Here is a 144,179-nt window from a genome sequence, read left to right on the forward strand (position 1 = left end):
ATGATGTTGAACTTCTAAACTTATCTAGTTTGAATTGAATTAACTGAAGTACTGTGATGACACTGCAGCACTATGTGAAAGCATGGGTTAACTGTCAAAGTATCAATGTACAGTTAATACTAACATTCATGGACAATCGTGCACATTCCTATAACAGTATAATCCATATTTGAGTTATTCTATATAGCTATTAGGCTACTAGTACATAAATCAACCTTTACACTGCAGCTCGAGTTTTGACCAGAACAAAGAGATCAGAGAACATTACTCCAGTTCTAAAGTCTTTACACTGGCTCCCAGTCAGCTATAGAAGAGATTTTAAAGTTCTGCTATTGGTCTACAAATCACTGAATGGTTTAGGTCCAGAATACATGAATGACATGTTAGTAGAATATAAACCCAGTAGAGCTCTGAGATCTACTGACTCAGGTCAGATAGTTGAGCCCAGAGTTCAAACTAAACATGGTGAAGCAGCTTTTAGCTGTTATGCTGCACACAACTGGAACAAACTACCAGCAGAACTGAAATCAGCCCCAACTGTGAACATTTTTAAATCCAGGTTAAAAACATTTCTCTTCTCCTGTGCTTATGATTGGGGGGGGTTAATTGTATGTTTTAATGTTTCCATGCGTTTACTATTATTGGGTTTTATTTTTATCTCTCAAATTGCATGTTTTATGTTTTTTAATTTCCAATTCTTACTGTTAAATGTCTGTTTTATGTAAAGCACATTGAGTTGCCATTGTGTATGAAATGCGCTGTATAAATGAAACTGCTTTGCCTTGCCTTGTCTTTAATTGTATTTGTTTCTTTTACATACATCATTGTTTTTGTATTTTGATTTGAGTCAAGAAGCTGCTGCAATACTTTAATTTCCCACAGGGATGAATAATTTACTCTATCGATCTATTAGTCACCACCTTTTCATTTGCCTGTAGCCTAATTATATTAAGGCGAACAATATCAGTGGCAATTAGCCAACTGCTTTTTAAACACATCTGCATGTTTATAAACAGAACGCCCAAATGAGCTTGCTTTATTGCAAACGCAGACTTAAAACTTTAAATTATGTTCAGTACACTCATCATGCCACCTCCGAGTAGTCGATGCACACAGCCCTTGCCATTGACTTAGTACTGTTGTCGGTTTTTGGTCAACAGAGGGCGCTGTAACACTCAGGCTGATCACAAAGCAGCTCTCTTCAAAGTGCTCGTTGACTGTGTGTAATCAGGACAGCCTTTCTCTAAGAAACCTTAGCGCCTCAAGTTGATGTTTTACAGGATCCACAGAGTAATTTCAAAACCACTATTTCAGTCGCTGAGGCAACTTTTTTTGTTACGCAACTCCCGAAAACTGACCTCCAGAATGGCTTTTCAGTATACCCAGGCTTACCGTGACGAGGCAGTTGTAAGTAAATATGGCTAGCTGACTAGCCTAGCGTGCTAATAAGCCGGGATGCTACATCATCATGCCTTTTCATTCATTGAGATGAGCGTCTGCTTTGTTAGCGCGCTAGCTAGCTTAGCAACCTCACTGACTTTGTTGACATATGCGTTGGCAGCCTCCCAATTTGCCGTAACTTACTTCAGCTCTTAAATTAAGCCGTCTGCTACCACTGTATTTGCGATTTAGCGAGGTTAACGTTGCTAATTAACCTAACTTGGTGACAACTGCTAGTCTTTCTGGATGCAGGGTGCCACACCTAACTAGCTAGCTCAATCTGTGACATTAACTTATTGTTTTTTTATTTAAATCTGTGCCAGGTGGATAACTATCATGGCAATACTGTACCAGATCCATACAGCTGGCTGGAAGACCCCGACAGTGAAAAGACACAGGTAATTTTTCATCAGCTGTCAAATCACACTCATTTTTATTTGTCTTAACTGCCATATTTAGACATAATGTCTGTTTATATTTACAAGTGTCTTAGTGATAACAGTTGCAGTGAAACGTTCATCTCCTGTGATTGTTTTTGTTGCAGAATTCACTTTTGTCTTGCTGTTTACAATATGTCAGCTCTAACTGTCTCTCTGTGTGTTGCTACTACTTAATAACGGCACATTACAATACACTGATGTGCAGCACTCGCCCCAGTCTTACGTTTTTGATATCACTCGGGTCATGTCCCCAGAGGCTGGTTTACTGAGTGATCTGGATAACTTTGCTTAGTGAAATCTGAAACCATGTGTAGGCTGGAACGTGATGTGAAACACTAGTTACGGTTCTACTAAACATTCAGGTAACTGAATGAAGGCCCTTTTTCACTATGTGATTGTGGGGTGTCTGACAGTTATGACACAGTTATGAGAGAAACGTGGTCAAATCTTGAGTCGTGAAGGGTGCTGTTAGATTACAGTGAGAGACATGTCCAGTCATGACCAATTTGGTGATCAAAGGTAATCTGGGGCAAAATTTTGACTGTAAGAAATTAAAGACCAAATTTGCACAATTGTTGCCACGTCTACAAACAGATCAGTCAGTGTAAGACGTGTTGACATAGAATACACTGGCTGGCATTTTATAAGTGCAGTTTTTGAATAAAGTTAAGGCAGAAAACACACGTGTTCTCCTTTAAAACAAAATGATGGTAGCAAAACAAAATATGCATTTGTGTGACACTTTTTTGAAAACAATAGTGAGCTACTGACATGCCTCTGCTCTCATACTTTTTTTCTATTTATATCGCAGTGCTCTGATTCACCATGTATTCAGTGCACACACATATATAGACGTCTTGCACAGTTCATGATTAGTGTCACATTGTCTAAAGGCGTCTTAGATCAGTCAATGTGGGTCCTTGCACAGGCTGCAGATATGGTGACTCTTTTGAAGTGGTAAACCTCTGTGTGCTGCTATTGTGTCTTCTTCCATCAGGCGTTTGTCACCGCTCAGAACCAGCTGACGTTGCCGTTTTTAGAGCGATGTGAGGTACGAGACCTGTTCAAGGAGCGCATGACTGAGCTCTATGACTACCCCAAGTATAGCTGTCCCTTCAAGAGGGGGAGCAGGTGAGCCAAGCTACAACGTAATCTTGTTTAGCCCTTCATTAACATTCTTTGGTCATGGAAGCACTCCAGGGTTAATTATGAAAAGCTGTAAAGAAGTGACAAAATCTGTCATCAAAGTAACAATGGTGCTGTTTACTTTGATTGGACCCTGTACGTCTAGTATCTAGCTGGATTAATATTCCAGTTTTGTTTTTAAGGAGCACAGATATGTCCATCTGTTTTTGCGCCTAAATGCTCTCTCCCCTTATTTGCAGGTACTTTCACTTTTACAACACTGGCCTCCAGAACCAGAGTGTGATGTACGTGCAGGAGAGCCTGGATGCTGAGCCCACTGTCTTCTTGGATCCAAACACATTTTCTGATGATGGGACAGTTGCCCTGCGAGGTAGCAACAAAGGCTGCTGTGAAAATGAACTAGTGCTGTATTTTTTTACTAGTTGTACTCAATTGTTTTCCTGATTCATAATGTTTACAGAGATGTCATTGTTAAATACACACTGCTTGATCTGTTAATACACTACAGAATTTTACTTTACTTACTTAGAAATAGCCTATTTATAGCATCCCACACAACAGCTAAATAAAGACTGTTAACTTTCCTAGGTGTCTTTCATTGATGTTTTATATTTGTGTTTCTTCTTCAAGGCTATGCATTCTCTGAGGATGGGGAATACCTGGCCTATGGCACCAGTGCCAGTGGGTCAGACTGGGTGGAGATCCGATTCCTGCGGGTGGAAGATGCTGAGCCTCTAGAGGACCGCCTGGAGCGAGTCAAGTTTAGCTGCATGTCCTGGACCCATGATGGGAAAGGCCTTTTCTACAACTCGTACCCTGAGCAGGAGGGCAAGAGCGACGGTGAGAAGAAGACAGGCTTCTAAATGTTGCTTTAGAAATGAGAAAAATAATACGAACAAAAGTACATAAAGAAACTCCTCTTAAAAAAAAAAAAGAATTTGCTGTTTGTCGTCCTTTTGGTTTCCTTACAGCTTTGATGTATAAACATTGTGACTATAATCCACTTCCACCCAATTCTCATCTCCTCATCTTTCTCATCTTGACAAATTCACCACAAAATGTCACCACTTGGGGGCAGTGATGAGACTATGATGTTTTATCTCCTAGGCACTGAGACCTCCACCAACCTGCATCAAAAGTTGTACTATCATGTTTTGGGGACTCCGCAGTCACAGGACGTGCTGTGTGCTGAGTTCCCTGACCACCCTAAATGGATGATGGGAGCTGAGGTATGTGCAAAAGATGATTTCATCCTCCTCAAGATACAGTAGAAGAAGAACTCATATGTTAACCGATATTCAGACGGGATTTAATGAGTAACTCTGCACTTCAGGTATCAGATGATGGACGCTACGTGCTGCTGTCCATCAGGGAAGGTTGTGATCCAGTCAACAGACTGTGGTATTGTGACCTTGAGACCACTCCTCAGGGTATTACAGGTATGTTTGGATGATTATTTAAGTCTCTTTACTGTCATATGCTCTGTGTGCCAGCTTCTTAACTTATTTGACATTACCTGGTATAGCCCTAGAAACTTCCCTTCCCTTTGTACTTATATTGAAAGATTTTGACATACTGATGGAATATAAAGTTGTTTTTTTATCCTTAAAACTGAGACAAATAACACTCTGATGTCAGTTATTATAATTATGTGCTTGTTCATCACCTTCCTTCTCCACATATCCAGGACTGTTGCCATGGGTGAAGCTAATCGACAACTTTGACGCGGAGTACGAGTACGTCACCAATGAGGACACGTTGTTCACATTCAAGACAAATCTAGATGCCCCACGTTACCGCCTCATCAATATTGACTTTGCCTCTCCGGCTCAGAGCAACTGGAAGGAGCTCATCCCTCAACACGACAAGGATGTTATTGGTGAGCCACCGCAGCACGCTTGGATGTATTATTAAAATATCATGATTAGTTTTAAACTCTTTATAAACAAATTTCAACTGTTGTCTTCTTTTTTTTGTGTCTCTCCTGCAGTGTTTGCCACCTGTACCTACTCCAGCTACCTGTTTGTGTGTTTCCTACATGACGTAAAGAATGTGTTGAAGATGTATCGTCTGAGCTCTGGGAAGGAGCTGAGGACCTTCCCGCTGGATGTAGGCTCTGTGGTCGGTTTCACAGGACGGAAGAGAGACTCTGAGATCTTTTACTATTTCACCTCCTTCCTCTCTCCAGGTACTGCATAGCTGATTATGCACTTTATATTACTGATTTGTATGTAATATGTTATAACAGAATATAGTCCTGGGACAATAGATAAGTAATTCCTCAACATACTGTCTTTATTATCAGTAATTTAAATATGGTAGAACAAATGAGATAATGATTTTCTTCCTTTTGCATCCAGCCATCATTTACCACTGTGACTTGACCAAGGAGCCACTGCAGCCCCACATCTTCAGAGAGGTCACCGTCAAAGGCTTCGACCCCTCTGACTACCAGACCACCCAGGTAAGAGTCATGGGTGGTGGTCATGAGTCTCTTTTTCAAGATTTTTTCTTTTTATTTGTTTAAGCTCTTTTAGTGATTCTATAAGGAACACTCTCTACTGCATGAAGGCACAACCTTGACCCATTTTTTGTAAAGCACTGACTCAGTGTAACTGGTATTAATAATTTCAAGTTCCCCTTCCCTTTGTGTCTGCTGCTATGTAGGCATTTTTAAAAATAGGTTAAAGGCATTTTATGTTTGCGTTGCAGGCAGTTGTCTCTGAGTCAGATTTATGTTATATTTCTAATATTGTGAAAGTGATACAGGCACTGAGGCTAGGGTTTTATGAGAGCTCCGCTGTTCATCCCTTCCATCTGACCCAGACTCCAGGACAAATGAATATTCCAAAATAGCTTTATTGTCTTTGAACAAAACCGAAAACACTTTCAAGCCTCATTATCATCGGGAGAAACATTAGTCATTGCTCCCATCTGTGTCAACAGTCACTGCCATGCTCTGGCTCTGTATCAAGCCTCATCTGTGTCTCTGATAATCTATCTTTCTCCATGTTTTTGCCAGATCTTCTACACCTCCAAGGATGGCACTCAGATCCCCATGTTTATTGTTCACAAGAAGGGCATCAAATTGGATGGCTCCCATCCAGGGTTCTTGTATGGCTACGGAGGCTTTAACATCTCCATCACACCGAGCTACAGTGTCTCCCGCCTCATCTTTGTAAGACACCTGGGGGGAGTCCTAGCTGTAGCCAACATCCGAGGAGGAGGAGAGTACGGGGAGACCTGGCACAAAGGTGAACCATGTGACACAAATCATCTGATCTTGATTTATCCTTGTTTTTTTTTGTGTGTGTGTGTGTTTTTTTTTTAAACAGTCAGAAGCTTAAGAGTTTATCACATGTATGAAGTCATGCTCGCCCATTTTGTTTGTTGTGTGAAAATAGTTCTAGCACAAACCCCCTCATTTGTATACTTTGTATTTTTCCCTTTAGCTGGCATGTTGGCGAACAAGCAGAACTGCTTCACAGACTTCCAGTGTGCAGCTGAATATCTCATCAAGGAGGGCTACACCTCTCCCTCCAAACTGACTATAAATGGAGGCTCTAATGGTGGCCTGCTTGTAGGTAAGTAAACTAGGTTACTAATCATTCTCAAATAAAGCTTTAAACAGTAAACAGCCTTTTCTTTGCAATCACTATACTGCTTTTTCCCCCTCTCTCAGCTGCCTGTGTGAACCAGCGGCCCGAGCTGTTCGGCTGTGCTGTAGCTCAGGTAGGAGTCATGGACATGCTCAAGTTCCACAAGTTCACCATCGGTCACGCCTGGACCACAGACTTCGGCTGCTCAGAAAACAAAGAGCAGTTTGACTGGCTCATCAAGTAAGTGCTGACTCATCAGAGTGTGTGTGTCATATACATTGTACAATAGATTGAATTCAAGTAAACAAGCATTTTACCTTTTTTAGTTGAGACCAAAAACAACTGGACCGAGACCTTGGTAAATTGACTGAACTTATATAGCGCTTTTCTAGTCCTTACGACCACTCAAAACGCTTTTCCACTACATGTGTCATTGACCTATTCACACACATTCATACACCATTGGTGCAGCAACGGGAGCAATTTAGGGTTAAGTATCTTGCCCAAGGACACATAAACATGTGGACAGGAAGAGCCAGGAATCGAACCACTAATCTTCCAATTGGTGGACAACCGCTCTACCTCCAACCGCAACTATACAGAGATGCCAATTCTGCCAGTGTATTTTGGAAAGTTTTCCCGGAAGGCAAACAGACAACTTTCTCTGCCCGCCAGATTCCTGTCCAGTGAACAGAGTGAAAGCTCAAAGCGGCTTTAATTGATATATTTTGGTTTGGTTCAAATTTGACCAATGTGAAACCAACCCGCACCCAAAGGCCAAATGCAACAAAGTAGCAACATGCACTGATTTGGACCAAAGCAAATAAACTATAGGTGTGAATCCCCCTCCCCCCTAACTTCCATGTTTTTCCAACCAGATACTCCCCGCTTCATAACATCCGCATCCCAGAAGGCAACGGGGTCCAGTACCCCGCGGTCCTACTGCTGACGGGTGACCACGACGATCGGGTGGTGCCCCTCCACTCCCTTAAATACATCGCCACTCTGCAGCACATTGTGGGCCGCAGTGCCAAGCAGACAAACCCTCTGTTCATCCTCGTGGACACAAAGTCGGGCCACGGCGCCGGCAAGCCCACCAGCAAGGTCATCCAGGAGGTGGCTGACACCTACGCCTTCATTGCTCGCTGTCTCAAAATCTCCTGGGTCAAATAAGCTGCCCCCATCAAAGTGTGTGTGTTTTGTTTGTCTTGTCCTCTTCCTTTACTCAGACCATCTTTGGATACAACAACTGTTAACATATTCTTCAAAACTTTACGCCAACACTTGGTACAAGATCTTTTATTGTTCACTAATGTTTACCCAGCCACCAGTATTTTTTTTACTGTGTTTATTTGTGTCCCTCCCCTTCTCGCCGAGAGCCTATAAGACTCTGTGGCTGCACTTGTACACTACACTACAACTACAGGCCAACATGCAGCGACCACAGCCACATCATACCGTCTCCTGTTATCCATGTTTGTAGTCCCATTTTAAACAAATCACTACATTATCAATGAGATGGGAGTGTAAAGGGAGAGGGCTACCTTCATGGTTACAGCAATCAGCCGTTACAGTCATGAGGTCAAAGTGGCAAATGTTGTGGTGGAGATCATTTCTAAGATTTGTGTATGGAAAGTTTCTGCGTCCTCTGGATTGCTGAAACAAGCATATTATTTATTTTTCGGTCGGTGTCCGTTAGATGTTGAGTGATTTCCAGCATGTACAGTTCTGATGAAACAGTATTGGGCAAATGACGATACTGCACATCACCAGTATTGCTGTGAGTGCGGAAACTTGCAAAAACACTTTGCATCGTGTGTGCGTGTGAAACAGTGTGTGTGTGTGCGTGTGAGTTTGAGAGTGAGTGTAAATGTCAGTCCCCACATTTCTTTCAGACTGATAATGATTTCTACCTCTTGACATGTGCTGATTGTTTACCTTTTAAAGGGAACAGAACACAATGCCACAACTACAATAAACAACTTTTGAAACAGTGATTTGTTCTGCTCGGTTGATCTATGAGACGGTTAACTTTGGAAGAGTTTCATTATAAAGTGAGAAGTCAACAACTGTAAAGAAAGTGCCAAATCACACAAGTTATCTTAGGGCACTTTTCATATAGAGCAGGTCTAGACTGTATCAATTGACACTATGATAATATCTGACTTAGTTTAATTAAAGGATAAGTTCACAATTTTAAAACAGTCAGTAGCCCAAATGAACACTGAAACATGTTTTTCTTGCTGTAATCGTTCCTCCTGTTTTCATACAGGATCTACACATTTTGTGCAAAAGTGTATTTAAAAGCTACTATGAAGCTTCAGCCATCCAAATGATCAAATCAGGTAGATTCAATATTACAGTCTTTTAAGTGTCAAAGTCCCTCTTTTTGTATATTATACCTCCACTCTGAAAGCACAGCTTAATAGTGGTCGTAGTAAGCAGAAGACTGGAAGAAGGTGTTATGGACTGATTAATCAAAATTTAAGATGTTCATCACGCAGGAGTTTTGTACGCCGTCGAGTAGGCGAAAGGATGGTTCCTCCGTGTGTGACATTAACTGTCAAATATAGAGGAGGAAGCATGATGGCTTGGGGCTGTTTTTCTGGATCCAGGGTCGGCTACCACAGCATTCTGCAGCGATGCCATGCAGTACCCTCTGGTATGCATGTAGTTGGTCAGGGGTTCATCCTACAGCAAGATAATGACCCAAAACATAAGTCCAAGCTATGCCAGAACTACCTCAGGAAAAAAGACCAAGATGGTAAGCTTGAAAACATTTTATCAATAAAAACTGGAAAAATGGGGGTGCTTTAAAACTTTTGATCGGTATGTACAAGAAATGGGTAACATTTTCAATATTTATTTCCAAAACACATCTGTATTGACTGTTCTGAACAGTCTTGTCAGGACAGTGAGAAGCAAGACTTCTTCTGTCCATGAATTTGTAAATGTTAATGACCTCTATGGTCATCTGGGATGTCTCTCTGAATGAACAATAGCAACACATCTGACAGCCTTCTGTCTCCACTTCTGCTCCTAAGCTGGGTCTTGATCAACTTCATTTTAGATAATCACTTGATTGATGAAGCTGTCACCGGTAATCTAGCATTTATTTTGGGGAATTTTGTCATCTTTAGGAAGATGACATTTTCTTCCAGGCACATAAGCATAGTGACAATACTGTTTCCTCTACACCACAAAGACATTATGTCTAGTTTGTACCAAATATTTAGTAAGTTGTACTGTTATGGCTCGCTCACTGCATCGTGGGGGCATTTTACAGGGCAAAATATCTCATGTTCTCCACTGGAAGGACGCTTTACCGAGTTTTTCTCCCATACAGTGCACCCTATAGGGCACTGTTATTCATTAGAAGGGCACCCATTTCTGATTTAAGGGACCCCCCCCCCCCCAGCAGTAACACATAGGACTGCATTACATCCTTATCATGTTTTCTTGCTTTTGGGCACTATCACAAATTCTTCCAACCATGAGAGCACTTCATTTCAGTCCCGTCACACATAGAAGTACTCGATAGAGCATTTAATCTCGATTTACTGATAACTAAGATAGCGAGTACACAACTTTGGTATATTTTCTCATTTGTATGGGCACCTTAGAGGGTATTTTTTATCATACTGTGGGGGCACCTTAGAGGGCCCCCCTGGTGCCTCCCTGAGTCCATCAGTGCTCAGTTCAGTTCGATAGCTCAAATTAGAGAAAACTCTACTCACTACACCTTTAAAATCAGTTCTGAAAATGTATTAATTATTATATTTAATTACTTAACCCAAAACATTTGGCCCAAGTTCAAACATTCTCAATCTGACAAGAGCTGGATGAAAAAGCACCTTGAGCAGCTGCTGTAGCTGTGACTATGCAGGTGTTCGGTCTGCCAGCAGGGGGCAGCCGCTGAGAAAACAACCAACAACAGGAGCAGAAAATGAGGGTGGTCTGACAGAGGGCCCCATGTGGATTACTCAACCTTCATGTAATGTTCAAAGAATTTTTCTGCGATCCCACTTTCATGTTTACAAGGACATTTTCTTTAGTACAGTCACTTTGAAATACGTTCAATCAAATCTTTTCTCTGCTTAAGTCGTTTTCAGAATGGAAATTAAAATTCACCAAAAAAAAACAGAAGCAAGAAGATAGACAGAACTTTAGACACATTTTCACTGAAGGTTTATTTATTCAAAAAAAAAACAACACAGTTTCCATTTTTTATAGCATACACTGAACATTAAAATGCAATAAAAAGCATTAACTGTACACAATTTATACATTCAGACACAGAAACATGAATCAAAAAAGTGAACTTACATTTTTGTATCTTTATCAGTAACATTTTCATTCTTGTTTCTTTCAAATTAAAATATTTCCTCAATACAAATGAAAAAATCCATTTGTCCCACAATGAAATGATTTCTTTGCAGTGGATTATTGACTGCATACAAAGGATCTGTTTATTCATAAAGTTAAAAGTGCTTAACTTGTTTTCACTTTAACTATAAAGTAAACTTTGACATTATATTAAATAAAGCACGATTTTCTCACATTCTTTCCAATAAAGATACACTAATACTTTCTATTTTTATTGGGCTTAATACACAACAAACATAGCCTAACAAAAATGTTTAGTCATATCTTTTACAATCTGATGTATTAAATAAAGTCTCTGTTCAGTTTAAGAAAAGTTAGATGCTAATTGTTTTTCTTTTTTGAAAAATTGAAATAAAGACAACAAAAATGTAATGTTTATTAAAATGTATTTTATCCAAATAACTAAATACATTTAAAGAATGAAAGTGAAAAAAATCCAGATATTTGAAATGCTCATTTTAAACAAATACTGAGATTAAAGTTTTTCAATTGTGTTGAAATGTGTTTTATAAAATTAAAATCAACTGACTGCAAATAAATACAATGCAAGAGATGAACTTGTGATTTTCAGTAGACTATTTCATGGAAAGAGAAATCTAAAAGTGTTTATGTTTTCCCAGCCTCATGAGAAAATGGGAAATGTTGTAACAACTGAAACAACTGAAACAACTACCATTAACTATGAAAAATATGCAAACTTGATCAAATTTGTCTTGTTTTTAATTCATTTTAAATATTGCCTTCTAACACAACACTGTTAATTATTTACTCAGCTACTTGTTTACTTTAAAACTAAATCTTTAGCTTTTCAGCTATGTATGCACATTTATCCTATTCCCCAACTTGAGTCATTAGATCAGTATGAAATCATTTTCAGGGTAAAGAATTGCAAAAATGAACAAATGGACTAAATAAGTACAGCCAAAAAATATATAACACACAAGATCATTTAAAAAAGCCCAAATACATGTCATGTTTCTGCAGGTTGAGAATTGAGAATGTTCCAGCAGAGAACATTTACTGGAACATTTGCACCACTAAGACTGGAAACGCAACATTCAGCACAGTGAGCATTAATAGGGTTATAAAACAAAATATAGCATACTCAATTAATAATAGCCTACACATAGCAAATATTATGACCTGCCACTATTTGATTACATGTAAGACGTAAAAACAGCCGAGGTTAAACTATCATCACCAAAAGCTCCTTTCACTTCAATTATCTTAACACAAGTCATTTATGTATATAGGCTAATGCATGTTTGCACGTGCGCGCGCACGAGAAGAGAGTAATGGGCCAGCAGGTGGCGCTTATGAGCAGTGAACGCTTGCAGCAGGCCTGCAGAGACTGATGTGTCGGATAGTAAAGACTCACCTTCTGCACAGAACAATACCAGACTGATTGATGATGTGTAATATTATTAATATTCTCCATTATTAAAGTCACGTGTCACTATATTCTTATCTACTTACATTTGTCTCGCCAAACTGCTCCTAGTTTCTTATTGGCTGGCACATTTGAAGACGTTCTGAAACACCCAATGAGCACACACCTGTGACCACACTGAAATATCAATACGCAAACCGGAAATCGCCACACAGTCTCCGCTGTGGGACTATACTACTCGGCGGAAGAATAATGAATCAAATGACTTTCCTTCTACATAAGTATTTTATAGCCATAATAGTTGTTGGTTTAATTAGTTATTTTGTTTCCTGTAGTTGAAATATGAACTAAAATGATCATACTGTTCATTCTTTCTTTCTTTCTTTATAAACATGTTCCATCTTTCTCTCTAACCAGCAGCATGGATAATCCCTCTCACAGTAGACCAGCTGCCTCTTGAGTCCTGCTCATTGAACGATTCACTCACATTTATTTTTAGTAGCACAACTGATTGACAAAGTTAAGACATGTCAGGTTTTTTTTAAGTAATTAAAAAACGCTGCAGTTGATTATTTTCACAGGCTTTATTGTTGATGTACTTTTTAGTTTAAAATAGGCTAAATAAATCATTAAGCTTGTAGTAAACGGGAGCTTATGAAAGAATTTTCTTTCATGTGTTTAAATCTTGCTCATCAGTTAAATCAACTTTCTTTTAAAATTGAAACATAGCCTACCTTTTCCAGAACTAAAAGAAAGGAAAATACATTTTAAATTATTCTTTGTAATGCGTGTTTTCCATCCTTGACTTAATTTAATCAGATTGTGAAAAAACGAGAAAGATGACTGATTAAATGATCTATCTATCTATCTATCTATCTATCTATCTATCTATCTATCTATCTATCTATCTATCTATCTATCTATCTATAGCATGCTCAGTGCCTTCTTGCATTTCTTGTAGACTGTGTGGAGGTGTAGACTGGCTTTGAAGGAACCATGAAGGTCTCATGGGAAACTTTTCTCCTCAGTGTGGGATGCAGCATCGTGCAGGTGATTGTTTGTATAAATATAAAGAACCAATGGATGGCGCTATTCATTTCAACCCCCCACCCCTCCCCGCAGTTCTTTAGTCTTATCAAGTCCTAAATGACTGATCTAGGGCCAGTCCTGCTCAGTGAGGACACAAGGCAGAGTGAGTGAGGAGCAGATGTCAGATCAGTATAGTCAGGGTTTGCTGTTGCTTGAGGAGAAGATCATTTATAGGATGAAGATCTTCTGTGTGACTCCTATATAGCTTATGTTTAATCTGACTAAATTGCTTTAGTGCATGTTTCCAAGGAAACAACACATTTTCATGGTTTTGAATAGCAGAATAGTGCGTGTAAACAAGCTGTGTGGGGGATGTGAAGTATGGATATTTATCAACGAGAGAGAGAGAGAGAGAGAGAGAGAGAGAGAGAGAGAGAGAGCTCAGGGAAGGCTGGGAGCATGATGGAGGAGGCCACGGATGCCACATGGTTTGAAGAGCCATGATAAAGCTCTAAGGCATGGAGAGGAGAGAGAATAAAACTCTCATTGAGGCATGATTATCTTTAATATTGGACAACGAGAAAATTGGGTTCTTTTACACCTCAAATAGCCTCAAATTTATCTTGCAGCTCTACCTTTTTATACACTCCTCAAAACATTCAAGACAAGACTGACCGACATCTGAGCTCAGAAGCTGCCTTTTTTTGTGAGATACTGGAGAGCTGAAATGAAAAATGTCCCACATTATAGGAACAATTTAGGAGAGAGGATTTTTTTTTCTCTAGATCTGTGCCAGCAATCTGTGAGTTCACTGTAACACATTAAAAAACAAATCTGCCTGACCCTCACTGCTGCTCAGCTAAGGTTACAGTGTCACTATAAAATATTCATCCACGGAAAATCTCTTTGATTCCAGCCGGTGTGTTGGCTTCATATCACCAGGTTAAAGTCAGCCTAAACATGTAACTCAAACTAGAGCGTCGGCAGGCTTCAGGAAGAGCTACTTTCCTCAACATTTGCTCTATCAAAAAAGCACACCGGGAAGAAAACGTTTGGTTTGGCCACAAATAAGAGGATGTCCGCTCCCTCTCCTACAGGTGAGTCCTTTTTTAAAAACCAAACTCTCCGGAGTTTCCTATCTTTTTCCCCCTCAAAAAAAAAGTTGAATGTGGGATTTGGTTGCGGTTGAAGCTCACCTCTGTAGAGCTGCACAACCTGCTTTCCATTGACCTGATATGACCGGCTTTTAACAGCATGACAGAGTGATGGATCGGTTCTTGTATTAAACCCATTCAGTAAAGTTATGGAGTTAAAGATGAGCGCACATGTCCAAAATGAAAGTCAATAAGGGGTCAGTAATAAAACGCTATGTGATTTTTAAAAGAGGCATAATAAGAGAGAAGAGAAAGACATTAAAAACGATTCCTAACAGAAAGAAAGTGGATTACTATGAATAGGCTAACTCATGATAAGAATATTATAGGAATATCAGCGTCATCTTTAGTTTAGGAAATCCATCCACCATTAAAAGCTTCTCAAAGCCTGTAGGAGTTATCAGGACACAGAGGTTGAATGAATGTGAGAGAAAGGAGAAGAAGTCATACTGACCTGCCAAAAGTCCAGCAGAAAACAAAATTCAAAGTTAAAATAAAAGCAGGAATTGGAGAGAGGAAAGCGGATATTTTGTCCCATTGTGCGCAGATTTGTTTGGCGCACCGGCTGCAAGAGGCGCTTCTTCTCCAACCTCCCCCCTCCTTCTGACGTCATCGATATTTCATTCACATATTCAGCTTGTTTACTCCTCTTGGAAAACACTTTGTCGAATTGGAAAATACGCAATGTTATGTGATTTGCTAAGAAAATAGAACTTTTCCTGTTTTTTTCCTCTTGCTTTTGCGCACATCAAACCGAATGGAAAATCCCTCTGCATGGGATCAAGAAGTGGTCAAAAAAAAATGTCTACAGGCTTTTGAAAATGTGTCGGATTGAAAGTCATTTGTGAAAACATTTATCACGCCTGCGCGAGTATTAAATGTGGTTTTAAATGATGGATCCAGTCCTATTTCTGTTAAATGAAGCGAAAAAAATGAAGAAAGTGTGCCTTAAGTTTTTTGGGTTACCTTTGTGGTGAAGTATGAAACCCATGGCACACGTGTGTTTTTCTGAGACTTGCACAATTTTTTTCGTTGGTTCAAAATATGTATTAACGAAATCTGTGGAAGTGACAAACAAGAAGTGAGATAAAATATATATTAAAAAAAGAACTATTGATTCCTCCACTTTTAGACAGGCAGGAGCAGGAAAACTCCCACAATTGTTGATTAAGACTGAACACAATTAAATTGGCTTGAATTTAAAACTGAAAATGAATTTAAAAAAGTAAGAAAACAATCATCTTTTGCTTGTAAAGCCTTTCAAATCCTCCCTCTCTCCAGTTCCTGAGAGGATGACTGAGAGTTGATGACCTGCTTTGCCAACAGTGTTTACACTTCCTTGTAAAAGGATATAAAAAAGTGAAGGATTGGTGGCAGGAATGCATGAAGTAAACGACAGAAAAACACCCCCTCTCACTTAAAAAAGAAAAGGAGAAAAGGGAGAGACGAACTCAATGAACCCTTTGAACTGCATTGACAGCAACACAGGGTAAAGGCAAATTTCCTCTGGGAGCCTACAGGGTGAAGAGTGGGGGTTGGGTAGGGTTAACTGGGGTGAGGGAGTCCAAAGTCTGCTTAGAAAAGTTGGTATTCAAACAGCTCAGGAATCTTCTTTTGCTCACGAGGTCAAATGCTCATAATTATGTATTTTGGTCCAGAAAACCTGTGCTTAAAGGTTTGCACCACTGCACTGATTTAACTAACTGCAGGCTCCAATAGTCACATTTCTACACAATCTATTGTAGCAGGTAAAATTAAGTTTCAATAGGGGTTTTAATATTTTTTTAAAAGTCATGTGTGAATTAATATATATATATATGGGCTATATATATGAGTATAATTAATAATGTATGACCTCCAAGTGGTTTTCATTACAAACTACCAACCATATGATTACAAACTCCTTCAGGAGAATTTTTTTTCTTTGTTCTAGTAACATTTCACACTATTAAGCATTTATTACCAGCACATAAACAGTTAATGAATAGTTTATAAAGCACTACAATTTAGTTGTAAGCAGATAGAAGTGTTAATTCATGCTTTCTTCAACCACTATAACTCCTCCTCTGGGCAGCCAAACTGGATGCTGGTCTATTTATACATAATGAAAATAGTAAAACTCTTTTCTAATAATGTAAAATGTGTCTGTAAAGGAAGAATCATAATTTTTTTAGACAAATAGAGGGCATTAATAAACATGTCAAATGTTCTTATATCTTCCTAAAACTACATTGTGGTGTGTTATAAACAATTTATTAAACAGCTTCTAAATACTTAATAAGGTGTCTTTAAACTGTTTTACTGTTGTTTTTAAGTGAAGTTAAAATGTCCAAATCTACATGTGACATCTGGAAGTTTGACTCTACTGACTGTGAAAACTGACTAAAAACACCAGCGGACAGCAGTGGAGATCTATCCAGGACTTAAGCATTCTACCTCAAAAAAAGTAATATTTTTGTATTTTATAAATATATTCAAATATTGTCAATAAGTCAAAGTAAACCAAATCTACATGATGGTCTAAATTCTACATGTGAAGTTTTATTTACAGGCCTAACAGAAGATGCCTGAAAATGTATCAACGCTCTGAGTGTGTGTTCATGACAAATGTATAGTAGTGATTCCAGTGTCCTTCATTTGTCTGCTTTTATTAATTATAAAGAAGTGGTCTAAATATTCTTATACAGGCAGTATTTTAGCATTATACATAACAAATACTGTATATCTAAATTAAATCCTAACAAACTTATCAAAGCCTTGAGATTAGCCTCGATAGCAAAGTTAGCAGGATGAAGTAATAAACACACTTTTAATGATAGCGTTACACTTCATATAGTTTTATTAATAGTCATAGTCATGAAATAACAGGTTCATAACTCTTTAGCAAAACTTCATATTTTTTTCTAGTATTTTCTACAAATAAAAAAATGGAAAAAAAGATTGATGTGAAGGTAAAACAATAACCATAACCTGTAGCATAAAAGTATTTAAAAAGTTGGTTAAAGTATGACTTGTAGTTGCAGTTGATTACAAGATAAACAACTATGTAAACAAAAGTTGTGTTTTTTTAGTGAGGAAATGTCCCCTGCCTTCACTCATATGACACCAGATGTTTCCCCTGCATTTCACATAGAACTGATTTTTTCCACTCTTAATATGGCGTTCATATTCAGTTTAGGTGTTTTAAAATCTCTTCTTATCTATGAGTAAGGTATTCCAGTTACTTCCCTTTCACTAACAGGCACATCCAAAGCCACCTCATATCTAAATTATTCCTCATCATTAGCTCACACACATGTCAGTGAGCTGTAGTACGATGATTATCACTGACTGGTCCTAATCAGAAAGGTCCTGTCAGGATATGAGTGATTGGATAACATCTGACACTGGTATCCAACCCTGTGACCCAAACAGTAATTCTATGGCCACTGCAGAGGCCTCCTCTACAAGCATCTTCAAAAACAGGCCTTTTTTTTTTGCGCGGGGGGCTGGGATGGATTGGGGGTAGGGGTAAAAAGCTTGTGAATTCCGGAGGGTGGGCTCTCAGCTCTGGTGGGTGGAGATGGGCTTGTTGTTGTTTCATTCCTCCAACGTGTTTTTCCTTTTTCCTCATACCCGGGAATAACCTCTTGTGAAACGTACCACTCAGTGTAGATACCAGATAAGATGGTGAAGTGTGTCAATGAACGCACTGTTTTTCAGGCTTTGTTGTTATGGACCTGCTCTGTGGACTGGAGTAACCACAGTTTATGGTCAGACCTGCAGAGTGCTTGTTCTGTGTTGATGGACTCAACATATAACCTTAATAAGTTTAAACTTTTTTATCCATTTTTCACTTTTGTAAACTAAACTTCACATGTGTCTTTTATTTGGATTGACATTTTTATATGATGTTGAATCCTTTAGGTTAAGTATCATGTTAGATGAAGGTAAAGAGCTCTCTTCAAACAGGCAAAATACAAACTATGAAGCTATACACAACTTCTTTAATTTACCAGTTTGTCTGATGGTGATCTTTTAGTGGAAGTCAAACTACACAAACATGTACATTATTGGTAAGTAGTTACAAGTGACTCACAGTGGAGGATTGATTATGTAGTGACAAGTGAGGATCATACGAGTGAACACATCAGTTTTCAGGTTTGTTTTTCTGGGTTTTCCAGTCACATTCCAAAGCTGTGAGTTCAGCTCTCCTCTGGTGCCCAACTATGATACTGGGAGGTAACTGGTCGTATGTTAGCAACATGAGCTCAAAAACAACATGTCCTCGCATGGAAAGCATAGCAAAAATAATCATTTACATTTGATTAGATATTGTTTATAAGTCATGTAGGCTCTTCAGGTGAAGGGAACGTAGGTTTACAGAACTGCCTGATGTTATTAGCTTTGTAACTAAGATGTAAGTTTATTTAGGATATTCTATTTTTTCATCATCAAAAAGAAATATTCTTTGATGGATTGAAGTGATTTATACAGTAAAACTGTGTTCATGTTTTATTGATATTGTGAGTTCTTTTTGCATCAGATGCAAGTGAACTTTTCCTGTTTTATGTATTTGGAAAAACAACACTCAAGATGTTCTGTGTCAATCACAAGCACACAAGTTTTAGATCAAAATACTCTGCTTTTAATAATGATTTATGTCTGATATGTTTTTTTACACACACACACACGCAAAAACAATTAACTTAGAAATTCTTAAAAGAACATTCCTTCTCCATCCTTACAATTCCAGATTCTATGAATATGCAAATATTTTCATTTCAAAAGTGTAACTGTTGGATGCCAGATGTCTCCTCCTTCACTCAAGAGTCCTCTCTAAGTGTTTGTGCACTGGAGGCTTCAAGTATCCACATCACACTTGCATAAATTGCACACTGGATCACAGTTGGCTCCAAACTAGTTGTGATGTCACAAAATCCTGCTCGTACATTCACATTAAACTCACATTTAAGGTGAACACAGAGAACCCCCCCCCCCCCCCCCCTTCAGCTGAGGAATGTGAAAACAGCCTTCCAGTGTCAAACTCTGCACATCCATCACTATGAAGTAACAAGGACACACACATATTTGAGTGGAAGGGGACTTTAATATGCATCCTCCTGCTGACACATCCCCATAAGCATGCACACATAATCATGAGAATATATTTAAATTCAGGCCTACATTCTTTTATTTACTTCATTTGTTTTACTTCTTTTTGTTTGCTTCATTGTTTTCTTTTTTCTTTCTGCTGCACCATCAAATTACTCCACAGGGATCATTCAAATTTAATTCAATCCAATTTAATCTAATCTCAGAGTATAATAGCCTCATGTGGCTACACAAACCCCCTTATGATACAGTATTCACCGCCTCAACCAAACCCAGAACAAGCAGTGAAGTTTACTGCATGTTATCGGCTCAGTGGAAGCACAAACTTTTTTTACAATCAGGCAGCTCGAGAGTGAAAGCGGTCGCGAGTCCGATTCCCTTCTATCCTAAAAGATCGCAGGGGCAGAAATTAGCAGCGAGAAAGCATGTAATTGACAAAGTCACGTGTTCTCACTACGGGAACGGGCACAGCCAGCTCGAGAGCGAATGAGAGCGAAGGAGAGAGAGAGAGAGAGAGAGGGGGAGAGGGAGAGGGAGAGGGAGAGAGAGACAGAGAGAGGGGAGCAGTACAGAGGTGGTGTGAGTGAGGAAAGGATTGAAGGGAAGAGAGAGAGACATGACAAAAATATCAAAAGGCAGAAAGCACGCTGTACCATGCGAGCTAAATTGGTGACCGATGGGATCGAGGATGTCGGATTAATGGTGACTACCGCAGCCCGTTTTCGCAGAGGAAGCTTCTCTATTGCAACTTGGGCGCAGAGGGTCCGCGGGGAAACATGGCCGAAGGTTATTCTGCAATTATTTTTCTATTTTCTGCTCTTAGTACCCCCACCCCCCCCACCACCACCACCACACACACACACACACCTCTCACCCCCCCCCCCCCCCTCCTCCTCTATCTTCTCGCTCTAGGAGAGGGAGGGGAGGTGGAGGTGGTGGTTGTAGTGGGAGGAGGTGGTAGTGGTGGTGGTGGTGGTGGGGGGGGGGGGGGGGGGGGGACAAGGTGCAACGTGATTATTGTTCCAAACCTTTTTAAAAAAACCGACCCGAACCGCCCCTCTGCTGTGTAACCAGGTCTAACCATGTTTCGCTGCATTGAGATGTATGCATTGTTAGAGCCTATATGCTATTCTGCCTCACTGGTAAAGCTCGAGGAACCATGTGTACACCTGCCTTTTTTTGGAGGGGGGTTGGAGTGGAAGGGGGGGGGGGGGGTCCTTATAGCCGACAAACTCCACATTGAGAGCGGGCTGTTGATGCACGAAAAAAAAAATCCTCCACAAGTTACACACCGACCGAGCATGCCTGTGCACGAATCATCTGTCATGGAGTAACAAACAACTTTTTTTTTTTTTTTTTTGGAGTGGGGGGGAATGTTGGCGTTGGTGCACACCGGATCACAGCACCATGCGCCCCTTGCTCGCTTATGTCGAAAATAGTAGTATAGGGAATTTCTACCGGCCCTGAACTTCACACAGCCTGTATTTGCAAGTGGAGGGGATTCCCCCCACGCTTCTTGAAGAAGTTTTTTTTTTTTTTTTTTTTTTCACGCAACTGATCCCGTTAAACTTATATAAACCAGTATGAGCTCAGTGGAGTAGCCATCCTGCGGTGTAATCTCCAAGCCTTAAAAAAAAAAAAAAAATGTTCTAAGTGCTTCTTGTGTGTGCCCTGTTGTTGCAGGAGGGCCGGGTAAAGGTGGCGGAGAAGACCCCGCCAAGTCCACCGAGCAGGAGGACCGGACTCGACCTCAGATCCTGTCGGGATCGGGCTTCTGCAAATGGTTCAACGTCCGGATGGGCTTTGGATTTATCTCAATGACCAGCAGCGAAGGGAGCCCCGTCGACCCACCTCTGGATGTTTTCGTCCACCAAGTAAGTTGAACGCAGGGGGGGGGCGGGAGGGGACGGGGTGGGGGGACGGACAAAAAAAAAAAAAAAAAAAACCCAAACAAAAACAAAACAAAAAAAAACATCTGCTTTTGTAGCCGACTGATGTGGTGAGCATTTGGGGGGAGAGAAAAAAAAACGTGCAAAAAGCGACGAATGATTGATTACTTTTTTTTTTTTCTCTCCTCCCCTTTTCAAAAAACAGAACAACAATTTCACTGTCTCTTCCAATCCCATCCTGATAACCGCAGGACCCCCTTTTTATTTCTTCTCAGGACACCAGTCGGTAGTTACATTGTATCATCCGGATGTTTTGCATTGCCCAACATGTTACTGTGTAATCACACGTTGCCCACGGGCTTGAAGAGAGAGAGAGAGAGAGAGAGAGAGAGGGAAGAAAAAAAAAACACGTTAAGTTTCCTCTTTGAGCCACATGCGTCCAGTTTTCCCCTCCCTTTGCTTCCCTCTTGCACTGTAAAGGGAAGGGAAGAAATGTCGTGTGCCTATGACACGGTTAGTTTCACACTTGGCCCTAATGGACAGCAGAGCAGGGTTGATATCTAGCCAGCTAACATGTCGGAAAGCAGGCTTTTTTCTTTTTTTCTTTTAAAAAACCCCACTCTACACACTCATGTTGTGTGAAAGCTGAATTTTGATGCATATTGAAACGTAACATCCACTTTATTGAGATACATCCTTGTTTCCTCTCCTCTCCTCCTTTTTGCTTTTCCTCTCGCATGTGACGTGGAGCCTGACCTGTTTTCAGTTGATTTAGTGTGTGCATGTAGTTCATTCTCAGAGGCCTCTTTTCCGACTTATTCTGCAGCAAACAAAGAGCAGTCAAAGTCCTCCCTTCCTCTTTCGATCCCTCACGTTAAATCGTTCTTTTTTTTTTTTTTACGGCCCTGTAAAGTGGCTTTAAAACACTCGGGAGGAACGACATGAGGATGAGGAGAGGTGTTTTTTTTTCTTTACTATTTCATTGGACACCCTCCTCTTGGCGGTGTCTATATTGTGGAGTCACGGGATGTTGTGCTGAACTGGTGGGAAGGAGGAGGGGGGTGGTGGTGTACATTAGGGGTCAGATGTCAGCAGTGCATTGATCAGTATCAGAAGAGCTGGGAGTGTTGAAAACATAGAAATGATGGTTTCATTAAAGCATGGATGTATTACTCTATCCTTCAGTGACTTAAATAGTGTGATTTAAAAAAAAAAGTTGTAAATGTGGAAACAGGAAGCGGTACCACTGAGTTTGGTTTGGTTTGCTTTATACTGATGAGATGGTGTTTCAGCCTGTGTGTTGTGTAGCAGTGTTTACAGTGTGCAGTGATGAGATGAAACCTTGAATGTTACTGCTTCAATTTAATGTTCTCAGGTTGTTGTTGTTTTTTTTTTGCTGCAATCATCTTATTTAATTTTTGAAACATATTTAAATTATGATTTATATTTGAAACATATTTGAAATGATTAGTTTGTTAATAGTAATCTTGATGGAGGTAAAGTGAATTATTTAATACACTGACAATAAAAATGTTTAGATTTAGGTGATTGTTTAATTTAGTCTTCTACGATAGGAAACTGAATATCTTTGGGTTGTGGACTGTTGGTCGTGACAAAACACAACATTTTTTGTTGCATCGTGGGCTTTATGAAATGATGATCAACATTTTTCATTTGACATTTTACACACCAAACAACTGATTGATAAATGGAGAAAATAATCTACACATTAATGGACAATGAAAATAATGCTTATTATAACGGTTGCAGCTCTAAACAAAAATGTTGACCTCTCCTCCATCTGTCTCTATAGTCATAGCATGACTGTATCATTATACATTATACATTATGTATTTTGTCTGTCTGCATTTCTATGTGTGAGGATGCACTTGTGCTGCTGTGAATATTTGAAAATGTGGAGAGGCTCAGGAAAGTGCATATCGCAGCAATGCATGATCAGTTCTTGATTGATACCCTCATATTGTGGCTCCTATCGACAGAATGCGCTGAATACTACATACTCCAGCCTCCTGATTTCCCTGCTGGCCAGATATGTTTAGAAGTGGATTAGTCCAGTAAGAGGAAAGGGCTAGTTTGGGAAACAAGCTGAGCTGAAGTCAAATAAACACTTTCTGTCTCAGCATTTTGTAACTACAGGACAAGACAGGCTGGTAGAGTATCTGTGGGAAGATTGATTAAATCCATGATGTGGTTTAAAGTCTGTATATTTAAATTATAACAAGACGTAGTGTTGAACATATCATTCCCGTTAATAACTGTCACTTCCTACTCTGGATAATGATTTCCTTAAATGAAATGGAGCTAGTCACATTAGTAGTTGTTTTAAAGTATACAAAAAATCCCCAACAAGCTTATAAATAGTTGACAAGCATAGAGTGAATCATATGTTTATACTCATGTGTTTCCAGCTATGTGTGTACAATAACGCAGTAGTCATTTAGCACAAAGAGCAGACAATGTGCATTCACAGTCACATTGTCATATTCAAAGCAAAACACCCCATTCATTTGCCTTCATTGTACACTACTTATTAAATCAGTCACTCATTCTCTCAAAGCAGTCCTTCCTCTGTCTCTGCTGGCAGCCTGAAGCCATGTGTAAGATATTGATGCGATGTACAGGAGTTTATGTGATGTTCAGCTTCAGGGGGTGTCGAATTATGAGTTAGATTAGTTGTCATAGCTGTGTCTGTGTGTGGGAACAGTCTTTGAAATGCAGATTTTGTAGTGCCGCAATTAAAGATTATTTCCATTATTGATTTATTATTTAAAATTTGATGCATAGATTATTCATCTGGTTTATGAAAATGTCAGAAAATGGTGAAAAATGTCGACCACTGTTGCGTGAAGCTGAAGGTGACTTCCTAACGACTAATTAAACCAGAAAATGTTCACGTTTGAGAAGCTGGAATCTGGACAGTTTCTTCCAAAAAAATTACTCAAAATGATTAAATCCATTTCCAAAATAATTGGTAATTAATTTTCAGTTGACTGACTAATCGATAAATCGACTAATTGCAGGTCTAATGGTTTATAATGAGTCTTAGGGTAAGAATATTTCTGTTAGGGTAGAAATATTCCAATCAGCGAAAAGCCAATAATTCCACCTGCATGAAGAGCAGAATGAAAGAAAGTGTTTGTCTTGACACAAAGGTCATGTCATATTTTCAGCATTTATGATACAAGGAAAAAAAACACACACAGTAAAAAAGGCTGCAAATGTATTTTTACACACTGACCCTAAACGCACATGAGAGAGAGGCAGAGGTAAGAATGATGGGGAGGGGAAGAGGGAGCATGAGGACAGGAGAAGCCCGTAGAGAGAGAGAGAGAGAGAGAGAGAAGGGAGGAGGGAGGAGGGGGAGGGGAAGGGAAGGGAGAGGAGGGGGGGAGTTTTCCTAGGAGAGGGAAAGAGGAGGGATGTGGGAAATATAAGTGTGGGGTGGGGGCGGCGGAGGGTCGCGGGAGGTGGGTAGGAGGAGGAGGAGGAGGAGGGGTCGGGGGAGGTGGTGGTGGTGGTGGTGGTGGTGGTGGTGGGGAGGGCGGTTTTGCCAGTGGTAGTCGAGGAGGAAAAACATGAGCAAGAGGTTGGAAAAAGACGAGTGAGTGGAGGAGCAGGAGGTAAGAGAGGGAGGGTGAGAGAGAGTGTGTGTGTGTGTGTGTGTGTGTGTGTGAGTCAGCGAGAGGGGTCCCCGCCCGACCACGAGTTCTCTTCCTGGGAGGCCTCTTCATCAGGGCTCCTATCTGATCACTTCCTTTTGGAAGGTGTGTGTTTGTGTGTGTGTGTGTGTGTGAGTGTGAGAGAGAGAGCCAGAGCGTAATTAAGCTTCTTCACCCTCCGTGCCTCTCAGTGATTCCACGCACAGGCAATTTCATTATGTCTGTTTGTCAACCCACTCCTCTACCTGTGTTTTTCTGTGTGTAAATGTGAGTGTGTGTGTGTGTGTGTGTAAATGTGAGTGTGTGTGTGTGTGTGTGTGTGTGTGTGTGTGTGAGTTCCTGCTGGGACACGGGGGGTGCTCTCTCCTCGGGCATTCTTTAAAAAGAGGAATTTCTTTAAAGACAAAAAGGCAGGAGGGTTGGGTGGGGTGAAGGGGTGTGTGGCGGTGAGGTGGGGGGCTGCTTGCCCTTTGTCAGTAATCAGTTTGAAATGTTGAACAGTTTGCTGCTGCTGCTATTCTCCTGAAACCTCCAGAGTGTGTGTTCAATTTATGGAGCCCCTGTGTGTTAGTGTGTGTATGTGTGTATGTGCGTGTGATTCATACTTTATGCTCAGGTTGTTGATGTCTACATGTGAACCATTGTAAGATGTTTTAGGTTTTGAGTGTATGTTAGTGTGTGTGTGTGTGTGTGCACGCACGCGCTAGAGAGCGTGTGTTTTGTGTAGCGAGGTTAAAGTGGGCCCCTAGTGAGATTAACCTCTGGTCCGTGTCACCGTTTGGCATGCAGGCCCCACCCATCTCTGCCTCCAGATAGCCAGTATCAGGCTTTGTCTCTCCTGCAGCCACACTACCCCCCTCCACCACCACCACCACCACCACCACATCCACCACCACACCCCCTCCACCCAACCCACCCTTCTCTTCTGCACATCAAAAAACGCAAAAGAAGAAGAAAGAGTAGTCATGTGACTTCCTTTTGAGGAGCTGGCCACATACAGCGGAGATGATTGGTAATTGGAAAGGTGGTGGAGTAGAAAGCAGAGCAGGGCTAAAAACACGTTGCAATTCACCTGGAAATACATGAAGGGTTCCTGCAGGAGCCAGCTCTGAGCCGCTGATGTTTCATTTCATTACAGAAACATGCAAAAAATAATACATGAATCAAAGCTAATGCAAACATGTTCAGTAGATATGTCTTTGGAAAAAAAAGGTTTAATTTCTCTCTCTAACAAAATTGCCTTTTTTTTGATCTTGCACCTCTAACAGACATGTATGGGAATAAATATAGCTGGGCAACAAATAGTTACTATATCATTATGCATGTGTTATTCTCTCAATTAATCATTTGGTCTATAAAAATAAAAGAAATAAATTAAGAAATGCCCATTTTTTTAAAACCCAAAATGACATTTTCAAATTGCTTTTTTAAAATCTGACCAACATTTTGCAACCTAAATAAATTCAGTTGACTCTGATAAAGAAAATCAAATCCAATCCTCACATATTTTGCAGCCGGAAGCAGAAAAAAAGTGTTTGTCATGTTTTGTTTTGAAAAATTAATTAGCTACTTACTAATTGTTTAAGCTCTAAAAGATTAATGAAAACACAAACACTTTAATAGAATATGGAGATAAACAGGAAATGGAAAAGCGCATGTGTAGAAAATGAGTTTGCTTTTGGAGATGCATCGGTTATGTTTTTAATAGAAATCATGTATAGTCTGATTCAGTTTCAAAGGGCAGAGAAAGAGGGAAAGAAACTGTAACTTTTCTCCCAAAGAAAATCAGAGAAGTCACTAAATGCAGGACTCAGCTAATGAGCTAAGAGAAGATCATGTATAAAGATAAGTGATGGAAATATGTAAACAGAAGCTATTAAAAAAAATTCTAATAGCAATGTCATTAGCAAGTGATTGAGCTAATATCCATAATTCCACTTGTGTCATGTTGGACATATTATTTGAGTATTATTTGTTAGGTTGCTGGTTGAGTTTAGTGCACAAACATACTGCTGTTGGTTCTGATCAAATGTAATCAAGTAGAACAAAATCATTTAGACATTAGACATTATTTTAATTTAAACCATGTGCATGTTTTATACATATTCAACTAAGACAATGGCAGGTCATATGTGAAAAGGTGTGTTTTCATAGCATAAAAAATGTGACAAATAAAAAAAATCATGTAACCTGTTTTTTATGTTCCAACCAGTTTTCATATATTAGCCATTAATAATTTGTCTGGATGTGGTTTAGACTAGAATTTGGAAACAACATAACCATTTTCAAAAAAAAGAAGTAGTGCTTTGTAACTGTGGTTCTGTTGTTAGCAGACTGACTGTGTGTTTTATCACCAGTCACCTCAGCGACAGTCATTTCCCCCTTCATGCTGATAAATGTAGCAAGATGATCTAGTGCTTCCTCCCTCAGATCAAATATTTGCCCCAGTCATAATCGCGGGTGTTGCATGTTGTTAATTTGAGGCAGGGGAAACATGAAGGCTTTTAAGTGTTTGATGGGGGTTGGGCAGGGTTCAAGGGTCAGGGCCACTAATGACAACGTGTTGAGGAGGACTGGGGTGTCAGCGTCATAAGGCCCGGGCTCTGTTGGTGGTTTTTAGCCAGCATGTTTTTGCCCGAGCGTGTGTGTGTGTGTGTGTGTGTGTGTGTGTGTGTGTGTGTGTGTGTGTGTTGTTTTTTGTTTTTTTTCTCCTCCCTTCCCTCCTTCATCCAGCTTTCTCGCTCTTTCTCTCTCTCCTCTTTCTTCTTTGGTTTATATGCATCCTGTTGGGTTATGTCCATCTGAGCTGATCTGGCCCAGCTTTGTCCACTTAGCATTTCCTGTGTGTAAAAAGCTACTTAATGGCACAACGCCACATGGTGACCGCCATCTCCTGTCACGCTCACCCCTACACACACACACACACACACACACACACACACACCCTTTCCTCTTCATATGAGCACAAAACAGCGTACGGCTCCGCGTGGGCCACCTCTGATTTAAAGCATCCCATAATTAGCCATTCCATAGCTGGTGGTCGCCACGGAAAGAGAGAGAGAGAGAGAGAGAGAGAGAGAGTGAGAGAGAGAGGATGGAATGAAGGTGGAGGGAGGATGGTGGGTCTCCTCTCCTCTCCTCTCCGCTTCCCCATCCCCTCACGTTACAGCTTCCTGTATTGATTGCTGGGCCTGGTGATGACGAGGGCCCGGCTGATGAAAAGGAGGGCTATTTCTATCCAGGATGTTGGAGTCCGTATTGATCGCTGGCTCCTTCCTACACACACACGCACACGCACGCACACAGTCACACACACGTGCAGAGCTATACGAAGATATTTATTACATATATAAGAGGCTCATATACATAATAGCCATTTTAAAGTGCGTCGGTATCCATTTTGTTGGATCCATTTCTTTAAATTTTTTAGGATGACATTAGCTGCTGGTGGCTCTCTGTTAAAGCGTAGAGTGCTGGTGTGGTCCTCCAGTCAGGCAGGGGGTGGTGCTGCGATGGTTATACCGCTGACCCCCGGATTTCTGCTGCTGACCTGTGGGGCTCCTGATCAAATGGGGGTTTTGTTCCTGGGCTCCCCCCAAGTCCAGCCACTGATCAGGAGTTGCTCCTCCATTGGAGCTGAACAGAATGCGCTGGAGGCATTTCCACGAAACCTCCCCCCTCCTCCAAACTCTCCCTCCCTCCCTCCTCCACCACCTCAACCCCCCACTCCCTCCCCACCACCACCACCACCCCACCCCACACCCTACCCTACCCTCCCTCCCGGGCTCCAGGCCACTCCTCCATTTTGTGCTCTCCCTCTCTCTCTCTTTTCTCTCTGACGTTCTCTCGTTCCCTCTCCCCCGTCCGTGCCCTTTCCTGACCTCTGTGCGTAAACTGAAACGGGTCAGGACACCCGCCAGGTCACTCGAGAGGAGGGGACTCGGGTTACAGGTTCTGATTTGTGAAGTTTTTTGTTTTTTTTCTCACACACACACACACACACACACACACACACACACACACACTGACACATGCATACACCAGCACAGAGGCACACACACACACACACACACACACACATACGTAAATCCACATGCTGGGTTTTATTACGTAATTGTGGAGAGACTGAGCTGTTGCTTCAGAAACACAAATTACACTCATCTGAGACAGAAGGGCACGAGTGTGTGATAGCAAAAAATTACGTACCACATCCTATATGGAGGAGGACTGTGTGTGCCTGTGTGTTTGTGTGTGTGTGTGTGTGTGTGTGTGTGTGTGTGAGTGAATGCGTATGTGTGTGTTTTCCTGCATTTCTGCAGAACAAAAGGGGTTGTGTGGTTTCCTCACTGGTGCATTGTGGGCATTGAGGGGGTTGGAGAGGGGGTAGGGTGCTGAGACAAACCACTCAACTTTGACCTGGAGAGACAAGCCGCCTGTAGACCAAAGACAGGAGAGGAAGAGGAAGGGCTCATGTGCCACACGGTCTCCAGACCAGACCATGATTATTCATCATTATTCAGAATGCTCTGTTTTGTGGTGGATTGGCTATTATTTATTTTCTGTCTACTGATTTTTGTGCTGCAGGAATGCCTTTCAGCCATGTTGATGATGAGAATCGTAAAAAAGCATTTGGTATTTAATTAGAATGTGCAGAGTTTAGGTGGCCTAAGGTTATTTTAAAGAAACAGAAAACCAGGTTTGGCGTATTCATGACGCTAGAGTGTTGAATCTCGTAATCTGTCATTATTGTAGGACAGCCGCAGGAGATTGATCCTAATCAGTTACATAAAGTCCCACGCTCCGTATATGACTCACCTCATCGTCCCCCTCCTTTACATCTGTTGTGCACAATCTTTGCTTTCACTCATTTACATTCCCTGATCTGTGTCCTTTCCTTAAAGCTAAATTCAATACTTGAATGCACATAATGCACAACTCTCCGACAGCGATCAAAAAGCAGCAAGTCGGCCTTGACTGTAGCTCTCACCAGCACATTTGATATAGAAAAGAATGCATTCATTTATGGAAAATTGCTGTCATGAAAATATCTGAAATGGTGTGATTTTACTTTACACATACAATATGTAGTGTGTGTAAAAAAGGAGGAAGAATAGTTTGAGAGAATGTCAGACATTAAAGCATGAGGAAGTTCTTTATGGAAGGTTTTTTGGTGAATAAACAATTTATTTCATTTTTAAAATTAAGCCTGTTTTCAACTAAATTATCTAAATTATTTGATCCTGTGATATGTCTAGAAAAACTATTCTGTTCTATTATTACAGGAAATAAATGTATTCTAATTATACACATTACTTTAAAATTAATTGAAATAAGTCAAGCAATGAGAATATACGTATTGTATTAAGATCTTTTAAATGTTTTATGGATATTTTTTATGGAGAGTTTTTATGTATTTAGTTTGTCCTTCATATAAAACCCTTTTAGGTATTAAGTTTAAGTAGAAAACACAGTTTAAAATGTCTAAATTGTCAAAAAGAATGTGTCTGAAATTATATTAAAACAAAATGCAAACTGGTTTAATTAACACAAACTTTAATTTTTATATTCACAAAAGGTTTTTAGTTTTAGAAAAGTCTTGGCCTATTCTACATTTAGATGTTCTAAATATGAATAAAATAAATATGTATATAAATACAATAACTTGATAACCTAGTGCGTGTTAAAGCAGCTAGTTCAGCTTTGTGAAATCCTTGATTTCATTTTAAAAGTAGCAGTAATGGAGGAAAGATACTTCTTTAATTTACACTTTCAATTTTTTTATTGGTTTTTGTTTTAAATTACACTTTAAAAATAGCAAAGTTTAAAACCTCAAACATAATCTGAGACTGCTTTATATATTTTTACTGAACCGTGAAACGAATCATAAACTACTTTCAATGCATTCAAACGTGTTGAGACTCTATTATTAGTTTGTAATTAATTAACATGTCTATCTCATGTTTCTCTCTTCTCTAAGTTTTATATATCCCCTCTTTTACTTCTCTTGTTTTGCTTTCTCCTACATATTAATTGACATCTATAAATAGATTGTGTAGAGAGCACCTCTTGCTTCCTGTAACTGCAGCAGTTGTTGACACGGGGCATTATAGAAAGAGGCTGTAAAGCACATTTTCTCTTCTGCCTCTATACTTTCACATTTGAATCCCTCTGATCATTTGTTCCTTTCTCCTCCTCTGTCTCCTACACATCTGTCTTTACAGCAGGCACTGCATTTACACAATAGCTGTATTTTATTTATAGGCCTGGATGTATAGTAGGTAGTAGGTTCGCTCTGCACATTGCACGCTCATGTGGGTGTGTGTTTACCTATGCCGAGATCTGCAGGGCTTGCTGCGATTCATGAAGGTCACAGAAAGAGCCTATCAGCCGTCCGCTCTGCGTGATCAACAAGACATAAATCATTGTCCAGTGGTTATGTAGTAACTACATCAATAATTCTGATCATGTAGATAAGATGGATGGTGGATGTGCTGAGAGAGAATGATTGCAAGGGTGTGACACGCTCATCCCCCCCCGCTCTTCATATACACACACAGAAGGAATAGGAAGTGGTGCCTCTGCAAAAAGTAGGGGAGTACAGCAAGGACGCTCTGTGTGAGATAAGTCTCTCTGTGTACAGACTGTCATGGCAGTTCACATATAGTCAGTTCGCCATGTTTAAAATGATGTCTTGATGTGTTACTGGACGTTGTGTTTGCCGCATGCAGCAGCACGGTAAACTTGCCACTGATGATAAGGGCTGATTTATTGGAGACGAAAAAGTGTTGATTGGAGGGCTGTTTGGTCACTCACAGACACAGTAATGCTCTTGGACAACTGTTCAATATTTTAAGTGTTTCATCTTCTCCGATGGATGTGGACTTACATGACATCAATGCTAAGCTTTCCTGCTGTGCAGACACAAAGTAGAAATAAGGGTTAAATGGAGACTTTCTGGGAAAGATAACCTCTATTGCAAGATAGACAGTCTTTTACCTTTCACTTGTGCGCTGAAGCCTGTCATTTATGCATAAGACACATAGTCGTTATCTATTTACTGTGCTGTGGAACAAGTAAAGCACAGCTCGATAGTTGTGTTTTTAAAGTGTTAAAAAAGATATTTGAATAGATTTCAATTGGATCCCAAATGATTCATCATAATTCAAGGTCATTTGGAGGCCTAAAATAATTTAAATGACTCAGATATGAATTGTTTTACTGCTGTGTTACATTGAATTGTGCTCTTACAAAAGTCAGACATACGAACCCCATCAGAATTATTATTGTATAGATTATGATTGTATCTTCTTATCAATCAAATTAAATTCATCATACATGAAAGAAAATTCAAGTAAGGCTGGTGCTAACTTAAATCTTTCTTTTCAACTGACGTACACACAGATCCATATGTGTTGCAGCCATTATGCTTCTTCCACTGTTAAATGGATTATTGCTTTTTTTTTCTCCCAACAGAGCAAACTGGTGATGGAGGGCTTCCGCAGCTTAAAGGAGGGTGAGCAGGTGGAGTTCACCTATAAGAAGTCCTCTAAGGGCCTGGAGTCCCTGCGGGTGACCGGACCTGGTGGGGGACCCTGTGCAGGCAGCGAGAGGAGACCAAAAGGGAAGGTCCCACTCCAGAAACGCAAACCAAAGGGAGACCGGTAAATATACAGAAATTGAGAAAGATGAGAATTTTAAAAGGAATTATTTGATATGTGCTGTGTTTGCAGAAATGTAATAATTCATGCATATCCCATCAGTCCAGGTTTCATTTAACACACAGAAAGCAGGGCTGTTCTGCAGACATATGTTATGTGGTCATCTCGCCGCAGTGGTGGGCTGAAATTATAGATTAAATCTATTCAATCTGCCGTACTACATGCCTGTTGCTATGGTTATTGTGAACCATACTAAGGAATTGAATAGGGCACTTTGCCTGCCATTGCCGCTATTTTAAATCAATTTGCCAGCTTTTACATTAGAGACGGCATTAGCACAGGGATGTATTGGGCTTATATGCATTTCAATGCGGCAGTAGCTCGATCAATTGTTTTGTCCTCAGTAAAATCCTGAAGGGTGCTTTGCTAAAATGTGTCAGAGGGAGCCATAGCTGAAAACGCTTGGTGGTTAAAGCAGAGGAGGTTGTGCACCCTGTTCTCCTGCCGACAAAGACGCCTTCATTTGATGTATAGCGAACCCTGCGAGGCTGAGCCGAGTGTATAGTCTGTATCTGTTGTAGGAAGGCGTCGCGTCAGAATAAGAATATCACCAAGTAGGTTTGCACATACAAGGAATTTGCCTTGACGTTGTGGTGCATAACAGCCAACAAATATACGCACTATACACATGACTACAAGGCTGCATTTGCATTAGAGTCCGGTTCCACGTCCTTTATGAACAAGCTGCACCACAGCTGCCTCGGTACAACAACCCTGCGCCATCCAGTTTTTTTTACTGTGTGAAAAGAAAAGCTTTTCTTAGAAAGGAGGAAACTGTATCTGTGTGAGGAGGCTCCCTGATAGTTTTACACAGCTGAATTATTCAGTTTATTTGGGATAATTGATCCAGTTTTAGGTCAAGTGTCTCTACCTTCTATTAAGGAGGTAGCAAGTTGGCAGTATTGGATTCAGAGATGGCAGGTAGATGTCTGTGATGTCACCTGTGTCTTTGTGAAGGCGCTTAGTGTGTGCGGCTACTGTGGCCAATGTGCTGCTCTGACCCCTGTTGGTCAGTCTGCAATGCAACCAACTACTGTTCAGTCCGTCCTGTATGTTCTCTGATCTCATTACTCTGAACTGCAAGAAGATAATTTGGCTGTTGAGGGAATTATAGCTGAAGACACTAATTATGAAAGCAGTACACTTTGGCTAACACGAACAAACAGATGAACCAGGGCTCCATCACTGGCTGTTGAGTACTTTTTGATGAAATTTTGATGTATTGGTTCTTTAATGAATTGTTCTGATGAACTGTTATTTCCACTGACATTACTCACCCTAACCTTTTACTGCATTGCTCACCTGTCACTATTTTGTCGCTAAAAAACACTGCTGTCTAAAAGAGAATGCAAATGATTCTAAAACGAGGCTAAGTGTGATTAACATGACAACTGTTGGCACTGCTGATGAGCACAAGTGCCAGAAGAGTCGTGTGATGATTCTTCACACATAAAACTGTTGTCACTAAGAAGAATTTAATTGCGTTAATGACTGAACTGTGATTGAAGTGTGTTTAAATCCATACAAAGAAGTTAGAATTTGTTTGTATATTGTTTGTGAATGAATTTCTAATGTAATAAACATGTCAAATATACCTGTAAGTTCATGGCAGATTTATAGTTTTGACAGATATTGTTTTATGGTTACGGCTCATTTGAAAAGCAGCATAAATTCATTAAAATGTTCGTCCAGTACATTTTTTTAGCTTTTATCAACTAGCTTTTATTAACTTAACTACAGTCATAGAAAAACATTGAAAATGTTGCTTGATTGATTAGAAACATGAGCCATACTTGGACTTTAATTCAAGCTCCAAGAATGTCTTTTTAATTGTATGAGAATGTGAATGTTAAATGTTCTCTGGAGATAATTCAGCTCATGTTCATAGGTGTTTAAGACTGAGACAGACTTTACCTTTCCCTCAGAAAAAGTATAATTTGTCGTCTTAGTAACAGCATTGACACTTTACAGATTAGCAGTTCATTCTTTGTTATTGCTTGTCTGTCAGATCTGTCTCGTTTTAAAATAACCTCAGTGGTGAACCGTTGCTTCATGGTTATTTAATACTGCTGCTGTCAGAACACATCTTGTCCGAAAAAGTTGTTAATGTGGTGTCCTTCAGTTACCTGCAGCCTGTGACACTGTGGATGCTCCAAACTGAGTTGTGTTAATCATTACCCAGCAGACCAACAATGAAATTAGACATCTCAAATTGAATCACATGGTTGAGTTTGGCATGCCACAGATTAACACTTGTGTGAGTGAGAGCAATGTCGTGTGTCATACCACCATCTAGTGGTGAATCCTAGTTATAGCAGCTCTGCAGTGGTTGGAATACACAATGTGCTGTTTCTTTCTTAATAGAGTCATGTCTTGTATTTAATGAATATAGCAGGTAAATTGTAAAGTTACAAACTGTCTTTAAACTTTAAAAGACTTTAGAAGAAAATTAGTAATGTGAATAGAGTCAATTTGATTATTGATATTTTTCTCATCGTTCTATCTATTTTCTGTTTTCTCAATGTCTCCTCCATCTAATGCAGCTGTTATAACTGTGGAGGTCTGGATCACCATGCCAAGGAGTGTGGCCTGCCCCCCCAGCCAAAGAAATGCCACTACTGCCAGAGCATCACGCACATGGTGGCTCAGTGTCCCCACAAGGCGCTGGCGCCTGCCACAGGCTCTCAGGACCAACATGCGTCTACCTCGGCCTCCAGCCCAGGGACCGGGCCCTATCTCTGTCCCCCAGAGGAGGAGGAGCGCTCCAGCTCGTCTCCTCTGGAGGGCTCCTCCTCCTCCCCTGAGGAGCCCCACACACACCGCGGCCCCCGGACCCAGAGGTGGAGGAAATCCTGAAACAGCCCGAAGAGGTGAACCTTTCACCGCTAAACCCCCTGACCCTCACGTCTCCCCTCAATCAAGGATACCTGAAACCCCCACCCTCATCTACCTCACACCTGTGAAAAAATATGGGAGGTCTTAATTTCTTTACTTTTATTTTATTTGTTTGATTTTTTTTGTCTAACCAGCGCAGCTATGGCAACGATCAATGGGGTACGGACGTGCGTGAATGTGTGTGACTGACTTGCAGTCCTCTGATGCAGCTATGGCAGCCACCACAGGAATGGTGACTGCAGGGAATGACTGTTTTTTTCTTGTTTCAAATCAGTGCAGCTCAAGAGTGAAACAACATGGTATGAATCTTGGCTTTTTTTTTTTCTTCCTTCAGTTTTTTTTCCCTCTGGACCTAAGTGTTGGCCATTTTGAATGCTTTTTAATTTTTCCTTACAGATGTTTCTCCTGTAGGCCTAATCATTCCAAAAATCATGATGCATCCTTTTAGCACACACGGTAGCTCGTTTTAAGAAGGATTAGACAAAGACTTTTAAAAGCTCAACACCCGATTATCCAGGCCCGTAGGATTGTCAGTTTGGAATCTAAAGATCTTTAGGGAAACTTTACGTATTCCAGAGGGAATCTGCAAAGCCAGACTGCAGGCTGCTAAATACATTCTCTATTATCTTTAAACACTCAAATCTACTACATACCTCTCTCACACATGAAATAGACCGGACCAATTGATTGTCGTTTCAGAGAGTGAGCATGTGTGTTTGTGCATGCACGTGCAAGACTGAAAGAGAGAGAGAGAGAAAGTGTGTGTTTGTGTGTGTGTTGCGCATGCTCAGAAAGAAACTGACAGGAGTGCCTTTCCTTTGGGGTGCAAGTCAACACTATTACCCTCTCAGTTTCCTATTATCATAGATAGACATGCCTTAGTTAACACATTGTATTATCCAGCTAGATCATAGTTTAGATTGAAGGTAATGAGTCGTACTTCTGTGGACTATTAGTGTTAGAGACTTCCACTTTTGGTTGTTGCATAATTAGCTGAAAATAACATTACAGTTTATAAAATCATAGTATAAGTCATTAATATATATGTAAAGTCACAAGATATAATTGAAATTCTATTAACTTTAAGTAATGCATATATAAGGAATTAGCTCTGACATAGGTGAATAGCCCTGTATATAGCATGGGATACTTGTGTGAAAAAATGTATAGCTCTCTCTCTATTTAACTGTTCATCCATGACAAATCAAACTGATTTTTTTTTTTTTTTTTGCTTTGTCATTTCACTCCACGCCTTCTTATTCACTCATTCAAACAGTCAGCCGTCACCTCTGACACAGCACAAAGAGTCACCTTTTTTTGTTTTTTTATTATAATAGGTGTAGTATCAGACCATTACAGTGTCATCACAGCTGCTCTACTTAATACCTCACCAATTCTTCCTCTTGGAAATGAATGTTGCAGAACATCCAGCTGTCTGCTCTCCCAGCTGTGTTACAGTAAGATCGGACCACCTGTTCCTCCTCCATCTGTGCCTACTATTCGTTAGTCAGCACCAGCCAGGTAATGCTCGCTCCTCTTCAAGATGAGACGCTGTCACTGCTGCTGCTTCAGACTCACTGAAGAAAGAGAGAAAAAAGAGAGAGAGGGAGAGAGATAGAGAGAAAGAGTGCTGCTTTTGGTATAACTTGAATCCCAAGCATGGCTTTAGTGGCACTTATTTGTGACCTAACAACTCTTCTCTGACCATATTGAATGTGAAAAGAGCTTATCTGAAGTCGACACCTCACAAAGTTCACGTTGGGTCGCTTTGGAGTTGTATCTTAATGTTCTGACAAATCAAATAACTTTGTATGTTATATCAAACTAGCTCGTGTGTTTTTAAAAGCTCTACGTAGACAACCAACTTTTTTTTGGTATGTTTCTATACCGAAGAGTTTGGCTTTATTTTTTTTGAAGGCATTTAAAGGTTTGCTGAAGTGCTTTGCTTTCGTAGTAAGAGGGACTTATTGCTGAAAGCGCAACACTGCGGTTGTTTTGTTTTTTTAATGTACAGCTTTTTGAATGTGTGCGTGCGTTAAAAATCAAATCTCAACAATGCAGCATGACAGTACAAAAAAAAAGAAAGAAAAAAAAAAGTGAATGACCAAACCACACAAGTGAGCACAGCCCATGCTCAAATCTCTATGGAAACAACATCTTTTTGTATGATGTATTTTTACATTTTTACACACAATTCCTCTCAGGATGATGAACTGTTCTCAGGGAATTAACCAAAAAAAAGTGTATTTTATTCTTTTGGGAATCATCCACTGACTGACTGAACAAACTCTGTTAAGCAATGGTGAAGAGACATACAGTATGTAACCGATTCATGTACTGATATTAGCAACTACCTCTTGAGTTATACATAGTTGTGCATTTCTTTTTTTTTTTGTTCTGTATATTTTTTTTTTGATGAGCTTGTATGATTAACTGTAGGTCTCTGTTGTACTGAGGTGTTGTGTGAGAAGTTCCCTAATGTTGCCACAGACTTCCTGGTCTTCCTTCCCAGATTTGATGAGTTACTTTTTTTTTTCTTTTACTGCAAAATTCTCTTTTTTTGTTTACAGCAAAAGCCTACCTCATATGCGCTGTTCCTCCACAAACTCCTTACCTCCTCCCAGCCCCCTCTACCTACTCCATGCAGTTGTTTGTTGATGAAATTGCCACTCGTCATCGCACTAGAGTCACGTGGCATTTTTCAACGAATCAGCCCTGAAATGGCTTGTCACTCCTGACTCCAAATATATCTTACAATCAAACCCCCTTTTGAAGGTTTTACGCAGGTTTTCAGAAGGAGCGTATTTGTCTCACACATCCAGGGTGACATTTTTTGTTTTGCCAGCTCTGTGTTTGTCATTATACACTCACCATGTAGCTGCACACAGCCAGTGAGTTTACCTCAGTTTGTTGGGCAAGCTAATATAAACATGTTAAATATGAAATATTTTACATTTCCGTGTGAACACATTTTGAAAAGTCATGGAATGTTGTTTTTAGTTTGTAAGTATTTTATCATAACCATTTTTGTAACCACTTGATATGATGGGCTCATGGTGGAAAAAAAATAGGATTGTACTTCGCACAAGGAGTGCCTATCTCTATGTTTTGTTTGTCTGACCCTATTACCAAATAGATATTTTCCTCTTTTTGGCCTTCATAGTAAATGGCCTTTGTCAGCCATTTTTACAGCCTCAGATAATCAAAAGTGGTGTGCTTTGGAGATGATGCCCCTTTTGTTGCAGACTACATTTGCAGTTTAGAGTGGCATTGTGATCAGTTATCATGAAATCAGTAGATTTTGTACTAATGGTGACATTGAATAGACGTCATTTAAATTTTTTTTATGAAGATGAATATTGTTATCAGTACCTTTTTAAAAAAAAAACTAACTCATGAGATTAAATATTGATTTTGCATATGATCACAGTATTACAGTTCACACTCAGCTGAGAGAATTACTACGTTGCAGTGGGCCTACATGTGGAACTGAATGCTTGTTTATGCCAGTTACGAACAAAAATACACGATCACAGTAAAATATAGTGATATTATTGTTAATTAGTAGCTTTATATTTTCTTCCAATCAATGTAACTACTGATTGATCTCTTGTTTATTGTCCTGTTCAGTATTCGACAGAGCCAAGAAATCCCTCGCGTACAGCACAAGTGACTGTAAAAAAGAGGGAGTAATAATCCAATGGTTATTGTAGGATTTACAAATTGGTAGGATGGTATAGTTAAATTAGTTTCTCACTTGTCATGAGTTCTGAATCATGCAAACATGAGACAGCAGAAGCAAAGAGTCTTATCCATGCAATCATGAAAAAATGTAAAATAAGGTTTTAAGATCAAGACCTGAACATTTATGATCCTGAATGTACCAGTTGTGTCTCAGCAGAAGGCTCAGGCCAAGAAAAGGGAACATGATATTCTCAGATGTGACATGCTGCCACAGAATACACAAAGAAATGAAGAAAGATCTGGTTAGAAATGTGTTACAACCCAAATGCAGCTGCACTGTGGCTTCTTCACTAGAAACCAATCTAAGAATGGCACTGGTGAATTTCTGCCCCACAGTGGCGGTATGGAGAAGTGACAAGTCTGACAAAGAGGGATTTACCTGCTGCTGTATGTGGCATTATGCATTGTTCAAAGGCATTGTAGAGAAGATTGTATCGTGTCACATGACCTCATGATTGTGATATTTATGGAGAAACCAGTATAAATCTGAATAACTTGTTTTAATCTTTTTATTTCATAAAGTAAGAACTGTGTTGACAGGATAATTCATGCTTTTACCTCACATTAAACTGCAGTTGCATGGTTTATCTCTGTAGAGACTTTTATACAACTATACTTAAAATTGGGCTGATTTTGTCACTATCCGTTGAAAACAATGAATCACCTTCGGTTAAGAAAAACAGCCTTGTTTTAAAGGAATAGTCAGACAATTCTGGGAAATAGCTTATTCATTTCTGGCAGCAAATTAGATGAGAGGACTGATTCTAGTCCCAACTGTAATAGGAGCATTAATCATTCAGTTTATCTGAAAGATTCAAAATCACTACATTTGGATTTCATCAAGTGTGTTAGCAGTGTCTATATTTTCAGAAGCTTACGAGGCGATAACTGCTAAAACACCTGGCTAGAAAACAAAAAACCCAAGAGTCACGTGAATATTACATTCATGCAATGAAGAAAAAAACCCCTGAATTATCCTTAATAAGAAAGGAGACAGACAGGATGTACTATGCCATGATCCCAGACTGGGAAACCTCAGCAGTCAGCCTCACTGCTCCCTCATGTGGTCATTGAGGAGATGACTACAAAAGGACTGAAGTTCACATACCTCAACTGCTGCCTTCATTGGCTGCTCTGTGCTTTGCCTTGACTGGATAAAACAATGTATTCATTTATGATGTTTGTTTTTTTAACTGAACTGTAACATGCTGGATTCATATTGTGTGATGTACATGAAATCATTCTGGAAATTGGACCTCTGAGGACCTAGAAATCCAACCAAGGCAGTAAAGTGCAGATACCTCTTTGTATTGACTAATAAACCTCACATTTCTCATGTTTATGTTTTTATTCTCTACATTGTGGCCAGAGGCAGTCTTCTGAGTTCTCTTTCTCTGGAGTCAAGAGCCAAGCACTGATTGCTTTTGAATGGGGAAAAAAATGTTCTTCTATGTGCATATCACTCATTATTTTAGCCCCAATATAAGTGTACTGCCTTTTTTATTTCTGTGAATCTTGGATTGGATTTTTAAATATGTCTTAAATGTTTTACTTGATTGGAAAATAAACATATTATATGGACATTAAAGTATGTATAATTTCCTACTAGACACTGAGGTTGTTTAATGCTTGCTTGGATCTTCACTTCTGTGTCCTTCAGATGGTAAATCACCCTCTCACAGACATTTGCACACACACTTGCTTTACTTTAAAGATGTTTTAAAGCGGCACATCAGTGATTTTACACATCAAGATCAGTTTACTAATTGTGGTAAGTGAAAATAGTTGTTAATGTCTTCTGTCATGGGCTTAAAGACTACAAATTTATGTGGAAAAACTGGGGGTTGTTGAGTATCACAGACATGAGCATTCAACAGGAAGGGAGGGTTTCATGAAAGATGCTGTCTAGTTGCATTATAGGAAGTGTCCAGCATTTTTTGAAGCAAATTAGGCACAATTAAACTCAGCGTTCAGGCTCAGATTTACACCTAAATCTATGGCATGAGTTTTTATTTTCTGGCAGAAACAATATTTCACTTCCAATGGTTTGATCCCCGACTCATCCTCTCTGCATGTAGACCCTTCATGGTAGCTTGTTGCCATATATGTGTGTGTGAGTGGGTGAATGAGTGGCAAAAAACATATTAAAGCACTTTGGATAAAAGCACTATATAAGCAGCCATTTACCATTACTCTACTGTACTGACTGACTGCTAACCTTGTAACCGTTTCAAAGCTGACTCTGGGATCCACTCAGTAGATTATAAAGTAATTGACTATGGTGTTAACTATGCATCCCAGCACATCTTCATGCAGGATATTGCCCTAACAAGAGTGGTCTGACTGCACAATGTTGTCCTGAGGCAACAAGTGAAATACCACTGTTTTACATACTGGTGCACAGGCATATTTTTTATTAGAATTTAAACATTTTAAAAAGTGATATTTATCTTTGCAGGCACTATGTCATGTATGACATTTCTTCTTGAAAGGACAGTTTGACCCCCACACAAAAGGTCAAAACACTTTAGTCCCTTATTTCAAATGGACACAGACATGTCTTGCGATATCTTTTTTTTTTGTTTGTTTAAATAAAAAAATTAAAAACGGGGTAGTGTGAGGTCAAAAATATGGTTTGTTGCCTGAGGGTCATACCATGTCATGCCATAGAGAGTTAAACAGACATTTTACTTTACTACTTTAAAACAATAATTTGTGCCTTATATTGTTTTCCCTCTCTCCTCATTAAAAATTCCAGGAACTATGCAAAATATTGTTCAAAACTGTTGAATATAAGGTGTCACCTACCTCTCAAGAAGTCTGTTCTCAGTTCAGGTTTCCGCATCACAACGGACCACGATTTGCTCAGAACTGGTTGTGATGTCACAATCATGCCCAACTTAAAGGTGTAGTGTGTATAATTTAGTGGCACCTAGTGAAATATACTTGGCAGGGATGAAATATAATATTTATAAGTATAGTTTAATTAGTGTGAAAATAAAAATAATGTTTTAATTACCTACAAAGGAAGTATGTCCTCTTCAGTGGAGCTCGCCATGTTCCAAAGTAGGTCAGCCCTGAACAGACAAACCAAACACTGGTTCTAGAGAGGGCCTTTTGTGGGTTTTTGTGGCCAGTGTTGGTTCTCATACATGCTTGGAAGGGCAGGGGATGGGGGTGTATTCTGTTGGTTTTAATATGTAACCTCACCACTAGGCGCCACTAAATCCTACACACTGCTTCTTTAAACTCAGATGTTAAGTGAGCACAGAGAAGCTTTCCTTCTCAGTAACTGAATGTAAAAACAGCCTTTTAGTGTCTGCACATTAAAGCTCAAACATCCAACTGTAGGAACAAAAAGAAAAATACATTTTTGAGAAGAGGGAGACTTTAACTACACCTATACTTCCTCTAACAAGTTATACAATCTTCAGGGTGACCTACAAAGAATACATTTGAATTGTTTGTGCTCTTGCTTGGTCTGTGAGGATTCCCATTAGCTACTGCCCCTATGGTTACTAATCCTTAAGTCTATACTTGGGGATTATGATATTACATGAAAGTCAAAGGCAATTTAGGGCCAATTAGAAACATATTAAAGATAAATACCAAGATAAATATCAATGTATACCTTTATTTGTTCTCTAAAATAATAATAAGAAATAAATCCAAATATGCCTACCTCATGATTACAAAAATCATCTAACTATCAACTAACTAATTTGTATATAAATGAATAATTGTTTAGGTCATTTATCAGTGTTTAACAGTGTTTGTTTCTTGTTTCTTTTCTCTATTTCATATTATTATCAAATAATATCTCATAAGAAATAGAGTTTGTCACTGTACTCTGAGATATTACATTTAGGGTTTTTCATTATTTGACATCTTATAAATAAAACAATCAGTGAATATACACAATAATTAATGGATAAACTGGTGATGAAAAATGTGTTAAATGCAACCCAACAAAAACCCCATCAAAATTCATTTTCTCACATCAACCTGCTGTGTTTTTTCCCCTCTAAGAGCTGTTTGAAACCACTTCAACTCATTAAATTCCTTCTACCTTGTATTTTTTGACCTTGAGGAACATCCTTTCTTTATGGTCCTCCAGTTGCTGATAATAGAAACAGTAAAACACATCACACACAGCTCCTACATGTCAACAAAACTCAAAATAAGTGAGGACAGACTGAGTGTGAAAGTGTTATTTGAATCGAGGGTCTGAGGAGAGAGGATGTTGTTTTGCTGTACAGACTGTAAAGCCCCCTGAGGCAAATTTGTGATATTGGGCTATACGGATAAAAATTGACTTGACTTGAAGTGATGGAAAATTAGTGTTGTTGGGGTCTCCTTTCTGTCCACTAGGGGGGAACCTGACACCACTGTATCATCGTTCCCCCTCAGGCCTGTGAAGGACACAGCCAAAGCAGATTAATCACCTCAACACATCTGACTCACCAAAGACGCTGGTGTTTCTTTACAGCCCTCTCTCTATTCTCCTGCTCCTCTTTAATGGCCCAGCGCCATGCTTTTTATAACCAGCTGTCTCTCTCCTAAGCACATGAAGGCTTGAGGGGGTCCATTAAATAAACGCTCTTTGTTTACACTTTCCCTTTGTTACCCGCCATCATTTTCATACAGCTTGCCTTTTTTCATATACCATCTCTGGAGATGGCTTCTTCAAGGTCAGTTATTTTTAAGGCATGAGATATTGGAGGTATCGCGGGGATAGATAAGGATAGAGAGAACTAGAGGATAATACAGCCGGGCCTTTGCTGCAAACAGTACAGTGTGTGATTTCAGGATGTCAGAAGCAGTATGGAGGCCAGAGAGAGTGCATTTCTTCCTTGTCTTTCTCTCTGTCGTTCCTATTCTTCATTCCTAAACTGCACGTTGACCTTTGTTGTACCGCCTCCAGGCTGTATGCTTTAACCTTTCCATTGAGATAGAAGGGGCCCCTGTGCTGGGAATACAAGATAAATCACAACTGTTGTCTGTTAATGCGACAGACAACAACACACACTGGCACACGAGCACTGTTGCAACCCTTGTCCTTTCTCGCAAAAATCACCTTGTCCCCAAAAACTCACGTGCTCACACGTATATGCCCATGCCTCTATACAGGACACATCATGTTCACAACATCAGCGCACTGGGCTATTATATCTACAAGTGCAGCCCTGAATTATTCATCCTTCATTAAAATGCAGTAGGCTATGAGTAATGATAGCCAGGAGTGTGTTTTTGGGTGTTCTTTTTTAGAGTAAAACACAGGGGTCATTAGGAGTCATTTCTGGTCAATTTTGTATGATCAACCATGCTCCAGAGAAAGACAAAAAAGCAAAGGGAAAAAAACCCATTTACTTTCTGTGCATTGGGAATTCATGTAGAAAGAGATCAAAGGGGACAGACAAAGAGATGAGAGAATCGACATCTTCTCGTCTCCATTTGGCTCCCTGCGAGAGGAGGAAAATTACTTTAAAGCTGCTGATTGATGAAAGAAAAGGCGTTATGCCTGATGTATTCCTCCAGAGGCGGCATCAACAGTATGAGTGACTCAAAGGAAGAAGGAGGGAGTGGGAGGGTGGGGGGGGGGGGGGGGGACATTTGTTTGAGTGAACCTAATGGGGGATTTTGGTGAGAGTGCTATTTGACAGCAGCGAACAAAACAGTGATTCCCCCATCAGGAGATGTGACTGGTTCGACACTCTACACTTTTAGTTCCTGTGTGTGAATACAGAAATGCTGCAGATGTAGTAATCGGAAATTGACCTCATTTGCAGTATCAACCTGGGGATTTAATCTAACTGAGCACTAAGATCTTTAAAATGTGCTCTTGTGTCATTTTAGGGCACCTTTGTATTTTTCTCAGGAACAGACTGTGGCAGAGGTCATGGAAATGAAATAGCCTCCAAACTGCCCAGTTTTTCTCACCCCTGAACAGATAAACAGCGCTTTCATTTTTTTTCTGACAGAGCTGTCAAAGAATCCAGCCCACCATCCTAGTTACACATGAAGCAAACAGAAATGAAAACATTGTCAGCAAAAGACTCATGGGGTAACAGAGACGCCAGGAGCACGGTGAATCACTTAAGCAAGCTGTGCTCTTCCATTCTGCAGCTGCCACCCACCACAACACATCTGCCACTGGGAAAAAAACACTCCAATAGAAAACCACATCCAAACGAATTGCCGCATGACACAAAAGATCACTTCTTCAAATTGAAATTCATTTGCAGTCGAAACAGGGCTCGTACCCCTGGGCGCACTGTGGAAACCCGTCGTACAGGTGGTGAGTGGTGGGCTGCACATGCAAACACACACTCACCTGTACAAGACACACTTAGTTCCAGTACGTCCATTAGATTTGTTTGTATGGGAACCAGTGGTTCCTTCAATAATCCCCCCTCCCACACATACACCCTAATTCATAACAAATCATCACTTTTCAAGCAACAACGCTACTGTGATTCCTCTTTTATTGCATTTCCCCAGGATTTAATATTATACATGCTAAACTCCATAAAAAGGAGTCAAAGCTCATTTCTAAACCTGAAATGTCACCAGAGGGGGAATCATTCACCACAGGATGAATATTGCACCAAAAAATAGCACTAGCTTTGTTGATATGAGCCACATGGTAACAAATTGTTAAATTATTCAAACAGACAATGTCAGGAATCTCTGACTAGAGGGAGTGGAAATAAAATGTTAAAATCCCCCCCCCCCCCCCCCCCCCTCACACACACACATTTTGTTTTAGAGCAATATGTACTCTATCTAATAACCAACAAAAAATAATCTTACATGTAGGTAAATGTGCAGAAAATGATTATTTATGGCAGCCGATGACAAATTCCTAATTTGTTTTTATTATTAGTTAGTTATAATTTCATATTTTTGTCCCGATTGACACAAATGATTAAAATTGTGTCAGTTTTCACATTATTTGCTTAAATATCTGAAAGTTTAATTAACTGCTTATGCTTGCAAATCTTACTTGACTAGTTAAAACCATGTATTTTTTAAAAAAATGGTAGTTTTGTATTTTTCAGATAAACTGAAGGAATAAAGGGTACATTCACATTTTTTCAAGTCACCTCCAAATGCACTTGCATTTTAAGTGATGGGGGACAAACTCCACACTCCTTGTTTTGAAGAAAAATGTATTTAAAAGTTTATCTTAAAATGATATGAGGTTTCAGTTGTTTGAGTCACTGAAGTGGATATATTCTACAGCCTTTTTCATTTTTAACTTTTGAATACATATTTGCACAGGAAGGGGACTGTGGATATTGTCCCCCATTGATTATACTGTTAGTGCATTATGAAGTGATCTCTTAATGGTCAGTATGAATAGGAGGAATGATTACTGCAAGAAAAGCATGCGTCAGTGTTCATTAGAGCACCTGACTGATGTTTTAGGACATACTTGAAAATTGTGAAGCCATTCTTTAAGTGTTCCTTTAAGGGTTGAGAAAATTATCCTATTGTTGAATGAACACTTAAAAAGCTATTACCTGAAAAATGCATTGTTACAATATTGAAAATAGGACTGCTTTTCTCTTTAAAAACATGATGGTGAAATATTGTTTTCACAGGACAAAAGATCTTCTTCAGCTGCAGTAATTTGCGTGTTTATACTGAACTGCATGTTGCACTTGTGTGATGTGTGAAATTCTATTATACTGTATGAAATGACTATTTCACAGTGGACTTACATGGTTCTTAATATGGGATTGTGAATTATTAAAGTGTAGGGAAATGAGCAGTGAAATACATTTCCTCCTTTCACAAAACCTTCCCTGGCAGGTGCTATTAGCCTATAATATCTGTATGACAAACCAAAGTCACATTCAGAAAGCAATTTTCTGTCCACAACGCAATCTCAGCCATTAATTGCCAAATGAACAAGATGTTATCCAAGGATACCTTTCCGATGACCACTTAGGAAAAGGAGGAAGAGGACTTAATATGATGGAAATAAGTGTGACAGACTAAACGGTCCCTGCTGAACGCACTGACGCGTGTTCTGACCTTCCCTGTCAATCTGGAGGGCAGACAGGGTGGCCATTTATGTTGTGGCGGCAGAGCTCAGGCTGCAGAAACAGTTTTCATCATTACTCCCACAAAACCTTGTCAGAGACCCAGAGCTGTCTGACGGCCCGCCGCCTGTGGGAGGGAAATAACAATAAACAATGAAAAATCTGAGAGTCAGGAGGTGTGGAACATTTCTTGGGCCTTCTTTTTTGAGACTCTGCAGTCTCCTATGTATCATTATGAATTCTACATACTTACGGTCATCTTGATTTCTGTAATCTCAGAGGGGATATTTCAGGAAGTCTGTGGCACAAAGCTACGGCAGGTGCACAGATGCACTAGCCAGAAAAATAGCTGCCCGAACATGCTTACAAACCTGATTTGATTAACTATTTATCTAATGTATTCATTTTGATGATACAAATCAAATCTTTTGGGCATTTAATCAATTAAAAGAGCCTGACATTTCTGAATAATACAAGACATAAAGCTCATCAGTATGCATGATGGCATCAGTTGATGCACTCCAAAATGAGTTCCCAGCACACACCCACCTGTGTCCTCTGTTCTTTTGATACCAGGAGAGTAAAAAAAAAGATGTACAGAAGATACAATTATGACATTTTTTAATGGCATTATTTGTAAAACCTTGCATCAATGTCAAATTCCATGAGCTCGTATTTGTTTTCAACAGGACAGTTAAGCCTTTGGAGTCGTTTCTAATGAATGTGTCCAGGTATTCAATCACTTCAGCTTGCACCACTAGATCTAACTGCGTGGAAAATGACAAGCAACACTGGTAGAACGCCAACGAGTTTCAGGATTATGCCTTCCTCCACTTCCTCCATCAATTTTCATAATGTCTGCATGTGATCATTTCAGTCTATCCCTTCATGTACAACTGAGGTGTCGTCACAAGCGTTGGCCCTTGGGTGTGGGTGTATATTTGTCTCAGACTAAAAGGGGTAGAGTGGGAGGTCAGAGGGTCAGTAATGAAGCAACCTACCAAGGATGCTTGTCATTTCACAACATGTAACAGAGTTAACAGACGAGTGGTGTCGCGGGGGCCTGATGTGATCGTGTCACTTTGTGAAGAGAATACACGTCTGGAGACAATTAGTTGATAAATCAGCTGCTCTGACTACAGGCTTTCATCGACAACAGGCTCCTGAGCTGCTCACATGAACAAACAAGGAAGAGGCAACACTTTGGCAGGAGAGACATTTTGCGATGGTAACATACAGTAAGCTCCTTAAAGTGGTTGATTATTACCATGTCACATTTACTTTACACATTTACATTCACAAGTGGCCCATAATTTAGGTCCACAGTACAAATGCAGTTAAGGAAACAATCTCACCAAAATGCCCATTTTGGAGCTTTTTTTGAAAAATCATATCACATGATGTTCATCAGTAGGTGGAGTTGTCCAGTTGGAAATGGAGATGTTCAAATTTCCATTTTTAGTTGGACCGCAACAATGTGGGCAGCCCTTCACATGCAAGTGACTGAGTGATGAAGTTACACCATTGGTCATCTGGCCGAGTGTAAGAGTTTTCCCACTGGCTGTTGGGGGGTTCGTCATCAGGGTTTGTCACACAGCACTTCTAATATTCACATTGGATGCTAAATGTTTCCTAGGATGGTGCCCTACTTTGCCTGTGATTGGCTAGTACTCATTGCCTTTGATAGTTGTGTTGGTTAGGTTTAGGCATATGGAGTGAGATTAGTTAAGTTTCAGGGTAAGTGAATCTGAGGTGGAGTAGGATGGGTCATGACTTTATTACACAGGGCAAGTATTACCTGGGGACCTCATATGATTTAGACATTATTCCCCCTCCCCTCCAGATTGACGTTTAATATCTTGAAATTCACATTATAAATACTATCATAGTGTAACAAATTGTGACTTTAACTCCGTTTGCTGATGAAGATCATGTGATGTGATTAAAAGCTCTATATCTTGTCACTTTGTCACCCATTATTATGTTTTAAAAGCAACAACTATCTGCCGGTGTTTCAAATAAAGTGACTTTACTCTTCTTCTAATGTGGTAAATTGCCTCATTATGTTTTTTTTATAGAGACATTCAGTTTAATAAATTGAGAGAATCTGATTTGTATTGGAAATGTGACGGCCTAACAGAAGCATTTACTGCACTGGGAGATTGTGTTCATTAGTTTAGAAAAACAAGACGTCTAAGATTTCATAACAGTCAAAAATCCAATATTTTTTTTTGCAGCCCACTAGCTTAACAAGCTCATCACTTAAAGAACATTATGTTTATCCTTACCACAAGCAACATGTGGATGTTTCACTACATCTTTCACGGTGACTCATCATCGCTACCGTTAGCTGCAGGAGCACCGTTCCAATTTCTGGAATGAGTCACCATCTTTCCTACTTTCAGCATTGCCTTCGAGGAGCAGGACCAGTTTAGAAATCTCAAATTTACTTTAGAGATTCATTGTTAAGCCAAAAAATCCACCACATTGTCTCCAGACTTATATATCCCTCTATATATACAACTGGCCTCACAAAACTAACAGACAAAAGACTGTATCTCTGAACGATGAGAGAGATGTACCCTACACAGCAGAGTTTGAAGCCCCGTAGCCGCCACTTTTTAGAGTTTGAGGGCTGAGTTGGTATCTGCTACATATTTTTGTCCACAGGAGGGGCTACCATGATACAAAGTACTACAAAACTTCTTGTTCTTGTACAAAAACAAACATTTTTGTAGAAATCCTGCATTTAAACAACAACTGATACAGAGTGAAAACTGCAGACCGCGTGTAAGGACGGACATGAATGAGAACTTTGACAGTATACATTGCTTTGTAGAGGCTTTGAACGTAACAGGCATGGTAGAAAGTTCTTTACAATGGCAGAACTTTGGCACGAGAAAGGCGTTACAGAAGAAAACGATGAATATTTGACAAGGTCAGCATAAATGTTTCCAAACTAAATAATCACTTTTACACATCAGTTCATAGTAAACCATTTGTCACTGAATATCGTTCCCTTTGTTGTTGTTGTGAGATTAGTGTTTGTTCAAATCATTTGCAAGAAACTGAAGCCACTGAAGGGAGGGACCGATGGGGTCACATACATGGAGGTAAGACAAAAGGGCATTGACATCAACAGAAAAAACTACATCTGGCGTTACTGTCACAATAGAGTTTCCCTTCTGCACAGGTGTCAGATGAGAGTGCGTGTGTGTGTGTGTGTGAATATATGTGTTAAATGTATGTGTGTGTTACGTCCACTTCTAATGTGGACCAGACTTTTCTGTTTTCTCCCAAACCTGCTTGGCTCCCCTCTCAATTTACATTTATCAATTTATAGAGTCCTTCCTTTCCAGCTCCCTTCAAAAAGTGAACGTCACAGTGAGGTGACAGTGCTCAGGCATCTATATTTCCACAGGAAACATCTGTCTACATAAGCGAGTGGGTTCAAAAGGAATCCTGTTTGGACTGCTAACCTCAGTCTGGGGTTAAGTCAGTATTAATTTGACCCCTTCTCCCCCTTCACGGTCTTTACTGAGGGGTGTTTTTCAGGGTGTGTTCAGCATTTATGCCATGGTTTCCTTTCCTGGGAGTCTCCTGTCATTGAACGTGTGCATGTTGATGACCTCCTCTGTCTTAACAATGACGGGCGGCTGAGGCTTCTGTTTGAGGCGGCGCTGGCACTTCAGAGACACCCGCAGCTCGTCCATCATGGCACTGCAGAATGATCGCTGCAGAGGGCAAACAAGAAAGAAAGAAAAGTTACAGCTGGCACTGTGCTGTCTGTCACACTGCTCTAACCTGCACAGCTCTAGAATGTATAGAATAGAGACTATATTGGCATTTTATCCAATACTGCATGTTGCCTCCAAACATGCAATTGCAATTTGACTACATATTGTAAGCATGCACTGTTAACACTGTCTATTATTAAAGCTGCTATGTGTGTGTTTTTATGTGTGTAGTGTGTTTCAAATTATTCTTATGGCATAGTTTTTTTGTAGGACAATTTTCAGTGAAAATTGGTGCCATCTGTGTGCTTTCAGTTTAATCATTTGCATCTTATTTCTTCTTTTTTTTAAACCACTGGGGAAACAGGGTATTAGAAATGTTCAGAATTCTACACACAGGGACTTGTATTCTTAAAAAATGTGTTAACTTTCAGATGATATTAATGCTTGACTGGACAAATGCTTTTGTTTTTAAATATAGTTTGTTTAAGAAATTGTTTTTTTGTCTTCTTCTTCATGCTTTTGTGAGTATTGGATTTGTGTTTGTTGCGTACAATATGTATCAATTATCTTGCTTCCATTTCAATCAGAAAATAAATTAATATTTTCATTTTTGGTGAAAAAAAGGTGAAAAAAACATAATCAGTGTTAATATTATTATTATGTTATTATCAAAGGATCAAACATGTGAACCATTTATACTCAGCAATCGACCATCACTAGAACGTAACTAGTAACTAGTTTTAGTCATCATAACCGTAACAGCATTACTACTGCTGACTCTAAACCAAAGTAGTAAAGGGTTATTCTGCAGACTTGGTACTGGACTTCTAAAAAGTTGCTCACACAAAGATTTGAATGCTGTTTCAGAGGCTTTTACTCTCTGCCAAGAACTAAATCAGGAAACAATCAACACTAGCACACAAGCAGAAATGTAAAGATACTGAATAAAGGACAAAACATCCACTTCAGCAGATTAAATCCACAAATATCTTCTTTTTAAACATCAATCACCCACTTATAGAATGGCACACGTTATGTAACTTCTGCACTATGAGGTGCCTTTTGTCCCTGCATTATGCATGTGGTGTGAAATCCTATAAAATGTCAATATGTTTGTGCACCAACGCAGCCAAGACAAATTCCCCATAAATTCACTTTCTGATTATGCTAAATCGAATTCAAATTCTTGGAGGGTGTAGGAGGAGAGAAGATATAAAAGAGGAGGGAGAGCGGTAAAGTATAAAGCTATTATTTTTCTGTTTGTGTGTGTGTAGGTGTGTGTGAGATGGATATCATGTTTTTTGTTTTTTTTGCTTTTTTCTCTCTCTCCATTTTCACATATATTTGTTTAGTGTATGAATGGCATATTTTGTACACTGGAGGAAAAAGAGAACTGTGATTATGAGAGAAGAGAGGGCCAGGAAGGATGAGAGAAAAAGAAAAGGTGACAAACGAGAAAGCAGAAAGGGTATGGATTAGAGTGATGGGGAAAGGGAGGAAAACGAAGGGGGGTAAAAAAGCTAGAGATGTTAGAGTGGAAGGAGGTTGGCAGGTAGAGAAAATAGAGAAGGAGAGGCTTGTTGTCAGCATGTAAATTACTAGCACCTTGGCAGCCTAGAGATTGTGACATTTGCAAATTATCTGAATATTGTGACCCAGTCTTGTGGCTCTTGATTAATGATAGCTAAGATGTGGCCTGTAAAAAAAAGAAGCCAGAAACTAATTACTTTTGCAATAAAGTAACACTCTGCTGTGCTGTGCTAATTCTGTATATGTAAATAATTAAAACATGCTATCAAAAGGACTTTCATAATTACCTGGAAACATCATTGCACAAGTTAAAGTACTTAAATACACACTCCACACTGCGTGATGAATCATGTGCACTCAGTGTTAAAATAGAGCACAGATAGCACAGGCTGAAATACATTCAGTCTCTTGCTAGAAAGAAATATAACCAGAGGGGGGGGAAGAATAAAAAAGCTGTAAATGGGCCATACTGTATGCATGCTTTCATTTTTCAGATTTTTCATTAAAGGGTGGATTACCATTTGTTTTACCATATGCATGCTTATATGTACATTGAAAGAGTTGTTGTTATCTGTTTGTTCCATCTGTGCATACATGCCATGAAGAGATCCCTTCCTGGTGTGATTTCATAATAGGAGATTGGGGTCCACAACTCTCCTTCCATGCAAAAATGACTCATACATTTCAGCAGAAACTATTATTCAGCAGACAGACAGAGTTAGAGAAGTTAAATATGTATCTACCAAAGTTATAGTCATTTTAGTACAAATTGGGATCTTTTTGTTATCCCTCCACTGCTGCTCAGCAAAGACACAGGACAGGGATTTAAAACCAAAAAGACTAACTTTATAAAATACCCATTTAATTTGACAAACACGGACCAACTTCAGCTCAACTTTAGAATGCATTTTATGGACATTTTATCCACATCTCTTATAAATGGAATAAAGAATGATTAAAGAAACCATTTGTCTCAAGACAGACTAGACAAATGTGAACTCATCCTGCACCTCTAAAAAGGGTTAAGGGTTAGTGCAAACTAAAAACATACTGTACAGTATATTTGTTGCACTTAAAATGTATTTTCATTTGGTTTCATTTCTTATGTTTATAATTTGTTAAACCTTTCTTAAAAATATGACAAACTGAGGCCTGTAAAGGTGATGTAATGAGTGATGACTCTAAATGAAACCCAGCTTATGTAAAATGATGGCATTTTGAATAAAAACACTCTAGTTTATTAAATACGTCAAATAGTCCTGTACCTTCTCCAGCTGGGCGTTCTGCTTGGACTTGTAAAGGACCTCCCCTACAGCCACAAACACTGACAGCACTAGTCCTGCAGCCAACACGATGAAGATTCCGCCAATGTTCTGCACCCCCAGAGCGCTGGCCTCTTTGCTTTCTTCCTCAGGACAGCCGTTCCCTCTCCACCACTTCTCCTTCATCATGTGCAGCTTTCCTTCCTCCTGCAGCTGCAGGATGGCTATCGTGATCTTGTCTCTGTAAGGAGAGCCTGCAGGGACCAAAACACAACATGAGTCTAGTGAACACAGATAATAGCCACATCTAAAAAAAATGTATGTTTAGCATAGTAATTGTAGAGTGGATGTATAGTACAGTATAAAACCAGTAGTGGGTGGATGAAACACACTATGGCTCGCATGTGATCATATAACCTGTCATGTCATTGTTGGCTGCTTAGAGGGAGTTTTTTGTAAGTCCTTCTTCAAATCCCACTAATCCCTATATTCACGGAGTGATTCCAAAAATTTCACTCCTCTCTGCAGTGTGTGAATTATAATGCACAGGGAGTTGGCAACAAAGACTTGGCTTTGTAAAAGCAGAGCTGCTGTTAATTCTGACGAATTAGCTGCTGTTTGCGCACACTTTCATATGCCATAAATGGCGTATATAAAGAGAGAAAACACAGAAGCCTAGTGGGGTGTACATTACATGGGTGCATGTGTATGAAGGATTATATGTGTATATCTGAGATAGGGTTGCTTTATCACTGTGTTTTTATGCATGTTAATACCATGATGAGTAAAACAGCCCAAATCCACAGACAGTGGGAGGACGCCAGAATTAGCGGCGAGGCATTAAGACACAGCGGGTGTTGGTGTGATCAAAGAGGAGTAATCGTTGCAGAGAACCCGAGTGGGGTCGTGTTCCTCTCCCATCCAGAGCGTTTTTGACACAACACACGGCCGAGCGAGGCACAGCGCACACACTATACCCCAACCGGGCCAAGAAAGATTAATACTCACTGTGAGCGTTCATGTTTCATTTATAAACTGCTTTAAAAGCTTGTTAGTGTATTTATGTGATTACAGAACTCATACGTAATGAAGCCTGGTTGTGCTTTTCCATTTCCAATTCAGGCATTTGGTTAATGTGCTCATTCAGAATGACTTAAAAGAGTTGAAAAAGTAGTAAAACATCTGTAATGTCAACATAATATCAATCATTTTATGAACATGGGAACATTTTGTACAACTCTGGGGGAAATTAACTGAATCTGGCTGCAGGTAGCAGCAGGTAGCATCACTGTCTGTGTTGTTCTCATACAGTTTTGCCTGTCAGCCCCTTTAGTGAATTCCCTTTCTGTCTCATCTATCATTTATCTGCTGCCATCTATCATCCTTTCATCTCAAAGTCCTGATGTATTTAGACTGGTAAAGGGGACATTAATGCGTAAGTGGAAAATTACACAGAGTGCCACTCATTTGAACAGCATGTCTTCATATGTTTACTTCATTGTTCATTAGTAGATGAGTACTGCTGTAAAGTGTGCCTACCTGTAAATAAGCTTGCTTGCCTGCGTTTGTGAGAGTGTGGCACGCACACTTTCAGACGACGATCTTAAATACATGTGTGAATCTCTGCATTCTGTGCATGTACAGTAGACATGTACTCTGAATATGGAGTCCTGTAGGTGACTGTGAGTGTGCATGTGAGAAGCATATGCTTGCTTCATTTGAAGATGAGAGATCTATCAAGTATCTGAGTCCCCTGATTCTGGCTCCCCTCATATTTCAAATGATTAATGATAGCTTAACAAAGCAGGCCTTGGATAAATGCTAATAGGATGGGTCCTTAGAGAGGAGGATATGGAGAGTGGGGCCCGGGCGAATGGAAAAGCGCTGTGCTTGACACACTGTGCATACACAACTACCTGACAGATGTTCAAAACCAGAAGACATCCATCACTCGCACATTGTCTGGCCTCAAGTATTAATGTGATCACAGTTCAAGTCGATAGCTGCATTTGCATTTTGGGAACAGGATGCATGAAAACAGACAAGTAATAAAAGGTTAAAACACATCCTACAGCTTGCTCTGGTTTATTGCTGTAATGGCCCTACAGGGAATGAGCTGCTAAACAGCATTTAGAAGGGCTAAAAGTTACAGGTGAAAGGCTAACATGAAGGCTGAGGTTGTCATAATGTTTGGGACAAGGACATGTGAAAGTCTGACAGAAAAGAACATAAAGAACATATTCTTATTGTTCTGAGAGGACTGCTGGCATGAAAACAGAGCTCACTTTGAACTAATGAAGTTATTATCCATCTTAAAACCATTTCTATTACAGAAGAAACATTTTAGAGGCTGTAATCAGCTTTATTTCTGAAATATTGAGCAATGAACATCAGCATTAGAGATTGAAATGAGTTAGTGGGCAGTAATAACTTTGAGAGCGGACATCTTTTTATCCATTTAAATATTAAGCCACTTATCGCTAAATTAAAGGATATGAGATATGTTTTGGACTTATATATTGAGAGTGAAAAAGAACTCACCCACGTTTTAGGTCTATGTGTACATCTCAAGGGCATCAGTTTAAGTACTCCTGTACTTACTGGGCCACAGTGGGACTATATTTCACAGCATCACCTCAGCTTTGTTACAGCCACAGCAATCATAGCATCCCTGCAGATCCATAACTGCCCCATACTCATCAGCAGTAGCCGGGTCCAGATGTGGATGGCCAGAATTAATCCTCCGTATTTTGATGGCCTTCATTTAACTGATGATAGATGTGGCCATTACAGCTAGTCGCAGTGCTCTCCCTGGCCTCGTCACGACGACTCTAACCTCAGCGACACTGGGATTGAAACCATCACCAGCTTTGGCCAGAGTCCCGCAGAGTACCGGGGTGGCTAGCTGACAAATGTATTAATCCTGACACAGACTGTTTTATATGAAACAAAACTGCTACTTGGAAGTGGAAAATGTACAATATAATTTGCTGAAATGCCAAATTGAAGGAAAACACAGCTCTCCTGACTCGTCATTGGATAATGCTGCTTTGAAATGTCACAATACTCATTTTCTTTTAGGAGCTAGGTCACATAAACAGTTGAAACTATTCTCGCTGCTCATTTTATACAAGCAGCAGCTACTACAACTTCAACTACTGTACCAAAACTGAAGTACCTGAAAGTGCAATGCCACTGATGGCCAATAGGTGCTGGCTCCAATGGACTCCCATTCAAAAACGTATCTAGAAGTACCAGGTCTTTTTTTTTCAACGTGTGATTATGGTCTAAATGACTAAATTGGGACCCTGTGATAATTGTACTGGTTCTCATTTTGGAAAGCTGGATTGTGTTTTTTCAGAGCATGAAAAGCACTCCATATTTGGAAAGTCAATGCTAGTCAGTGAAAGTTAATGCTCAGTTACAGTTAAGACCCTGTCACGTAAGTCAAAGGGAAGAGCAGCAAATTAACTTTCAGGTTGCTTTCCGTGACTTTTTACACAGTCTTCCTTTCAGAGTCTTGTCTTGTGTGACACCAAAGTATACTAAAACACACCATTAAAAGTATATGTGGACGTTTAATCCACGTTTGGTTCTCTTCTGTGTAAATAAACTTGAGAAAATCATTAGAACTAAAAAAGTAAAAACACTCTTGCTAAGGCAGAATTCTAACGGCACCTTTTTCTTTAGCCCCAGGCACATTTTAACCTTATCCATAAATTCAACCTCTTCAGCCATTTGCTTTTTATTAAGCTGAACCTTTTACACCTTACACTGTTGAACAGTTATACCTGTGACCCAATCAATAAAGGTCAAGCTCACTATTCTCACAGCATATCCATCATCCACACTATATACCTTTTATCTGTCACAGGAGCTGGAGCATCTCTCTATGACAGAAAGCTATTCAAATGTTTCATAACACAGCAGGTGCCACAGAGGTGTACAGAGTTTGAGGTCTTTTACCCATAGGTGTTCCCACTCCGTAGGCTTTGGAGTCTATGAGGCCTCCGATCTGTGTGAGGTTGCAGTTGCGCTGGGTGACGAACTCGATAGTGGTGGATTCCATGAGGAAGGCATAGTCCGAGGTCAAAACGCGCTGGATGCCCTCCTCCACGTTCTTGACCATCACAGATTGCCTCCTGCTGTTCATGAACTCCCACATCTTATCATAGGTGGAGATCTTTGTCTTCTGCAAGAAACCACAGTGCAAAAGTGGAATGAGATTGGTTGCAGTACAACTCTAGATTCTGCTGTAGTTAGGATACATTTCAATGTGCAACTCAAGAGCTGCACTCAAGTAAAGTACAATTACGTAACACTTTGTACTTGAGTATTTCCATTTCATGTTTCTCTATACCTTTACTCTGCTACATTTGTTTGACAGCTTTGGTTACTTTACAGAATAAGATTTTACACACATAACAGATAATTAGCTAATAGGATCCACTGTTGTAGATTAAACTACACAACACTATATAAAACAGTATAAAACCACATTGATCAACCAACTCTGTAAAATGCTTATATATTAATGCATCAGCAATAATAATCTAATAATATAGTATAATATATATAGTAAAAGTGTAACTCTCACAGAGGCTATTTTCTGCATTATGAGCTCATTTAGGCTTCTTCTTGATACATTCATTTTGTAAATACCACCCACATACTTAAATGACATATTCAATGCATTTTACTAAAAGATCTGAATATGTCCTACAACACAGAACATTTCATTACTCAGGATATTTGGTTGATTAAACAGTTACCTAATGAAGATACAACACTTCTTTGTTAAGTAAAAATAAATGTGTATTAATATTTCTATGAAAACGAAAGAAAGTTAATCAGTGAAAGAGGACAACCACTCTATAAGCCCCATGCCAGCCCCAGCTACCTTGAAAAAGGTCATGGTGGCCCCGTCCTCTACCACACCGTACAGGATTTTAGTTTGCTTGGCCAGGTCATCGGCTGAGTCTATGGGTGACTCCATCCTCTCCACAGTGAGGAAGGCAGCCAGGTTGGCCGTATAAGAGGAAATGATGATGAGGGTGAAGAACCACCAGATGCCTCCAACTATTCGAGTCGACAGCGCCTTGGGCATGAGCTCTGAGCCTGAGGTGAGGGAGGTGGTTAGTGGTTTATTTTTTACGATGTAAAAAAACAAGAAAAAAACAAGATTAATTTCGTTAAAAAAATCCAAACATGTTTTCGAGAGCTCTCTCAAAGATTTCAGCTGAGGCAGATTTGCCACTCGCTTCAAGATGAAAACCACTCGAGAGAGCTCTCAAAACAAGATGATTGTTGGATTTCAAACAAACTACATTTTCTCGTCCCAGACACAAGTGAGTGCTTTAAATAATGCAGGACACACAGAAAAGCGCCATTGTGAACAAAGTGTTTGCATAAATCAATCATATAACATTGAACACATTCAATATTGATTATTAACTGTGTGGAGAAGTGACAGGCTGTTTGGGCCAGAGAGTCATGTACCCAAGGTAACCTCACATCCTGACTCCACACCCCACTGATCTCTGGGTGCTGATGAGCCAATGGCAAGAAGAGAGGACACTGGGTATTAGTGCTATCATTACTATCATATACAGCTTATTTATGAATAATATATTATTGAATACATTCATGCTATTTGAGCTACTGTTGATAGAAACATACTGTATTATTGATTCAGGGATTTAAAAGGTGGGTTATTTCACTGTTATTTGTTTTACTCAAGTGTTACTTACTCAAGGGCTGTTTAAGGGCTCTTTTATACTGTATTTATCATATACACATATAGGTTTATCTATGTCCCTACACTGATTACAGTTTTAAAAATTACATGCACATTTACTCTAAGTTCTGTATTTCTAGCAGTGGAACCCCAGAGGTCTCTCTTTGTTGCTGCTGGCTTGGATAAAACAACCCAACCCTCAGAGACAGTGGGATATAGAGAGCTCCAGCTCCACAGAGCAACAGCAGCCACAGGCTGAGGCAACTACCTTGCTGCATGAGAGCCCCAACTCCAAACCAGAAACTATTGAGCAGCGTAAAATTGTTTTCCACTACATCCGAGTCTGGGTTGCATGGGTGCGGGTTGTACCACTCATAAGGGCTAAACCTATAAAGGAAAGAACAGAGAGAGAGAGCTATGTCAGCACAAAGCACAGAACACTGTGTTCCCTGGTGCAGATTACATGGCAGATATAACATACATTTTAATTTAAGGATTATGAGCAGAGACAAAGAGAATGTAAATGTGTAGGAATCCAGTGTTGTGGCCTCAGGGTCAGAGCTTCTGCAGGGACCAAAGCGAATCATTCAGGCTTTCGCAGAGATCAGCTTATTGGCATATTCAAATGCCATCAGTTTATTGTGAGAACAGATCAATAGGCTGGAATAACACTGTCACTGGTGATAATGTCCCAGTACGCGATGATCTTTGGAGCTCATTTGGATTCACTGACTCAGGAACCTTTATGTGTTTTCCCACAGCAACTCCAATCACTGTTCCCCTGCAGATCCTCCTCACACCCTCAACAAGGGTGTAGCACTTTCCTTTTTATTTCTTCTGGGCTCTGCCCCCCCCCCTAGCTGATTTTCCTCTTTCCTTGCATTCCTTTCACACCTTCATTAATTTCACTATCCCTAACAATTGCCATCACAACAACCTACACATAATTTTTACCCAATTGCCTTGCTCCCCTTTACCCCCTTGCCTCCAGCTACCTGCCTCGGGCTGATTGTCAGTGTTTTCAGGTCAGCTGTGGACATTTCTCATTTATTATCCTGAGCAAAAGTGGCATGGTATTAGCACAGGTTGATTGGGTTAGCGTTAAGCATCAGGAGCTGATTGAGTTTGTGCTGAAGTGGTTGATAGAAGGAACATTGCTTATGCAGAGTTGAGGGGCCCATCAGGTAAAGCTGTTTAGGAGCTTTCTTCCCCCAACATGCTGCATGCTAATAAGCCTGTGAGCCGAGTCTTAAGGGTCGAGACTACGCAGCAATGTGATGCCATTTGTCAGCTGCGTCTTTTACAGACGCACAGGGATATATATACTGTGTTTACAAGACACTGAGCAGCATTTCACATTACCAACCCAAATGTTATATGACGGTTGTTTTATGGTAGCACTATTTGCTACAGAGAATGCATGATTGCTGTAGTTGTACATAAAGATATATCATTTGATATCTCTTTGTTGCTGCAGCAGCCTAATTAAGGGTCTTATTTTACAAGCACCGTGAATGTGGCAACATTTTTGTCATATTGCTCTTCCTTTACACTTATTTTCTATGCTGTCCCCTTGAGATTCATCTACGTGGACGTGGCTGTGATGACACACTATAATTCTTCCTGTCAACCCCATCAGGACGCCTGATTGCTAGAATGTCAATGAGCTCTGTCTCCTTGGAACCAGAGGCAACTGAAACTGCACAATGGCCTTGCGATGCTGCGCCGAACACAGCGTGTGTGTCTGTGTGTGTGTGCTGGAATGTGTGTATGTTTTTATGCCTGTGTGTGTCAACCCCCTGGCGCATGAATGTTTGCGCATGTGCCTTTACGGCTGTGTGGGTGTGCATTTGTCTGTGGTGGCAATTGTGTGTTTGCATTGGCTCAATCAAATCCATCTCAAAGTCAAATATTTTCTGTGATGATTTATTTATATTGTTGTTCACAGATGTTACATATAATGTTGAGCTGCAGCCTCAGGCTTATTGTGGGTGAACATCTGATTGTGAGCAGCTATACAGTATGTACTGTGCATAAGGCAGTGGGTGTAAATCTATACAACAAACTCTTGATTGGATGGTATTTGTCCCTCTCAGTGTCTACATGTGTATTCTGTATGCGGGACCAATGGCTCCTCTGTGTGACCTTTGCCTGCTGCCGGCCCGTATTCCTGCGGGCCATGTTCTGCACACCGATCACCAAGAGGAAGGGGATGTGGAACATGCGGACGTAAAGTCACCTCCTCACTCCAAGCATGAGGGACATGTCGAATTGCATACAGAATTATAAAAGGATTCTTCCTCCCCCGTCTCTCCCCCTCTCTCCTGTTCCTGTTCCTCTCCCCCGTCGCCAGTCCTCGTCCACAATAACATGACCCACTCCCTCCTTTAACTGTCTGTTGGATTCAATTACTCCGGCTTAGCTTTATAGATCTTTTGCCTTTCGTTTCTCAGGGCAAAGTGAAGATGTTGCATTGGGGGTGTTAAAATGTGTGATGTCCGGGAGGTGGACTGCAAAACAGCAATAGCCTGTAATTACATGTAGACATGTTATGATGCAATTTAAATTCTAAATTCTTCTTCGCAGGTGGACACTTTCTACATTGAAAAAAGGTTAGATATGAGAGAATAACATTTGTTTTGTCACTTAAGAGAGAAATCAATTCAACCACAAACAGAGCTGGAAGGAATCAGTGAGTGAAATGTATTTCTCTGGAGCTTTAAATGAGATAGCTTATTTCATCAGAAAAAAATGAAAAAAAGTGTCTGTGTGTGGGAAGTGGTTCAAAGACATTGTGAATCCCTGGTGAGATTGAGGTGTTTAGTGTTTTATTGCGCAAAACCGGGACTTCAGAAGCTCACTCTGCACTCTATTTGGAGAGGATTAAAGAAAATAATATACTCTGCATTTAGGGGCTTGACCAATCTATCAGTGGCCGTGCAATCAATACTACAATTATGAGAGAACCAGCTCAGCGAAGTGCAGAAAGCATAGTACGTCAGATTTAAAGTTTGCTGAATATTTTTGGTCACATAGTGTGAGGACAAGCACTATTTATTGCCATAGGGTGCAAAAAAGGGACACTGCATGCAATGCAGACAAGAGCAGTATAATTTAATAAAATAATTTCATTGCTGCCAGATGAATATCAATAGAATTGCATGCTAATTACTTACCCTGACCAACCATGAAACAAAGGGTTATGGGTACAATTTGCATATTCTGAACTAACTTAGGTGACAGTTGCTGCTTTCCTCTCATGTGATCATTTTGCCGGTAACATTTGATGAAATGTGCATTAAACCCAAACTTCTCAGGATCAAAGAAGAAGAAGAAGAGCCCTGGGGTTAACACACATCTTTCCACATCGGTCATGCATCAGGGTTTTTTTTTTGTGAAGGGGGGGGAGAGGAGGGGGCTGTGGGGGGTTCATCTAGATATTGTAAGAATTGTACTTGCACAATGTCAGCGTTGCACTTGTACATTTCGTACAGCTGATTAAGTGATATCTAACGGGTAGCTGATTTTACAGTTGCTGCAGCTCAAATATGCATGGGACTTGGTGAGCAATCAGCTTATTTTAAAGACCATACCAGTGTTATTCCTTTCTTTAGATCAGAGTAAATATTTTCATTTTTCTCAAACACAATACATATTTATTGATGTTTTTGACATTGCATGATAATTAGGTGGTAAGAGCTAGCAGGATGCTGTAAAATTCTACCACTGCATGCATCTCCCTAAAAACTACACTTTAACTTGTACTTTTGTCGGGACCAACCACTGACCTGCCCTGTCAACACCCAACACCATCATCTGTGAGTGAGTGAGCAAGCGCCAGAGTGAGTTACACACAATTAGATAATTAGTCGACCAGCTGCGTGTTGGAGTTTCCCCATTGGCCGCTACGCTTTAAAAATTAGTGGCGGGAGATGCAGGAAGTGGAAGACAGCAGCACAACGCCAAGTGACTGTGTTTCCTGTTCCGAACTCTGACACTCTGGACTTTAGTGTTACATTTACAAAAGTTGGCTAAACTCCTGTTTAAAAAGACATACCAGCATCTCTATTGACAGTGACTTGGCTGAAAGCACTATCAACAGCTGGGAGGAGACACACTCTGCGGTATGTCTGGATTTTATAACTCAATTCATATCAGAATGCAAGCTTTTTTTATTTCTCTGACATTTTCACATCACAAACAATGAATAACAGCTTTAAAGCAGGAGTCTTGCAGGTAAAACGTATGATTCATGGAGCTGTTATATTGGTTTAGTGTGGGGTGGCTGTTCTGCAGGTGCGCTGGATTTGACTGTAACTGCAGTAACCAGGTGGAGATAAGCCTCCTGAATTTGCACCCAAAATGCTGTCAAAACCTTTATTTACAATTTCCACTGCAGCGACCGGGAAAGAGGCAGAAAAATAGGCGCATAGAGGCATGAGGGAGAGTGCACAGTTAAAGCACCCCAAATAAACATCACTCTGACAAAATGCAGAGTGAAAAAAACAGAAACAGCCACAGATAGAAACAGATGAAAGAGCAGAGCTGGTTAACAGATCATTACAATAGTTATAATTAGAATAAAAGAATAAGCTCTCTTTCAAATCAAACCAATATTGACATATGAGTGGAGTATTGTTTAAGTATTGTTTTTGCAGCTGCAATTATACCACCCTTTTTTGACTCAAACGTAGTTTAACCATGTCATGTGCTATGTAACTTTAGTACACTTTAATAACAAGTATTACTGGGACGACTACATAAAATTGCAGATGAACATTGTAGATGAACACTAGTGTAAAGAATAAGAAAATATGCAAAAACACTGGTATGGTCCTCTGAGGTAATGTATTTAGATTTGATATTCTTTTGTTGTAGAGCATATCTACATCACTGAGGTCATTTAAGAATAAGGAGGCATGCGCTGCCTCTTGCTGGAGTGCTTTTTTCACCAGTCACAGTTTGATGGTTTTCAGCAAATAAATTACCCTCTTCAGGCCCAGAGGGAGCAACTGCTGCATGTTAGTGGAAGCAGGCTAACAGGTAGGGAAGGAAGGAGTGAGGGAAGCGATAGAGGGAGGGTTGACATGTTACCTGGCTATGACAAACAGCACACAACTGACACCCAAGCAAGCCAGCAGAATATACATCCAGATATCGGGCGAGAGGGGGTTGAGGAAGGAGAAGACCCCTGGGTTGGTGCCGTTGGGCTTGCGGTACAGGATACTTATACCCAGCGTCATGAAGGGCTTGGAGAAGTCAATGACCTTCTCTCTGACGTAGGTGATGGCCAGAGGAGCTACTGCCAGGTCTGCTTTCTGCAATTAGATAAAAGGGACAAAGTGGAGTGGGGGTTAGGTGTTTGAGTCCATCAATAAAAAAAGCTGAGGTACCGCACTACAACAAATCAAATTAACATCTGATTTCTGTCGACAGCTGGCCAGGTCTGTATGTGCAGGAGGAAGAGCTGTGATGGAGAAGAGAAAATAATCAGGGTCATTAGTTCAGCTAGATTAGCAGGTTGGCTGCTGAGTTTTTATGGAAATTGCAGGTTATATGTCTGATCCTTCTTATGTGGTGTCAAAGGTGAGTCGCCAAGGCAACAATCTTCGGATTAGATTAAGCTGTAACGAATTAACCCTGTGTCCTTGCTGAATGTAAGATTAGCCTTCTTTGGTGCTGAGAGCTTGTGGTGAAACATTTTTGCATAGCTTCTCCAAGAAATAAGTTATTCATCAAAGTGAAGGGCAGTATCACAGTCTCTTTCCCCTCTTTTTCTGATGAAAAGTTTGGGATTCTGAAGGTGGCACTCTTTGCTTTGTTAGGTGGCTATTCATGCTAACTTATAAACTACCACTGTATAAATGGTATAAACACACAGTCAATGATTCCTGGTGTATATAAGGCTTCTTACATAAATCCTTTATCTCAAAAGTGTGAAATATAACAATGCATTAAGAATATTTCAATCTGTTTCCAATTTTAATCATCTTTCACGAATGTTCTAAAAATGGAAGTTAGCCCCTAGGAATAAGTCAGGTTGCTGCCCTGGAATCAAGGAAATTTAATTAGATACTGGAAAATAGAAGATTTGCTTTGAAAGAAGCTGACACATTTTTTTTTACTGTAAATCTTCTAAAACCTAGACAGATATTTAGATACATATTGCAAATTATAGCCTTCATGTCACAACCATAATTAAGCCACTGCACACAGAACAAAAACAGTAATCATTAGGTTAAAAAAAAAAAAGATAATGCTGTGAAAAAATGCAGGAATTGTTTTTACTTTGCTTTAAGATGAATGTGCATATTTTTTACATAACTTTTTTGACTATTGACTTACATGGTCCATGAGCTCCCGCACCATGCCGTTCCACTGGCCCGTACCCTCATCAAGTGCGCCGTACCTCCCATCTTCCACTAATCGCACCTCATAGCGGAAGCCCAGGATGCCGGAGAGCTCCCTCAGCAGGTCGATACAGAAGCCCTCAAAACGGTCGTTCCCATACAGAGGCTTGTCTGACTTCTTAAACATCACATATGGCTCCTCCTGTACAGGGAGAAAATGTTATGTATTCTGAAGATATTTAGCTCTTTTTATGTGTCTGTATTTACTGCTCATGTATATCATTAATCTCTGTGACTGTGTGTGTGTGCTGCTTGTGGTTTGATTTGCTCATGTCTACCAGTATCGTTGATACACGAAGGGATTTGTTAGCCAGAGAGTCGGTGATGTTGGACGTCTTGCTTTTATGAGACTCTGTCATGTTCAGACCGCTGGGAGGATCCCATGTTCCAATCTGTTGAAGCAATTCAGTGTCAAGTTTGTATCACATTTGTAATCTACTGACAAACCAAGACCACATTTTCTGTTTTATTTGAGACTCCAGGGACAGTGTATCAGGTTTGAATCAGTGACGCACCTTTTCCAGTCCCTCCTCCTTCAGACTGATGACATCCAGGTCAAAATCTGTTCTTAGTCCATTGCTCTTATTGAAAAGAACCCGTCCCGTCAAACCATCCCAGTGAGCCTACAGACACAAATATAATAATAATATTAATAATAATAATAACAATAATATTAATAATAAATAAATCCTAAGCTCTCTGCACAGTCATTCCATTAACCTCAAGGTTTCGTCTTTCTCAACAATATCCGTTCAACCTCTAACCGCCAAACTTTTTCTTTTGCAATTATGAATTCCATCTGGCTCTCCCCTCACTGTCTATTGCAACAACATAACACGAAACAATAAAGCAGCCAGAATAGAAGCAGGTTTGACAGGTAAGAGTTCATTATGCATGTGGTTCATTGTGCTTGAAGTTTCACTTCAAAGCCATTGGAGGAACAGACGGGCATGGAGAGCGATAGCAGACACAGGAGGGGGAGGAAACGCCAGCTACTACAATGGCTCATTCTGAAAATTACCTGCAATGATACGATCCACAGAATGAAAGAGCTTTGTAGAACAAAGCAAATGGCTGACCCTGACTAGAGTTAAGGAGACACGCAGAGGCTTTGATATAAACACGGACAGAGATATGCATGGAGGGGATGTACGAGAAAGGGAATGAAACATCACAAAAAGCATGTAGTTACTGCGGATAATGCACTTATTATTTAGATTATAAATTCATGAAGATTATTGAGATTGTTAAAATGAAGCCATAAAGTTGTTTGAGATGTTTATATGGGTTTTATAATGGTCATCGTTTTCTAAAAGAGAAAGACAATGATGAAAGATAGTTGCTCTACAAGCTGTACTCATAGCGTTCAATGAAGTTCACAGAAAGCATTACAGTGATTTACAAGCCAAATCCTTACAAACACAGGTGATTGTACTGATCAGTGTAACACAACAAAGTTACAATGTTCAGCAGATTCCAGGATCTGAAGTCAGGACATGATGCACAGTAATAGCTGCGGTGGCCCTGTACCTCTTTGATGAGGCTGATGAAACGCCCACCGAAGCGCCACGGCTTGTGGCGATTACACTGCAGAGAGCTGACCGTGATTTGCTGCGACTGCTGCACGGCCACTGCCACCACATGCACGGCATCATACATCAGCGCTGCGTCCGTCTGCAAAAAGGGAGGTTATATGATTAGACCTTTTTATTAACACCTGCCAATACATCTGTCCACATGACCTTTCATTCACCCATTTGCTCACTCACCTGAGTAGGAACATAAGAAATTGTGTGTGAGTCTCAGGTGACTTGACTTACTCTTTAGTCAGGACAAGAGAACATAAATTAGGAGTAATGCCAGCAAGAAATGCCCTGCACAAATGGCACAGTGTCTCAGCCTGTTAGTAAAAATACCCAAACACTGTCTGAGGCAATGAGAAAGCTCCGCCAGGGAGAGTCTCTCAGTGGAAGGCAGGCCTGTCACTGTGAAGACTAATGATTCCTGATGGGTGTGCCTGTTCCCCAGAGACACAAGGAACGCAAAACAGGCACCAGTGCAGACGGGACAACTCTGACTGGCAGACTTTGTTAACATGCTAAGCACATAACACATAGCTAGGACTCATGGTGAATTGCATTGAAAAGTGCACGATAGCCATTCATATAACCCCAGTAATAAATCCTCAAAGGGAGTAAATTCTTGAAATGAAATTTCTCACACTGGCATGCTTAGATTTATCTTTACCACTCTGCTCGCCACACATGAATTCCTTTCATGCTGACTGTCCACACAGTTTGAGACACTCTATGTTTACCCAGGTCAACACATTACAGCTCAGCTCAGATCCTCTTTCCATGGTCCCACTGAAGCTGAAATAAACTGTGATGATCTTATTTGACAAGTCCTGGATGACCAACCTGCGAGGGGGCGAATGAAAAACGACTTTGAGACCACAAAGTATCCGCAGCTATAGGGTCTTTGCAGATGTGCTGGCTGTCAGAGAGAATGAGCTGGGCTTCGGTAGAGCTAGGCGCACAGTGGGAGTCCTATAAGCCGCAGTTCATTTCAGTTCCCTATGTTGTCCCTATATGCAAAATGGAGCACCCATGCCATCCATGTGGGAGCAAAAGAGTACATGAAGGGTCTGGGGAGGAGCTAAAATTATCCTTCATGTACAATTTATTCAACCTTTATTTATGATGGCAGGTCAATTAAAGGAATACATCACATCTTACTTCCAACAGAAATTAAAGAAGAAATTCAAGCTGCAGAGGAGGGAAGGGAGTTTATGTGAGGTTGTGGCGGTGGGCAGATTGTCACTTTTTTAGCTTGTACTTGGGTTTTTCTGTGCTTTTTGGAGTTGGTGACTGCTGGTGTCAAAGGCAGCTGCAGATCAGAGGATGGGAGACCCATCTCTGCACTCTTTCATCCCTACAGCTTCCCTGGGAAATAGAACAGCTCGTGGCATATCTGCTCTCCCAGTGCAGGCAGTGTGTGAATCCATGTATGCTTGTCTGTGTGTGTGTCTGTGTGTGTGTGTGTGTGTGTGTGTGTGTATGTGTGTGTGTGTGTGGTATTCATGGCAAATGCTGATTAGGAGAGAGTCTGTCATTTTGGTAATCCATTTCTTGAGTCGAGGGGAAGACTTTTGCACACAGTCAATATCCAAACACTATTTTCTCCACTAAAGGGAAAGTTCATCATTTGCAATCATTGGATTATTGTGTAACTAACTAAATACAGAGACATGCAGTTGGATTGAAAGCTTGTTTGCATTTTTTGCTCTGGGTGCAGCTCACTCTGATTTGAGAAAAGTTGCAATAATCACATTCAGTTTCAGTCTACTGCGTTCCATTTCAATAGAAACTGATTCATTCTGAATTCATTTATTCGAAAAAATTCATTCTTGGATTGATTTTAGTGTGACTGTGCCATGGTTGAACCCCCCCCCCCCCTCCAAATCACTAACTTCACGTCAGTTTTGCTTATGACATTGTAACTTTCCTCCCACAGTCTCGACATTCTCCTCCCAAAATTGATCAATATCACATCATTTTTTCCCCCCATCTGCAGTTCCTTATTCATTTAGGTCAAACTACAGTGGATATAGTATCTTCAAGTAAACCATTAGAAATATATTCTGTGAAAAACATGTTGACTGATGACATGGTAGAAGATAGAACCGGATATTTTAGCACAACCTTGATGTGTGACGGATAATTGATGGCATTTCTTAATGGACTAAATGGACTGTACTTATATACTTACTGTATATTCGTCCAGGATTAACAATTCCTGAAGGATATGGCTAATGTTTTTTAAATTTTTCTTATTGTTAACAAATCCTCTGAAGAGACTAGAGCTATTGTTGTCTATCTGTCTCCTTCTTTTCCAACCAGTCTGTCTGTGGCACTGAGCCTCAAACCCTCTGGTAAGAAAAATACAGTCTACTTGTTTAAAAAGGCTGCTTAAGTACCAATAGAAATACGCACTGAAGGTTTTTAGCAAAGGTTATTCAAACAGGCGTAAATTGTGCATTTGTTAGGGGTTATTTTCAGCTGCATATTAATCTACATTTCTTACACTGGTGGGTGTTTACAGCAGAAGGACTGACTCAGAATAAACTTCCGTGCTCATGTGGATTGTAATGAAAGACATGTCACCCAGTGTAACAGTGTGGCTCATCATCGCTGTGTTTTTAATAGTTTTTGGACGTGTTAGTAGTTTGATCTTTTTATGGGATTTGTTGACAATAATCAAATGTAACTTGTATCGTTCACTTCAAGAAATGTTTGATGTGAAAGTGTCGCGCTGTTTTGTTTCTACTTAATATGCAACACAAAGAACTTCCATATCAAGCTGTTTATTCTAGTACTTTTCTGCCACAGAGATAAGAAATAATTTGAAGATAGTTTGTCATGAAAATATTTTCTATTTCCATTTGTGTCAAGGTATTAAAACTTGACAGGAAACTGACTGAGAATGTGCACAGAGAAAGGGTGGGATTATATCACCCTGTGCCAGATATTTCATATGCTTTGAGGAGAAAAAGGATTTTAAGAATACACCTCCGATTTTTGGTGTGCATTTCCTACAACAATAAATGTATAATTGCAGAAAAGATCCAGGCGTTCAGGTCATTTAAGGTTCATTCCATAATTATCTCAAAGCTGGCTGATTGGGGGCTGGAAGCTATAAACTATAGTTCCTTCTCTTAAAATTTTGAAAATCTCTTACAACATGCTACAATAATAGTTTTGTAGAGTGATAACAAAATATAGATCCTTTTTATCTAATTGGTTTATCATAACATAAAGATTGATTTGGCTGCAAATGATTCAGTTTATTAGAAAAAAGGTTTTTATTAGATGTTTTACATTATGAACAGTGTGTGTGCTGCCATGTGTGCTGCCGTGTGTGAGGCCAAACTACTCCACTCCATCCCCCATAAGCTTTCTTGTTTGAATGATTTATGTAATTTTATTAGCTTTTCCTCAGACTTAACAACCATTCCTAGAAATATTTCCTCCATCTTTTAACTTTCGATTGCCACGATATATATCAGATATTGTCAGGCTCAAATTATTTATATGGCAAAGATCTCCTGCCTTTCCTGAAATCCCTTTGTGATGGAAACACAAAGACGCTGGCATCAAGTGGAGGAAAGAAAGATCAAGGGGAAAAGAATGTGAAATGATGGCTTACAGCTCTGGCAGATTGCATTCAATTTAAAAACAATCCAAGAGCGATCTTGATATTTATTTCAGGGCCAAGCACTGGTCCCGTGGGGTGTTTTAAGTGCTTTAAATGAAACCAATCTCATACCCCCGAGACAATCAGACAAAAGAGAGGACAGAGTTTTCAAACAAGATGTCCAAAACCTTTGTTGCCTTCTCTTTCCTACCTCTCTCTGCCTTTCTCTCTCTCTCACTCAAAACACCCACGTCACTATCTGAAATCACATGATCTCCTCTGCTTCCATAGTCCACACACTTTATTCTATATTTAATAGCACACATTTTTTCACACCTCACACCTTCCTTTCCAACCCTTGATTTCTTAGTTCATCTGTGCATTTACTCATAAACATGATACGTGAAGAGCAAACAAATATTAAAGCACGTATGCACGAGCCAATTAACAAGATGTGTACACACACACACACACAAATCTCAACTTGCAAGTTTCCCAGAGGCATGCCTCATTTGTCATAGGTGCATGTACAGTAGTTTTCTCATTTAGAGCAGGTGAACCGCAAACTCCGAGCTAGCTGCTTTATTTATGTCTATGTGTTTGTGGGTATTTACACAAATGTATTCCTTTTCCCTGAATCAGTATTCACATCAGCTCTCCACCTGCATAATTCCATAATTCCTGGGATAATGCAGCACCCAGAAAAACGACATCTCTCTTTCTCTTTTCACCTCTTCTCAATCAGTCACCCTCTTCCCAGCATTATTGTAAACACACACACACATACACACACACTGTTATCAGCCTGGTGATGGACGTGTACTGCGGCTTCTTGTGTACAGTGGAACTCTACTGTTTATACATATCATATACATCTGATTAGCCCTAATGAGATTAGCACTGACCTGTTATTCACCATGCATCACTGGGCTGCAGCTGCCAGCCACACAGCAACAGCACACACAAACAAATATGTGCACACATGCACTAAGACACACAAACACACACAAACCGGCAGCATTGCCATCAGCAGCAGTGTCACAATGTCAGCGGGAGAGAAGGAGGCTCATTGTCTTCTAGGAGCTGGAGTCACTCTGCCCTCACATCACACACAAACCCATGGGGTTGGATGATTTGATTGAAGAGTGGGGTAATTATTCATTTCATTCCATAGTTTGTATGTGTTTGTGTCGTTTCGCTGCACAGTTGGTGCAAGTATTTGAGTTACAAGCACAGCTTGTCAGATGAATTACACTGCAGTTTGAAATTTATGATTTTCAGCAATTAAATCTTCACTAGTCAAGTTGTGTTTTCTGTAAAAAAAAAAAAAAAAAAAAACACACACCAAGATTTAGAATTTCTACTTTATTTAGAGTGACATTATGACTGCTTGCACTTACTTTATCAGCACTGATGAAATTCCCACGAGGGACTTGTCAGAAATGTCTGTACATAATTAGTGATGAATTTCAACTTCGTCAAAAAACAGCGTAAGCTAAAGAGCAGCTGGTGAGCTTCTTGCATTGACAAAACGGAACCTTCCCCGCTAATGAATGAGGCTCCTTAATACTTCAAGTCATATCAATTACAATGATGATGACACATGTACAGAAAACTCTTATGTTCAAAATGGTTATGGCTGAAAGACTTTGGAAATTGGAGTTTGCTTTCCTGCCTGTCTTTAAATAGTGACTGGATAAAACACCTACAGAGAATTTAGTACAGCAGGCCTGGCTCTGATGAAAAGTTTACCAGGATTTTGTGGAGCATGTTCAAGGGGTCTAGACAGAGATATGGACTTGAAATCTTCGTAGGAATAGATCACTGTCTCTCAAAAGATTTGGAATATCATATGGAACCGTGTTAAACTGACCACTTTCAAACATCTTGGAAGCTCAATAATTAACATGTTATATCTGCACAAACAGTGAAATGGATAAACACTTAAATAATGGGCTTTAGAGGTGCTGATGGCTGCAGATTTTGACTGGCCAGCTCCAGTGTTCATGCTAAGCTAAGCTAACCATCTGCTGCCTCCAGCCTCATATTGAATAGACAGACATGTCTTGTGTCCTTACTCCTCCTTTGTGTTTATGTATGTACTCCATGTAAAAATGTTTCCTTTTGTAGTAATAAAATTGAATTGTAAAATGTGAGATGCATTTGTGGCATTGATTTGCTACACTTAGACTGTGAACCACAAAAATGAGTTAGTGTATTGAGATTTGTGCAAACTTTCATTTGTGGAAAGGAAATGAAAAGACGAGGGTTGAAAAACACTGAAATTTGACGTATGTGATTTATGAGGCATATTATGGCTGTTTCAGGCTTTCCTAGCAGAGAGAAGAGAACAGGCAGTGTGAGATCATTTTGGTGGGAAAAAGCCTCGGGGTGACTGTGGCTCAATGTGCCATCTCTCTCCCTGTCTTCAAGTTTTCCACTGTCTCTCTTCGTCTCTTTCTTTCTGACCGCCTATGTGCTGCCCCTGTCCCTCCTTCCTTCACAACTATCGCTTCTTCCCTTTCATCTTCTTTGTCTTCCTTTCAGTGTCTTCTCTCCACCTTCTCCGCTTGCTCTCTCTCTACAGTATTTCACTGAGCTGTGCGTGAGCGTTGCACAGAGTGTGGGTATACGGGGGGCTTTGCCACTGCCGTCACTGTCATTTTTCTCTTTCTCTTTTGTGCGTTGGAGGTTTAATCCCTTTCTCACATTGCATTTCCACATGGTGAGGCAACAGAGCGGCCTTGTTGCAATTTTTTTTAAATGAGGTTTTTGTCACAGGGAAGTAAGACTGGCTTCTTCCGACGAGGAGCCCTGGGTAACGGATCCATTGATAGAGTTGGATTTATGTGAAAGCACATTCATGGTTTTATTGTAGATTTAAGCACACTTAAAAGGGGGGATGAAAGACTACACTGCAGAGTTGGTTTAAAAGAGAGTGTCCCGAGGGAGTGGTGAGGGTAAGCATAACTCTTTTTGATGTACAGTAGGGTCAGAAAGTCTGAGACCACTTTTCCATTCAAGTGAATGAATGAGAAAGTGAATAGGAAAATGCTCTCAGACTTTTTGACCTTATGGTATGTCTATAGATAATGATTTAACATTCATGTATTCTCATCAAATTATCAGCCTTGACAGATGCTTTAACATTGACAATACCAACACTACTGTATGAACTTACATGATCAATTTCTACATGATCTTTTTGTTTCAATTACTATACTTGAATGAATAAGTGAATTAATAACTTCTCGTTCTCATTCATTCTTTGTCCCTGTAGCAGAAACAGTTCAAACATGCACAAACATGCAAAGACTGCTCATAATAACTACCTACTGTAGTCCCTCTTCTGTTTATTCAAGCAAACCACTGCTGCTGTTGCCAGAAACAACTGCAGACCAGCACATTTATCCTCATAAAGATTTGTCTGATTTTGGGTCAAAGCAAAAGCAGTAAAAAAAGGTTGCTGTAAATGTGTGCACACGAGAAAAATCAAATATGATAATAATTTTTATTAAGTCTGACAATAGAGGAGTACAATCCTGACAACAGTGGTGTCCCAGCAGACCCTTGAGGGAACAGCATGCTGTTGGCAGCACTGTCCACTTCGAGTTCACCCTAATTAGCATCACGCTGCCTAACCTACATCTGATTAAGTGACTGTTTAACATGATGGCCTTTTCTCAAATTTAATCAGCCTCCAGCCAGGTTTAGCTGAAGAGGCTAGTAGGTGCTCACTTCACAGGTTTTTCCTCCTCTCAGTTCATCAGCTTCACTCTCCAAAATGTCCAGAGTAACAAAGCTCTTACTATCTAAACCACTTGAAAATAAGCCAAAATATGGGTTGCAATGAAATGGTCAGTCTCTTAAGAATTAGATATCATCTGACACAACTTCAAGTTAGACTTGGACTCAAAGAGTGGAGGAGGAGAAAAGGGCTAAACAGTCCTTCACAGTGGGAGAGAGAGGACTTGAGGGTGGAGGGAGTCCACACTTGATTCATAGTGTAAACTACACAGGCAGTGTTAATTACATCTGGGTAGCTGGTAAACGGTAGGCATTTTGCAAGTGTCTCCTTAGAATTCCTGGGCAGGATGATACAATCAATTCCAAAAGTGTGTTCTACCAACACCTTTTATTTAGTGTAAGCTGATACTGCATGACAATACAGGACCATGCAGCATGGATTCCTTTTTAAAAAATGAGTTGATTTATTTTGCCACAGGGACAATGTACATCATTAAACATTTTCAGAGAACTAAAAACATAAATGCACCCAATTGCAGCCAAGGGCTGATTTCCATTGGCTGTCCCCCCTGCCAGATGTTACCGGTACAATTCCTAAAAGAAAAGTAATTAAATTACACATAATATACACGAGGCAATTACAATAAATAATCATAACAGTTATACCGTCACAGTATAAGTTGCCCACGACACATTTTTTTCCCCATGTGCTAAAAGAAACATGTTTTTTGCACATTCCACTATTATTAACATCAAAATGTGTTCAAGTATCAAAAATAAGTAAACCTGAAGATGGGTTTACTTGTCATGAGAAGCACTACTTAGAGTGTGAAAGCAGAATGTAATTCATTAAAGAATAGATTCACCATTTTCCAAGGTTCTTCTAATCAATAGTCAGATGTCCAAATGAACACAGACACTTGTTTTTCTTGCTATTATCCTTCTTCTTGTTCATAGTGGCCATTTAAAGATCTCTTCATAATGTGCTTACAATGTGAGTGATGGGGACCAAAATCCAAAAACTCCCTTCTGCTAAGAGATGTATTTCAAAGTTTATTTGAAGCTAATACGAAGCTACAGCTAGCTAGCTACAGTTAGTCAAATCAAACTCTTTTTACTGTCTTAAGAGACAGATTCCTTTCTCCTTCTGTTACTATCCTTCCACTTCAGCTGATAAGGAAAACACTGTGTGTTGAGACACAAAGAGGGAATTTATTTTACAAAAAAGACTAACTATTGTAGATATCAACTTTTTTTTGAGTAACTCAGATAGTTGAAGTCTTTTTTTATCAAATACATTTTTGCTCAAAACCAGGACTGTAGATTTTGTCCACCATCACTTACATTATAAGCACATTTGGATGAGATCTTGACTACAGTGAACAGTAAGTGGCATTTTAAAGTTGCAGCTGGTCTAGGTGTAGCTTAATCTAGTTATTTCATACATTGTTGGAGTTGTAAATGTTCTTTATAACATGATATGCTCATTATTGTTTTTTAAAACTTTGATCTGCAAACTGTCCAATGAATGTAGTTGTGTAAAAAATCCTGTGGAGTGGAGGTATATTCTATCTTTATAAACTCAGAAATGCACTGACCTACTGTGGCTGAGTAAATGTAATTTCTAACACTACTAGTATATTAATGGATATCTCTTTTTGTCCTCATTCCTGTGTAAATCTATGGTCTACGATCTCGCTTTTATGTCTGTGTACAGTAGTATATGACTTAACTGCTTTTCCACTATTGCTGACATATTGCATCTTTATAATATATACATGCTATACAATATGTGTGTGTATGTGTGTCCAGGTGGGTGGGTAGGTGTGCCGGCCACTCAAGGGATGATAGCCTGCCAAGAGATCTCAAGGCCAGCCAATATCCCTGAGCACAATTGTGACCATGACACATACTCCCCTGCTGCCTGCATTGGCCTCCAGGGGCTGATTGTATGATAGTGATCTGATGATGGTTGTAGTTGCTGATTGCACCAGCTTTTATGGTCCTATATAACATCAGGAGGCGCCTGCTTGCATTACTGTCGAGGAATGTCTTGTGTGCATGTTATCTGACTTGTAGGTGGATGTTGCTAGGGAATCTTTTTGTTGGTGTTTTGAGTTTTTAATGTATTGTATTGTTCATCTTCTCCTCTTCCTCAATTGATCTTTTAGTTTAGCTCATTAAAATGTCAATTGATACATGAGACATTAAAGTAAAATATTTTAGAGGAAGAAAAATCTAAATCATTCTTTTTTATATACCTCCTCACCATCTCTCTTTTCCTCTGCCTGTTCTCACTCACAAAAGGCTTCTATGGACCAAGGGAGCATTGGTGCTAATAATGTTGATGCTGTGCCAAGCCCAGCTGGTGGTGCCCGGCACAGGGCATCGAGTGTCTGCTCTCCACAGTTGCTGTCTTTAAAAGGCTCTCTCCTCTGCCAACTGTGATCAGAGGGAGGGAGATCACATTGCTGTAATGGATGCAACCAACCTGTGAACCTGCGTGGAGCTATTCTGTCCTTTAACCAAATATAACATCCAAGCAATGTGATATTCTGTATAGCTGCAAATAAATAGGTGTTGTGATGACACTTGATTTGTAGCTAATTGATTAAGTGCAGTACTGACAAAAAATCTATTATAAATGCAGTATATTGTCTAATATGCTTTTGCACATTTCTGGATGATCTATGTCCTGTCACTGAAGAATTAAGAGCATTTTATTTTTGGGTTTTCCGCAGCACACACTGTAATGGTGACTCTGTTCCTAAGTGACCATATATTTAGCATTTCTGAAATGTGATTTCTTGTTAGTTATCATAGCATGCATTCTGGTAAAACATGATAAGCGAACACTGGCTGATAATATTGGCTGTGCTGATGTATCAGTTGGGCGATGCACCTATGGCTGCACAATATTACTCTCTGTGGATATTTCTTGTCAGCACATCCAGCGCAGTATGGAACTTATTTAAGCTGCAGGGTAAAAACTCAAATTAGTTTTGAACAAATAAAAAGTGTCCCCAAATGCTAAAACTCATTTCCAGTAAATTCTATTTGTGTAGTGATTCATACAATATACTGTATGTTCCCTATTCAATATCATGCTGGCTGGGGAACACACTGAGGGCCCTCATTTGGTTGAAATGTTGTATGAATGAAGCTCACAGGGAGAGGGAATCATGTGCTGTATTCTCTCTCCTTTGTCAGTTTCCAGACAGCCATGTGCTATCCAACCATGGACCCAAGAGGCCAAAACAGAGCCAGGTTCTCCCCTACAGAGGAGGACTGAATCAGACACCTTACAGTATGGGCTCAGTGTGTTTCACACTTACATGCAGTACAGTACAAACACACTTGTATGTAAACATGCCTGGTAAAGCACCTTCTAACCAGAGTGCTACCTCGCAGGTTCATCTGCCCTGCTCACACTGTGTGGGCGGCTCCCACTCTGCTCCCAGGCAATGCTCATTAATAACATGAGGTGTCTGTTTTCTCCAGGTTTTCTCCTCCTCTCTCTGCCACTTTCTGTCTCTGCATCCCAGTATTGAACATTTATCTGCAACCCTGCTCTCCTTCTCTCTGTCTACATAGTATCTAAATGTTGCTACAGTAACATTGAGAAAAACATACATTAAATTGATAGTATGCTTTGTTCCTGACAAGGGAATACCTGTAGTGACTGATCAGTAACAGCAAATGTGTTTGAATAATACAGATCTTAGTTTAAAAGGACACGCATAACAACCAATGGGTGCAGCAAGCACACTTGGGGTGGATAGGGCTGAGAGGATTCATTGTGTTTTGCTGTTTTAATATAGAAGTATAATGATGAGGTGAACTGAACTGTCATTGTCATGATTTAAAATGCACACATGTTCCCGATTTTGTCACCAGAATAATGCCCCGGTTGCCGTTTCACAAAAGCAATTTGCAAGCACCGACTGCAAATGGTGGCAGCGCCTCACAAACGATGGTCTCTTACAAATTGCAGATAAATCTGTGAGTGGTGCAGGGTTTTCACATGCTCAGATATGGATTGCAGGTATGGGCCCTGCTTTGATTAGTCAAATGTGTCACAATTAACAGGAGAGGAAATTGATTGCGTATTGCAAATTTGGTGAAATGGGGCACAGTATGTGCATAAATCATTTCCTATGAATCCCTCATGCGTGTGTATATACGCAATTTATATCTCATGGAGGAAAAACAGACTGCCTTTAACACCTTCTGTAAATGGATCATGACTGTCCTCAGTTTCAACTTAGACTAAAACAGTTTTTAAAGATGGATCAGTCATGTAGCCATGAGTGATGTGGTGCCTGTCATTTTATAATAGTTATACTGTATTATTATTTGTATTTGTGCATTGTTCTTGAGTTGTTGAGTTCTGTGCTTTAATGTACTGTACGTACTGTGAAGTTTTGAGGACCTCCATATGTATTTTAGAAAAGGGACTGCCAAGTGCAAAGTAGCTCATGGTATATTGTCCCTATAGAAGCAATTAAACAATGCAACTACATTGAATAGATATTTCTAAAACATGCAGACCATTAATATACAATACTTTATATTATGAAAAACTTAAGGAAAATAAGCTCAACTTTTACTTCCTTTATCATCTGTATGTCACCAAAACTAGCCTTCTATGTGCAGCCAAACACATTGTTTTTATGACTGTACAGCTTTTTAGAGGGAGGACAAAAAGCAATTTACAGTCCTATGTTAGGGACTACTGTTTTTTTTTCCAAATCACTTTTATTTGCAATATCCTGGGGAAGTTTGCTGAGCATGCATGTCCTCTTGCTGATTCCAAGGTAAGTGTCTTGCTCAAGGATATTTTTTTAGCAATAGCTGCTGATGGAAAGTAAAAAAACCTGTCACATTTCAAGTAGATTAAAAGTATTACTTGTGTTGTATTTATCCTGCCTGACTCTAACATGCTTTTTAAAGTGTCCCATGTGGTGTAAGGGAGCAGTTTCATTATGTCATACATTTTACTCCAACAACTGCTCTGTATTAATAAAAGAGCTATCATTAGGAGCTATTACACCAAATTTCCAATTTTGTCAATGACACTGGAGAACATCCAGCCCTCTGTTGTAGTAATTACAGCTCAATGAAATGTAGACATAAATGAAATGATGCAGATGTAAAAAAAAAAAATCTCAGCACAACTGGGAAACTGTTTTTTTCTTTCTTTCTCTCTCAATTAAATCCAAGCATATACTTAGCTCAGTGAACAGGGACTTAAAAGAATCCAAATTACAACAAAGCATTAAAACTAAATATCGTATTAGCTGTAGGCTACAATTATACTTAAATGGGACAAAATAATTAAGATTAGATACAACATCTATCTATCTGTCTGTCTATCTGTCTATATTGACGATGGAGGGTGATAATTTCCTTTTCTCTTGGGGTTTGGTTAAAGATTCAACACAAACGAGGATGAAATTACCCACGCTTGCACAGCCACACACAAATGAACTGGACTAATTTGAATCCCTGCTCTTATTAAGCATCCATTCATGTCAGTGATACCTCTGATACCCTGACAAACAGAGTTAAGAGGCAGAGGCCAAGTTGGTTTGTGCCTGCGAGCCTGCCTGGGCCGAGGAGCAACTTCTCATTATGCATCCATCCCTGAGAAAACACTCGGCCTCACCCAAGGCACAAAGTGTCACCGTGATTATACACCACCCTGCATTAATGCGAGCCTAGTGGCGTGAGAAAACACTGCATAGTTCTCTCAACGCTTGTAACATCCCTACCCCCATCTCTTCCTCCTCCTCCTCATCAACCCCCCTCCTGCCACCACCATCTCACCTTCCCTACCCTCCTCCTCCTCTTCCTCCTCCCATCTCAGTCAATCAATCCTTCATGAAATCACAAGGTGACATGGACAGCGTTGTCCTGGTAACCATCGCTACTCAACTGTTGCCTGGTCACCAAGCACAAACAAGCTCGGAGCCCAGCTAGGCTTCTGTGTTGCAGAGAATAAGAACAAGGTATGAGAGAGATAGATGGGGGGGGGGGGTGGTAAAGGCTAGAGGGAGGGTCAGGGGTAGAAAGTCACACACAGGCTGCTGCAGCTTTCCCTCACTTTAATTTAATGATACCCTTCAAGCCCAGAGCGCTGCAGCATAAATGTCTGTCAGATAAATCAATTAAACACATTTGAGTTGCAGAGAAAACAAATATCATTTTAACCCATATATTTAAATGTAGATGCAGGCTATTTTTTAATCACCAGCAAAACAGTTTCTCCATGACGGCTTTATTATACCATTAAAATGACAATATTTTTATATTCATGCACATATCTCTTCATTCACTCTTTATAAGAAATCCTCTTAGGGTGGAACACTGAAGAATAAAACACATCAGAGCTGAGATTTATAAATAGTGCACTCTAATGAAGTACTTTACGCCAAGCTTGCGTGAGCTTTGGACGTATTATTTATTATTTAACGGCGGTTCTAGTCCACTGAGATATGTCAATACATAGTATAGGATCTGACAAAATGATTCATGCAATGCTAATTAATCAATTCAACATTCCCGACTAATATTCATTAATTTCCGGTGGAGGGGGGAAAAAAATCATGTGATCTAACCTCTCTGTGCATTGCATTAATCTTTTTGCATATATATAACAGTACAGTATAAAACACACAAGTGTAGCATGGGAAAAGGGATGCACATGCCTTTTCTTGAAGTAAATTAAATATGATATTTCTATATTTACAGCAGTAATGGCTGTGTGTTTCTGGCCAGATATTGCAGTAAACTGCATTACATACATTAAAAAAAAAAAAAAAAAATTCTAACCTGATTTCATGTGTTTTCATTTTTTTTTATCTCCTTGAAGAGTGAATTAAGGTTATGACTGAGAGTTCATACATTTTCACATTTTTACCAATACATTTCAATGAACCATACAGTCTCTGAAACATCTGTGTACACATGAAAAATGAAAGGAACGGAGTGAAAAGAACAAGAATCCATCTCAAAATGTATCACAGTATATCTTAACTAAAATCAATAAGTTATATGGCTTGAAACAAATATGAATGTATCTAAGTCACAGTGGCACACAAGTAAGATGTGGCACCCTGAGAACTATTTTATGTACCTTTAATTAACATAAACGACAGGAAGGAAATTATGTTGTGTCAGCAGTGTTAGAAATAAACTGTCTTTTGGAATACAAGATTTTGTAGCCAAGAAGATTTCAAACCAACTGTGTCCTCTCCCCTTTTTTACAATTGACCAAATTCAGCTTTAACCAAAGACAATCTTCCCTGTTTGAATTTATTATTTTTCCATTACTGAAAGCTTCTCATCAACATGCAGCAGAGATACTTTCTTTCTTTTGTAGTTTGACAGAAACTGTTGGATTTGATGATGAAGGTTAGTTTGCTTGTAGCTTCTTCTTTCTCACTGTATTCATCCGCCAATTTCGCAAGGGCACAAATATCAGCCTCCGTCCTAGCCTTCTTCTTTTTCAAATGATCATGCTCATCTGTGAGGGCCTTTCTCTTCGAGTCAACAGCTTGTTGTTCTTTCTTCTCTCTTCATCCAGGCAGCCTAGCTCCTGCTGCTGAAGGGAGCTTCTGTGATCTCTGCCTTGGTTATGCCCCTTACATACCTGACATGGTCAGCAGTGAGCCTCTGAGCCACCAGAAATCTCTTCTTCTGATTCTCCACAGTCAGTTCTTTGTTAAAAGGAAATCCTCTCTCCACACTGGCCTGTCCATTAGACAAGACAAGTAGAATCTTCACCACATCCCGCACTCTGAAATGATGGTCTTGTCCACATTGTGTCAAACAGTAGGGTGTCCATTCCATCTGTTTACGGTCAAATTCCCTGAATTTAGCCTGAAGAGCCACTGCATGATAAAACTCTCTAAGCTCTCTGAGAATATCAAGTATTATCAAGTGGGTTTTATTTTCTATCTTATGTACATGTTACTTTCTGTCTTTTTATGTGAATAATATAATTATGATTTTTATAATAATTATTATGATTATGATATTACTTTATTATAAAGTATGTGCAACATTATTTTCATTTGACTTGCACACAGTTCCTTAGATTCAGCCATGTGTCTCTGTGGCACGGCATGCTTCTCACTAATGTGTGATGTACTGGAGCCTTTTTCAGCAACTTCTCGGGGAGTGTGATAAAGAGTTTCTTGCAGTCATCTAAATCTCTTTTCTCTGCCTCTCTCAAATGTTCTGGAAGACCTGAGTTGATTCAGGGAGGCTTCTGCTGTAAATCCATTATCAGTCTGCCCTAGTGCATGTGGTTGCTTACAGGGGTATGGGGTATGGGGTATGGGGTATGGGGTAACCCCCCCCCCCCCCAAAAAAAAGTATGTTATTTGACTAAAGACTATGAATTTTCACATAATTTTAGACTATTATCATTACAATATTTATTAAAAAAAGATTTTCACAGTGCACTCAGACATTAGAAAGAAGGATGATGAAATAAACACGTGCTATAGCCTGAAGTAATACTTTCACTTCTTCCTGAATGATCGCACTATACACCATAAAAATTACAATCACAAAATAACATTGGAAAAACAAGGCTTAGTGAAGCCAGACATCATTAAAGTAGCATTTTCCTGATATTGCTCAAATTTACATCTCGTCAAAGCACAAGCTGCAACTCAGGTCCGAGTTTGACGTCACCCCCTGTAGAGTACAGCATAACATCAAGTGATGTGACAGATCTGCTCGAACATTAAAAGTACTGTTTAACCAATATAGATTTTTCTCGGTCAGTCTTAACTCAACCACATATACTCTATTATAAAAGGTGTTTTTGAAGCAAATTTCCATGACTCTTCCAAAATGATCTGTGTTTATTTATTTTTCCAAGACTTCTCCAGGCCTGGAAATTGCTATTTTCAAATTCGATGATTTCATGACCGTACTAATAGAAACCACGCACCGTGTCCAATTCAAAGGCTTTGCTTTAAGTCTTTGATGTAAAAACACTTATTTCATTACATATGTCAGATTTTTTATTTTGGGTCTCCTGCCAAATCTGCCAAGAGGAAGAAACACCAGTTAAAAGAAGGGGGGAAAAAGGTGTTTGTCTGTGAGAAATGTGTTGTGAGGGTGGTGGAGTAAATTGGCTGTTTACAACAACAGACCCAGAGAGGGACCTTGAATGTCCATGACGAGCTCCGTTCGCTTTTTCACTTTCAAATCACCTTATCCCACGCTTTTTTGGATGGCATCCTAAAAAACCAAGGCCATAATTTCCATCCAATTTGCTCCCTCTCTCTGCATGAACACTGACAGATTGTCATATTTTGGCCACGCTCCCAGAGGAGAGTAGTGAGAGGCAGGAGGGCAGATAAACGGCTATTACCATTCACACCAGCTCATTACTGAGCATTTAGACCCAGAAGCACCATCCCAAAAGCTCCACACTAAGGACGTTCATGCTGATCCTGTTCCCACCCCAAAAGCCCTGCACCATGAAACATGTGATTGACAACTAGTGCTCGCTCATTTTCCTCTAAATACGTCACAGCATTGATTTGTTTAATCTACCGTCACATACCTTCATAAAGATCATTCTATATGAACTCAAATGGCTGCAGCATAAAATCCCCAAAGGTGCCATTAAATTAAATATGGCTTTCAATTGATTTGGTCACTTGGGCATATAGGAATGAAGTATAGCTATAAGCATGTTTTTGCATGAACAGCATAACATACGCATTACTTAAGCAGCATTAAAGGTTTAAGCCTACCGTCATGAATCCATCCAGCAGGCCTGAGTCGGGTTTGGGCGGGGCTTGTAGCCGCTCCATTGACCACTTCTCGATGATTGACGACACCTGAGAATTTTCTGTGTTGAGGATGCGGAACCCCGTCATGTTGACTCCACTGTAACGATACGGCTCCATGTCCAGGGCAAAAAGGTCCTAGAAGTATTTAACATAATATTATCATTTGAGGAGCACTTTAAAGTATATGGCTGATCACATGTGCAGAACCAAACCAACGATAAATGTATCTAATTACAAGTATTGTGTGTCTATCCAAATGTCAATGAACCAAACCGTTGAGTTTGGGCATGTCGATTTGTTAAGAAATGGCTCCAAAGACCATGATCACGTTTCCAGTCTCTGGAAAGTCGTTCGGTCACTGCACATGTGCAAGAAGGTGATGCCATTTACAGAGCTTTGCTAGCTTGTTGTTGTACATATGTAACACAATAGGCTAGGTTCTATGTAAATGCAAAAAGTTTTTGGTAGTCTACTTAAAAAAGGAATAAGATATATCAAGCTTTGCATCACCACACAAAAGTTGTAAGAAGGAACAAGTTGGTTTGGCTCTGCACACGACATTTATTGGCAATAAGAAAGCTATAGAAAATCACGGCCATATCCTTCAAGCAAAAGAAATGAGAGCAGAAGACAGCAGTTGAAGGTCTGTCAGCGGTTATTTCATCTCATGCTGAGGCAGTAGCCTTGATTAAGGCAAGGCTTTCAAGGTTACAGGCAGGCTTTTGGTGGACTGCCATCTATCATGTGGAAGTGAAAGGACAATCCGATTGTCCTGCATACAGCATGTCTGGCATCTCACCAGGCAGATGTCTCTGGGACGCAACAACACAGTTGACAGAGCAACAGCAGGTGATGGATGCAGAATGGGTGTGCCCTATTCTGAAAGCAGCAAGGATGGCTTGGTACCAGTATACAGCAGCTCCGGCCAGCACAGAGGCATCTAACCTGCCAAACACTGGCTGATGTTAAAGTAGCCATGTTTCCTCTCCGACAAGCAGCAGTATGCTGCTGAAACGGGTCTATTACCATTCTCTTTCCTTTCCCAATGACATACCTGCTGTCACTCACTCCCCTTTCATCTAGCCAGGTTCTTATGTGGATGCACCAGGGATAGTTACATGTCCTGTGCACTGGTAAATGTCTTTTTCAGGTCAGTTTTCTCCAACCTTTCCCTCAGCCTTTCCAATTGTGCTCCAAATAACACAGCATGCCATTTGTTTGTTATGGCTATAATGGACCAAATGGGTAATAGTCTCATCTGCTCAGGGCTATTATCTGAGCTAGTCTCAGTCTTCTGTTCTCTGGGCTCAGCGAAGATGTGCTGCTTTTCATCTGGAGCGTAGCAGGCAATCTTTGTAGTGGCTAGATCAAAGAACTTTGGAGAACTTCAAATACAGTCAGAGTCAGAATAAAATATATCCAACTGCTTTTGTTTCCTGCTCTCAGAGTTTTGGATGGCCAGCTGGGGTAAAAAGGTCAGTGCAGAATTTAGAAAATAAACTGAAATTAAAAATTCTCGACTGAGACTAACATTCAAAGAGTATATTTCTAATCATCTATATGGCAATGAGTCAGCTTTTCAAGGCCAACTGTGTCTATCAGCTCAAGTCAGGTTGTAGTTAGCGCTAAAACTCTTTACAAAAATGAAAATGATAAGACTTTTTTACTTGAACTGGCTGCTGTTTGAATCATATTTAATATTATTCTCAGAGAAGAAGCAAAACCTGCTATCAGGCACTCAGACAGATGGATGAATTTTGCCTTGCAACAAGTAAAACCAGGTGAATATTTGCATTACTATAATCCTGGAAGAAAAACCCACACACCTCATTAAGTAGATAGTAAAGTGCCAAACATTCTAATAAACAACATAGTTCATAATTGAATTGTTGTGAATTGTCACATAAAAAAGAAGTGCCAGCTTACTCACCAGGGTAGTAAAAATATAATGGTAGTACTCTGTCATCATACCCATGGCCAGGGCCTACAGGGAGAAAAGAACAGTGGGCAGTAACTAAAAAATTGAAGATTAATAGCTTAACGAGCTTATTACTCTATTCCCTCACTCTTCATTTAGCTTTTATTTAACCTGTATAGTCACCCTGAAATATCTTTCCTGACCAAGAAAGCAGCAGAGAGAAAAAAGGTTCCCCACTATAAAATATGATGGGTGTGTCTCATTTTGAACATTTTGAAATGATATAATAATAATAGATTTATTGAATTATTATCAAACTGAAACTTAGATTTCATTATCACAAAAGAAGTACCGATCTAAAAAATGGGAGAAAAAAATCTATAAATACTTCTCTTGTTATTGAGCACACCATTAGGAGTCTTTACTATCAAGAAAACACCATGTGTGGTCACATTGAATACAAGGAAGAGTTGCAATTATCGGAGAACAATTTACACACAGAATTTAAGCTGGCAGTCTTCATGAGTTTGCTGAAAGTGGAACTGAATTAAGCTGTTGATATACAGTATATGTTTCATTGAGCCTACAAAGTATTACCCATCAATAAATAATCATTCTTGTTGTTTCTCGTAGACACAAGACTGGATAGAGAATTGAAAACAGTGCAATATGCTTGTGAGAAGACTTCAGTTCAATAAGACCCCCACATTTCTCATGAATAATGTGCTTCAGTTAAATGAATTTAACATGCCTGTGAGCAGAATTAGAATTTCTAATTAAAAAACCTTTATTGTGCAATGGAGAGCATCCATTTTGACGGCTCAGTAGTAGAGATCTAATATTCTGCTAAGAGATTAAAGATGCACGGGGCAAGACTGTATCTAAGTCATTTGCACCAGTGTTAAAAGAGAGAAAGTAATAAAGGCAAAGAATATGAGGTTTTTGTTTTAGTACATATACATATGGAATGAACTGTTAGTACTGAGTGTAAATTATGTAAATTTGGTGGCTGTAGTTAATTTACTTTTAATTAAATTCACAGAGCAATATGATAAATTGACAAATGTTCTGCTGCATCAGCTTCACTTCTGTAACTGTTTACATATCGAAATTAAAAGTGAATAGTTACCCAAGTTTGGTTGTTGAAACTAATAAACTATCATGGCTCATTAAGGTAGTACCATACCTGTTTCAGTATCCAGGCAGCCATCTCGTGCCCACAATCAAAAATGACATGGAACTCCTTTGCCTTCTTCATCTCTTTCAGAAGTGGCTTGGCATCCTTGGTCTCTGTGGGCAGCTGTCGAATCTTCAAACGAATGTTGTATCGTGACGGTGCCTTGATCAGCTCCTGCAGTCGGATGAGACCTGCAGACAAAGATGATACATATAGCGTGAAAAAGGAATTTTAAAGATGCAGCGACATAGTGTGTTTGATCTGCCGCCATTTTGAACTATCTCTGGTTCTGAGGAGGCCATAAAACCAACTGCATTCAGGTTTTCTCAGCAGAAAAAGGCTCATATGCATGCCTTCCTAATCCACAGTCTATTGATCCTCCTACTCATACTTGGCAAGCAAAAAGACTGCTACAGATCTATCAAGAGAATTTAACACCAACCCAACATATTGCACTCTTTTATACCAAAAGCATAAAATAAAAAGAACCTCAATCTGCACCCTCCTACAGAAACTTCCAATCCCACAGAAGCCTCCCAAATGTTGATTTTCTCTCGTCTTGCATGATACCATACAGTAGCATGGAATAGCTTCAATTTTATCCTGATGGAAAGTCGCAGTCAATCCTGCCTCTCCTGTCTCCTGTCTCTCTTTCACACACACACTTCAGATGTGTTCTGATGAGAGAGGCTCCGTTTGCCCAGCATGTACTTGCCCCTAGGGAGCCTCGCGTCGCCGTCACATATTGAGCTACAGTCTTCACCTTTCATTTCTCGACCACACGCTCAGGTAGAAAGCTCTCCGGGAGATACTGCAATGAGATTACAATGAGTTTCTCCCTCAGTAAAGAACCTCAGAGTCCAGGGATGAAAGAGGCTGGATTGATGGGAGAGATGATTACTTGTCATGGATATAAAAATGGATGGGAGCAGCGAGGGTAGTTCAAGAGGGAACTGGAGAGAGATAGGATTTTTTTTTCTGTTTCGTGGAACCACTTTAAGATAGCTCAGCCTATTTTTTATTTTGAAATGAAGTGCTGTGTGAGCAGTTTAATGGTCTTACTGTGAGTGGAGCTGGGTCTCCCCGAGGCCTATAGAAAGATTGGTGTGAAATAGGAACATGCAGGTCTTGTTGTGAAAAGTACCATTGTAGAAGAGGAATACTGAACCTCCTAGAGCTTTCCTCAGGCAATCCCAATAGATCCCTACTCTAGGGCATGTCTCCGTCTCCCTGTTTTTGTTCATACTGACACTCTGGGAGGTGTTAAGCAAAAAAAAAAAAATCTGTCAAGGGAGCTCAGCGTTTGAGAAACACCGTCAGTGTAGATGTTTGTGGGCTCTGGCTAATGCCTTCAGACTTTCCCCCTGGATCTTCTAACGGCTGTGTGTGAATATTTTATCCCCTCCGATAGTTTTTCCTGCCAGCCGTCAGATAGGCTCCAATCAGTAGCTCAGGGCCCTGGAGCATGAAGCTGTGTGATTACAGCCCGAGACCAGGTGGAAGCGGTGGGGAGAGGCTACGCAGCTATGCAGCTGTCACATTTTTCAGGGCGTCAGGTGTGTTACAACAGACATGCTCCAGAGAGGAGGCCCAAGTCACTCCTATCTGACAGGTGGGGAGGAGGGGGGCGGGGGGCAAAGGTCACCTTTTGGCATCTCACAGCGGCAGTTTGCTGGATAACGTCAGTGTTAACATACTGAGCTCCAAGGCAGGAAGTGTAAAGAGGTCAAGGAGATGAGTCAGAATAATGTGGAAAGTTGGACGAGTCATTCCGATATCATCCGAGGTTAATGTACGGGTGCCTTCATGCAGCAGGACTAGCTGTTTAGTAAGGCATAACCAACAGATGTGAAAAGGCTGGAGGATATCTGGAGGAAACAAGATAGCTGTAAAACTAATGGTTTAATAATGTTTAGCTCTCTTCAGTCTCTGCCCCCCCTTTCCCTTTTGTTTGTTTTAATTAATTAATTTATTCACTTATTTATTCGTCTTATACAAGTGGGTTGGTTACTCATCTCCCTTTCTGGAGCAGTGTGAGTGTTTTTTTGTTGGGAGGGAGGTGTGATCCATTGAGATGCATAGTAATTTGAATATTATTATGTTCCTACACTAACTGTGATTCTCATTGTTAAACTGACAGTATCCCCTTATCATGTGCTATACTTCTTCGGAAAAATATGAATTTAAAAAACTAATGGTTCAAAAACACTGTTAGATGATAAAAAGGAAGAGAAAAAGGTTTAACTCTCTAATAAAATACATCATTTAAGATGTCAACTACGAGACAATATTCATTTGTGCAAATGTGGAGTGAATTCATTATGCAACCTGTCTAAAATTCAAACCTCTTCTCGTCTCTGTCTAATTTACTTACATTAAGTTGTCAACCACATCACGCCAAATAGCTCATAAATTGTGAATAAGCATTTGAATATTGTTATCTTCTCTGGAGCGATTACACTTTATCTCATAAAAATATCACTGCACTCCAGCTAAAATACGACTCGTCTTTTAAAATGCATATTATGAGGCACTTCACAAAGTCAAAGGATAGACAAAATGGCTCACAGACACATTTGATAGCCACCCTCAGAGATCAAGTGTCTCTGTGTGTTATTAATGGCTGTTGTCAGCCCCCACATACTACAATTCTGCATTGCATTAATCTGAAGAGACACTGGGTCATTCTGGGTAATGTGGTTCTCTTTTTTTCTATGCTGCTGCTCACTCTCCTGAAAGACTGACATGGGCAGCACCTGGAGGACTGAGGCAGAACAGTAAGCTATTGATTTCTGAATTAACTTGACAGGTTACAAAGCACTCACTGAACTCTGAGCAGCAGTGCTGCTTTTTGTAGTTCACCTGGTACCACTTTTTTTTCTGGATATCTTTTTTTCTGGACATTTCAGATTGTAAGGGCTGCTGTTTTTAACCATCATCACAGTCAATGTCAACTACACACACACACCACTGTACTGTAAGAAGAAGACAGACACCAACTGTACCTGTACCTGTGCTGTCGTCATAGACCACAGTGACGGTTCTCCACTTAAAGAAGTGCACCAGGTCGAGGATGGCTCTACTGAGGGAGGAGAAGTCGGGGTACAGGCTGACATAGTACGAGTCCCTGTTGTCTGACACTTGATGCTTCCACTTGGTCTGGATGTGGGGCACTCCCAAAGCATTGCAGATGGATTGGACTGCATTGGCCGACGAGCTGTGTGAGGGGCCAAAAATGGCCGCCACCCCGAGGGAAAGCTGATCACATGCTGGTGGTGTAGCAAGCAGAGAAAGTGATAAGTCAGTTTATTGTTTCTATTACAGATTTTTAACATTTACGGTTTCAAAATCTTTACTGTTACTGTATGTATAAATGGAATTAGCACCCTGTTGCACAGACCCTGTAAAATAATTGAATCATTAATCATTTAAAATTAATTTTAACAATTGAATTTCATGTTGAAGTAAGGCTTTATCTTTATACTTTGTCTTTTGTATCTGTTTCTTTAAGAAAAAAAGTGTCTGCAATTTCATTTCCTTATTGTTCAGAGTACTGTTTTGGAGAGAATGACCATAAATTCAACCTTCACCGTGACCTTGAAAAGATCACTAAATTGGAAGAGCCATGTTAGCCGAGCTGTTGCTGCTCATGCTACAAATCTGTAACATCCCCGGTTTGAATCAGGCAAGGTACCTTTAATGCATGTTATACCCATTTCTGTCTCCCCTTGTTTTCTGTCAGCCTTTTTGTGAGTAACTGTCCACTAAAAGCAACATTTCTTCAATCAACATAATCTTAAAAAAGAACATTCAATTGATTTCATGATTGTCTAAAATGGTTTTCTATGATTGTCTGGAATCTTTGGTACATTTCAATTACCTTTGAGCTGTTAAACCAAACATTAAAAAACAACAATTTCAATTTAGCATATTTGTATTATTTCTTTTGGACACATTTTTTCCCTGAATATATATGCACTCTTTCATAAGTCAAGTAATTTTCATGACTGATGATTACTGTGATACGGACCAGACAGACATAATAGAGAGGAAATAGCATACAGAGGGGAAGATGAAAAAATTAGAGCCTCTGTGTGTTGTTGTAAGAATGTCAGAAAGCCACTGAGGTAATAGAGAGCATTTCAATTATTATTATTTTTATTTCTAAATATCTCGTTAATTATCGTATTGAGACATTTGTTTTTACTGTACTTTCACTTTTGTATTTTCAGTTTTACTGTTAGATAGAAGCTATTTACTGTGAACACGGGGCATGCAAGAGAGGTGAACAATGACAGTGAGAAACCTCTGAATAAATTTGGAAATGGTGTTTGTACAGCATTAAATTATTGTTTGGCTGTAATGGATATTTAATTTAATTATAAAAGGTGTTATTATGTGTAAGTCTCAATGATAAATAAAGATTTTAGTATTTTCTCTCTACTCTTTACACATTCGGCTGCCTTGACATAAGCTGTAATAATACATTTTGGTGGCAGTGATGCACTCGATAATGAAGTTATTTACTTATGTGTTAAATGTTTTGAGTATGTGACAGCAGTTTGCTGGACAAATTAAGTGTTAAGTGCTGCTCAGTATATAATGATGAGGTGATAGCTCTTGGTGTTTTGAGAACTGTCACATCATTTAGAAAATGTGCTTATGCAACTGGGCAAAACTAATTTCTTGATAATTTCCCGGGAGCCATAAGAGAAAACGATTTTACTTCTTTGTTTTAACCAAATAGATTTGATCTAGATAGTTAAATACAATTGCACCTACGCCTAATTGTGATTAACTACAGAATAACAAGGTGCTCTTAAACGTTCCTCAATACATCCTGACTCACCTTTCCTGGAGGCCTCAAAGCTGTCGAAGATGTTTATTCTCTGGATGTCATAGGTCAGTGTGGTGTTAGGGAGCAAGGTGCGGTTCCTGTTGATTGTGTTCAAAGCAAATTTAAAGGCTAGTTCCTCTGCTCCAGAGGGGCCGCTTTCAATGGATTCAAATATTCCTCCTGGGGATTGAGAAAAAAAATCAGCAAAGAATAAGAGGTGTTAATAGCCACTACCCTCTCCTGTAATTGCAATAGATCCCTTAACACAAGTGACATTCAAGTAAATGATCAATATGATGCAGACAATTACAACCCAAGTGGTGCAATCATTTTTAACACTCAAGTATTTGTACTCTCATATCATTTATTCTATTATGTTTACTGCTTTATTCTGCTCAGTCAAACACTGACAAGAAACATATCTAAATTCTGGATTACGCATTTGGATCTCAGTTATTTTGAATTTTATGGCAGTTGTCGATCATCATCATTGGTCAGTGTGACCTTTAACTCTCCATGACATCACTTGCTCAATAAAATGGTCATCTAACTTCTGTTTCTTTCTCCTTTTCCTGAGTGCTATTGCAGGGGCAGTAGCAACTCTCTTCTCTGCCCACACTCTAACATGCAGCACCTGCTACTGCAGCCTGCAGCTCTCTGAACCCATGCAGCCTGCACAAAGCAGACACACCAAGCTCCTTTCTTAATGCCAGACTCAAAGGCTTGCCTGATTCAACTTTATTTCATTTAGTTACAGTGGCTACGACACAGGTGCAGCACAGCCAGCACAACTGATCACCTCGGCCACAAAGCTGACATAGTGCTGAGCTAACTCTGTAAGGAGAACAAAGGAGGAACCAGTTCCTCTGACCTGTATGGTTGGATGACTGACTGTACAGCCAAGACTGCACTTCAGCACCTGAAATAACTCTTCCCAGACTGGACCACAACAGGCAGTAACTCTGGCCTGTATCACATGCTCAAGAAAGCAGCAAACCAAAGCTTCTCTCACATGGATGTCATCTTTAAGTATCTACAACCAAGTCCAGTTACCCTTGATTCAACCCTCCTGGGATAACCATGATCTGGATGATTGAGAATCTTTGCAGTCACCAAACATTTAGGGATGAATATCCTCAGAATGATATAGGTGTATGAAAAAATTGCAGCCACCAACTACAGTTTAAGTTGAGATGCCGACATGAGAGACTCAAACAGCCAACATTTACAGTAGTTTCTACAGTGAAAAGCCACAGAGCTGGAACCAGCTACTGAATGAGAGAGTGAGACAGGTACATTTTGCCACTGAAACTTTGAATAAAGCAGCATACTTTTGAAATCACATGTGCCCAGTGCAGTATTGGAAAAGGTCACTGATTTTATTGAGGTGGCACAACTATCTCAACACGCCAAAAGCAAGGAAAGATAGATACAGAAATTCAAAAACATATAGTCACCACCCAGCAACACAAAGCAGAAGACCTTAACTGGAGGCAAAAGAAAGATACTTCCACACTGGACAAAACATACAACAGATGGGTAAAGAAATGTCAGACAGGAAACTCACCCACTTGAAGCAAGATGTCTTAGCCAAAGGATTAAACTTTGCCATCACACCACAGCACATAGCAATCACCGAAAAAACTCATCACAGCAACAGAACCAGGCGTAAGAAATAACAACTTAATGGAAATGGAGGCAGAACAGCTCAGGTTGTATTAGCAGTTCTTTCCAATACAAAGACACCCACTTCCATCCACACCATCCAGGAAAGGACGTCTGTGACATCACTGAGCAAGGACCAAAACATCACCTGCCTACCAACTGGTGTAAGGATGGGGGAAGATGCAGGGTGGTTCTAAGTACAGTGGACTACCATGCCAGGGTCACCACAGAGGGACAAAACCATCAGTTATGAACAATATCATTGCTTATATCCAGAGAGGCCATTCCAGTGCATGTATGGGCTCCCCAATAGTCTCAATGAAGGAGCCCCCCAAGCCCATTACAACATCACCAAATGTACATCTACAATCTTATTCCCTTGATTGGTAACACTCCTCACCATACTCAAACCTCTATGGACTTTGTTAACAAGGTTTCAAGGATTGAAACTGGAACCAGATGAAACCATGGTGTCCATCTATGCAGGTGGTGGAAACCATAAGGAAAGGACTGCAACAGGACAACACCATTAACAATAGAACCAACCTCAGCCCATACCAGATTTGAGAACTTCTTGTGGCCATCTCCACATGGAACCAGTAGAAAATAGAGCCCTGAACTGGGCCGAGACACTGATTTAGATTTGTGGAGGAGTGAAGGAAGGTATTTACATCAAAGTAAAGCAAGTATTCATCATCACATGAGGTGGTCTAACCACACCCCTCTTCTTCCCAGAAGATTTAATAACCATTCACATCTGGCCTCATGTGACAACTCCAATGACTATTACAATAACCAAGAGGTATCAGTGACCTTGATAATAACCCTGCCAGACAATTAGAACTCAAATATCTACAATCAAGTCCAGTTTCCCTTGATTCAACCCACCATGCATAACCATGACCTGGATCATTGACAATCTTCACAGACATCATAATTTTTCTTAGCTTAGCTCCATGTGGTCCCAGCCTACATTTTGAGTCACCCATTTTTTGTATATACCTGCTAGTCTTTTTAATCTTGTACAAGAATACTGTCAACCTCTTTGCTTGACTTCCAAAATCTCTGTTATTAGATAATGATATGGTAATTTTGTTATTAAGTTAATTATTAATCAGAGTTCCAAATTGATAGTTGAGTAGATTTAATGAGGCTGAATCAATGAATTGGGCATCCTTTATCTTTTTGAGGGTGGTGCCCTGAGGTTGATTTAATGTCAATTAAATCATTCTACGTAATTATTTCTGATTATTATTTATCATTTCTGATAGCCAAAGTGAATCTAAATTCCACACAAAAATGGCACATGTTCCCTGCCTGTGAAAAATAGGCAAGAATAGACATAATGTCAGTCAATACAGGATGTAAGAGGTTACATTTGAACATCATTCTGAAATTAGTACATTTTTCATTAGTAAATTAGTAAAATATTTAATACAATCATGAAAAACAAGAGTTTCTTTTGTTGGTGGAGCATCCTAGTGAGAGAACCATGCTGTGCCTGCCACAGAAATTGTGTTACCTTTTTAGTTATATGAGAATCACACCACGCAATACTCATTAATTGACAAAGTAAAAGCTTCAACACAAAAACAAACAATGCACATTGTTTCAACAAGCCGCATGAGCCAAACTAAATAATTACCGCAGCAAGGTAAGGTGTTGTTAACTTAAAGCAGTTCCCTTCAGATTTGTCAATTATTATGAGCTGAACAGAAAACGATTAAAGCTCCAGAAGGTCCATCAGCGCATTTCAGAATCCCAAACAAAGGAAGGTAACATTTTACATCTGACAAAAATGCATGTAAGTAAACCTGACTCCAACTTACAATGATGATAGAGAAATATTACAGTAACAATAAGTACAGTATTACTGCTCTTTTTTTATGTGATTTGGGAACATTAACAAGACGTTTAACCTACAGGCCCGTCACCCAGGACATTTTTAATTTCAGTTGTAAATGTGGTCAGTGAAAATGATGATGGTATTTTCACACAGTCCTCATTAGGAAGAAGTATAGCCATAACGTGGGTGGTGCAATATGCCAGAGTGTGCACCATATAAAAGTTTCACAAAGAATATTTCAATTAAAAAAAGCAAAAACAGCTGTAGAGTCAAGCAACAACTTTCAACTTGCAAAATACAAACATATATAAAAAAAACAGAAGAAGCAAACCCACGTTTCGAAAGCTACCGAACACCTTTGAGGATGCATTAAATCCTGAGAAAGCTTTACAGAAATCAAACTTAAAAGAGAATGGATGAGGGGGGAAAGATGAAAGGCGGTGGTGAGAGCAGCTCTGAGAACCACTCTCGAAGACAAGAGCAGAGTTCAGGAGTCCATCCACGGCTTCCGTCCTCTCAAGAGGACCGAGCCGGTTTGACGAAATCCAAACTGAAAAAAAAGTTTAAAGCCTGTTTATTGATTCAGTTACAGTGAGCGAGGGAAAGTGAAACTGAAAGAGGAAAAAAGAGGGAAAGAGAGAGAGGCATTTTTTTTTAAAAGAGTGAGAGCTTCACAGTAATAGACATCGCAGCTATAAATAGTGACTGGCTGTGGCAGGGAGTGATAGAAAAAGCAGGAGGGCAAAGAAGATATCATTAACTTAGGGAAGTGAGCTTTATCATTGTCACCATTGGAAAGCCATATGTTGTGCTTTCTTACTTTATTTTATGGTGTTTTCTTTTACCAGTAGAAATCTGAAGAAGGTGACTTTGAGTGAAAATGAGAGAAAAATGTTGCAGTATAAGGCGCTACTTTAACGCCAACTTAAAAAGGTGCTACAGTGCTTTTTTTTGCTTCACTATATCATTGAGTGAGCTATAGAAATGAGGTTTTCATGCGTCGGTCGTCCTGCTGAACAGCGCTGTGATGTGAACATGTTGCTATTCATGGCATTTCATTTCACCGAAATGGCACATTAATCTTCAAAAGAACGAATACCCGAGAATCACCATTAAAGATGATAAGAATCATGTCAGTCCGACCTAATAGATAATTATTACACTATTGCCCTGAGGGAGCAGACTGAGCTGAGACTGCTGGCCTGTCTGAAAATGAGCAAAAGTGTATTAAGTTATGCTCATCAGATTTCTTTGGTACTCTGCATGGCTTGGACATGCTGGCTGAAAAGAAATCATATACTTTTGAGATCACAGAAGAGCAGAAACATTTAATTAAGTATTTCAAGGGAGATGTCAAACATTAAATTACATTGGAATATGATACAGTAGCACACAGAAAATGAAATTGTTATCATTTTGCTTGGATGGTTTGAGAGGTAACATGTTATGTGAGTCTTCACATCTTGTTGTTTATGCTAAATGATGAATCTGGCATGAAGACATCCTCAAAACCTGATTTTGAAAAAACTGTGTCTTGTTTGTGGCGTGATGTAAATTTAGATTGCTTCAAGTCGAAAACTCTGTCCTATATCATCTTTCTTTTTTGTCCTCCTCACACTACTTGCTGTTGTGGTCCAAGTGACTGCAGGTGTGTGAGTTACAGCTGAGATAATCAGTGTGTGTGTGTGTGTGTGAATTATAGAGCTGCCATGATTGGGACTGGTTTGAATTATGGTGCAAATGAAAGCTGTGAGTGAGTTATGAGCTGGATAATCACCCTGACGAGAAAACAGGCCCGCTGATCTGAGTGTCTGAATCTGTGTGTGTCTGTGTGTGTGTGTTTGAAAGAGAGGGAGGCAGACTGAACCGAAAATGGAAATGAAAGTGTAGTGTAAGAGGGCGTCTCCTTTATGTAAATTTTACTCCCTTTTAATGTCACAGTTAATGAAGGACATTTTGGTATTTAGCATTAGAAGGGAACTTGGTCATTGGCTCATTTCTGACAGAAATTAAGTTAATTTGCAATTAGTTCCTGTAAATATAAATCATTCAACTCTGAAGGGCTCACATCACATACAATATTAATGAATGAACCTTGAATGAACCTTGAAATGTAAGTACATGTAATCAAAATGAGTATGAATTTGGTAAAATGTGTTCTACTGTTCAGATGGCGCTCTGAACAAAGACTAAAACTAAACACCATATTTCTTTGACTTTCTACTATAAGTACAAGCAGGGAGAATGTTTGTACACTACTTCTAAAAGAAATGGGCTACTTACTAAACTATGAATGAAGATACAATTAGCTCTCTCTACTCAAGGATGCTCTTGCACAAAGGGAGATGGAACTCAGATATGTTGCCATGGCGACTCATACATCTATGCTATGGCTGAGAGGTCCGGGCAGTTTTGGAATCTGAGCAGCTGATTGGTGGAGGAGGGGAATGACAGTGTAGACGGCCTGTCTCTGTGACTAATGACCAGCAGCGCAGCTGCAGGATAGCGATGGGCTGTGGGGTGGGTGCCATGGCAACCGGTGAGCAACCCTGTCATTAGGGCAAGTGGCACAGGTATGCACATGGAGTCACTCAGTTAGGCAATAAGGCCACACCCCAACGCCCTGGCCTGTTTATGTCTCCCGCCATCTTTCTTTCAGCCAGTGAGGATCAGTGCTCCGAACCGAATGGCAAGAAGCAAAAGTGATGGAAATGCTCCATATCCCTAAAATTTACCGATGGACGCGTTCCCTGACATGTTTGGCGGTGAATGGGACATGATGCATGAAGGCCTGCAGAGAGTCGCCGCCCCTGGTCATTAATCTAAAGCTTCCCTTGCGGTAGACTGACCTTCCTACGCTGCACAAGGGCCAATTCTCTCTCTGAAGATCCCCAGAAATCTGAACAGGGCATGAGATACATCAACCAGTGCTGTGATATTACACAAACAAACTATTATAAAATTAGCCTATACAAAATTAATTATTTTTTCTCTTTTTTGTTATTAAAGGAAACCAGGTGCTGTCCAAATGTCTGAGGGTACGTCTTAATTCATCATACATCTCTTTCAAACATTTTGCTTGCTCGGTAGTGACATTTCTTCTTAATTCTTATCTACTCTACATGTATGGGCAATATATATATATAGTGTTACCAGTGCATTGTTTGGCCAGCTACATCTTCTATGGCCTTGGCTCATAGATAATATCTCTCAGGGTCTTGTTTTTGTAAGAGCAAGATAAGGAAAGCAATAAACATGGTTAATAGAGGTGCATTTTCTAAACAGACACTTGAAGGAGATCTGCATGGAGTCTAGTAAACTCGTTTACTAAATTTAGCTTAAATCCAATTAGAGAGATAAGAGTAAAAGGGACAGGAGTAAAAGTAATTGTTTACTAGTATTAAAAAGGAATCTTTTAACAAGGGTTCCATTTATAAATCCTGAAATATCATAGAATAGAATAGAAAACCCTGAATAGGATTTTAGGTTTCACAAAGCATGAAAGATGCAAGCAATAAAAACGTAAAAAATGATCCAGATCCTAAAGAAAATCACTCATCAAAAAAGCGGAATAAAAAGCCTCAATCCAGTGAGTCAGTAATCAATCAATCACTCAGTTTGATTATGGAAACTGAACATGAAGCCATAAGAAAGCAGCTTATGTGAACAATAATTTAGCTGTTGTCATCCGACCAAGTTGGTTGTTTGTTTTTCTCCAGAATACAATCAGTCTGTCACTCTAAAACCTCTTGACACTGGACTGGACTGTCACCTGCCACTGTTGGACACTAAGCCTCGAGCTGACTCACACACTTGACCATACACGGGCAAATACACACACAGTCACGCACGCAGAATTGAGCCTAAACAAACCTGTCAGGTAAGACACAACTGAGTCCACGGGAAAAGGTGACTGATGTGAGAATCTAAAGCCCATGCCTGAGGCATTCAAAGCTACCTAAGTTCAGTTAAACTCAGGGTAATAATTAGCTCTACCAAAGATCAATCTCATCAATCTCCTATAATGAGCACACATACACACACAGTCTTCAATTAGAAATGTGTTCCACAAACCTCGTCCCTGACCCAGCTCCAAGTGGGAAACCAGTGATCATATAACATGTATTAATTCTGAGCTCTGGCAACAGATGTGCTAATTTGCCAGGCTCTCTCTATTCATAATAATGTGCCAGCTCCCTCCTCAAAATATGTGCTAATTTGCAAGGGCTCATTGTGGATGTGCTAAACTACCGACTGACATTTTGTGTGCTAATTTGTCAAGCAGGGACCCCTTTTGGTACTAATTGTGCCAAACTGTGAGTACACTTCCACAGGCCTTGAATTGCTGAAGTCCCAAATGACTTCTGACTGCTCGTAGTTTCCAACCTCTCCACCGCTCTCAAGTTGCGGATACAACTGAAAGAGATTCACCAACAACTGTGAAAATGACACGTGAAGGGGCGCACGCTCACCCGCAAACATAGACATACACATGTGCACACACACAAATATCTGCCTGCTCTTTAAATTAGACGAGCTCCTTTAAGAAATATAGCAACACAGCTTGAGTCAAATGTGAATGGTGGTTGTGTATCATTAAACACACATGCACACACGATACAGAGCAGACTGTTCTGAGATTAAAAAAGCTACTTACAGAAACATGGAACACAACAAGAATTTACTATGCTATATTACCATATTTCTGTCTGGCAGTACAGCAGCACCACACATAAACATGTCAACATGTGTACAATCTGGGACACAATCCTGTTCTTGATTTCAACTACCTTGCTTAGACAAACATAGAAACACAGTAGGAACTGAGTGCATGGTTCGTAGTGTCGGTACACACCCACATTAACAACCCTAAGAATGTTTTTGTTCTCTCAAAATTGACATGTATAGCATTTTATTGCTGGAAAATCATGCGTTAATGTTTCAGAACAAATCGATGCATGATATATAGGTTAATTACTTTTTCAGAAATGCAATATATCAGTAATTTATTTTCCACACAAGTTGAGATATTTTTAGTTTTTGAAAATAAAGAGAAAAAAAATAATTGTCATTATATTATAAAAAATAGGGGGGCATGCATGCTAGAGCCCACTTACAATTCACTCACAGCCTCAGATCAAAATGTGTAATAGCTTCCACAGCACAAAAAGTTTCACAATAACAGCTCTAAAATTGTAAGATGTTTTTTTTTGGCCTGGCGCCCATGTCACATGATTGTCAACTGTCTGGCGGGGGGAAAAAAAAGGGTTGACATTCCTTTTATTCTTGGTGGAAAATGTCGTATTTTCAGATAGTTTTGGCAACAAGGACACTTTCTTGTTTTTCTGTTAAGAAATGTTAAAGATATCATTAAAAGAAAACCTTAACATGGTGACAGTGAAGAAAATACTTCCAGTCAGGTCCTCCGGGCAGTCAACTGCAAAGCTTCAAATTCTGGATTTCAGATTGAATTCATCCCTGTGGCGCTCTAAAATCTATGACAGAACATCATCAATCAGTTCAATAAAATAAACACAAATAACATAACTACACAGCTCTGATAACTACACGGCACAAAGACAATGATTAAAACATCACGCAACCCTGTGGTTTCAGTGAAAGCAGCGTCCTTAGCAACCACCATAGCAACAATAGAAAGCCTGAAAAAACCTTAGTACTAATAATTGACAAACTGAACATTATATACATTCACTGAATAAAGAGTTTGGAAAATAAAGGGTTATCAATATGTGTTGTAATGCTTAAACTATCTACTTTTTTTGTTTTCGCAGAAACAAACTTGACATCACATGTCACATGATATGGATGCAATAGAAATAATAAAGCTAAAAAAATAAATTAAAAAAATCTCACAATTTTAGAGCTGTAATTCTGAAACTAATATGGTCTGTGCTGTGGACTAATCTTACTATGACACATTTGACGTGACACTGGGTGGCCATTCAACACAAATAGTGTACACGTGTTACTGGCAACCATTTTCCAAGAACAACATGAAGACATTTTTAAGCTCCCTGTTTGCAAAGAGCAAAACTATGTATGAAGCACACAAATCAACAGCAACACACAGAGCAGAAGACAGACATTACAGTAACGGTAATATAACATGCAGAAAGGTGGCGACACGCTTTGAGCTCAGAGCTCTTCCTCCGGCAGCATTCAGTGCTGCCGGAGGAAGAGCAGTCAAGCTTCAATAAATATTTTCACTCTTTGCAAGCAAGCGGTTTTCTTTATGTTGTTTCTCTGCGGGCCACTTTAGAAATCCCTTTCCCCTGTACTGTTTCTGACAGATACCAGAACTGAGAATACTGTTTTTATTTTTAAGTGCATCCTCCCCACCTGCTCAAATATCCCTGGGTGTATCGTACAATATTCAAGATATTACCACGGAAACAAGAGTCCCACAGATGACAAATTCTTTTAATTGGGGGAGAATGCGCCTTTTAGCATATTACACCTTGCCACAGTCATAGTTTGTCTTGGTTATAATGATGCATGACATTTAACTGCACTCAATAAATCGTATTTTTAGGAGAAGCAACAATGCAGTGTCATTTATAACAAAGACCCACCCTGCACTTGATGTGTACTGTATATTGAAGCTGTGGCATGAAGGCGTCATCTTTCTCAGTAAAGAAAATATTGGTATTTGATTGATGCATTTTGCATTTCACATACTGTAGGTTTTATGAGCCTTGCACATCCTGTCTGACTGAAGTATAAAAAAAAAATGAGTATTCCCAATACTGCAGTCACAAGGTTATAAAGTTTGAGTAAATAATACAAATCCCAAAACTGCAGTCAAGAGATTTTTCTGCCAATACAGAAAATGTGTGATTTGGGTCTAATATACAGGCCATAGGGAGCAAGAGAGAAATGTTATTAACAGAACGCTTCCTAATGCTTCATGCCTCACCCGTCTTTGCCATTTCTCTTTCGGTGCCCCATCTTTTTCTTTCCTTTATCAAACGACCACACACACACACACACACACACACACACACACACACACACACACACACACACACACACACACACACACACACACACACACACACACACACACACACACACACACACACACACACACACACACACACACACACACACACACACACACACACACTGCTCACTGTAAACTGAGTTTTAATCAAGCCTAAGCACGTGTGAGAGATGCTAATTATCCACTGCAGACTGAGAGAAGCAGGAGTCCAGTCTCCAGAACATTGGGACTATGCATGTGCATGTGCGTTTCTGTTTTATAATCACTTTCCCCTATTGCGATAAAAGCCATTAGGGCATTATTATCCATTTATGGTGCTGCTGCTGACAAGTATGAGGCATAATGGACTGGGTGTCTCCAGCATCCCTGGATACTCCAGCCTTTGAGTAGCACCACTCACCAAAATAAATACAGATGAGAATTTGACTTACAGTAATCTTGGAGTCTTAAAACAAACTCTCAGAAAGTTAAGCAGTGGGATTTCCAACTGTCTCTCAGTGTCCATGCCAAAAAATGGGATACTAAGTGAATTCCATCTTCTAAAAAGGCTGTCAGGCAATTTCTGAGCACTTGCATTTTAGCCATGAAACCATCACTCTTATCTGAAAGTAAACTCATATTACAACATCGCCAACATGCATTTAACATATATTATACGCATCCAGGGTCTTGGTACAGGGCTGAAAAGTTCCATTCATGTTGCAATTAGGTCACAGCAAATGATATGAGACTATCATTCTCTTTGCTCCCTTTGCTCTCATTGTAATTCTCCCGGTTCTCCAGCTCATCAAAAGGATCCTGTATAACACTCTTTCTATTGTCATTTTGCATCAAATAGCTGTAAAATGAGACTTTCTTTCTTGTAGAAGGGCAGATGTTATCTCCCGTCAGAGCCAAAGGTCAAGAATTAATTCAGAAGGCAGCTCCGTTTAATTCTCACAGCTGGGTTTTTGTAGGGCGATGTGGGGGGAGGGAGGTGGAGAGGGTGGGCAGGATTATTAGGCAGGATCATTTACAGGATTTCAGTAATCTGAGATCTTCATAAATTTCGAGGTTCTTGCACATTAAGGTGATCATTTTTCAAGATGACACTGAAGCTAATAAAGCTCGATTTTAAAGTGCAATAAAATTAGAAATACATACATCAGACAGAGTAGACACTATGGAAAACAATTACTAGGAGAGTAGTTGCTAGTGGTTTGCAATGCATTTGAACTAGAATTCTATATCACTGATGTCTATATTGTCTCATCAAAGCTATTTTCATCATAAAAAGAATATGGAGTGTATAAAAGAGATGATATGAAGACATTTTTATCATTTAAACAAAGGAGTACTGTCCACATACATCTGCACCATGTCTCATATACAGTATGTTAAACATATTTTAGAGTAAGTCATCGTAATAAAAGCATCAGGGCTCTGCAAGACTGGGGAAGTTGAATAGAAATCTGAGACTGAAAAGGTATTCTTGGCTTTGAAATTCAAAAGCACAATAGGAAGTGGAGGTCTGGAATGTGTGTATCAAATGAAGATTCATGCCTTTGTGTGCAAGGACACTGAGACCAGGGGAAGAGGGGAAGTAAGACGTGATGACAGTGTGAGAGAACAAAGTAGAGGGGAAGAACCAGGAGACAAGCTGAGAGCCATAGGGGGACAAAGACGGCATGGAAAGGACAACGAAGGACAAAGGAGAAATGGGACAGACACACAAAAAAATGGAGGAAGGTGGGGAAAAAAGAAAACAGGAAATGGACAAAAATCTCTATTGTCTTGTTCTAGATATTGAGTTGAGGCTGAAGTCAGATGCGTTTAGAAAACAACAGGTGACGGCCGTGATGTTTAAAGTCGGAGTAAGCTGTAGGAAAATACGCAGATGGCAGATGGCTGTGCTGTCAGACAACCAAAACGAGGAGAGTTTGGAGATGGAGCCGAGGGAAGAGGAAGAGAGGGGTGGGGCATGAAAAAAATAGATGAGAGAGGGGAAATGAAGAGGGAGAAATGGAGAATAAAAGAGGTCACTGGAGGCAGATAAAAGACACTCAATTAAACGACTGAATGGATGGCCCATTAGACCTGAACGGACACCTGCATCCTCCCCCTGCTCCCTCAGCCACAGGGCAGGAAAATGTCAACTCTTGCTTTGGGTTCATCAACCACCGCCATACACAGGCTTACCTGATAATCAGAGCCACAGGTACAAGTCAATATGCTACACTTTGCTGCAAAGGTGTGTCTATTTTCCTAGCTTGTTGTACAAACACACGCAGGCGATTGCACAGATTTTCAGAGGCAAAGAGAGAGAGAGGAATGAAACAGACCTGCACACTGACTACAGAGAGAGAAAGAGCCAGAGGCTTGCTGATACAGAAAAATACTGCATAATAAAGTCCTTCTAATATGTGCACTCATTTTTTTTCCTTTAATAAATAAGAAAAGATCTATTGAGGATGAATGTAAAAAGACAACCGAGGTGAAATTGGTAGAACATCAAGAGTGGTTTTAATATTTCCCCTGATCTGCAGTCGACTGTTTACTTCAGCATTTCTTACATTTATTTGCACCCCGCTGTGAAGGAAATTCAGTGTCTTTTGTCATGTCTAAAAAGCAATATGGGTATATCTCATCGGTAGCTGTGCAGGGGAAACAGAGACGATTGGCTTCATTATGTCTCCTCAAAAATCCTCAAACAGATTGTGCAAGATGGGAAATCAATCCCAGTCTGTTCCAGCCCACCGTAATGCTTTGTGCACGGGTATAAGGGTGGGATTGGTGGGGTCATATTAAACAAAATGGGGAAAGTGTGTCGTTTTGAGTGTGGCCGACTAATGAGCGACCTCAGGGGAGGGACACTGCAGCAAGAAGATTTTAGCATTAAAGCTTCGTTAAGATTAGATTATTTTAACATCTTCAACTAAAGACTCTGACTAGCTGACTTTGGTGTTTATCTCTGGGCAGCTGACACAAATGCACAGCTTCTTTTCTGGGCATATTTCTATTCCTCTGCTTTCACAAATATCTTGGATGGCTGGTTTATAGAATGCCACACAAACACTTAAAAAAAACCCCTCTGAGGTACAAGTAAAAAACAAAAACAAAAAAAGGCAGACAGAAAAATGAAATTCAACATTGCAGAAGGAGACGTTTTGCATAGCCCCAATGGATCGTGGACAATAGAGTGTCATGCTGATTCAAAGAACATGACTTTAAGTAAGCCTGCCTCAATACATCCCACAGAGACTATTTCCCCGTGTGTCCTTGGTTCACACAGAGAAACGTTCACACATCCAACAGGCTGTGCTGTCAATGGGAGCCTGAATTTTGCTTTCTCTCTTTCAGTCAGCCACTCCCCTCCTCCTCTTACTGCTTTATTCAGCTGGCTGGAGATGAAGGTGAATCACCATATCCTAACCTGACCGGTGCCTCAACATCATAGCCAGCACAGCCGGAGGGTTTTCTCTAATCGATTGACTTCTGAATCCAATGTAGTGTGCTTTCATTTACGCTATATGTGTCTTCAAATATGTTTACTTGGTTGTGTGTGCTTTGAATTTCACATGTAATTGCTTCTGTTCACAGGGCATGATGAGACACAGTTTTTAAATTATGGTTAACTACATGGTTGAAATTATACATGCATATTTACCACTGAAGCCCTATAGCAGCAAATGCATGCAACAAAAAGGCAATCAGTGTCCCTCCTACATGTATTAATCACTGAGCAAATACACAGTAAACATTTAGCCTGGCTCCCAATTAGCACCATCACTAACTTCCACAATAAACCTTTGTTTGTTTCCCTCTCTTAAGCAATCACCTCCAATAGTTAATTACCACAGTTGAGCTCCTCGAAAGTTAAAGGTCTTGAATGTTACCTCCCACATTTGGTGCAAAGAATGAAACCATGTTGCAGTAAGGGGAAGGTCTTTTTTCCCCCCTTCTTCTTCCTCACATCACTTGAGGATGGACGACTCAGGTTATACACAGCTACTACATCACATTAGGTGTAAATGAACTAGTCCTGCTGTGTCTGTCAGACTATAGAAGAAATGTGAGGAAAGAACTGATGTCTAGATCAAAAACAGTATAGGCCCCATGAAGTCCCTGCAGCTTTTGGCAGTTTAAAGTCATTATTAATTCACTGCAACATGCATTATTCATCCAGTCTCTTACACATCCTCCTTATAATACCTTATTTTCATTTGTTTGTTTGTTCTTTGTTTACATGTTTGCGTTCTCACAGATGGTAACCTGTGATTGATACACACAGGAAGGGGCCATCCGGGACTTGGCACTGGTTACGTGCTACGCTGCCAATTTCTCTTTTTTTCTCCATTATTCCTCTTAGCAATACAAACATATTGATTTTTATTGATTCTTACCATGTTACACTGTAGTGGAAGTGGAGACAGCCAACTAGATAATTACACAAGAGGCTAATAAAAATACATATTTGGGTTAAGGCTTACAAAATTGGTTCAAATTGGAATCTACAAGTATATTTGTACTTTTTCTTTGCTCTAAAAGCTATTTCATGCATATCTGTAGTAGTCCCAGGCAAATTTTCAGCTTGCTAATATGATCCTGCTGACATTTATTCATGGCTGCAGTGCACGACTCCTGGCCTCCCACTGTATTTCCACAGCACACTTCACTGTCCTCTCTGTCTCTCTTCACAGAAGCCATCACAAAACTGTAATAAAAGACCACAACTGAGAGTGGGCTGAGAGTGGACTGCTCCGAGGCAAACTAATCTATCTTTACTCTGTATCTGCAGGCCGCAACACTCACTGTTTTTCTTCTCACACTTGATACTGACTCTCTCTCTCTCTCTCAATCTCTCTCTCTCTCTCTAACAAACACTCTTGTTTTTCTTACACCTCTCATTGGCTTCAAATTGTCCTCCATCTCGCTCGGTAGGTCTGTGAGCAGGACAGCTCGGCATGATTTAGAAGATGCAAAAACAAAACAAGAAGGAAAAAAAAGAATCATTCCTTGTGAGCGATTTTCCGCTCTGACCTTCAGTCAGCTCTGAGCCAGACAACCAGGCAGCAAGACGTGCTACAGGGTTCTTCTCAAGGGACAGTTTCACGGAACAATTGCACATATAACCCCTAACCCTGCGGATACCCAGGGAAATCCCTGAGTGACACTGACAAAGAGTGATGGGCTGTGAATAATGAAAGCCAATACATAAGTCAAGCCTCCACGCGGCAGTAGAAGTACACTGGACGAGATGTCTTCGGTTTGATTCGTAAAAAAAACAGACAGCATGTCAAAAGAGGCAGTTATGCTAAAACTGGTTACCTCACCTTCTATGTAAGTAATCTTTCTGAATGCAGCCAGTAAATTGGCTAAATGTTGAAACAAGAAATCTAATTTGCCAGACAGATATTTTCCATTTTAAAATGCCAAGAAATCTGTACCCTGAATTAATCACCATTGAGCCTTTTGTAACTGAGGCATGACAGCAAGACCTTCAAAGACTCAGGACTGTAAACATGTTTTAGAAATCCATCTAGATACTTCCCTGCTTCAAGCCCATGTGTGGTGCTGCATGCTAATGTAAGACAGATCTCCTCTTTGTTCTTGAAACCCACGGTGGGTATTTTTAAACCATGGAAATCATTTGCCAGCAGAGGGGAGATAGTTTCATATTTCTATAAGCTATGGCAGGGCCAAGTGACACATGAATATTTTAAGCAGCTTTGTGCCTATTTAAATGTTTGCTGCAAAGTCACTGGCAGTGGGCCAGGGCGCAGGGTGTTATCCGTAATTCCTGCAATCCCAAACTAAACTCCGGCATGATGATAATTCAGGCTGGCAGAAAGCAAAAGCAAATAAAGTCAATTAACTACAAACTCCCCTTGAATTTGTTCCTCCTACCCTTGCTTGTTCTCGACAACCTTGTAATTTCACCACCATAACATAGCTGAGGGGATGAAAAGAGTGTTATGTATTAGGAACGCAATAAAAAGGACCTTTATCCTGGCGCGGCATAATGGAAGGAGTTAGATAAACTCAGTTTTCACGAGAGGGGATTGTGTCTTTGGCCAAAGTACAGACACAGCTGTACGGGGAAAATATAAACATAAGCAGGAAATAAACTAACAAAATGAGCATCTCTGAGTCAACAATGCTTTCAGCAGCAGTTGACAGCCCAGGGACATACTGCTTCTGCCAACGCTGTTTGAAGATTGCCGTGATAATGTTATCACTCATCCTCACAGCCGCACACCAACTATGGTCATCAGAATTAAAACACCATCTCAGTTTCTATGTTGATTTTTCTTCTGTTTCATTTCTTGGTGAAGCGTTTTATGAATAACAAGCACGTCTGTAAGTAAAACTCAATCAACTCTGCTGGAATGGCAGATGTGATGACTCATTGCTTATATGACTGAACATTTGTTACGGGGAGAACTAAATACTATTGTGTACATATAGAGCTCTTTCAGTGGAATGAAGTAAAATGAGCTCCTTTAATTTAAGCCTACCAGTTAGCTTCACATGGTGCTACAGTCTTAGTGTCGGCTTGAATTTCCACCTCACTGAATTCTAAGACAAAAATGACAGCTGAGCAAACTGAACTTTTGCAATAGCAGGATCTAAAAATACAAGTGCATTGAATTATTTCAGTCAAAAGGTCAGCTGATGTTTCTGGGTCGTCTTCTGACAGATATCCATATCAAAATATTAACATCTTAAAGTGGCAGGGAAATTATTAGAATTGGATCAACCTTCCTTTTTCTTGCTAACCCAATATCACGTTTAATTTTTACAGTTGTATTTATAAAATTCAATTTCATGTTTAAAGTGGACATTTCCCAGCTCCTCCCTTTAACCTACACGGTATCGATGGAACTGGAAAGAAAAGTGACACCTGAAATGGCATTTTACGACCCTCAGCAGAATCAATACCTACAAAGTCTCACTGAGTGCCCTCAAAAGGCAAATGGGAACTAGTTATAAAAAGAGAATCATCTCTCAGGCATATCTTATTAAACCTAGGAACTGCTTTGGGTCCATTTTAGTATCTTAGTAAATGAATTACCTGTAAAAATTATAAACGAGGAACACTGAACACAATAAATCAGTCCTGTGTAGAAATTAGCTCAGCACATTTTGGTGCAGCTGGTAACAAGAACACCTCTTGTTATATTTTTTTCTGACACTTGTCGCTCCACATGGTGAGACTGAGGCTATGAATACAAAAGGCTGACTATACTTGGTGTTACAGAGCTTGTGTGTGTGTGTGTGTGTGTGTGTGTGTGTGTGTGTGTGTGCGTGCGTGTGTGTAAAGGTCTCAGCCTGACAGCGGAACAATAGTTGTACAATGTGAGCTGCCTGTCTGGGCAGAAGGGAACTTGGGGCAGGAAGGGAACAGACAGACCCAGGGGAGCTGACCTCCTCATTTAGACAGCCTCCTGCAGGAGCAGCTGGGATAATCTGCTGAGCAAGCACATCCTGCAGGACAGGAAATGCACTGGGAGAGGACCAATGGGTTCCAGTGTCTCTCAAGGCAATTTTGTACATCTTCTGTCTCTCTCACAGCATGCACTCACGCACACTGATTAGATTTTCTTTTGGTAATGTCACATAACTGTCTTCATCTAGCTTTCTGTTTTGGAATCTCAGCTGCTTTACATGCAAACACAGATAGATAAGCATATCATCTTTTAGCAAAGAGAACGTATTACACTTCATGAAATGGAGCCATCTTATGAAAGAAAGATGTGAAGCGGATACTGCTTGGCTGGCAGAGATACTACTGCACAAAAACAAAGAAACTAAAGCTATCAAATAGCGTATCTCAGCCTATTACAAAACGAATGCACTGTGCTTTTTGTTCAGCAACAGGCACTGCGCTGTCAAAAAGCCGGATCGCTGTCCGCGGTGCTGGAGACGCGGTTGAGCGACTTGTTCAGGACCACGGACAGAGACCCGGCTGTATCATGAGAGTTTTAGCTCAAAGCAAAAAGATCTCTGGCATGAATCACCTCTTGTTTCGCTCGCTTATGTCTGTAGTGCCACTGATGCCAGATGCCTTGCAGATCAAGCGTGTTATCATAGGCGAAATATTGGTATGGTGATGCGCAGGCAACACAAGTGAGACAAAATCTAATCTTGTCATTACATTAACAGATAAAGCATATACACAACTATGCGGCATCCATGGAGACTTCCCTATAAAGACATAAAGAATACTTCACAAATATGTTATCAATTATTACTCCACTTAGTCTCCCGGGCATTGAGCCGTTATTTGCCTGCTTGGAAACTTCGGTGTCAAATGCGATTACGCAGGGACTTTGCCGTCCCATAGGGATTAGCGAATAGACGCCCGGCGTCTCACAGACAACGTGTGAGATGGGAAATCGCTCATCGGGCTGAGGATGCAGCAGGAAGACAAGCACATCCCGTTGCCATAGCGGCGGCTCTTGCGGACGCGGCCTGACTCTTAAACAGGACCCTCGGGGGAATTGGGGATTGTAAGGATGTGTTGTCAACACTTGATGACATCCGCAGCCCCCCTGTCACTCTAAAATGTTCCCAGCACATGAAACAGAGAGCGGCAAAACGCAGCCACTCTAAGACCGATCCAATTGTGGTCGTACAAAAACCACAGGAGAGCGTGATTTAATCATTTTAGAGCATAAATATACGCGTTAATAGTGCCATTAAAGTTATGAATCAGCAACAATGCACTGTAGTGGCAACTGTTGAGGTATTACTTTTACAATCAAATTGAATTGCATAATTATTGCATTGGGATGTGGCCAATCAACTTAAAGGCTTCTGAGCCCAAAAAGTGTCAGTATGAGAGGTGATTTTCGGTTGAGGTATTTAACAATCGTGCAGTTACATTTTGTGTCATTGTGACTCAGCCAATCGCCAATGAAAACCGGAGCTATCATTTTTATCAATGGCAATGACAGTAGATATAAATCCGCAAAAACAACGGAAATTCACATTGGATAGAAGTTCAGTGGGATTAAAGATTAAAAGTGCTGCCAGGCTCATTGATTGGCCCTTGTGACAGATGAGGATGATTGATCCGCACTCCGGGGCCAACGTATAGTACATGTAAACATTTACTGCAGAGGACATGTTGGGGTGTCAGCAGTTTAAAAGGCCGTGGTGAAACAACTACCCGTGCGGATATTGGCGAGGAGATGTGACACATGAGTCTGGTGATGCTTTTTCTGAGTTTCATCAGCTGTCCACAGCCGTGACGTGTTGCATATAGGAGTGCTCCTTTACGGGTTGGCTACAGCTGATTTTCTTTCAAAGTTACTGTAACACTGGTTTAAAGGTTCGTGGAAAACACCATCCCCCCTTTGATGGTGCCATACTCACGATAAAAAACCCCTCCCGAAATAGTGCTACCAAACATTCTGAAATAATAAAGATACCGCTATAAACTATTGATCAAAAATCACTCTTCAGAGCGCAGTCTGCAATCTTAATCATAAAACAAGACAGGAGTGCGATAAAATACGTCTCAACATATCTGTTGTTGCACCCTGTGGATGCCATTTCACTGTGGACAATACGGGCAGTTTGTGTTAGTGGACATCGCTTCAGATTATATCGTATCATAAACAAGTGGAATCTTACCAAATCTTAAAACGTGTGGCATCCCGCGAGAGTAACCAAGAAACAGCAGCAGAAGCGGGATCAGCCTGAGGTTGGACCTGAAAACGAGACTGGTTATCATCAGATGATGGGAGGTAATCTTCATGTTGTTTTTAAAAAATGCACAGTGGTTTTAATCCCCCCGGTGCGCGGGTTCGATTCCCCCGTAATTCGTGTACGGTTGTTGGGCAAGGCAGGGTGACGGCGGCCCTGGATGCGCAAGATCACGGCATGGTCACTTGCGCTTTCCCTAAATCCATTAGCAGTCCCGGCATGATTCCTTCCCCTTCCCCTTCTCCTCCTTCACTGCGCCAAGAAACAACAATCCTCCGGGTCGAGGGACGGTGGGACATCCATGTCGAAGGGTACGGATCCAGTGGGGAGGGGGGAGTACAAGCATGGGCTATAGGTGAGGTACTGGAGAGGGTTGGAGAGGGGTTAGAGAGCGCCAAGCAGAGGATACAGCAGCGATATGCAGCCCCCTATGAGGCGCTCTGGGTTGCTTGCGCTCCCATTATACTGCACTGCTGCACAGGCTCTGACGTCGAGCCAAGGTTAGTGTTGTGAACGCGCACCAGAGAGAGACAGAGAGACAGAGAGAGAGAGAGAGCGAGAGAGAGAGAGAACGGAGATACGGAAACAGATAGGAAAAGAGAGAAATGGGGAGAAAAGCGAAAGGTAAAGAGGCATGTACATATGGATAGCACTAGCAGGAGAGAGTGAGAGAAAGTGAGATAAAAATAATGGGGGTGGAGTGAATGTTTATTTCATAAGGCTTTAGATACTGTTTCTCTCACAACTTGGCGCCAGGATCGCATGCTTTTTGAAGATGTGTCGGTAAACAGTCTATCCAGTCTCTTCAGAGCTCTCATAAAACAGGAACTTCAGGGTGACTCTTTAATTGAAATGCGTCCAAACTGCCGCCAGTTTCGCTTCCATTCACAAAAGCAAAAACACTTACGTATGCCCACACAATATGAATGCAATCACGCTGAGAAATTAGTTATTCCATACGATCAAAAATAAGTTTGTTATATTAATCAAATGTGATTATCTTGGACTGAAGTGATACGAGTTAAAACGTATCTGTAGCACTCTATTTACGCTTGATTGATTCACGCTTTTCACTAGTTTAGCCTATTGGCGCAGGATCTTGATTCAGCACCATGGACAGAGACACAGCAAACCCACGTTGGCCGCTAAAAGCTGCGAGTCTGCTCTATTCTCGGGGTTCAAATAACCAGCAATGATTTTTTTTTTTGGGGGGGGGGGGGGGGGGTAGGATTATTGTCTAATTCTACAGGCATTTTTCTACACTTGGCACATAAAGACACAACTGTGCACACACAATAACTGTCCAACCTCTGCACACAAGCGATATAATCTCATGCCTGCGGGAAATACTTGCACTGATTTTTTTTCCCTCACCGTACACCTGAGTAGGATATGCATGAGTATTGTGTTTGTTGTTTGTTTTGTGTGCGTGTGTGTGTGTGTGAGTGTGATTAACAACTTCTCTTTCTAAACTACTTCTTTTTTTTACAGGATTTCAAGCAACAACCTTTCAACAATTTCCCCCATCATTTCAGAAATGTGGGAGGAGTGGGATGAAAGGAATTAAAATTGGCAGAACAGCAAATCCGTAATATCGACAGAAGCTGCTGAAAGGCACGAATATTTAACCTATGCAAATAACTCCACTTTAGACTTGAAAGCCTTCCAGCAACAGACTTCTCGAGTGTGAGCCATCCTCCGATGTGAAGGTGTGTGTGTGTGTGTGGGGGGGGGGGGGGGGGGGGGGTACACACAAAAGCTCCAATGCTGGGTTACATTTCACGGGGGAAAGACATGCAGTATCTCTCGAGACTGTAAGTAGGCCTATCACGTTTTTTGATCTGATTAGCGAGTTCAAACGAGGCTATATCCTATAGGATGTGTTGCACCGAGAAGATTGATATCTGCGGCTCTTGCATGGGCCTACATGCTATTGATTTAACACTACATGCACCTTATCAGCGTCCGCCCCCTTCATGCGCCAGAGGATCAGCTGGAGCTATAGGTACAGCAGTGCGCCCCGATCCAAAAGTGTGGAGGGGCAATTCATCCCAACTGAGATGTGAAAGGGCCTCTTTGATCGGCGCCACCAGCGTCCAAAGCCTGGATGAACACCGTGATTGTGTGGCTCAAGTGTGAATGGCTGGCCTGTGTGTGTATGAGTGTGTGTTGAGTAGATCTACTCCAATATAGAGTCACTACAATAGTCCTGTGTGGGCTTTTTAGTGCATTTATAATAGATCTTCTGGATGACCTTGTCCTACTTTATGGTATTTTTTATCTCCTCTGATATTATTAGGTTATTCTTGGAGTCTGACGGTGCTGTTTACTGCCTGTGTGTTACATCTGTTTATTAGACTGCATACTGGTGAAATTACATTTAAAAGCGCGGATAAGCAAAGCACACTGATGCCTACCCTCGCTTTTTTTTTTTACTGAAGTGCTACTCCATTACCGCATCTGTCAAACCCTCTAATAAAAAGCAAACGCATTTAATGGCGAAGAGGGCGCTTGTGTCAGCTAAAGGAAACACGAAGTAATTACATGGGATCAAGTAGGTGGTGTGAACGTTGACTTTGAGCGTGTGTCAGTTTGCGTGGGTCTGCACACCAGCACTCTGCAGTGTGAGAATATCAAAGAGAATGGCACTCATCATGCAACCATCTGGACCATTAGCATAATTATGGAGAAATTCAGAGGTTCCGTATAAGTCAGCAGAGCTTCACACAGCATGAAAGGAATGCTCATTGAGCTTAGGGAGAAGACAGCAACTGACAGGCATGCCGGTTTCCTGTTAAAGTCACAGCGCCCTCTGGCTCAAAACTGAGGTATTGCACTAAGTTTGCTAAGCACTCAAGTGCCCCCACACTAATTGCACCCACAATGTAATTTACAGAATATAATTAAGAAGTGCCACAAATAATTCTGACTTAATTGGCTTATAGCTATATAGCATTGTATGTCAGTGCATGAGCATATACTTGAGCATTTAAGGTCAAAAAATCAGTTGTGCTTTATTAAAGAGTATGACTTACTCATTGTGTGTGTTCATACCTTGATTACTGATTATAAATCGTCATTTACCAAACTTTACACTTCAGAGTAAGCCAGCCAGATGAGAAAAACTGTGTGTAAAGCAGTTATAAAAGAGGAGGTGACAGGAATGGCAAACTGCCTCATTATGATCTTAAAATGATTCCTGCTCCTTCAGCTCTTTGTGACTAATAGGAAAATATCCCTAGTGCCATTTGGGAGATGTACTCTTTTTTTCCCATCCATAATCAAACCATGTCATTTTTGAAGGAGACCACAAATTAGATGAGTTTATACACACCCACTTGCTTGTAACCCAGGGAGGCTTCCATATGAGCTGGTTGGTGTGTTTATTCAGACACCATGCACTGGGTAATGCAAAGGGGACTTTATGCAAAGGAGAGATAACCACTGCTAAAAGCCTTCTGTCATTTTCCCTCTCTCCCTCTGTTTCTCTCTCCCCCCTTCCCTCGCTCTCTCGCACAGGCAGACTGGTGGAAAGATAGCATTGGCACAGGGAAGGATACCATGGAAACGAGAAGCTGATGCACTTTGAATGGTAAGACCCTGAAAGAGAAGACATTCATTCAGTTCAGTCGCCCTATACGAAAAGCTCATCTCCGCTGCATTATTCTGAATGCTACAAGTTTATTTTAACATGGTTGGCTCCAGAACGCTAACGATGATCTCAATTCATTAAGCCATTATGTCAGGATGACTGTAGCTAAGGATGGCTTAACATTTTCAAAAGAAGAAGAACACGCACGCATTATTTCTTTGCACAATAACAAAATATAAACTTGTTATTTTTCCCAGCAACAGCGTCACAATGTCCATCCCTGTAAATGCACCATACCATATCTGCCTCACTCGTAACCATGCCAATTTTGAGTATAATATAATTACAGCTCCAACTTGTGGCTTTGCTTCAGCAATGAACATAACAGCATGCTGAAGTCAGTACTGGCCTATATGTCTTGAGCAGTGCTGTTAATGAGATCCCTGGGACCTCAGTGGGAATACATTCTTCAGAAACGACAATTAGTCAAGTGAGACAGTAATTAGGACCTCTCTGCACACTGTCACTTCCAGTTAGTGCTGACAAATGCCCCCCCCCCACCCCCCAGCAACTACAGTCAGGCACTTTCTTCTGAAGCTGCATTCTTACTTTATGACAGGCATCAGTAACTTCTATCGACCATGGTAATACTAGCCTATCAAAAAAGAGCATAGTAATTTGGTCAGTACCATGATGATTAAGTGTGATGGTTAATTCTACTGGTTTTATGATTATGTACTACCACATTCAAAAAATTACCATTGGCACTGTACGTCTGCTGTGGTGCAGTTATTTCTGTAAGCTAATGATAGAACTGTCATGCTACAATAGACTACACTCGTTAAAAAAGCTATATTGTAATTATAAAATTATACAAAGGTCCTAAATATGATATAATGTTTCGATTCAACTGATTCTAATTACTCTCTGCTGTTTTGATGTAAAAGCATCAAAACATAGGCTACATATGCACTGAATAAACTTGGGGGGGACATAGTTCCTTTTAGGAAGAGTAGGCCTATAGTAAGAGTAGCTAGCTTAACCAACTCTGACTAACAAAGGTACTTGTTTGTATTTGATACCAATAAAGGTAAATGTATAATTATATATTTGTATATATACTAAAATATGCTAGGTAACAAGCTTCTAGCTACATTTACATTCACCATAAACACTGAGGACACTCACCAAGGGACTGTACCTTTAAGGGAGATGTTGACGGGGTGCTAGCAAACGTTGTTGTTGCAGTTTCACATCACCTGCTGTACTGTGTTGTTGAAATATATGAAGTGGAGAGTAAAACTGACTCGACGCATCTCCGTCTCTTGTCTCCTCATTTATCACACTCCACAAGCTAATGTTTTTTACACCCCGTTCCAAATAATGTCATATTACACGTTATGACGTAGTTTATGAATGAACCCGTCGTCATGGTAGAAACAGCAAGCAGTAGAAGTAGAAAATGATACTTGCTTGCCAAGCTCGTCATACTCAGTGCAATCCACTCTGTTTGAATTGTTTGAGGCGAAGTCAGATACAGTTCAGGAATAGGTTATTAGGAGTGCTTGTCCAATCAGGTTCCTCGTCGACCGGCCATGGGCGTATATAAGTAAAGATGTGTGTTCAATAAAGTTTTTTAAAAAAGTATACAAGTAAAGGAAACTTTGTTTTAGACAGCTTTTATCCCAGATATGTATTGATACCAATTTAAACCAGTTTTAACGTAATATCTAACTAATCCTTTTTTTTTTTTGATCCGTGATCCATATACATATTATGTTATGTCTGTCCCATGTTTTACATACCATTTTAAAGGAGTATGCCACCAATAACTTATATTTCAACTTATATGAGTATCAACTCCCTGTTGGTAGGTTTAAAAGGTGCCCTTCATAAAGGACAGTTGTAGTCAGTTGGACTCACAGCAGTTTCAGTAGATGGCAAAGTTGACCCAGACCCAAGAAATGTCTTCAGAAACTTCTCAAACCTCTTCTGCAGGATAATCCACTTCTGTACATCTATAGGCTCAGCATCCCCATGCATTCATTTATTATATATTTTTTTTATAATATATTTTTCATGTTATTTATGGTTCTCAGCATATTAATTCAATGTAAACACTATAATGTATAGTGTAAGTTATATGTAAATGGATTTTCTAAAACATTATCAAAGACTAATAAATGAGATGTTTATACCTCTGTTCTTGTCAGGAAAATACATGTTTTCTGTGCTTTGTGGTTTTAGATCTTAGGAAAGAAATCATGCATATTCACACACGTACACACACACACACACACACACACACACACACACACAGCAGAGAGCCAGGCTGATTGGATGGAGGACGGCTGGAGTTGTTATTACAGAGCGTCCAGCAGTCTGGTTTGCAGGATAAGGATGTCCTTACAGGGCAATTCTCAGTATGAACGATGAGAAAACAGCCCCCTGTGTGTGTGCTCGTGCGTGTGTGTGAGAGCAAGAGAGCGATAGAGAGAGACTGAGTGAGAGCCAGAGAGGAAGTTCGAAAGAGAGGAATAGACAGAATGTGGACAGATGCATCTGTCTGCCTACATATTTTGGCCCTCAAACAGAAATCCTGGCACTTTTTGCAAGTACCTTTCCCCACTGGACTAGTTGGTGCCAAGGGCTCGCCTGCAGAGAAAGAGACTGGAGAATAGAAGAGAAACTCACAAGGCTTTACATTCTGTTACAGGAAAGCCTCCAATAAACTTCTTTCTGCCAAGACATCTCCATCTTTGGTGTCCATGAATCAGAGTAAGAGAGGGGGGCTTCTAAAGTTAGACATGGAAGCATGAATAAAGAGCAGACACACATGGACGATTTGTGTGCATCTGGGGTTTTGTTGATGAGCTCTCTTGGTGCCTATTAGCAACTCATTAGTGCTTGATCTAATTCTCACCATTTTACAGACCATTGACAAGAGACATGGAAACAACCTGTAAATGTGAATGCCACCATTATAATCACACTTCAACATGCAATATAAAGCCAGATCTGTGCTGCCACACAGGAAGTGATGCAGAAATAAACAGTGCGTCCTCTCAGGCATACAGGAGCACTAAAGGGACTGTTGGGTTCACAGTTCCAAAGATAAGAAAGGCTTGGAAGACGTGCTCATGTTTTTCATTAGAGACCTGCTTCACATACAGTTGAAAGTCTTCTTCTAAGGGAAAGGTTACAGATGGCTTACGTCTCTGACCTTTAAGGCTTCCAACCTCAGTAATAAAATCCACTATGTTTCCACAAAGATCCTGGGATGAACTGTTGCAGCTGGGGATGAGAGGGCCCAGCACTTGCCTCAGACATCCAGGATCAGAGGCTCCAAACAGGGATAACACTCTCAGCATTTAATGTTTTCAATCAAGGGATCAGCTACTGTGACTGGAAACAAAATGTCCCAGACAGCTATCATGCAGGAGTTGCCATCAGGCAAAAGCTGGCACGACTAATATGGCTTGTCAGAGTGAAAATAGCCTGGTATTGTTCTCACCTTCCGGAAAGGTACAGGCATGACGCCTTTGTCTTGTTCATCTCTCAGGAGTCATGCTCTAATAGCTTTTCAGGCTCATATTGCCTTGGTAAGAGGGATTTAAACTTGGTGTTTCACTACCCAGAGAGTGTACTGAAGTGATGGAGGCTGAGCTTTTCATATACCCATAATTTAGCATGAATCAAATTTATGCCATCGTAAATGTGATAAATTTGTGTCTTTAGATTAAATGGCATTTGACGCATTGGATTTGAGAATTATTAAATTGCCTGGTTAGGGATTTATTAAAAATAACTCAAGGTACATGGACTATGCCTTCTACAGCTCAAGTGTTTTCATGGGTTGCCAAGACTGCAGCACAACCAAAATATATTGGACAGATAAACAGAAATGCTAAACAGTGTGACAGACTTGTCTTTAAATACATGCATAGTGTGGTTGCAAGAAACTGCAACAGATTTATGGACATATGAGATGTGTTCAATTGCAATAAATTTAGCTACTTTCAATCTCAAACTCTTACATCTCTTTTACGCGTGCAAACAATAAACTTCAGTGCATGAGAGATAAATTGCTGCATTAATTCTCAATATAAAACTCCTCTCACAAACACATGGGTGTGTTCTTCTTTTTCTGACTGACAAAATAGTCATTTCAACATATTCAAGTCTCTAGTCTTCTGAGTTACTTTCAGCAGTTTCTCTCCTTTGCACAAATCCCCAGAGTGGTTTTAATAGACAAATACTTGTTACAAAGGTCCTCAGCATCTACAGTAAGCCCTGTGCAAAATCCACCCTGCAGGAAAATGTTGCCACCTAAGCCTCTGTTAAAACCCAGGGAAAATCTGGATGTGGACCAGCAGATAGTGAGCATCAGTGTGGAAACATAAAGAAGGGTTTGATCTCATTTATGCCCTCGCTGTTCTGGAGGTGATGAAATGAGGCCAGTCTTGAGCTTGGCCAGGTCACTCCTCTCCTCTCCTCTCTTCTTCTCTCCTCTCCTTTCCTCTCCTCTCCTCTCCTCTCCTCTCCTCTCTCCCATTAATCACGTCTGTACACATGAAAATGAGCTTAACCATTTTTCCTGTGCAGTGTTCTACTTCCACTCAAGGACACCTTGCTGTGGAAGGTGTAAGTAGGATCTCCCTGCATGTGCATATTTTCCACCTGCAATTCCAACTAATGGACACCCTTTAGTCTTGAGCCAGCTTGAAAACATGCTGGATGGGGTGTCATCCTCTCATGTTAAGTCTGCTTCTTTGCTGTCACTCTTCTGATAACAATTAACGTTTCCATAAACCCCTTTGTCAAAAGATTAATAGAAAAAAAAAAATTTAATTGAAGGACTTATCCCTTGAGTCAAACATAATTTCTCTGACAACTAAACTATGTGAGAGAAGGTTGGGTGTATATACTGTATTAGCTTGTATATGACTTGAGAAAGACGATGAAGACAAAGACACAGAGGGAAGGAAGGAGAAAGAGAGACAAGAAGGTAGAGAATATGTAAGGAAGAGGGAGGATGGGAAAAAGAAAATGAGCTTGGTTCCCTTTGTTGCACAGTGCTTCACCACTTAATCATCCCCTGGTCTATAAATAGGCCTTCACAGCCATGGAATATTGGGAGATTAATGGAAAAGAATGGAACACCATAATGCTCTCAAGCTTCAACATTTCTATTGCACTTCAATTGTGCAGATTTCATTTCACTTCACCACCAATGGCAGAACTTCTCCTCTTCAGTTTTATCATAAAAAATTGGAAAAGGGAGGTTTATCAGATTGCATCCAGTTTATGTCATTTTCCTTCTGTCCTCTTCTCTGTCCCTTTCAGTTCAACACTGTGTTACAGTAAAGGAGGATACACATGCAGACACACCAGCTAAATGGCACCAAAGGGCAGAAATATGGATGAAGTCCAAGCATGAAAGCATTAGAAAAACACCAAAAGACCACAAGCTTTTCCCCACAGCATCAGGCAGTGGAAAAGTTTTCTTCCCTCATTTTACATTCTGCACGGTGCACTGCAGAGTTTCTTTTCAGCAGCACCTATCACAAGTGTTCATCTTCTGTGGAAATGTTGATGGTGTTGAGGTAGCAGGAATCACCTTGTATCTCCCTGCTCCCCTCAGTGTGCGTCTGTGTGTGTGTGTGTGTGTGTGTGTGTGTGTGTATTTGTGTGTCTCTGTGCATGTGTGTGTATATGTAGTTTTACTGTAAGGGTTTGCAGGAGCTTGTGTGGGCGGGTGCAGGCCCACATCAGGAGCATTTGACTTTGACAGAAACATGGCACAGTTGTGATTAAGGGCAGAGAGTGAGGATGTAAGGACTCTAAACCTACACACATTAGAAACACAAAGTGCTATTAATAGAAAGGAAACTATATGTTCAAAAAGGAAAGAGAAATTAAAATGAAATGTACCTTTTATAATTGTGCTTGCATGTATAATTTGATATAGAACTCAGATATACCGAGTGTCTATTACCATATTAGTTCCCAACATCTGTTAAAAACACATAAGTCTTAGAGAAAGCCATAACTTCATGAGCTTCTGAGTAAAACCATCAGCAAGATAGAATTGTTATGAGTGGAACATAATAATAAAAGATGTTTGCTGTCTATTAATCATTTTATTGCTGTTGATTTGTACCTTGCAGTAATCATAAGATAATCATTTCATAATGTCACAGTAGGAAAAGCACAGACGCAACCAATAAAATGAACTATTGCTGAATTCCATTTAGCTTCTTTGATTTCAGGGTCCCGGTATTGTGTTAAAAACTAAATTAGAAAAGAAAGGACACTTAAAAAAACAAGAATCTGCATGTCTTGTGTCCACACTGCTATCACTCAGGGCTTAATATTTGCATGGGCACCCAAAACGAACTTTGTAGTCACGGCATTTGCCAGATTTCTGGTCCTTTTTGCGGCAAACAAATCCTGAAGTTGGGTTGTAGCTGAAAAATGATTCCAAGAGATTGATGAGTCAGCGTGCTACTCAAAGCAAAATGCAGAACAAGAACTTCTTTTTAATGAGGTACATTGCTAAAACTATACATTATTCTTTGAATTTGATAAAAACATGATCTATTTTAAATGCTGTTACTGTTTGAGGTAATCTTGTAAGAGCAGATGTCACTTCATTTGAAATATAAAACCTCTATGTAAATAAAAGGATGGAATTGTCGAGCAATAATTAATTGGTGTATTCATATTTCGTACTCAGAACACACAGACACTACTTTATAATTTAAAGCTGTTAGAACAAGAAGGAAGTAATGGCTCAGCTATGTTTAAAAGTTTCAGATACTATGATGTGCCTATTGCCCAGTTTCCTCATGGGGCTCATTAAAATTTAAACAAATGTAATGTAAATGTTCCTCAACAAAGTCTACATTCACTGTTTCAGGAATAATTCCAGCCATACTTCAATACTTACACAGAGAAGATCTCCCCTGTAGACATGGCTGGGGTCAGTGTATCAATGGTAACAGCCTCTATGTACAGAGGGTAGTCGCAAATTTGTCCTGGGTACGCAACCTTCAGATCACTCAAAGTCTCCCAGTCCCCTGTTCCACTGGGATCATCACGGTCATACCACTTGGTCCAGCATACTGTAGGGTGCAATTAAGATAAACAGGATGACTGATGGGACACTGTGTAGCCAGAGCGCCACACTAAATGAATGCATATGCACCTACCTCCTCCACCACAGAAAGGGGGGTGGCAGCTGAAACGAACACGGTAATCATTACACATCTTTTTGGGTTGGTCCTGGTTTTTGCAGATGAATCCTACAGTTGGGTCTAACCTGAAAGAAGAAACACAGAGTGACACTGACTGAAAATAATCTAATGGAAGCATTTGTGCATCTGCATGGACTTCCAGATGTGTGTATATAAAACAGAATGAATACTTTGAGGACATTTTGAATATTACACACACAATATTGTAATTGACAAATGAGGACATTCTCTAACTAGGAGATAATTAGACCCAATTAACATTCATGTATTTCATCCTTTTAACAATTGTTCAGTTGCATAAAATATGCTGCTGTGTATGCCTTTTTCCTGATGCTCAGTGGTTAACAAGTACATGACTCAATATAACAGAATACAATAAAATACAGTAGAATAAAATGTGAAAAACACAAACAAGCAACATAAATGCAAAACATTCAGTAGATCAATACAAGCAATATGAATCACTAAATAAATCATATACTTACTGAGTGTTGACATCACCTGCTGCACCCACTGTGAGACCAGAAAGAGTTCGGGCCTCAATATCCACTGGTTTAGGGCAGATCTTTCCTGGGTTCTCCTTGCGAAGATTGTAGAGGGTCTCCCAGTCTCCACTTCCACTAGGATTATCCCTGTCAAACCAGTCTGTCCAGCATTCTGGACAGAGGTATTCAAATAGTTAGCAATAGATATTTGAAATCTCTCTACAATTGCCCAGATAGTGGTTTGGTCTAAAAAACAAAACAACAAAAACAAAAGAAGACAGATGCAACAGAATTGTAAAAACAAAAGGTGCAATCAGCTTACGGATGTGGGTGGGATAGTAGCAGGGCCATCCTAAATGGAGTTTTAAAAAAACAATGGGTATTAGACCTTTCTATACAAAGTGATCCACGGAATGGTTTCATCTGTGCTTTAAATGTCAAAATACTTAAAAGTGAATCTCTAACCTGGCTTCAGAGGACGGACGTTGCATGCAAAACCTACTCCTGCATGAAAACAGAAACATACATATATTTAACACTCTAAGTGTGACTTTACAACTATATTACAAGAACCTGATAGAAGAACAGACACATCACAAATACAGTGATACGAGTGTTAAAAACACCTGATTTAACATGAAATAAATATTCAATTTTCTAATATAGCAATAAAGGTTTGCTGTGCTTTTCATGATGGCGATGTCATGGCAAGATTCATGATCACATGCAGACATGGAAAGCTTACGTTTGTCATCAATTTGTGCCACTGAGTTAGACACACGTCTGTCCTGCTGGTGGCTTTCTGGTAAAGATAATCATATAGATGTTGTATATTGTGTATATTACTGGTACATATTATTGAACATACAATCATTGTTGTTATTGAGATGAACCTACCAAAAAGCAATCCTGCAAGAATAGCAATGCTCAACTATTAGAGAAATTGAAAAATGTTCAAGGTCAAAATCACAGAATCAAACATACTGTGTATATAGAAGTTGTAGATTGGTATAGAAAATGTTCTAAAAAGGCGCATATTTAAATTAAAAATTAACTCATAATACAAAAGATCATAATTACCAATTTGATCATGATTGCAAATAGTGAGACACCTGTTGGAATAATAATTTGTATTAATGAATCTCAATCAAAGCAAGAAATATGTTTACAACATTCTTTGAGATGTACATTTACAATTTGAATGTTACAGTAAAGTAAATCATTTAAGTAACAGTAAATAAAATATAAATTATAAACAAAAGCATTCTGATTCAAAGATTACATGAAATTTCTCTACCAAAACAAAATAAACTCACCCACAGGACCTTTCAGTAGATCTGAATGTTAACCAGAACCTCTCCCTGGCTTTATAAACCTCTTTCCTCTCTCTCTTTCAAAATATATACCTCTGTACCACAACCTGGAAGATATTCAATTACAGACATCACGTAAACAGCTACAATAACTGGAATTATGTGTTGGTGAACACACCCCAATACAACAATTCCCCATTCAAAATAACCTGCAATCCTAGCAAGACATGTTAGAAAACAATCATTCTTAAATTTCTAGGTGCATGAGAACATACTGGTTGGGGATAAAGTGTACAGCCTCCTTATTCTTCTGCAGTACCTAAAACCGATATGTTTCACGCAGACAAATGACAGAAAAGACATATCCTGTTTCAAAATTCCCTGAGCATGTCAGGAGGTTCAATAGAACATAGAAAATGTATTTGGCAGTTGACCAGATCATGAGATAATCATGATAATTAGATCACAAACTGGTAAAACAAGTTGTGTTGGCCCATATTCTCACAAAAACATTCTTGACAAATGTCTTTGTCTGATTTAACCCTTAACAGCCAGGCCGGAGTTCAGTTGCTCCCTGCAGTTAAAGACAGCTGTCATGCTTTCTCTGCATTTATAAAAATATGATTCAGGTGCAAGTGGCTGATAGGAAATGGTGCATAACACCTGAGTTGGCAGCAGCAATCCAGTCATTCTATAAACTCACTGTAGATGTTTGGGTTATATAATGTGGACAATATGAGTTACGCTAAGAGAACATCCTGATGGCTGCACACATGAAAACTCATTCAGTTTGAGGGGTCAAAGTAAACTGGTTTGGTAAGATTTGGTAAGATTCAGCTTTCTACTAACAAAAGATGGCAATGACCTCCATGTCCATTCCCAGAGGAGCTTCCAACATGACTGAGCAGCACTTAGAACAAGGAGTCATATATTTAATATCCTTATAGCTTTGTTTTGGTCTGGGGGATATCGATGTTTCCTCAATAAGAGCATTTACTGGTATATTTCTACATATACACAATTTACAAACAACTTGAAATACTTTTTTACCAAAGTGTACATATGTATTCACATGTGACAGAAACACTCGATGCAGTTGTTGGTTGAACGTTGCACACAAGCAGGGACATCTTCCACACACACGCACGCGCGTGCTCAGCAAAACTACTCTTAACTGAACTCAAAATATTCCATAAACACTCTCTTAACACACAAAACATATTATAACATTCTCACAACCACTTTAAAAGCGTGAATCGCTGACAGCATAGCTACCTGAAAACAGGGAGAAATAATCACAAAGAGTGATAACGATGTTTCCTCAATAAGAGTATTTACTGGTATGAGGAAACTACCGCGATTTTCCCTGCGTACTGTGGGCGGAGACCAAAACAATCAATCCCATACTCGTAGATCAAGATTGCCATGTAGATCACTGATAACACTATTATATATTTTACTTTTTTTTTTACAATAAAGAATGGAATACTCAATGAATGAATTAAAAATGTTTTAACATTTAACCCTGTTTTTTTCATAATACCAGTTTAACTATTTTAACAATCTATTTTAACAATCTTTTACCACCATCACAGATAGAATTTACTATTACACCCTGTTACAGATACATACTGGTAGACAACACAAGGCAGAATTACATCAGTTACATGTAGCCAGTCGTATGATTGTAAGACTTCTGGACGAAGTATGTTGACAGTGAGACTGAGTACAACTACGTGATATTGCACAACCCAGTATAGCACACAGTGGCTTTTTAGAGCTTTTTCACTGAAAACAACTGCCTGCTGCAGCCTGTAGTGATGTTGCTACTGGAGTAACTTTTCTTCACAACTTTTCTTATATCTGTACGATATTTAAAGTTGCCAAAATGTTTAAAAGACTGTGAAATAGCATTCAGAAAAATTTAAATTATGCATTTCATGCAAGACATTATGTCGGACAAAGTTAAAGGATAGTACTTTTTAAAACAATTATATAGCCAATACAAGTGAATTAACTCAATGTAAATAGTTAATGTCTCTTGGAAATGAGAATGAACATTTTCTCAGGAAATGTGTGCAGCAAAGTTCCAGAGATTTCCATGCAGCTCATGAATTTCTGGGAGAATGAGAAAATCTACACACTCCAATTATGTTAATGTCAACAGTATATGATGCATCATGTCAAAATGCTATTTTTTAATCTGACAATCTCTCTGGGTTCCCATCTCATCTCTTAGTTTTTCTAATCTTCCTGCATCATCATAACATTTTGTCACACATAGAAGATCAGACTATGGCTGCCTATTTTCAGTGTCCACTCTCTTCAGTGGTTGTGTGTATGCTAGTTAATTGCCCTTCTAGAAGAATAGCTACCTCCCTCTGTTCAATAGCAGCTGGGGATAGTCTCTGTCTATTCATACATCAGCATTAAACTTTGTCATCTGAAGGGGCCAGAGTAATATTTTACACTAAATTGTGCTGTGGACTGGATGCCAAAGTACAAATGACAGCATGGTGTAGACTCATTTATCACCCCCCTCCCCTCAACATACACACACCTCCCTCTATCTCTCTACCCATCACACTACCAGTCTCTCTCTCTCTCTCTCTCTCTCTCTCTCTCTCTCTCTCTCTATCTCTCTCTCCCTCTCGTGAAGGACCTGAGTGCAGACTTTCTGTTGACCATCAGCCCAATTTACACAGATGGAGTTCTGAGAAAACACAATTTTTAGGTGGCATACATACACACACACTTTCAAGTTCACCTATCTTAGTGAGAGCCCTATCACTATATAACTCTTCTGAAATTATGCTTACATGCAACTAATCTACATTAGCAGTTTATGTGCCTCGGTTTTGTTATTATCATTATTATTATCAGTATTATGTCTAATTAATGCAGGATGTAGTCATAATGCAGTGATCAGTTAGTGTATATCGGTTGGATGATGGATGAGAGTACACTGCAGTAGTTAAGACTAATTTGCATAAGTGTTCTGACAATAAATAACCTTGATTACTGGAATCGTGTGATTGAGGGAAACAAAAATCTAATAATCTTACTTTGGTTTGTTATTTCTTTGTGTCCAATGTGTCTCCGCATGACTATATGTTTCAAGTTCTATGCATTCAGTCAGGTCATCGGACACCCTCATGAAGAAAACAAAAATCTCCAGAATATGATCCGACCATGGTCTGACCTCAAAAATGTTATTGTCATGACAACAGTCAGGGAGTATTTTCAGTCAGATAATCCACACAACACACAAAGTTTTCATATGGATTCTGTGGTAGAAGGTAGTTCCAATGAAAACATCAGAGTAACAGGACATCTTTTCTGGAAAGACAAGTTACTGTTGAATTTTTAAAATATAATATAATAATAATATAATTTCTTAATGATGTAGAGGCAGAAATGTTTGAGACAGATATCTGTAATTAAACCAAAACTATCATATATTACTGGACATGAACATCGACCCATGCATCTGTCACTGGATTCACAGTTTTCTCTGGAACAGGCAACAGAAGGTGAAGATCAACAACAACACATCCTCCCCTCTGTCCCTCAGCACAGGCGCACCCCAAGGCTGTGTACTTTCACCCTGGCTATTCTCCCTCTACACCAACCAGCTCACATCACACCACAGTTCTGTCAACCTGTACAAATATGCGGACCATACAACCATCATAGGACTCATCACCAACAACCAAGAAACTGAATACCGTGCACAGATCAACCAAGCAGTGACCTGGTGCACAGACCACAACCTCCTACTCAACACATCAAAAACAAAAGAACTCATCGTCGACCTCAGACGCCAGCCATCCCCCAAAACTCCTGTGTTCATTGAAGGTGAACCCATCTCCATCACTGACACATTCAAATTCCTTGGGACCCACATCAGCAACAACCTCAAATGGAAAACCAACTCAGACCACATCTACAAAAAAGCCCAGCAAAGACTCTTCCATCTCCGACAGCTCAAGAAATTCAGAGTAAGGTCTCATCTCCTGCTCCGCTTCTACACAGCCATCATTGAAAGCATCCTCACCACATCCATCACAGTCTGGTTCGGCAGTCTTGACACACTCTCCCGGAAGAAACTACAGCGCATCATCAACAGAGCATCCAAAGTCATTGGTTCACCCCTACCATCCCTTGAATCACTCCATCTCAAACGGACACTACGCAGGGCGCACAAGGTCACTTCTGACATCACCCACCCTGCACACTACGCCTTCCAGCTACTGCCCTCTGGGAGGCGTTACAGGACAATCTCTTCCAGAACAACCCGCTTCAAAAATAGTTTCATTCCCATAGCAATAACCATTCTGAACTCCAAACGCTGAGGACTGTTGTTGTTGCTGTCGCTGAGGACTGTTGTTGTTGTGGATTAAGTATAACCCTTATGTATTTATGTATTTATGCATGTATTTATGTGTGATGTAAGTTTGTGTCTGTTTGTATGTACTATATGTTTAATGTAATGTTGGAACCTGTACCAAGAGCTGTACTGAAAACGAATTCCACCAGCCTGGCTGTGTGGTCATTAAATCAAATCAATCAATCAATCAATCAGCATGACTAGATAGGGGCACATAAGAAAACATGTTTCTTTGTGATTGTGGAGAGTGCAGTGTGCAACGTAAAGTGAAGTATTCCTCTTTATTCATTTGATCTACTCTTTATTCTCATCTTAATCTTCAACACAACTGCTTAGAAAAGCAGCAATTCTTAAACACGCTGACACATTTCTTTAATGCAAGTCCATAAAACTCAGGCAGGTTTCCATTTGAATAAAACTGAAAGCACACACAAACACGCACATCATATATTTATTATATCTGTTATTGCATATCTCAGCTCTCTCACTGCTAAAAGCAGCAGGAAGGCACAAGGCCATTTGTAATGCAGCTGAAATGTGGCTCAAACACTCACAAAACACAAAGATGGCTGTGTGTCTATTCAACACATCTGTGACCTTCCAGTAACCCCCACCCACGTCAAATAAAACAGGGCATCTGCAATTTACAATGTACTATATATTACTACATTACAAACAGTAATATCTGTTGATCTGGTGATGTTTGGACACTTTTGTTTACCCTTGGATAGTTTTGCCATCACAACAATCCAGGTGAGAAAGGCTCTCAGGAGGGTCAAGATGAGAAAGGCTGCAAGTCCAATAGGCAACAACTCAAGGCTTCTCAAGTCATGTACAGACCAGCTGTGCAGGATAGTTAAGCACATTTTCAACCTAAGATAAGATAAGATAAGATAAGATAGATGCTGTCTCTCACCTGGAAAAGGCTGGGAACATTGTGAAAATCATGTTTTGTGCATGGGGCACTCCTGAGGACCCTTTTTTGACTATATGTTGGCATCAGCTACCTTCTATGGAGTGGTCTGCTGGGGAAACAGCATCTTGATTGCTGACAGGAAGAAACTTAACAGACTGGTTAAGAAGGCTGGCTCATTCTTGAGATGCCAACTTGATCTAGTGGAGGTAGTGGGAGAAAGGAAAATGATGGCAAAGGTATTATACCTGATGGAGAAGATGTCCCATCTCATGCAAGACACTCTGACACCACTGGGAAGCTCCTTCAGTGACAGGCTGTTTCACCTGTGGTACAGTATGTGAAGGAAAGATACCACAGATCTTTGCTTCTTTCTGCTGTCAGACTATACAATCAACACTGCTCCCAGTTGACTGCACACACCAAAACTGATAAATTCACTTGTGCATTATCAATGTATACTAAATGTTGCAATATCAGTATTTCCTATGTGCAATAATGTGAATTCAACCGTTGAGTCTGTTTACTTATTTATACTTTAGTGATGGTTCTTGCTATTACTCCCCTCTGCTGCTGGAACACTAAATGTCCCTGCTGTGGAAATGAATAAAGGATTATCTTATTTGATCTTATCTTATTTTCTGACACAATGTTCCTTGTTGCCAGTGTCATTGTGACCTAATATAAACTGATTGCTGTTTTATTTATTTTTTAAAAGGGGTATTTACAACATAATGTTGGCTTGAAGGTTAAAATGCTTTTACATCGTAAGCTATCTGTACCAATAATAAATGCCACATCAGTGATGATAGACATGCACCAAAAAGCCAATTTTCTTTGTATATCCATCATATCCTCTGAGAGCAGCTTTGTCTTCAGTATCCAGCTGTTAAAATTCCTTTACAATAGAAAGTGGCCTGAGGATAATTATTTAAAGTAGAGGTAAGAAAATGAAAATGTGGTAAGGGTTTAATTATCACTGGATATGAACTTCACATTGCAGGCATGGAGGGCATGGAGCATAGTCTCATAATCTGCCACTTAAATGCCGCTGCCTGTATCTGGCACATCTTAAGGTCACATAAAATGTTTATCTACTTTAATCTTGTTGCTTATTTATTGGTGTCGCTTATTAGTGCATGCAAGCAAGAAGTTGGCAAGAAATGGGAGAATGAGTCATGTTTCAGAAATGACAGCACATTTTTGAGCTTTGAACATCACTGCTAAAAGGTATTACTCTTTCTGTTACACACACAAATTGGGACTGCTGGAAACATCAAATACATGTAAATACAGAGATGGGTTATTTTATTGATGCATGCATTAATTCCTAGAGAATTCATGCCATAAAATATGCATGTTTCTATTTGCGAAGAGTCAGTGAGAGTGTGAGGACTCATTGATATTTTGCTCAGGCCAGCAAAATCCTTCTAGACCCCCCATTGACCCACTCTTTAATACATGCTGTATACACACACGCCTGCACTTGTGCATACACACACAAGCCTTTTATTGGTCTTAACTCTGCCTCTGTGTGAAGTGTGTCTATCAGTTTGGCTCTTACACGTCATCATTCATCTTGCATCTTGACAAGCATTCAATCAAACACTGGCCGCCGGGACTGAGCCGGAACCCTTCTCCATGGGGATGACTGTTACCATGGTAACTGTGGAGGTGTGCGACCCTCCAACAAGCCGGGGAATGTAATGTTGCCTTGTTTTTTTTTTCCGTGAGAAAACATCAACTTTGTGTTAGTTCATGTCTCTCCCTGTTTCTTTCTCTCTGGTTTCTCCCATGTGGAGTAGTGTATGTACCTCTCACTTTCACTTACACTATTGGGGGCTTGTGGGTAATGATGTGCCACAGGTGTGTAAGAGTAGGCTACAAGGTGTCACCCATCAGCTGTTAACCTGGAAAATCTCCACTCTAGTTTTCCAATACAGGCTACAGAACTGGGAGCAATATAGTACCAGATGAAGCTTTGCTTAGGATGTGATGATTTGATTAGATTAGAGTGACTTATAAAAAATATATGCTTTAATATAATTATTACTTAGTAAAAATGCTCCAATAAGATTGCAAAAAAGTAAGTAGAAGGTAGGTATATGTGATGTTAGTTGCTAATCAAAAATCTAAAAAGAAATGTTTAAATACAATGATTTGCCTTAAAGTGTGTAATAAAGACAGGACAAAATTGAACTTTACTGTAAAGTGTTACCTAGTGTTTTCATTGATCACTGAATCATTACCTGTTCATCACTTACAGTACCAAGTTTGTGTTCACTAGTGTGGTTCATCGTACCTGGGTCAAATAGCATCATGGATTGCACATTATTGGTAACCACTATCTGCCCCGTCTCAAGGTCCAATTCACAAAAGATATTGCACTAATGATATGATTGACAAACTGACAAACACGCACATAAAGTTTTGTAGCTGAGAGTAAATGTGTGCTTGTTTTGCATCTGACTGAGTGAGCAGAACAGTTTCTAGTGTTTCAGGCTTTTCTCCACATTTCAGTACACAGATTGGTATAAAAACTGCAGAGAAAGCCTACAAAAAGCTTCAAATTGGATGTCTTTAAAGAGGACCTATTATGCTCATTTCCAGTGCTACGTTTTTATTTTTGGACTGCACTAGAGTAGCTTTGCATAATTCACAGATTAAATAACTCCCTATTTATCTTATGCTGGCTCTTTATGCAGCCCCTGTCTCTTTATGGTCCATTTGAGCTCCTGCCTCTTTAAGGCCCCCTCCCGATGACCCCACTCTGTTGTCATTGTCCAGCTTTCCTTATCAGAGTTGTGTAGGATCCTAAATCAGATTGACATCCTCTGTGGGGGAGGCAGAGTTGTACAATTTGGGGGAAGCCTCATGTCTGGTAAAGGTCTTTGAGGTAGTCTAAAAACTACTCAGTGGCAAGCTGCCGGATGTGGATGAGATTCACCATGAGATGCTGAAGGCTCTGAACATTATTTGGCTGTCATGGCTGGCACGCCACTTCAGTGTCACATGAAGATCAGGGACAGTGCCTGTTGTCTGGCAGACTGCGGTAGTGGTTCCCCTTTTTTTACAAAAATCAGACTGGAGGGCAAACAACTGTGGGATCATACTACTCAGAACATAATCACAAGGTCCAGAATCTCAAGGGGGGAGGAGAGTGTCCAGTTTGGCGAACTAAAGATTGCTTCTCTGTATTTTGCAGATGATATGGTTCTGTTGGGTTCAACACAGTTTGACCTTCAGTATGCTACGGTACAGTTCGCAGACAAATGTGAAGCAGTCGATCTCATTTATCTAAAATAAGATAATAAATAAATAAATAATGTGTCAGAAAACATAAATGTTGAAAATCAGGAAAAAAAACTTAAATTAAATGTTAATAAGATTGCTGGGCTATTTCTATACTTTATGTTGGTGATGTGTTATGCAGCGAACATATTGATGCGATGTGCCACAAATTATATCTATACTTTGGATTACTTGTGTCTTTGTCTGTTCACAGTTATACAGCACAGCTACTGTTGGATAGTGATAGTAACTATTTAGTGACCAATTAGTTCCAAATATAGCAACTTCACATCTACTATTAATCAATTGTACTGTTAATGGTAAAGACAGATTGATTCATTTTTATTTAATAAGGTTATGCACTAATTAACGTAAGGAGTGGAACCAAATTAGATGTTTTGCTAAACTAATCATGAGGTAATGATGGATTACCATGATGGTGAAATGGTAACTAATAGAAGGATCACTCATGAATTAATGATGAATTATAATAATTACTTGTCAGAAAGGGTGCATCTCTTATGGGCAGACACAAACTTGATGAGTAATTAGCAGTTAATGATTCAGTGTGCAATACCCTAACATAGCTTAGACAATAATAGGTGGGTAATAATGTAAGTAATAGTTTCTAAATGGTTAACATTTTTCAAGAGTAATCAAAAACTATGCATTCAGTAAAAAGCCATTGTATGGTTTCAGAGATACCCATGAACAAATAATTACATATTAGTTAATTAAAATGATATCAGTTGTTTCTTAATAAACTAATCATTAGCGACTCCATGAAATTTGATAAGGAGTTATTCAAGAACTGCCTGTTAACTAATGTTCGACTAGCAGTTAGTTCCTCATTCGTTCCTCATCTAGGGCCTATTCTATTCAAAATTTAGCATACCTTATTGTGAAGCGTAACCAAGAATCTTTTTATGGCACTATCATAATTATTCTCAGTGAGCTTCCTGTGATGGATTGCATGTCTACAGAATCCATCTCAATCCTGTAGGCTGAATCTCTGCTGCCCCACAGCAGAAATCATCCAGCATGTCTTGAATGCAGCCTACTTGCTATTTTCACTTGACATCCTCTTTTCTATGTGAGTAATTAAAGAGAGAGTTTGGGCACAGTCAGTGACAGGAGGTCCACTGAGATAGCCAGTGGTCTAATTAGAAGCACATATCTCCATTCTCTTCCATAAAAAAAAGCTAGTCACCTATACTTTTACACCAGCTGTGATTTAAGTATCCCGCTGCAGAATGGGGGTTTAATGAAACCCCTTTGCTGCAGGAATTTCACTGGTGCCAAACAGCAAGCAAAACAACACTCAGGAGGATTAAGGTGTTTTTCACTTCAGTTTTATGTCTGAAATTAAGATTAATCACCTCAGAAGGAAAGACTTGTAGAAAACAAGCCGTGCCTCACACTGAACTCACAAACGGTGAACAACAAATGTGGAATAACATATGGTCACCGTTCGGATGGATGCTGGTTCGTCACGTTGTGGTGTTTCATGTGGATGCAAGGCGGGTGTAACTGATGAAATATTAACCAGGGAGAATATTTATGCATGTGTTTTCATTTATACCCGACAGGCTTCTGTTGTCAAGGAAGTGCTATGAACTGATTCATTACGCTGGAGGATCATGTTTACTCAGCTCGGCTCTGTATTATTTCTCATTCACAGCCCCTGCGGTGCCTCAGCTCGTCCACGTTGAACGGCGTTACAGTCAACTGCCAATCTGTACTGTGCTGTGCGGGCTTGCTTGCTAACAAATGACCCGCAGGAGAGGTCCAAGGAGAGTCCTGTCAGAGGCAGTCAGGGCTTTGCTGCTGCAATTTGAGGAGATGTGGATGGGAGGACAGTAAAACCCAGACAGACAAAAAGTTCTTAAAAAGGCACAACATCATTTATGTCTCACGTGGATTTACTAAAAGGTATGCAATACATACACTGAAAAAAAAAATTCCTACACAGTCAAAATGCAGCACTTCTACAAGAGGAAAAGATATAGTATGCTCAGTGATGATGACAACTTGTAGTGTTTTACACTTTGGCCTCAGTGTGAGCTATCTGTAATGTAAATGGATCTGCTCGGGGGGTGAACCAACAGTGTGCAATTGAAAAGCCATCCACACCAGCTTGATTTACAGTTTTATTAGCTGATTATTCAGGTCAAAACCGCTGAGTCTGGTTATGATCCCAAGAGAGAAAGAGAGGGAGACAGAGAGTAGAGTTGGTTTCAATCTGGCAAATATACTCCCAGAAGAAGCAAAGAAACAGGGGTCAGATACGATAGATGCCAAGAAGAAGTACATCTTTCACAGGCAATTTCTTCGCTCACTGTCACTGTTTAAAATTGAATTAATCGGTAATTGTTTATTTGATAAGAAGTCAATTGATATGTCAGGTCATTACATACTGACATGCAGTGGTGGATTTTTAGCAAAGTTCATTAACTCATGTATTATACCTTATACATTATACTTACACTACATTACATTCTTTTAAACCTTCTACAGAATGATATGTTATATAGTTTAAACTACCCAGAAAGTTATTAGGTAGTTAATATTAATTCCACCTCAACCAACAAAACTGCAAAACCGTCTTTCTTCAAGTTCAAGTCTCTGTTGCTGATGTGCTCTTGAGCAAGATCCAAAATGCCTGTGATGCAGAGGCAGAGCTGCAAACTCATGCATAAGTAAATGTCCCCTCTGGAAATCAAGAGAGTGTCAGTGAAAAATAAATTTACAAAATAAAAAAAATAAAAAAAAATGTTTGGGGACATTTCTGCTTCATCGCATAGAGCCCAATGAAGAGACTGGACAGGGAGATGGAACGTCCTACAGCAAGGACTCATAGTTAACTCCATGATGTGCTGAGTACAGCGCGTTCACCTAAATATTGCTGCTCCACCTTCATATTGAGCATTATGAATCACTTCATTGTAAACATCCTGCATGCTCCAATTTCCAGATTTTGGTTCAACAGCCTGAAGTGGTTTGCGTGGTGAAAGCACTGCCTTTGTGTAGAGTACTACTGAAGCTATTGTGGTGTGGAAAAGCACACACACTTGCTGCAATATCACAGTCAGTGTTTTATAACAGAAACAAGGCAGAAGAAAGAATACATCCATAAACCTTCCCTCTCTCCTTCAAACAAAATGTTTAAGTACATAGGGACAGATGAACACGAGTGCTTACACTCACATGCCCACTCACATGCACATGCACGCGCACACACACACACACACACACACACACACACACTTGAGTATCCCTCTTGGCTTGTTTTCAACTCTATGATAGGGAGATGTCTCACTCCAGGGGTGCAGTATAGCATTGTCAGAGGTGTGTGACAGATATTAATGTCATGGAGGAACATGATGGATGGAATTCCTTTATGATGCTTTCTATCTCCGGCTCTGTCTCCCAGAGCCTGGCATGCCGCAGACAGCCCTTTAATGAGCTCTGGAAGCATCCATATCCGCTGACAGCCCTTCCTTAGCGGCCTCTTTGCCTAAAAACGGTCTGACGGGCACTGACTCCCAAGGAAATTGGGGAAGTCTATGACAGAACACCAATAAGTCTTGTAACCGACAACAGGAAACACAGAGTGAATTTCTCTTAAATTATGAATGAAAATAAAATTGTGGCAAATTAATACACTCCAACTCTGGCAGAGTATGGCACATGATGATGATGATGATGATGATAATGATGATGATGTACACAAAAGAATAATGTGTTAGAGTTAGAAGTTCAATTCTCTCTCACTCTGTCTGCTGTCATCCTACATAACCTATATAATATGTCTTCTTACATTACATTACCACGGTCATGCTTGAAGTCTTTATTGAAGTCTTTATGATGACAGGAACCTATAAAGGACGAAAAATGATTACACCACACCACCTGTTCATTTATTAGACACACAGTTACACCTTGGTGAATATCATCATGTTTATACTAATCTATGTCTCTGTCTGTCTTGTTGCCATCAGACCTAATAATATTGATTATACAATATTTTTAAAACAATGTTGATTCTGCTATTCATGTGAGAGTGATGACTGCTGGTTTATAGGCAGTGCTATAAATCAGTCATCTGCTGGCTGGAATGATTATCTGTCAATTAAATGAAAATGGTAACTGATTAGAAAAGCCAGACAATGTTCAGCTTCTGAGTATTACCTGCAACACTTTTGAATTAACTGTTTCTCAGGTAGAGTGTAAGTTATTGACTGAGTTTGATATGTAAGTATAAACAAGTGTATTCAATGAAATGTATCTGTTGGAGAAAAAACATAATGTGCATGACTTTGCCTCATTAAACCGATCTAATGTCATCAGTGCCAACAATCTTACATATAGAAGCTCTGTAAAAATTCTCAACAGATCGACTTTTCATGAGGTACTTCATACTGTATAGATGATTCAATATGTTATAAGAGACACACAAAGAGAAATAAATGGTTAATATATCAGCACTCATAGAGCCATGTCTTCTGGATACCTAGCTCTGTAGTTTTACTGTAACACTGAGCTGACACCTAGTGGTAGAAATGGTTATCACCTACTGTGCAGTACTCAAGTCAGTGTTATTGATCCCAGTAGGGAAGTTCTCCTCTTGTTTGCCACCCTCCTGGGTGATCAGAGGTCAGAAATAATTACAGAACAGCCTCCCTGCAGCGAAAGGGATTCAGCGTGTTATTGAAGGACACATTAGCAGGACGGGAGCTTGATGACGTAAAGGTCTGAACCCTGATTCTGCTGTTGAAGGACAAAACCACTACACACAACAACCCCCCACCCCCCACTCCCCTTTTTCCCCTCCATTACTAAACCAACTGGCCTTCATTACATTTTAATAGTTGATATAATGTGGCACAGCCTCCAGTATTATAAACCTAAGAGTAAGGAGGTATGTCCATGGATCTGTCTGTATTGCTCAAGAGTATGTTGCAAGGAAAACAGTCATGGTCAAGCCTGCATGGTTTTTAAGGATTGTTTAATGGTAGAGACAGGCAGGAAATGTGGGGATAGGACCCCATCAGAAACCCAAACCACAATTTTGCAGTTACAAGGTATGCCTCAAATTGTCACAAGAGGACACATGCCTATAGCGTTTTCTGTGTCGAGTTGTGTATACTCTACATGTTTTCTCTCACGGTCTAATGACATGCAGGTTAGGTGAACTGGAAACAATTAATCGCCCTGAGGTGTGGATGTAAGAGAGGACTGTCCGTGTTGCACAGCATGCTGGGATAGGCTTTAGCCACCTTGTGAAGAGCGACAGATGGATTAATATACTCAGTAGTAGAAGGTAGACTATGACAAATTAATTTCTCATAGTCAGATTCAGAATTTGATTGACACTTGATGGTGTTGGAATGAAAAACAACACAGAACAGGAGCAGCATATTCAGAGTCTATCAAGAAGTGCTTGCTCATTCATATGAAATGAATGATAGACTTGTTAATGAGAATCACAGAATGATGAAACCAAGAGAAAAACTTTTTTAAAAATGTAAGATGTAATCTCTGTTACTGTCTCCTCCAATATGCAATACAATGTGTTGCTGAAAACACTGATGAGTCATATGTAACACAAGAGGGCGATATAGGTCTACCAGTGATCTTGTTATATTGCTGCAGCTCAAGTACTCCATGCTGCTGAACAAAAACAAAGGATTGTTCCACCAGATTTTCTGTTGGCATTTTTTAAAATGTAGACAGCTTTAAATAATCTATTTTAGTTCCACAAAAAATGGCTTATCTCTGCTCCAACATTTTGTTCAGTCTTACTATATCGAGTGAGTGAAGTAGAACCAGGCATTAAGAATTCTGTGGCCAACCTGAGGACAGCCCCATGCTCAGTGGAGGTCAGTTAAGCATGCAACTATTTCCTTTCTGCAGGATATTAACACCTGCATATCTGTCCATCACAGGCCTCACACCTCAGCAAGTGAAATCATCCACTTCCTGTGAGCGCCCTCTCACTCACCTCTCCGCTTTATTGTTCATCTCTGATGTGTGACAGTGTGCATCCGAGAATGTCTCTGTGCTGACGCATGATTGGTAGAGCGACACCCCCTCCCCCACATCCCCCCTGCTGTGTCGTCTCCTCCAGGAAGTAGGCATTTCTGCCCAGTTCCTGTCTTCCTCGCTGACCCCACAGTCAAACATGTGCATATTTACAGGCAGGGGAGCGACGGGAGAGACACTTTAAATTCAGATAGAGGCTGAGCTTAATGGCTGCATTGGAGGGACAGTGATATCTGTTGATTTGTGTTTGATCGCATCAGGAAGGCATAGAGAGACAAGAGATTATAAGTAGGGGAATAAGAGCATGGCAGGACTGGAAAGGTTGTTAGAGGAAACACTGGGTGTGAAGGGTTAGAGACAGTGATAACAGGTACAGCTTTGTTGTTCTGTCTTTCAGAATCTGAAGTTGGCCCTCTGATTCATGTGGAATCATGTGTGTAACAGCTAGAAAACTGGGTATGTGACTGTTCAATTATTACGTGTTTAGTGCAGTGTTGACTGAATAATTGGTAACCTAGATGACCTATTACAGCCATCATTAACACCCATAAGATGAGAGTCAAGCCTGTCTTCATCTCTGGACCGCATCACTCTTTCTCTTCAGAACCAAAAGTGGGTCCATCCCATTGTTTCTCATCCATGGAAGAAAAGGAAGGGCCCAGGCGCTGGAGGCAGGAGGGTAAATATTTGTTTTGTGGTCTCTCCGTTGAGCTCCAGACCTCTATGTGCCTCTTAAGAAAACTTTCTCCCACACGGGAGCAACCAAAGCAAACAATCCAACATCACACCGTCTGGCTCGCTGCGGACCCTCGTGTGTTTGTTTGTTCAGACAGCCGCCATGACAGACGGAAGAACACTAGGATGGAAGAAAACTGTGCAATGAGTGAGAACAAGAGTTGGAGAGGAGGAGGAGGATGAGGTGGAGGAGGAGGAGGAGGTGGAGTTGAGTCATGAGATAGAGGACTGATGGAGGACTACATCACAGATGGTGTGCTTGTCCTATTCCCAAAAGCTTTGCTCTCTGCAGACGAGGGTCAAACATTATTTAAAAATAATTCTTAGCATATGTTGTAACCTGCTTGGTGTCTTAAAAAGACAGAATGCAAAACACAGGACAACAAGAGTGAGTGGAGATTTAGCAGGGAAGACTTGAGATGCTTCACTGTCACTGATAACTTTCTAACACTATTCTAAGGATCCTTATCTGGGGACTTTCATCCTCATGATGCTCAAAGAATGCTTGAACATTTCTTTTTCAATAGTCTACAAATTGCCTGCACCAAATTGAAAAGGGTTTAGAGGCCCCCTTTAGTTAATATATTGCATTCTCTAAAGTGAATATAAAGTGGATAAAAACTAATATCTTAAAGCAACTATCCTTTGGTTTGTTGGTGTGTGTGTGTGTGTGTGTGTGTGTGTGTGTGTGTGTGTGTGTGTGTGTGTGTGTGTGTGTGTGTGTGTGTGTGTGTGTATGTGTGTGTGTGTTTGTGTGTGTGTGATCCCCCTCCTTCCCTCCCCTCGGCTCAGACCCATTTTGTTGTGTGTGTGGGGAGCAAAGGGGTTTGAAGGAGCAGATCAGAGGACGCTGTAGAGGCTCACTGAGCACTGGGGTGAGATTAGCTCCCTCACAGAGAAATCAAACTGACCTGGGAGGCATGCCATCAGAAGGACAGATGGATAAGAACTATTGACCTGCTGACCTGCATCAGATTCTCACTAACTCAAGCTAATTCGCATGCAAATGGATACAAATGCCCACTCTGACTTTTTCTCCTTTTTCTCTGTGATGGTTTCTTTCTCTTTTTCTTTTTCTTTTCTCTGCTTTCACTCATCTTGCACGGCACATACTCTTGCTTGCACACAGAGACTTACATACACAGAAAGACATATAATCACACACACATACAAACATGCAAACACATTCTCCCTTGCGGCATGCCCTCATGGTGGTCGGTTGCACTTCTAAAGGCTTAATCTGTTGGTCCCACCTCTCTGGTTAAGAGAACAAAGGCCCCTCTCCCCTGACACAAAGGCAGCTCACACACCCCTACACACACGTCCGATTTCAGCCCCAGACGGACCACCCATCCTTGAAGACCATTGCCTCACACAGAGAAGGGAGACAGCAGCGACTGTGTATCAATGACAAAAGTGTCAAGCAACTCTACTTACGTTGTTCCAGACATTAAAATCTCTTTTCCATTTTCCTAGAGTGGGCAGTTCACACACTCTTTGGGGGCATTTTGTTTTTGTTGTAGAAAAGACATTTATGGGACACCATGTTGAGGAGTCCCAGGCAGGCTTTGATCTCAAGGTTTGCTGAGATATGTTGTCTCAATTGTGGAGTGATTAGATTATTTCACTACTGACCAAAATTATCACCATTCTTGAAAAAGCAAAGCAAAAGAGAAGCAATTCTTCTTTAAGGAGCAGCAGCTCACAGCATCCACTTTAAAGGTCAATGGATGCTGTATTGGAAGATGTCAGTCCTCCTTTAAACGGCTAGGTTTGCATTTTGCAGCCTATCACAGACACTTACTTTCTACAGTGATTCAAATTTCCCTGTTGCATATTTTTTTACAGGATGATGTCATGGGGAACCTCTCATTCCTGCTGCAGTATCTGCTGATGAGCCAGCTGTGATCTGATGATAATAAATTCCAAACAGCACAGCTGGACTATCTACAATAGCAAAGTGGTTGAAACAAAAGAGACATTTTATGTAAGAAACATTATCTTTACAATTCATCTTAAGGAGGCTTAAGGATATACAACTATAATTGGTCGTAGAAAACAATTTCTCAATGGCTTTTTAGCTAAAATAGTAAAAGGAAATGTGTTTTGGTGGTTTAAGAGGCATACATCGTAACTGTTACATTGCTGGTTCATTTCTAGCTGACAAACTTTGCATTTCAACACCCCGGCATAAACTGCCATTGTTTTTACCATATTGCTATACTATCATACTACAACAGATAACAAAAAAAATATTTACATTAAATTGGTGATTTTGGACACTTAATAATAATAATAAGAGGTGCAATTTCACATACCCAAGGACACTTGTGCTTCTATGGAGATCTATATTTAGAAGAGGGCCCCTGTTTGGTTAAGGGTTAGTTAACATTGATGTACACAACGCTGGATTTAGAATTTGTTTTAAATCAACTGCATTTTATGATCCAGGAAATACAAAAAAAAGAGTTTTGGTGAGTAACACTGAATATAAACATAAATGTTCCTCTCTATATTGTGTGTGTTACATTTCAGTGTAGTGCAGCACTTGAGGTGAGGTAGGCTAATCATTTTCCACAAAACTTGAACCATATGTTGTTTACAATTTTCCTACATCAAAGCAACAATTTATTCATTTTATTTTTTTTACAAATTAGCTAAATTTTTTCCATACCAACTCCAACAGCATTTTTAGTTCTCTTTTGACCTTTGAATCCTGTCAGTATCTGAGCTAAAACTGCCTGACATGGATTGATAATGCATTTTTACTACATGCTTTAAACAGTTTTTAGTCTTAACGGTCTGTGCAGAATCCATTTTTATAGATGTTCATGTGTGTCTTAATGATTGGACCAACCTGTTCTACAGAGACCCTCCTGGGCCCCCAGGCTGGATATTCCC

General features: G+C 40.0%; 4 protein-coding genes across 4 annotated transcripts; 2 read left to right on the plus strand and 2 right to left on the minus strand.

The window, feature by feature from the left end:
- The first annotated feature begins 1,226 nt into the window (after positions 1-1,226).
- prep (prolyl endopeptidase) lies at positions 1,227-8,806 on the plus strand. The gene is made up of 14 exons (XM_053337197.1): positions 1,227-1,407; positions 1,764-1,838; positions 2,878-3,011; positions 3,266-3,396; positions 3,657-3,866; positions 4,134-4,255; positions 4,360-4,465; positions 4,714-4,905; positions 5,017-5,214; positions 5,387-5,490; positions 6,049-6,280; positions 6,479-6,610; positions 6,709-6,865; positions 7,504-8,806. The coding sequence occupies exons 1-14, from the start codon at positions 1,270-1,272 to the stop codon at positions 7,796-7,798; spliced, it is 2,226 nt and encodes a 741-aa protein (XP_053193172.1). The 5' UTR covers positions 1,227-1,269; the 3' UTR covers positions 7,799-8,806.
- Positions 8,807-20,289: 11,483 nt separating this feature from the next.
- On the plus strand, positions 20,290-35,821 carry lin28b (lin-28 homolog B (C. elegans)). Its single transcript, XM_053337198.1, has 4 exons — positions 20,290-20,464; positions 21,362-21,552; positions 32,721-32,908; positions 35,509-35,821. Exons 1-4 carry the CDS (start codon positions 20,455-20,457, stop codon positions 35,819-35,821), a joined length of 702 nt encoding a protein of 233 aa, XP_053193173.1. The 5' UTR covers positions 20,290-20,454.
- Positions 35,822-51,224: 15,403 nt separating this feature from the next.
- Positions 51,225-113,557, minus strand: LOC128377465 (glutamate receptor ionotropic, kainate 2-like). Its single transcript, XM_053337417.1, is given in 18 exon segments — positions 51,225-51,389; positions 54,188-54,438; positions 58,151-58,376; positions 59,085-59,302; positions 60,190-60,308; positions 65,016-65,239; positions 66,267-66,473; positions 66,610-66,723; positions 66,847-66,954; positions 67,862-68,005; positions 85,057-85,230; positions 87,026-87,079; positions 88,200-88,381; positions 91,202-91,459; positions 93,040-93,207; positions 113,184-113,319; positions 113,322-113,480; positions 113,483-113,557. Coding segments are annotated over 18 exon segments (2,979 nt in total). The 5' UTR covers positions 113,555-113,557.
- A 9,660-nt stretch (positions 113,558-123,217) lies between these two features.
- On the minus strand, positions 123,218-125,973 carry LOC128376848 (uncharacterized). The gene is made up of 10 exons (XM_053336702.1): positions 125,908-125,973; positions 125,672-125,703; positions 125,489-125,522; positions 125,337-125,393; positions 125,057-125,095; positions 124,914-124,943; positions 124,592-124,763; positions 124,065-124,171; positions 123,800-123,983; positions 123,218-123,317 (listed from the first exon to the last, which is right to left on the minus strand). The coding sequence occupies exons 2-10, from the start codon at positions 125,681-125,683 to the stop codon at positions 123,218-123,220; spliced, it is 735 nt and encodes a 244-aa protein (XP_053192677.1). The 5' UTR covers positions 125,684-125,703; positions 125,908-125,973.
- Between the last annotated feature and the right edge of the window lie 18,206 nt (positions 125,974-144,179).

The sequence above is a fragment of the Scomber japonicus genome, chromosome 17 (assembly GCF_027409825.1).
Source record: "Scomber japonicus isolate fScoJap1 chromosome 17, fScoJap1.pri, whole genome shotgun sequence".
Taxonomy (NCBI): domain Eukaryota; kingdom Metazoa; phylum Chordata; class Actinopteri; order Scombriformes; family Scombridae; genus Scomber; species Scomber japonicus.

What these genes read in the sequence shown, in the direction of transcription:
- lin28b (XM_053337198.1), top strand. An exon ending in TGGATGTTTTCGTCCACCAA is followed by an intron (nt 21,553 to 32,720) that starts GTAAGTTGAACG and finishes TTCTCCCAACAG; the next exon opens with AGCAAACTGGTGATGGAGGG. An exon ending in CGCAAACCAAAGGGAGACCG is followed by an intron (nt 32,909 to 35,508) that starts GTAAATATACAG and finishes CATCTAATGCAG; the next exon opens with CTGTTATAACTGTGGAGGTC.
- prep (XM_053337197.1), top strand. Translation starts at nt 1,270, where the DNA reads ATGTTTTACAGGATCCACAGAGTAATTTCAAAACCACTATTTCAGTCG. An exon ending in CTGACTACCAGACCACCCAG is followed by an intron (nt 5,491 to 6,048) that starts GTAAGAGTCATG and finishes TGTTTTTGCCAG; the next exon opens with ATCTTCTACACCTCCAAGGA. An exon ending in CGGGGAGACCTGGCACAAAG is followed by an intron (nt 6,281 to 6,478) that starts GTGAACCATGTG and finishes TTTTCCCTTTAG; the next exon opens with CTGGCATGTTGGCGAACAAG.
- LOC128376848 (XM_053336702.1), bottom strand. An exon ending in GGCACAAATTGATGACAAAC is followed by an intron (nt 125,096 to 125,336) that starts GTAAGCTTTCCA and finishes GTTTTCATGCAG; the next exon opens with GAGTAGGTTTTGCATGCAAC. An exon ending in GCAGGTGATGTCAACACTCA is followed by an intron (nt 124,172 to 124,591) that starts GTAAGTATATGA and finishes TTCTTCTTTCAG; the next exon opens with GTTAGACCCAACTGTAGGAT.